General features: G+C 51.5%; 8 protein-coding genes and 21 non-coding genes across 36 annotated transcripts in view; 13 read left to right on the plus strand and 16 right to left on the minus strand.

Annotated features, from left to right (window-relative positions):
* Nucleotides 1–3,962: 3,962 nt before the first annotated feature.
* TRNAD-GUC (transfer RNA aspartic acid (anticodon GUC)) lies at nucleotides 3,963–4,035 on the minus strand. The gene has a single exon. It is a non-coding gene; the product is annotated as a tRNA-Asp (tRNA).
* A 5,619-nt stretch (nucleotides 4,036–9,654) lies between these two features.
* On the plus strand, nucleotides 9,655–9,726 carry TRNAD-GUC (transfer RNA aspartic acid (anticodon GUC)). The gene has a single exon. It is a non-coding gene; the product is annotated as a tRNA-Asp (tRNA).
* A 4,412-nt stretch (nucleotides 9,727–14,138) lies between these two features.
* TRNAD-GUC (transfer RNA aspartic acid (anticodon GUC)) lies at nucleotides 14,139–14,210 on the minus strand. The gene has a single exon. It is a non-coding gene; the product is annotated as a tRNA-Asp (tRNA).
* A 6,586-nt stretch (nucleotides 14,211–20,796) lies between these two features.
* TRNAD-GUC (transfer RNA aspartic acid (anticodon GUC)) lies at nucleotides 20,797–20,868 on the plus strand. Its single transcript has one exon. It is a non-coding gene; the product is annotated as a tRNA-Asp (tRNA).
* Nucleotides 20,869–22,883: 2,015 nt separating this feature from the next.
* TRNAD-GUC (transfer RNA aspartic acid (anticodon GUC)) lies at nucleotides 22,884–22,955 on the minus strand. Its single transcript has one exon. It is a non-coding gene; the product is annotated as a tRNA-Asp (tRNA).
* Nucleotides 22,956–28,394: 5,439 nt separating this feature from the next.
* Nucleotides 28,395–28,466, plus strand: TRNAD-GUC (transfer RNA aspartic acid (anticodon GUC)). The gene has a single exon. It is a non-coding gene; the product is annotated as a tRNA-Asp (tRNA).
* A 1,179-nt stretch (nucleotides 28,467–29,645) lies between these two features.
* TRNAD-GUC (transfer RNA aspartic acid (anticodon GUC)) lies at nucleotides 29,646–29,717 on the plus strand. Its single transcript has one exon. It is a non-coding gene; the product is annotated as a tRNA-Asp (tRNA).
* Nucleotides 29,718–33,286: 3,569 nt separating this feature from the next.
* On the minus strand, nucleotides 33,287–33,358 carry TRNAD-GUC (transfer RNA aspartic acid (anticodon GUC)). Its single transcript has one exon. It is a non-coding gene; the product is annotated as a tRNA-Asp (tRNA).
* A 1,340-nt stretch (nucleotides 33,359–34,698) lies between these two features.
* Nucleotides 34,699–34,770, plus strand: TRNAD-GUC (transfer RNA aspartic acid (anticodon GUC)). Its single transcript has one exon. It is a non-coding gene; the product is annotated as a tRNA-Asp (tRNA).
* A 4,362-nt stretch (nucleotides 34,771–39,132) lies between these two features.
* On the minus strand, nucleotides 39,133–39,204 carry TRNAD-GUC (transfer RNA aspartic acid (anticodon GUC)). The gene has a single exon. It is a non-coding gene; the product is annotated as a tRNA-Asp (tRNA).
* A 4,376-nt stretch (nucleotides 39,205–43,580) lies between these two features.
* TRNAD-GUC (transfer RNA aspartic acid (anticodon GUC)) lies at nucleotides 43,581–43,652 on the plus strand. The gene has a single exon. It is a non-coding gene; the product is annotated as a tRNA-Asp (tRNA).
* Nucleotides 43,653–48,063: 4,411 nt separating this feature from the next.
* Nucleotides 48,064–48,135, minus strand: TRNAD-GUC (transfer RNA aspartic acid (anticodon GUC)). Its single transcript has one exon. It is a non-coding gene; the product is annotated as a tRNA-Asp (tRNA).
* A 3,401-nt stretch (nucleotides 48,136–51,536) lies between these two features.
* On the minus strand, nucleotides 51,537–51,608 carry TRNAD-GUC (transfer RNA aspartic acid (anticodon GUC)). The gene has a single exon. It is a non-coding gene; the product is annotated as a tRNA-Asp (tRNA).
* A 4,042-nt stretch (nucleotides 51,609–55,650) lies between these two features.
* On the minus strand, nucleotides 55,651–55,722 carry TRNAD-GUC (transfer RNA aspartic acid (anticodon GUC)). Its single transcript has one exon. It is a non-coding gene; the product is annotated as a tRNA-Asp (tRNA).
* Nucleotides 55,723–62,283: 6,561 nt separating this feature from the next.
* On the plus strand, nucleotides 62,284–62,355 carry TRNAD-GUC (transfer RNA aspartic acid (anticodon GUC)). The gene has a single exon. It is a non-coding gene; the product is annotated as a tRNA-Asp (tRNA).
* A 1,801-nt stretch (nucleotides 62,356–64,156) lies between these two features.
* Nucleotides 64,157–64,228, plus strand: TRNAD-GUC (transfer RNA aspartic acid (anticodon GUC)). The gene has a single exon. It is a non-coding gene; the product is annotated as a tRNA-Asp (tRNA).
* Nucleotides 64,229–68,540: 4,312 nt separating this feature from the next.
* TRNAD-GUC (transfer RNA aspartic acid (anticodon GUC)) lies at nucleotides 68,541–68,612 on the minus strand. The gene has a single exon. It is a non-coding gene; the product is annotated as a tRNA-Asp (tRNA).
* A 2,169-nt stretch (nucleotides 68,613–70,781) lies between these two features.
* Nucleotides 70,782–70,853, minus strand: TRNAD-GUC (transfer RNA aspartic acid (anticodon GUC)). Its single transcript has one exon. It is a non-coding gene; the product is annotated as a tRNA-Asp (tRNA).
* A 1,170-nt stretch (nucleotides 70,854–72,023) lies between these two features.
* TRNAD-GUC (transfer RNA aspartic acid (anticodon GUC)) lies at nucleotides 72,024–72,095 on the minus strand. The gene has a single exon. It is a non-coding gene; the product is annotated as a tRNA-Asp (tRNA).
* A 1,611-nt stretch (nucleotides 72,096–73,706) lies between these two features.
* Nucleotides 73,707–73,778, minus strand: TRNAD-GUC (transfer RNA aspartic acid (anticodon GUC)). The gene has a single exon. It is a non-coding gene; the product is annotated as a tRNA-Asp (tRNA).
* A 2,264-nt stretch (nucleotides 73,779–76,042) lies between these two features.
* On the plus strand, nucleotides 76,043–76,114 carry TRNAD-GUC (transfer RNA aspartic acid (anticodon GUC)). Its single transcript has one exon. It is a non-coding gene; the product is annotated as a tRNA-Asp (tRNA).
* A 199-nt stretch (nucleotides 76,115–76,313) lies between these two features.
* Nucleotides 76,314–78,631, minus strand: LOC119094405 (kelch domain-containing protein 2). Its single transcript, XM_037217465.1, has 5 exons — nucleotides 78,498–78,631; nucleotides 78,025–78,144; nucleotides 77,845–77,931; nucleotides 77,161–77,279; nucleotides 76,314–76,534 (listed from the first exon to the last, which is right to left on the minus strand). The coding sequence occupies exons 1-5, from the start codon at nucleotides 78,629–78,631 to the stop codon at nucleotides 76,314–76,316; spliced, it is 681 nt and encodes a 226-aa protein (XP_037073360.1).
* Nucleotides 78,632–82,749: 4,118 nt separating this feature from the next.
* LOC119094406 (AT-rich interactive domain-containing protein 4B) lies at nucleotides 82,750–98,546 on the plus strand. Its single transcript, XM_037217467.1, has 13 exons — nucleotides 82,750–82,884; nucleotides 87,007–87,174; nucleotides 87,603–87,762; nucleotides 88,959–89,118; nucleotides 89,690–89,831; nucleotides 90,519–90,687; nucleotides 91,058–91,173; nucleotides 92,398–92,663; nucleotides 92,979–93,228; nucleotides 93,395–93,559; nucleotides 93,830–93,990; nucleotides 97,495–97,597; nucleotides 98,364–98,546. The coding sequence occupies exons 2-13, from the start codon at nucleotides 87,052–87,054 to the stop codon at nucleotides 98,544–98,546; spliced, it is 1,998 nt and encodes a 665-aa protein (XP_037073362.1). The 5' UTR covers nucleotides 82,750–82,884; nucleotides 87,007–87,051.
* A 2,700-nt stretch (nucleotides 98,547–101,246) lies between these two features.
* On the plus strand, nucleotides 101,247–107,988 carry LOC119094407 (serine/arginine repetitive matrix protein 1). Its single transcript, XM_037217468.1, has 6 exons — nucleotides 101,247–101,262; nucleotides 101,654–101,809; nucleotides 102,171–102,356; nucleotides 103,468–103,575; nucleotides 104,260–104,400; nucleotides 107,517–107,988. The coding sequence occupies exons 1-6, from the start codon at nucleotides 101,247–101,249 to the stop codon at nucleotides 107,609–107,611; spliced, it is 702 nt and encodes a 233-aa protein (XP_037073363.1). The 3' UTR covers nucleotides 107,612–107,988.
* Nucleotides 107,989–109,749: 1,761 nt separating this feature from the next.
* On the minus strand, nucleotides 109,750–112,481 carry LOC119093313 (cubilin). The gene is made up of 2 exons (XM_037216258.1): nucleotides 111,592–112,481; nucleotides 109,750–110,944 (listed from the first exon to the last, which is right to left on the minus strand). Exons 1-2 carry the CDS (start codon nucleotides 112,456–112,458, stop codon nucleotides 110,399–110,401), a joined length of 1,413 nt encoding a protein of 470 aa, XP_037072153.1. The 5' UTR covers nucleotides 112,459–112,481; the 3' UTR covers nucleotides 109,750–110,398.
* A 4,160-nt stretch (nucleotides 112,482–116,641) lies between these two features.
* On the minus strand, nucleotides 116,642–119,905 carry LOC119094068 (RNA-binding protein 7). Of its 7 annotated transcripts, none has more exons than XM_037217145.1 (4): nucleotides 119,820–119,905; nucleotides 118,556–118,817; nucleotides 118,100–118,255; nucleotides 116,642–117,714 (listed from the first exon to the last, which is right to left on the minus strand). In XM_037217145.1, the coding sequence occupies exons 2-4, from the start codon at nucleotides 118,637–118,639 to the stop codon at nucleotides 117,394–117,396; spliced, it is 561 nt and encodes a 186-aa protein (XP_037073040.1). In that variant the 5' UTR covers nucleotides 118,640–118,817; nucleotides 119,820–119,905; the 3' UTR covers nucleotides 116,642–117,393. The 7 variants fall into 7 exon arrangements, with proteins under 7 accessions (XP_037073040.1, XP_037073042.1, XP_037073039.1 ...); XM_037217147.1 differs by having other exon boundaries at nucleotides 119,829–119,849; XM_037217144.1 differs by lacking the exon at nucleotides 119,820–119,905 and adding an exon at nucleotides 119,781–119,815.
* A 2,020-nt stretch (nucleotides 119,906–121,925) lies between these two features.
* Nucleotides 121,926–127,737, minus strand: ATPsynG (ATP synthase, subunit G). Of its 2 annotated transcripts, none has more exons than XM_037217159.1 (3): nucleotides 127,657–127,737; nucleotides 122,598–122,673; nucleotides 121,926–122,281 (listed from the first exon to the last, which is right to left on the minus strand). In XM_037217159.1, exons 2-3 carry the CDS (start codon nucleotides 122,635–122,637, stop codon nucleotides 122,022–122,024), a joined length of 300 nt encoding a protein of 99 aa, XP_037073054.1. In that variant the 5' UTR covers nucleotides 122,638–122,673; nucleotides 127,657–127,737; the 3' UTR covers nucleotides 121,926–122,021. The 2 variants fall into 2 exon arrangements, with proteins under 2 accessions (XP_037073054.1, XP_037073055.1); XM_037217160.1 differs by having other exon boundaries at nucleotides 127,672–127,723.
* A 311-nt stretch (nucleotides 127,738–128,048) lies between these two features.
* Nucleotides 128,049–131,372, plus strand: LOC119093608 (protein phosphatase 1 regulatory subunit 21). Its single transcript, XM_037216583.1, has 5 exons — nucleotides 128,049–128,318; nucleotides 129,788–129,856; nucleotides 130,338–130,466; nucleotides 130,841–130,965; nucleotides 131,246–131,372. Exons 1-4 carry the CDS (start codon nucleotides 128,262–128,264, stop codon nucleotides 130,904–130,906), a joined length of 321 nt encoding a protein of 106 aa, XP_037072478.1. The 5' UTR covers nucleotides 128,049–128,261; the 3' UTR covers nucleotides 130,907–130,965; nucleotides 131,246–131,372.
* Nucleotides 130,927–138,008, plus strand: part of LOC119094408 (protein phosphatase 1 regulatory subunit 21-like) — a 7,906-nt gene continuing 824 nt past the window's right edge. The window contains exons 1-8 of the mRNA XM_037217469.1: nucleotides 130,927–130,965; nucleotides 131,246–131,314; nucleotides 132,315–132,510; nucleotides 134,870–135,060; nucleotides 135,587–135,777; nucleotides 136,321–136,436; nucleotides 136,755–136,847; nucleotides 137,464–137,591. Of these exons, the coding sequence (XP_037073364.1) occupies nucleotides 130,927–130,965; nucleotides 131,246–131,314; nucleotides 132,315–132,510; nucleotides 134,870–135,060; nucleotides 135,587–135,777; nucleotides 136,321–136,436; nucleotides 136,755–136,847; nucleotides 137,464–137,591 (1,023 nt within the window). The remainder of the gene's footprint in view (nucleotides 130,966–131,245; nucleotides 131,315–132,314; nucleotides 132,511–134,869; nucleotides 135,061–135,586; nucleotides 135,778–136,320; nucleotides 136,437–136,754; nucleotides 136,848–137,463; nucleotides 137,592–138,008) is intronic.

Below are 138,008 nucleotides of genomic sequence, written 5' to 3' on the forward strand. Positions count from 1 at the left end.
GCAGTATTGCCCAGGCGCGGCTCCCTCCTATTCTGCATCTTGTTCCTACTCCCATGCTGGTGTCCACGCATTCTACGCTCCAGGGCTAAGCACTGGCACTGGAAGTAATGCCGCCTACACGCTAAAATTGAATACATGTTGAAGCAGAAATGATGACGGAAATGGCATTTGAGGTATTGGCTGTATTGCACTAATGTCGCGTGGAAGCATTCGCAGAGGAAATGCCGTCGCACATTAGTAATAACTTCATAAGGTGTTGCGGTAGAAATGATATCAGGCATAATTTTCGTGGGGCATAAGTCTTATCGCGTAGCACTTTTATCGTGTGTGAGCAGTATTGGCAGTTCAAGTCATGCCGCCGCACTCTTGTCGGTGGGGTGTCTTGCTGCAGCACGAATGGCATGGGAGCATGCGTTCCGTCCAACAAATACGTACTCAACCCGTCGTCAACGAAAGCTCTGTGTGTTAATTGTATGGTGACTTACGGTGACATAGCTTCCACTCTGCGAAAAACCAATATTTGGCATGCAATATTTGTGCCGAGTATGTGCCTTTATACACGCCGCATGGGCGGTGGGCACCATATAGCGGTACTTTCATTATGAAAGCATTTTAGCTGACATTGTTGGAACCGAAGGCAAAGCATAAATTTAAATATTGCATGTGCTCTGGATCAGTTAAGCTCCAGAGCAGTTTTTGGAATATTGTGTTTTGCTCACGCATGGAAAATTGATTTCGAAACATTTCAGACACATCCCAACTCTTTCACAACCTCATTGACGTTACCCCGTCCCAAAACTGCACGCATTCGCTAACAGCGAATGCTTCCGAGCATACACCATCGACCCATGCAACATCATGCGACCAAGACTGGAAATGTATTTGCGACGCACCAAAAATGTTCTATTCCACGTGGTCAAAAATAATTTTTGCCGAATGTGTTTGCAGCGCGACACCTCTCCTTTTGAAATATTTGCAACTGTCGTGACAACGATTCCGCACTTAAAGAAACTAAGATATTCGCTACAGGTACTATGCGTACTCTTGAAGGTGAAAACTGCAAATTATTGTGCTTGAATGCATAAGCACATTTTGACCACATATGGTTGCTCTTGAGCACGTAGAGTGACCTGTTTATGACTGAATACGTTGCGCTATCTCTGCCTCACTTCGATCTTGTCCTAGTCGTGGAACAAATTTGCGCGTCCGTTAAAGATTCTACGGTACACCACGTAGAATCTTTCTCGTTGGAACACCAAAAGACGCAAAAGCATGGGTATGTATGACGTCGACGGTATACATATCTAGATTGTTTGATGTCCAGGTCGCTGAGAATACACGCTGCATGCGTATTCAATCCATCGATCTCGAGTTGAGGATGGATGCTACGCCAAACTTGTTTGCTGTACAGAGATCAGTCACATCTGTACAAAACTCGCCCGTCCGGGAATCGAACCGAGGTCTCCCGCCTGACAGGCGGGGATACTCATCACCGCGCAGACGAGGAGTAATGCCAATGACATCCTTACTTACAAAGAGCCGGACTACCGCAGTCACCCAATCAAAGAAGGTGCTTGACGAAAATATGACGTTGGTTCGCCAGTTCCCTGTGCGAGGAGGGTTTTGTACAGGTAGGTCGGGCCCGTAGGGCCTGTTCGTTGTCGATAGGTCGTTGGTGTATGCTCGCAAGTATTTGCTGTTTCCAAATTTGTGCAGTTTTGGGATCGGGAAAGGCAAGTGATGTTGTGGAATAGTTCAGGCGTGTTTGTTTGTTTTGTTGACACATTTTTTAATATGTTCTTCCGTCAGCAAGCAGACGATACAATTTCAAAAAGTGCTTTGGGGCCTAACCGATAAGGGGAACATGAAATATTCAAGCTTACTCTTGGTCTTTGATCCTAACTATATGGGTTCAGATACTTTCACATGAAAGCAGCGCGATATGGTGCCCACCACCCATTCCACCTGTGGTTGAAGCACAAACTTGACAGAAATGATGAGTCATAAATGCTATTTTTCGGCAGAGTGAATGGTATTGTGATCGTGAGTCATCATTCAGTTGACGTGCAGAGACTTAGTTGACAACGCATTGAGCGCATACTTTTGGAAGGAGCAGACGGCTCCATGACATTCATGCCTCAACAAAATACCTACCGACAAAGTGCTGCTGTATTACCTCAGCTGCCAATGTTCATACATGACATTAGTGCTGCGCGATAAAACTTTTGCCCCACGTACTTACGCCAGTTACTATTTCTACAGCAAAATCTTACATAGTCATTATTTATATCCGAAGTTATTTTGACTAGAAATGTTTAGGCACAACATTAGTGCCACACGGCGAAATATTTGGGTTTAAAAAATCATACTTGTCATTACTTCTGCTGCCTACGTATACATCTCTACGTTTTGCAGCAGAAGTATGCGCAACGCTACTTTATGTGCCAATACTTAGCAGTAAAGTAAAAAATGCGTGGACACAGCGTGGGTGTAGAAAAAAACTTCCAGGATGAGAGGGAGCCGCACCCGGGCAATTCTGCATTTAAATAATTGTGGTTGCGATACGAACATTGGTGAACTCACTACGTCGAGTTCCTTTGTTGATTTGTCGCATTTCGCTTTTGAGTAAAGGCTGTAGAAATTTCAAATGATGAATTCAAAATCTTAATAACAAGTGCAAACTTTAAACTCATTATTTTTGCCGTGAAGACCCTAAAGCCTTGCGTGAGTTATTGCAGCAGAAGAAATATCGCGTTTTAGTGAACACTAGACCAGCGGTGTAGTTACATTTTCAGTCAGGTGCTCACTGTGCACCTCGTTTATGGTGGTAAGTTAAGTGTCACATTCGGGGCAAGTATCGTTTTTATGTATTTTGGGACAGGTTTAGTCGCTTTCCTTGCTTGTCCAAAACTTTTTGCAGCACTTTGCCACTCCACCAGACGTATTTTTTAGTAGAGAACATTTGCCTATAATTATTGCCCATGTGGATACGTAGATTGCATTGTTTGTAACAGCACTTATGTATCAACACCATGGAGTGGAGACCTCTATTCTTTTCTGCCCGTCCAAGCACATACACGCGTTCGCTCCTTTCGTTTTTAGGTGTGTATGTTTTTTGTGAGGTTTCAGCCATGAGTAAATGGCCTGTGTGGTAAAGCACAAATGTCGCCTATAAGTGTTGGCAACGTAAGTAACCCCGCTTACAACTAAAGACAACATAAGTTTTGCAGAGGACATCACGACTGGTGTCAGCTATTAGGTCTGAGCTTTGTCGTGAAGCACTGATGTCACGTATAACCGTTTGTAGTAGATGTGATGTCATGTATCATCAACTAACGTAACAGAAATTGCGAGTTCCTAGATTTTTTGCAGCATGCGTTTTGTCGTGTAGCACGAATGTGTATGAGTTTTGGCAGCAAAAGTAATGTCGCGTATAAGTAAGGGCTGCAAAAGCCTAAGCTGTAAAAATAATGACGGGATGTCGTGTGGGCATTGTTGTAGTAGACACAATGACGCCTAGAAGTGAAGAATGCATGCGTTTTTGCTGTAGAAGTAATGACGGTTACGTGCTTTTACAGTATACGCATTGTCGTGAAGCACCCATGTTGCGTATGAGGTCTTGCAGTCGACGTAATGTCGCATCAGTAAAGTAAAATATAGTAAATTAAGTTATAAGTAAAGGCTATATACCTATCTGAAGTAGAAATAGTGACGGGCACATGCTTTTGAAGCACATGTCTTTTGGCGTACGATATATTGCGGATTTTCGCGTACAATTAAGGAACATAGCCGTTTTCAGTAGAAGTAGTGGCACATGGAGTGGACATCTGCTGGTAAGAGTTTTTGCCTTGGCACTGATGTGACACAGGTACTGATGTGACACAGGGTACACCGAGGTATGTGTGCGGTCCTTGCTCGATCGCGACCGATGAACGCGTCTCGGGAAGCGACTGCTCAAAACCCTCCCCGTCGGGGAATCGAACCCCGGTCTCCCCGCGTGACAGGCGGGGATACTCACCACTATACTAACGAGGATTAATAGATACCCAACCTTCCCTACAACTGACCGCGCTGCCGTAGTCACTCAACCAACGACGACGAACCAGAAAAATGTGACAAACTGGACACGCTTTGGTGCCATCCTTATTTGGAACCATCGATCTTAACATGCTCAGTGGGCTTCAGCCGAAATCAAACAGCAGCAAAGCTGTTCCGTTCAACAACAGAGGTCAAACAACTCATAAAGCGAGTTTGCTTTCCGCAACACGTAGATTCACAATGAAGACCGCCGCCGCCTTTTCAACTACTCGCTTGCTTGCCGGACGCTTGCAAAATATACTACATGCTGAGGCAATTGAGGAATACGTCAAGATGCGGACAAGGTGAAGGCAAGAGGAGCTGGACATCACGGGATGAAATATCTGTTGTTGATGCTCATATAACGCGAGGGACAAGAGTTTTCACAGCAACGTGACGTGATGAACGGCTTTTCCAACAGCAAAGGACTGAGAGGCGAAGCTCGCCAGACAGTCGACCACGACAGAAGACCTGGATTAATCTCGAATGTCAGTCGAGCTTCACGGGCCTTGCGGATTAACGTCACCGTCACTCTCGAACAGACGTGGCCCAACCACGGGTGCAGGCACTTCAGGAATGGACCTTTTCTACAGGCACATAATCCTCCCCGTCGGGGAATCGAACCCCGGTCTCCCGTGACAGCCGGGGGTACTCACCATTATACTAATGAGGACCGGAATCACCTCATCCTAACTAGCGCCGAACCGGACTGCCGCAGCCAAGCAGTCAACTAAGATGCTCAAGGAAACTGTGACAAACCGGACATGCTCTGCACATGGTCTAGCGGCGGGGCGAGACAGACATCGCCGTGCAGGGAGGATCTGGTACAGGCAAAACGAGTTCGAACGGCTAGAATATTGGAGCTGCTCCCTGTGAAGGGTAGATCGGACTGAGCGATCCAGGTGTAATCTTTAAACCGAGCTCCTGAAAATGTGAGACAGACACCCTACCACCACTTTAAGTGACTATATTGTCGCTTTTCCCACCACATTCTGCCGAACCTCTCCGTTTACTCCTACCACACCGTCAAATGATTCAATGTCGCTCCAAACTTCTTCTTGTCCATCTGATAGTAGGTCACTGACCTCGCCGTGGTCTGACAGGTCTGACCTTGGCATTACTGCCCCGCCTTTCAGTGCTACGTCGCTGTTTTAAAAGTCCGATTTCGTAAGTTGTTCAGTGCATTAGCGTGGAATACTAGTCACACAGATAAGGCAGTGATATTAGCCTTATTCCTCGGAAATACTAGGAGAATGAAGATATGGCTCCCGAAAGGCAGTAGAAAGGCATGCTGCCGAAACATCAACACAACTATATCTCCATTTCCTGGGTTTTCCGAGGAATAAGGCTAATACTATTGTTTTAAAAGCCTGATTCCCTACCCCAGTGTTCTGAAAACCCTCGCCGCGTTATATGAGCAGCAGCAGCAGCAACACATTTCATCCCGCGATATGAGACTGGTCCGCATCTTATACGCATTTACGCATACACCTGGACTGTCCCCTCTACATGTGATATCGCATATGGTATTATCATATACATAAGGATCATAAGGATCGCATAAGGTGTTATTTGCAGGTGTCCAGCAATGACTAATTTGACGAACGCTGTCGTTTTACAATGGGAACTAAAGGTCTGCGTGGGGTGAAAAGCAATGTTGCCTTGGAAGCTGTTTAACCTCTGTTTTTTTCTTTTTTCTATGCCGCTGCTGATCACAGCAGTTTAAATGCTGTTTGATTTTGGCTTGGTCCTATTGCGCGTGGTAACATAAATGGTTTCAAATAACGATGCCGCGCGCGTCATCATTTTTCCTCATAAAGGAAGCTATGACAGCCTGCTCATTGGCTATTCGGCTCAACTACTGACGGCATGATCGCTTGGACGAGTCCACTGCGCACATTGGGGAAATGTTGGAGGCATAATTTCACCGGCTTTCGACCCTTTGACGCCTCCCTTCGTCGGCGAGGAGCCATTAACGACGCTGTCTTTTGGCGCCAGGATCTAAGGCTCTCAGCGTGCTTGGCATCAAACAATAACAAGCTGGCTTATGCCAATATTTCTGATCAAATACCCTTGAAAGTCGTGTGCCTTCATAATTTTGCAATTTATCGACATTTCCTGTCAAAATACGTCATGCAGAGGTTATTTGGTTCGTGAAAAGACAGTACCTTAGCTTTAAAACTGAATCGTCCACAATGAAATGAAATTGCCGCGAGGAGCTCAGCATCTTCTCACACTCTGTCAGCTAGCCAATCACTTATGACACCCGCCATCTGACAGCCATGACCTTGGCATCACTGTCCCGCCTTTCAGTGCTATGCCACTGGTTTGATACCCCGATCCTCTCACCGTGGTGCTCTGAAATCTCTGGCCGCGTTATATGAGCAGCAACAGCAACAGCAGCACATTTCACCATGTAGTGTTATACTGGTCTGCGCCTTACAACCCATCTGGGCGCACAACTGGATTGTCATGTCATGTCGTTTATTGTATAGTTTGCTAGCGTCCGGCAATGACTGAAAGTGCGTTGTCGTTTCACAACGAGAATGAACATTCAACGCGTTGCGAAAAGCAGTCTTACCTTGGGAGCTGGTGTGCCTCCGCCATCGACCAAAGCTGTTGTATCGCTCTTCGCGATAGTTTGGTTTCATTGAGCGTGGTAATATTGATGACAACAAATAAGGATGCAAACAACCACACACGTCTTCCTCAGTTTATTGACATCGTTTCAGAGACTACGGTGGTCTGGTCGATTGTGGGTATGGTTTTGCGCACACAATTCCTCGTTAGTATAGTGGTGAGTATCCCCGCCTGTTACGCGGGAGACCGGGGTTCGATTCCCCGCATGTCACGCAGTTTTGTACGGGAGTGACTGTGTCACCTCTTTGGTAAGTATCCCCGCATGTCACGAAGGAGACCGGGGTTTGGTTTCCCGAAGGGGCGGGTTTGTTTGTTTGTCGTATTGTCCTTTCTGATTCGAGGTGGATGGGTTTGCGTATGTCTTCTGGTCCGGGCTGTATCGAGCTCCTGCGGTTATTGGTGTATGATCCGGAAGTCGCCGGCGTTACGAATGTTTTGTGTCTCAAACCCGCTGGAGTTCATTCTAGCTTGATGGGGGAGAAAATATGGATTAAATGTGTGCTTTAAGCCAAACGATTGCAGAACACGTTAAACATTCATCCTTACGCTATGTCTTCGACTTCTCACAAGGCCAACCTTTGTGTCACAAACCGAGTATTTTTCACAAAACGAGTGTTTCGGTCTGTTTTGTGAGAGATTAAAGGCAAAGCGTAAGTGTGAGTGTTTTATGCGTTCCCAAATTGAGTGGACTTCTAGGCAGACTTTCGGTATATTTTATCATTGAAGAAAAAACGAATTCTCACACTTTTGGAATGGGCCGGGACAATTTTATAACTTCATTGATGGTTCACTCATCCCAAAACAGCACGCATTCGTAACGCCGACGACTTCTAAGCGTGCAGAAGCGACTGCAGGGACCTTATACAATAGAGGCTAGAAGTCATCCTCAAGCCACTGTCCTCAAAACGAGGACGAACGCTACAATGTGCATCTACATTGAGTGGATGCACCCGTCCTACCTTCACAAAAGCCTCCCCGCCGAGGAATCGAACCCCGGTATCCCGTAGCATACGACCAACTGTACCCGCAATTGACCGGATTGCCGTAGTCACTAAAACAATGAAGATGCTCGAAGCAAACGCGAAACGTTGTACGGCATAGGTCATTATTTTTCCAGTATTTCGAAGCTACGCGACACCGTTCATTGGCTGTGCTGTTCAAACCTATGACGTCATGATCGGTGTGGATGAGTCCATTTCGCACAGATTGGGCAATTTTGGAGGCGGCGCCGCAACATGTTTATTTGGCGTCGGGGGTCTTAAGACTCTCAGCGCACCCTCCCGCCAACAATAACAAGCCCGCTCATGCCATAATTTCTAGTCATGTACACTTTTGTATTAGGTATCCTCGTTTTCCAACACTTCGGAAGAAATAGGTGATGCACAAGTTGATAAACATCTGGTTGGCGACTTGCCACTAGCCGACCTTAGTCTTTCAGGGTCTGCAATGAAGGCCGGTATGTTATTGTAATGCTAGGTGTGCCAACACTCGCATTTTAAAGTGTTCCATGTTCTGGCAGTGGTGGTTGCATCAAACCTCTCTAGAACGGTCCGGTTTAAGTCACGATATCCAAGCACGAGTCTACACTTTTGGTAGGACTTCAACATGCATGTATGTATGCATGTCAATGCGTGAGGTCTCACAGCTACCTAGCCTTGGAATAAATAATGACGCTCTCGGCGACTGAAAACGGATGAATGCACATGCATGGCAGGTGCACGGTTCATCTAGATAGGGATGGTGTTGGTTACAGGGGCTGTGGGCTGTTTTTCTCAGCACGACGCTCTTGAACATAATTCGAACAATGGCGTTTGCCTGATGCATGAAAACTGAGTAATTTTGCATGGCTTCCACCAGTTACAAAAGTTCATACCATTTTTGAAGTACTTAGTTTTTCGACAGGTTTCACCACTTCATAAGTTTATATCACGTAACATGACCGTTATAACAATACTACCCGCCGTCAGTTATTACGGAGTCCCGATAAGAAATGAATGATGTTGGACTTAGCCATGTACGCGTCAAAGCCCCAATTTTTTTCTTTTCGTTGCCTGGGACACAAAGCAGGGTTTTATGATACATTTCCCTGCTCTACCACCAGAGCAAAGAAAAGACTTAGACAGTCAATTTGCTCTCAATCCATGTTATGAAAGGTGTACCTGTCCAAGCGATCATGCCGTCAGTGATTGAGCCCCACAGCCAATGAGCGAGATCTTATAGCTTTCTGGTACGGGGAAAATGATGACGCGTGCGACATCGTTATTTGGAACTCTTGATGTCACCATGCACAATAGGACCAAGTCAAAATCAAACAGCGATAAAACTGCTTTGGCGAACAGCAGAGGTCAAACAGATCCCAAGGCACGACTGCTTTTCACACCACGTACAACTTCCATTCCCAATGTAAAACCACAGCGCCTGTTCAATCAAGCATTGCCGGACGCCTCCAAGATACATTGCATGCGACATAGTATGATTACAGCATAATCCAGATGTACACCCAGATGCGTGTCAGGCGCAGACTATTCTTTCGACAACCGCTGTGTGAAATGTGCTGCTGCTGCTGCTGATACAACGCGGCCAGGGATGTCAGGGCACCGCTGTGAGAGGATCGGGCTATCAAACCAGTGACGTAGAAAGGCGGGGCAGTAATGCCAAGGTCAGAGCTGTCAGACCACGGTGACGTGAGTGATTGACTACCTGATGGGCAGGGAGAAATTTGCAGCGACATCGAATCATTTGACATAGTGTGACAAGAGTTGACAGAGAGGTTTGACAGAGTGCGGTGGGAAAAGCAACGATATCCGCATTTGTCGTGGTGGCGAGATAGCTGTCGCGCATTTTCAGGGACTCGGTGTAAAGATATTACCTGTTCGTTGTCAGTAAGTTTGGTAACTAGGAGTAGTAAGTAAGTACGTGAATATAGAGTGAATCTGCTCCTCGTTAGTATAGTGGTGAGTATCCCCGCCTGTCACGCGGGAGACCGGGGTTCGATTCCCCGACGGGGAGGGTTTTGAGCAGTCGCTTTCCGAGACGCGGCCACCGGTTGCGGTCATACGCGGACCGTAAGCCTCCCTCGGTCTGCTCCGGTGTCATATCAGTGCCACGGCAAGAACTCCTGCCAACAGGTGTAAACCTCAAGTGCCAGTACTTGTACGGAAAACATCTTAGGTATCTGCTTTTATGCAACATTGCATCTTCTGAAAAAATACTTATAAACCACCTGTGTGTTACACAAGAAAAACGTATGCTTCGAAAGCATGCATCCGTCATTATTTCTACTCTAAAAACGTATGCAGCCTTTACTCATACGCTACTCTACTTCATTTTACTGATGCGACATTACTTCTACTGCAAAACGAACTCAATGTAATGAATACACTGCCTTTTATATCGGCACCATAACCTTGCATGCCGTATTGCCCAGGCGCGGCCCCTCCTATTTTGCATCTTGTTCCTACTCCCATGCTAGGTGTCCACGCATCATGCGCTCAATGGCTTAACACTGGCACTGGAAGTAATGCCGCGTACACGCTAAAACTGAATACATGTTGAAGCAGAAATGATGACGGATATGGCGCTTGAAGTATTGGTTGCATTGTACCAATGTCGCGTGGAAGCATTCGCAGAGGAAATGCCGTCGCACATTAGTAACGACTACGTAAGGTTTTGCGGTAGAAATGATAACAGGCAGAATTTCCGTGGGCATAAGTTTTATCGCGCAGCACTTCTATTGCGTGTGAGCAGCATTGTCAGTTGAAGTCATGCCGTCGCATTCTTGTCGGTGGGTTTTTTTTTTTTTGTTGCAGCACGACTGTCATGGAACCATGCGTTCCTTCCAACAAATATGTGCTCAACGCGTCGTCAACGAAAGCTCTGTGTGCTAATTGCATGATGACTTACTATGACGTAACTTCCAATGTGCGAAAACTAATAGCTATTCTGCAATATTTCTGCCAAGTATGTGCCTTTATACAGGCCGAATGGGCCGTGGGCACCATGTTGCGGTACTTTCATTATGAAAGCATTTTAGCCCACATTGTTGGGACCGAATGCAAAGCATAAATTTCACTGTTCCATACGCTCTGAATCGGTTAAGCCCCACAGCAGTTTTTGGAATATTGTGTTTTGCTCACGCAAGGAAAATTAATTTCGAAAACGTTTTAGACACATCCCAACTCTTTCACAATCTCATGGATGTTACCCCGTCCCAAAACTGCACGCATTCGCTAACAGCGAATGCTTCCGAGCATACACCATCGACCCATGGAACATCATGCAACAAAGACTGGAAATTTATTCGCGGCGCACCAAGAATGTTCTGTTCCACGTTGTGAAGAAGAATACTTGCCGGGTGTGTTTGCAGCGCGACGCCTTTCCTTTGAAACTATTTGCAAATGACGTGACAACATTTCCGCACGCAAAGAAACTAAGATATTCGTTACAGGTACTATGCGTACCCTTAAAAATAAAAACTGCAAATGATTGTGCTTCAATGCATACACATTTTGGCCACATATGGCTGCTCTTGAGCACGTAGAGCAGCCTGTTTATGACTGAATACGTTGCGCCATCTCCGCCTCACTTCGATTTTGTCCTAGTCGCGGGAAAAAAAATGCGCGTCCGTCAAAGATTCTACGGTACATTACGTAGAATATTTCCCGTTAGGAACACCAAAAGGCGCAAAAGCATGGCATGTATGACGTCAACGGCATTCACATATAGATAGTTTGATGTCCAGGTCGCTGAGAATACACGTTGCATGCGTATACAAACCATCGATCTGGAGTTGAGGATGGATGCTGCGCCAAGCATGTTCGCTGTACAGAGGAGATCAGTCACATCTGCACAAACTCGCCCGTCCGGGAATCGAACCGCGGTCTCCCGCCTGACAGGTGGGGATACTGACCACCGCACAAACGAGGAGTAATCTCAATCACGACCTTACTTACAACGAGCCGGACTAACGCAGTCACCCAATCGAAGAAGGTGCTTGAGTAAAAAGTGACGCTGGTTTGCCGGTTCTCTGTGCGAGGAGGATTTTATACAGGTAGGTCGGGTCCGTAGGGCCTGTTCGTTGTCGATAGGTCGTTGGTGTATGCTCGAATGTGCTTGCTATTTCCAAATTTGTGCTGTTTTGGAATCGGGGAAGACCAATGATGCTGTTGAAGAGCTCAGGCGTATCTGACACGTCTTAGAATACGTTCTTCCTTCAGCAATCAGACGATAAAATTTCAAAAAGTGCTTTGGAGCCTAACCGATAAAGGGAACATGAAATATTCAAGCTTACTCTTGGTCCTTGATCCTAACTATATGGGTTCCAATACTTTCACAAGAAAGTAGCGCGATATGGCGCCCACCACCCATTCTGCCTGTGGTCGAAGCACAAACTTGACAGACATGATGAAGCATAAACGCTATTCTTCGGCAGAGTGAATGGTATTGTGATCGTGAGTCGTCATTCAATTGACGTGCAGAGCCTTAGTTGACAACGCATTGAGCGCATACTTTTGGAAGGGGCAGACGACTCCATGACATTCATGCCTCAGCAAAACACCTACCGACAAAGTGCCGCTGCATTACTTCAGCTGCCAATGTTCATACATGACATAAGTGCTACGCGATAAAACTTTTGACCCACGAATTTTCGCGGTTTGCTATTTCTACTGCAAAATATTATATAATCATTATCTATATCCGAAGTTATTTCCACTGCAAATATTTACGCACAACAATTGTGCCACACGGCCAAAAGCTTGGGTTTAAAAAAAATCATACGTGTTATTACTTCCGCTGCAAAACGTATACATCTCTACGTTTTGCAGCAGAAGTATACGCAACGCTACTTCTTGTGCCAACACGTAGCAGTAAAGTGCAAAATGCGTGGACACATAGCAAAGGTGAAGGAAGAACTTCCAGGATAGGAGGGCCCCGCACCCGGGCAATTCCGTATTTAAAAGTTTGTGGTGCCGATACCAAAAATGGTGAACTCACTACGTCGAGTAGTCTTGTCGATTTGTCGTATTTCGCGTTTAAGTAAATGCTGTAGAAATCTCAATTGATGAATTAAAAATATTAATAACAAGTGCAAACTTTCAAATCATTATTTTTGTCGTGAAGACCTCAAGGCCTTGCGTGAGTTATTGCAGCAGAAGAAATATCGCGTTCTGGTGAAACTAGACCACGAGTGTAGTTACATTTTCAGTCAGGTGCTGACTGTACACCTCTTGTATGGTGATAAGTTAAGTGTCACATTCGGAGAAAGCATCGTTTTATGTATTTTGGGACAGGTTTAGTCGCTTTCCTTGCTTGCCCAAAACTTTTTGCAGCACTTCACCACTCCACCAGACGTCTTATTTAGTAGAGAACATTTGCTTAGAATTATTGCCCATGTGGATATGTCGATTGCAATAATTGTAACAGCACTTATGTACCAATACCATGGAGTGGACATCTCTAGTTTTTATTGCTCGTCCAAGCACTTCCACGCGTTTGTTCCTTCCGTTTTTAGGTGTATGTGCCTTTTGTGAGGCTTCAGCCATGAGTAAAGCAATTGGTACAAATGGTGAAATATGGCCTGTGTGGTAAAGCACAAATGTCGCCTGCAAATATTGGCAGCGTAAGGTAACATCGCTTACAACTAAAGACCACATAAGTTTTGCAGAAGACATCACAACTGGTGTCAGCTTTCAGGTCTCAGCTTTGTCGTGAAGCACTGATGTCACACATAATGGTTTGTAGTAGATGTGATGTCATGTATCATCAACTAACGTAACAGAAATTACGAGTGCCTAGATTTTTTGCAGCATACATTTCGTCGTGTAGCACTCATGTGTATGAGTTTTTGCAGCAAAAGAAATGTCGCGTATAAGTACGAGCTACATAAGCCTAAGCTGCAGAAGTAATGACGGGATGTCGTGTGGGCAGTGCTGCAGTAGACACAATGACGCCTGGAAGTGAAGAATGCATACGTTTTTGCTGTAGAAGTAATGACGTTCATGTGCTTTTACAGTATACGCATTGTCGTGAAGCACCCATGTTGCGTATGAGGTCTTGCAGTCGGAGTAATGTCGCATCAGTGATGTAAAATATAGTAAGGTTAGGTATAAGTAAAGGCTATATACCTATCTGAAGTAGAAAAAATGACGGGCACATGCTTTTGAAGCGTAAGTTTTTAACACAACAATTATGCCATTTACAAACATATTTCAAACAAACGATGTCCCGTACAATTAAGGAACATAGACGTTTTCGGTAGAAGTAATGACATGAAGTGAAGCGAAGTGACATGAAGTGGACATCTGTTTGGTAAGAGTTTTTGCCGTGGCGCTTATGTGACACCGGGGCAGACCGAGGTATGTGCGCGGTCCTTGCTCGATGGCGACGGATGAACGCGTCTCGGGAAGCGACTGCTCAAAATCCTCCCCGTCGGGGAATCGAACCCCGGTCTCCCGCGTGACAGGCGGGGATACTCACCACTATACTAACGAGGAGTGACATGTACCCAACCTTCCCTACAACCAGTGTGGTAGAATTGCCGATTTTGAGTGTAATTCCTCCTCATAGATATAGCTCCCGAAAGGCAGTAAGAAGGCATGATGCCGAAATCTCAACCTAACTATATCTCGATTCTCCTGTTTTTTTTTCCGAGGAATTAGGCTACTACTACTACTACTACTACTGTCTTAAAAGCCCGATTCCCCACCGCAGTGTTCTAAAAATCCAGGCCGCGTTATTTGAGCGGCAGCGGCAGCACATTTCATCCCGCAATATAAGACTGGTCTACATCTTATACGCATTTACGCATACCCCTGGATTGTCCCCTCTACATGCCATGTCGCATATGGTGCTATTTACAGGTGTCCGGCAATGGCTAATTTGACGGGCGCTGTAGTTTTACAATGGGAATGGAAGGTCTGTGTGGGGTGAAGAGCAGTCTTGCCTTGGAAGCTGTTTAGCCTCTGTTTTTTTCCTACGCCGCTGCTGATAAAAGCAGTTTAATTGCTGTTTGATTTTGGCTTGGTCCTATTGCGCATGGTACCAGCAATGGTTCCAAATAAGGATGCCGCGCGCATCATAATTTTTCCCGTAATGAAAGCTATGACAGCCCGCTCATTGCCTGTTCGGCTCAACTACTGACGGCATGATCGCTTGGACGAGTCCACTGCGCACATTGGGGAAATGTTGGAGGCATAATTTCACCGGCTTTCGACCCTTTGACGCCTCCCTTCGTCGGCGAGGAGCCATTAACGACGCTGTCTTTTGGCGCCAGGATCTAAGGCTCTCAGCGTGATTGGCCTCAAGCACTAACAAGCTGGCTTTTGCCAATATTTCTGATCAAATACCCTTGAAAGTCATGTGCCTTCATAATTTTGCGATTTATCGACATTTGCTGTCAAAATACGTCATGCAGAGGTTATTTGGTTCGTGAAAGACAGTACCATAGCTTTAAAACTGAATCGTCCACAATGAAATGAAATTGCCGCGAGGAGCTCAGTGTCTTCTCACACTCTGTCAGCTAGCCAATCACTTATGACGCCGCCATCTGACAGCCATGACCTTGGCATCACTATCCCGCCTTTCAGTGCTATGCCACTGGTTTGATAGCCCGATCCTCTCACCGTGGTGCTCTGAAAACTCTGGCCGCGTTATATGAGCAGCAACAGCGACAGCAGCACATTTCACCATGCAGTGTTATACTGGTCTGCGCCTTACACCCATCTGGGCGCACAACTGGATTATCCTGTCATGTCGTTTATTGTATAGTTTGCTAGCGTCCGGCAATGACTGAAGTGCGTTGTCGTTTCACAACGAGAATGAACATTCAACGCGTTGCGAAAAGCAGTCTTACCTTGGGAGCTGGTGTGCCTCCGCCGTCGACCAAAGCTGTTGTATCGCTCTTCGCGATAGTTTGATTTCATTGAGCGTGGAAATATTGATGACCACAAATAAGGATGCAAACAATCACGACACGTCTTCCCCAATGCTTGACATCGTTTCAGAGACTACGGTGGTCTGGTCGATTGTGGGTATGGTTTTGCGCACATTATTCCTCGTTAGTATAGTGGTGAGTATCCCCGCCTGTTACGCGGGAGACCGGGGTTCGATTCCCCGCATGTCACGCAGTTTTGTACGGGAGTGACTGTGTCACCTCTTTGGTAAGTATCCCCGCATGTCACGAAGGAGACCAGGGCTTGGTTTCCCGAACGGGCGGGTTTGTTTGTTTGTCGTATTGTCCTTTCTGATTTCGAGATGGATGGGTTGCGTGTGTCTTCTAGTCCGGGCTGTATCGAGCTCCTGCGGTTATTGGTGTATGATCGGGAGTCGCCGGCGTTACAAATGTTTGTGTCTCAAACCCGCTGGAGTCCATTCTAGCTTGATGGGGGAGAAAATATGGATTACAAATGTGCTTTAAGCCCAACGAATGCAGAACACGTTAAACATTCATCCTTACGCTATGTCTTCGATTTCTCACAAGACAAACCTTTGTCACAAACCGGGTATATTTCACAAAACGAGTGTTTTGGTCTGTTTTGTGAGAGATTAAAGGCAAAACGTTAGTGTGAGTTTTTATGAGTTTCAAATTGAATGGGCTTCTAGGCAGATTTTCGGTGTATTTAATCATTGAAGAAAAAACGAATTCTCACACTTTTGGAATAGGCCCAGACAATTTTAAAACCCCATTGACGGTTCACTCATCCCAAAACAGCACGCATTCGTAACGCCGACGACTTCTAAGCGTGCAGAAGCGACTGCAGGGACCTTATACAATAGAGGCTAGAAGTCATCTGCAAGCCACTGTCCTCAAAACGAGGACGAACGCTACAATGTACATCTACATTGAGTGGATGCACCCGTCCCACCTTCACAAAAGCCTCCCCGCCGAGGAATCGAACCCTGGTATCCCGTGCAACAGGCGGGGATACTCACCACTAAATTAACGAAAGGCAGCATGCGACCAACTGTACCCGCAATTGACCGGATCGCCGTAGTCACTAAAACAATGAAGATGCTCGAAGCAAACGCGAAACGTTGTGCGGCATAGGTCATTATTTTTCCACTACTTCGAAGCTACGCGATACCGCTCATTGGCTGTACTGTCCAACCTATGACGTCATGATCGGTGTGGATGAGGCCATTTCGCACAGATTGGGCAATTTTGGAGGCGGCGTCGCAACATGTTCATTTGGCGTCGGGGATCTTAAGACTCTCAGCGCACCCTCACCCCAACAATAACAAGCCCACTCATGCCATAATTTCTAGTCATGTGCCCTTTCGTATTAAGCATCCTCGTTAACAACACTTCGGAAGAAATAGGTGATGCATAGGTTGATAAACATCTGGTTGACGACTTGCCACTAGCCGACTTTAGTCTTTCAGAGTCTGCAATGAAGGCCGGTATGGTATTGTAATGCTAGGTGTGCCAACACTCGCATTTTAAAGTGTTCCATGTTCTGGCAGTGGTGGTTGCATCAAACCTCTCTAGAACGGTCCGGTTTAAGTCACGATATCCAAGCACGAGTCTACACTTTTGGTAGGACTTCAACATGCATGTATGTATGCATGTCAATGAGTGGGGTCTCACAGCTACCTAGCCTTGGAATAAATAATGACGCTCGCGGCGACTGAAACGGATGAATGCACATGCATGGCAGGTGCACGGTTCATCTAGATAGGGATGGTGTTGCTTACAGGGGCTGTGGGCCGTTTTTCTCAGCACGACGCTCTTGAACATAATTCGAACCATGGCGTTTGCCTGATGCATGAAAACTGAGTAATTTTGCATGGCTTCCACCAGTTACAAAAGTTTATACCATTTTTTGAAATACTTAGTTTTTCGACAGGTTTCACCACTTCATAAGTTTATATCACGTAACATGATCATTATAACTATACTACCGCCGTCAGTTATCACGGAGTCCCGATAAGAAATAAATGATGTTGGACTTAGCCATGTACGCGTCAAAGCCCCAATTTTTTTTTTCGTTGCATGGGATACAAAGCAGGGTTTTATGATGCATTCCCCTGCTCTACCACCAGAGCAAAGAAACGACTTAGACAGTCAATTTGCTCTCAATCCATGTTATGAAAGGTGTACCTGTCCAAGCGAGCATGCCGTCAGTGGTTGAGCCACACAGCCAATGAGCGAGATCTTATAGCTTTCTGGTACGGGGAAAATGATGACGCGTGCGACATCGTTATTTGGAACTCTTGATGTCACCATGCACAATGGGACCAAGTCAAAATCAAACAGCGATAAAACTGCTTGGCTAACAGCAGAGGTTAAACAGATCCCAAGGCACGACTGCTTTTCACACCACGTACAACCTCCATTCCCATTGTGAAACCGCAGCACCTGTTCAGCCAAGCATTGCCGGATGCCTCCAAAATACATCACATACGACATAGCATGATTACAGCATAATCCAGGTGTACACCCAGATGCGTGTCAGGCGCAGACTATTCTTTCGACACCGCTGTGTGAAATGTGCTGCTGCTACTGCTGATACAACGCGGCCAGGGATGTCAGGGCACCGCTGTGGGAGGATCGGGCTATCAAACCAGTGACGTAGAAAGGCGGGGCAGTAATGCCAAGGTCAGAGCTGTCAGACCACAGTGACGTGAGTGACTGACTAGCTGATGGGCAGGGAGAAATTTGGAGCGACATCGAATCATTTGACATAGTGTGACAAGAGTTGACAGAGAGGTTTGACAGAGTGCGATGGGAGAAGCAGCGATATCCTCATTTGTCGCGGTGGCGAGATATCTGTGGCACATTTTCAGGGAATCGGTGTAAAGACAACACCTGTTCGTTGTTAGTAAGTTTGGTAACTAGAAGTAGTAAGTACGTAAATAGCGAGCAAGCGTGCTCCTCCTTAGTATAGTGGTGAGTATCCCCTACTGTCACGCGGGGACCGGGGTTCGATTCCCCGACGGGGAGGCTTTTGAGCAGTCGCTTCCCGGGATGCGACCATCGGTCACGATCGAACGTGAACCCCCTCGGTCTACCCCGGTGTCACATCAGTACCACGGCAAAAGACTCCTTCCATCAGGTGTCCACTTAACGTGGTATGATATTGAGAACATCTATAGTATATACTATCACGCGACATTACATCTGAACAAATACTTTCAAACCATCTGTGTGTTACACAATAATGTATGCTTCAAAAGCATGTACCCGCCATTATTTCTACTCTCAAAACGTATGCAGCCTTTACTCATACGCTGCTTTACTTCATTTTACCGATGCGACATTACTTCTACTGCAAAACGAACTCAATGTAATAAATACATTATCTCGCTGTATCGACACATGACATGGCATGCATGACGTCGACGGACAACCTGGCTAGATTCTTGTTGTCGGTGTCTCTGATAATACACGTCAAACTGCGTATACAAACCATCGATCTCGATCAGTGACTACCTTACTTACAACGAGCCGGACTAACGCGGTCATCCAATCAAAGAAGATGCTCGAAGAAAATGTGATGCCGGTTCGCCGGCTCGCTGTACGGGGAGGATTTTGTACATGTAGATCAGGTTCGAAGGGCCTTTTCGTGGTCAAAAGGTCGATGGTGTATACGAGAAAGCATTCGCTGTTCGTGGTCCTAGCGAGGACCGGAATCATCCCAACCTTACTAGCACCGAACGGAGTGCTGCAGTCACGCGATTAACTTAGATGCTCGAGGAAAAGATGGCAAACGATACGAACAGCGATAAAACTGCTTTGGCTAACAGCAGAGGTTAAACAGATCCCAAGGCACGACTGCTTTTCACACCACATACAACCTCCATTCCCATTGTGAAACCACAGCGCCTGTTCAATCAAGCATTGCCGGACGCCTCCAAGATGCATTGCATACGACATAGCATGATGACAGCATAATCCAGATGTACGCCCAGATACGTGTCAGGCGCAGACTATTCTTTAGACACCGCTGTGTGAAATGTGCTGCTGCTGATACAACGCGGCCAGGGTTGTCAGGGCACCACTGTAAGAGGATCGGGTTATCAAATCACTGACGTAGAAAGGCGGGACAGTAATGCCAAGGTCAGAGCTGTCAGACCACGGTGACGTGAGTGACTGACTAGCTGATGGGCAGCGAGAAATTTGCAGCGACATCGAATCATTTGACAGAGTGTGACAAGAGTTGACAGAGAGGTTTGACAGAGTGCGGTGGGAAAAGCAACGATATCCGCATTTGTCGTGGTGGCGAGATAGCTGTCGCGCATTTTCAGGGACTCGGTGTAAAGATGATACCTGTTCGTTGTTAGTAAGTTTGGTGACTAGAAGTAGTAAGTACGTAAATATCAAGTGAGTTTGCTCCTCGTTAGTATAGTGGTGAGTGTCCCCCGCCTGTCACGCGGGAGACTGGGGTTCGATTCCCCGACGGGAAGGATTTTGTGACGGCAGAGAGGGTTAATTCTCTGGAGGGCCCGTGTCTATAGTTTAATGACATATGCTGAGGGGTGACATTAGTCGGCAAGGCAAGGCAAGCTCGAATGGCATTCGCGGTTGTTGTTGTTGAAGCATGTCCAGTTTGTTGTTGTTGAACACTTCACTGCTGTGTTCGACCGTCTGGCGAGTTCCGCCGTTCAGTCCTTTACTGGTGGAACAGCCGTTCGTCACGCCACGGTGTTCTGAAAACTATTGTGGCTCGCGTTATATGAGTACCAACACCAGATATTTTCCCTCCGTGATGTCTATCTAACCTGGCCTTCGCCGTATCTGCACCTTGACGTACTCCTGAATCACCTCACCATGTAGTATATGGTGCAAGCGTCCGGTAATGACTAGTTGAAAAGGCGGCTGCGTTTTTCATCGTGAATGTATTGTCTGCGTGATGCGGAAGACAAACTCACCTTGGGAGCTGTTTAACCTCTGCTGTTGAATGGAACAGGTTTGCTGCCGTTTGATTTTGGCTGAGGCCCGTTGAGCATGTTAACGTTGGTGGTTCCAAATAAGGATGGCACCAAATCATATCCCGTTTGTCACATTTTTCTGGTGCGTCATCGTTGGCTGAGCGACTACGGCAGCCCGGTCAGTCGCAAGGAAGGCTGGACGTACGTCACTCCTCGTTAGTATAGTGGTGAGTATCCCCGCCTGTCACGCGGGAGACCGGGGTTCGATTCCCCGACGGGGAGGGTTTTGAGCAGTCGCCTCCAGAGACGCGGTCACCGGTTGCGATCGTACGCGGACCGTGAACCTGTGTCTGCACCGGTGTCATATCGAAGCCTCGGCAAGAACTCCTGCCAACAGATATGAACCTCAAGTGGCAGTACTTGTACGGAAAACATCTTAAGTATTTGCTTTTACGCGACATTACATCTTCGGAAAAAAAATACTTATAAACCACTTGTGTGCTACACAACAAAATGCATGCTTCGAAAGCATGCACCCGTCATTATTTCTACTCTAAAAGCGTATGCAGCCTTTACTCATACGCTACTCTACTTCATTTTACTGATGCGACATTACTTCTACTGCAAAGCGAACTCAATGTAATGAATACACTGTCTTTTTTATCCGCACCATAACCTTGAACGCAGTATTGCCCAGGCGCGGCACCCTCCCATTCTGCATTTTGTTCCTACTCCCATGCTAGGGGTCCACGCATTTTACACTCCGTGGCTAAGCACTGGCACTGGAAGTAATGCCGCCTACACGCTAAAACTGTACATTGTATACATTTCGAAGCAGAATTGATGACGGATATGGCAGTTGAAGTATCGATTGTATTGTACCAATGTCGCGTGGAAGCATTCGCGGAGGAAATGCCGTCGCACATTAGTAATGACTACATAAGGTTTTGCGGTAAAAATGATAACGGGCATAATTTTCGTGGGGCATAAGGTTTATCGCGTAGCACTTCTATTGCGTGTGAGCAGCATTGGCAGTTGAAGTCATGCCGTCGCACTCTTGTCGATGGGGTGTTTTGCTGCAGCACGAATGTCATGAAACCATGCGTTCCTTCCAACAAATATGTACTCAACGCGTCGTGAACCAACGCTTTGTGTGTTAATTGTATGGTGGCTCACGATGTCGTATATAGATAAGACTTGCATATATATATATATATATATATATATATATATATATATATATATATGTATAGCTATATATATATATGTATATATATATATATACATAACTTGATATAACTAATATAGATATAACTTCTTTGCTCCCTCGCTCCTTCCGTTTATAGGTGCATGTGTTTTTCGTGCGGCTTCAGCCATGAGTAAAAGCGACTGGTACAAATGGTGAAACATGGCCTGTGTGGTAAAGCACAAATGTCGCCTACAAGTATTGGCAGCGTAAGTAACACCGCTTACAGCTAAAGGCCACATAAGTTTTGCCGAAGACATCACGACTGGCGTCAGCTTTCAGGTCTCAGCTTTGTCGTGAAGCACTGGTGTCACATATAACCGTTTGTAGTAGATGTAATGTCATGTATCAGCAACTGACATAACAGAAATTGCGAGTGCCTATATTTTTAGCAGCATGCGTTTTGCCGTGTAGCACTCATGTGTATGAGTTTTTGCAGCAAAAGTAATGTGGCGTATAAGTAAGGGCTACATAAGCCTAAGCTGTAGAAATAATGACGGGATGTCGTGTAGGCATTATCGCAGTAGACACAATGACGCCTAGAAGTGAAGAATGCATACGTTTTTGCTGTAGAAGTAATGACGGTTATGTGCTTTTACAGTATACGCATTGTCGTGAAGCACTCATGTTGCGTATGAGGTCTTGCACTCGAAGTAATGTCTCGTCAGTAAAGTAAAATATAGTAAGGTAAGTTATAAATAAAGGCTATATACCTATCTGAACAAATTATGACGGGCACATGCTTTTGAAGCATATGTCTTTTGACGTAACAATTGTGCCATTTGCAATTGTGCCATGGGTTGTCAGCTCTACATGTCATGTCGGATATGGTGCTTTTTACAGGTGTCCGGCAATGGCTAAAGTAAACCATGTCGCGTACAATTCAGGAGTATAGCCGTTTTCAGTAGAAGTAGTGGCACATGAAGTGGACATCTGTTGGTAAGAGTTTTTGCTGTGGCACTGATGTGACGCAGGGGAAGACCGAGGTATGTTCGCGGTCCTTGCTCGATCGCGACGGATGAACGCGTCTCGGAAGCGACTGCTCAAAATCCTCCCCGTCGGGGAATCGAACCCCGGTCTCCCGCGTGACAGGCGGGGATACTCACCACTATACTAACGAGGAGTGGTATGTACGTAACCTTCCCTACAACTGACCGCGCTGCCGTAGTCACTCAACCAACGATGACGCACCAGAAAAATGTGACAAACTGGACATGCTTTGGTGCCATCCTTATTTGGAACCATCCATCTTAACATGCCCAACGGGCCTCAGCCAAAATCAAACAGCAGCAAAGCTGTTTGATTCAGCAGCAGAGGTTAAACAGCTCATAAGGCGAGTTCGCTTTCCGCAACACGTAGACACAACATTCACGATTAAAACGCAGCCGCCTTTTCAACTAGTCGCTTGCTTGCCGGACGCTTGCAAAATATACTACATGCTGAGGCAGTTCAGGAGTACGTCAGGGTGCGCACAAGGAGAAGGCCAGAGGAGCTGGACATCAGGGGATGAAATATCGGGCCTTGCGGATTAACGTCACTTCCGAACAGACGTGACCCAACCACGGGTGTAGACACTCCTGAGAATGGACCTTTTCTACAGGCACAAAACCCTTCCCGTCAAGGAATCGAACCCCGGTCTCCCGTGACAGGCGGGGGCACTCACCACTATACTAATGAGGACCGGAATCATCTCATCCTAACTAGCACCGAACCGGACTGCCGCAGTCACGCAATCAACAAAGATGCTCAAGGAAACTGTGACAAACCGGACATGCTCTGCACATAGTCTAGCGACGGGACGAGACAGACATCGCCGTGCAGGGAGGATCTGGTACAGGCAAAACGGTTCGAACGGCTAGAATGTTGGAGCTGCTCCCTGTGGAGGGTAGATCGGATTGAGCGATCCAGGTGTTATCTTTAGACCGAGTTCCTGAAAATGTGAGACGAAAACCCTACCACCACCTTAAGTGACTATATGGTTGTTTTTCCGACCACACTCTGCTGAACCTCTCCGTCAACTCTTCCCACACTATGTCAAATTATTCGATGTTGCTCCGAATTTCTCCTTGTTCATCTGATAGTTGGTCACTGACCTCGCCGTGGTCTGACAGCTCTGACCTTGGCATTACTGCCCCGCATTTCAGTGCTACGTCGCTGTTTTAAAAGCCCGATTTCGTAAGTTGTTCAGTGCATTAGCGAAGAACGTTAGTCACGCAGATAAGACAGTAGTATTAGCCTATTCCTCGGAAAAAACCAGGAGAATGGGGATATAGTCTCGGAAAGGCAGTAGAGAGGCATGTTGCCAAAATATCAACCTAACTATATATCCATTCTCATGGTTTTTCCGAAGAAAAAGGCTAATACTACTGTCTTAAAAGCCCGATTCCCTACCGCGGTGGTCTGAAAATTCAGGCTGCGTTAGGTGAGCAGCAGCAGCAGCACATTTTATCCCGCGTTGTAAGACCGGTCTGCATCTTACACGTATTTACGCATACGCCTGGGTTGTCAGCTCTACATGTCATATCGGATATGGTGTTTTTTACAGGTGTTCGGCAATGGCTAATTTGACGGACGCTGTAGTTTTACAATGGGAATGAAAGACTTCCGTGGGGCGAAAAGAAGTCTTGCCTTGGAAGCCATTTAACCCCTGCGTTTTTTTCTGTGCCGCTGCTGATCACAGCAGTTTAAATGCTGTTTGCTTTTGGCTTGGTCCTATTGCGCGTGGTAACATCAATGGTTCCAAATAACGATGCCGCGCGCGTCATCATTTTTCCCGTGAAGAACCTATGAGAGATCGTTCATTGGTTGTACGGCTCAATCACGATGATCGCGGCATGATCGCTTGGACGAGTCCACTACGCACATTGGGGAAATGCTGGAGGCATAATTTCACCGGCGTTTGGCCCTTTGACGTCTCCCCTCGTCGGCGGGGAGCCATCAACGGCATTCTCATTTAGCGTCGGGATCTAACACTAACAGCGTGCCTGGCCTCAAACAGTAACACGTTGGCTTGTGGCAAAATTTCTGGGCAAATACCCTTGAAAGTCGTGTGCCTTCACAATTATGCGATTTATCAACATTGCCTGTGAAAATAGGTCATGCAGAGGTTGCTTGGTTCGTGACATGAAAATGCCCCAGGCTTAAAACGGAAATGTCCGCAATTCAATGAAATTTCCGCAATGAACTCAGCGTTTCCTCACACTCTGCCAGCTATTCAGTCACTCACGTCGCCGTGGTCTGACATCTCTGACCTTGGCATTACTGACCCGCCTCTCTACGTCACTGGTTTGATAGCCCGATCCTCTCACCACGGTACCCTGAACTCCCTGACCGCGCTATATGAGCAGCAGCGGCACATTTCTCCCTGCGGTGTTATACTGGTCTGCGCCTTACACGCATCTGGGCGTACACCTGGATTATCCCGTCATGTCGTATGCTGTATATTTTGACAGCGTCCGGCAATGACTGATTGAAAGCGCGCCGTTGTTTCACAACGAGAATGAACGTTCTACGTGTTGCGAAAAGTAGTTTTGTCTTGGGGCTGATTTGCATCCACTCTTGGCCAAAGCTGTTGTGTCGCTGCTCGACCTTAGCTCGGTTTCAATGAGCGTGGTTATATCGATGACAATAAATAAGGTGCCGCACAACTACGACACATCTTCCTCGAGCATTGACATCGTTTCATTGACTACTGTGGTGCGGTCGATTGTGGGTATGGTTTAGTGCACAACACTCCTCATTAGTGTAGTGGTGAGTATCCCCGCCTGTCACGCGGGAATTTTTATTGGGAAAGTTTGGAGGCGGCGTCGCAACATTTTCATTTTGCGGCGGGGGTCTTAAGATTCTCAGCGTACCCTCCCTCCAACAATAACAAGCCCGCTCATGCAATAATTTCTAGCCAAGTATCCTTGTGTATTATGTATTCTCGCAATTTTACGATTTAGCTACATTTCGCAAGAAATAAGTGATGAATAGGTTGATAAACATCTGGTTGGCGACCTGCCACTAGCCGGCTTTAGTCTTCAAACGTCTGCAATGAAGACCGGCAGAGTATTGTAATGCTCGGTGCGCCAAAGATCGCATTTTCAAGTGTTCCATGTTCTGCCGATGGTGGTTGCATTAAACCTATCCAGAACGGTGCGGTTTAAGTCACGATATCCAAGCACGAGTCCACACTTTTGGTAGTACCTTAACATGTATGCTTATGTGCACGCCCATGATTTAGCTCTAACATCTACCTAATATTGGGAAAAGGTAATGACGCTCGCGGCGACTGCAGGCAGATCGATGCACAAGTAGAGCAGGTGCACGGCTCGCCTAGATAGGGCTGGTGCTGGTCATGGGCCTGTGGCCTGTGGGACAGGGCCCGTGGATCAAGTGGGATTCGTTTATGTTTCTCTGTGGACAAGTTGGCGATTTATGCAGCGTCTTCGAGATGAGCTTCTCCGTGTGTGCGCGGCCAGAGCCATGCGCAGGACTTTAGACCCATCCTCCTCGTCAGGGTGCTTTGTAGCTGTTTTTTCTCACCACGACGCTCTTGCATATAATTCGGACAATTGCTCTCGTCTCGTGCATTAGTAGTCATTTGCACAAGGTTTCCGTCAGCTAACTGCACCACCGCCGTCATTTGCTGCGGAGTTCTGAGAAGAAATGGATGACGTTTGGTTAAGTCATGCATGCCTCACAGTCCGAGTTATTTTCTTACCATTTCTGGGACTCAAAGCACGGTTTTATGATAGAGTCCAGTGTTCAACCAACTGGGCAAGGAAAGGACTTATACCCTCAATTTGCTCTCAAACAGCGTTATGCAAGGTGCGATGACGCAACGAAACAAGACGAATTGAGGAGAATATTTACTAAATAAGTTGTGTGGCCAAGTGTAGTATCCACCTTAAAGTATGCTGGTTGACATAGGTAACCTTATTCGTCATATATGATGCTTCAGTATCTTCAAACATGGAACATTCCCTTTAGGCCGCAACGTTGGAGGTGGGTTAGAAGCAACCGCCATCAGTTCAAAATTACGTAAGTTGTTCGTAAGGTGCATTAGCGAGGAACATTACTCACACAGATAAGACAGTAGTATTAGCTTCATTTCTCGCATAAAAACAATAAGAATGGAGATATTGTTGGGTTATCTTCAAACATGGGGCATTTCCTTTTAAACAAACTATATCTCCATTCTCCTGGTTTTTATCCGACGAATGAGGCTAATACTACTGTCTTACCAACCCCTATCGGCATGAACATGTACTTGTCAACACGGCGAGCGTTGGCGCATTGGCAAATCGCAATATCCCCCCGGATTTTCTTTGCGGACATTTCAACTTTAAAGTTCGGATACTGTCAGGTCACCAACCATGTAACCTCTGCGTGACCTATGTTGACCAGAAATGCTGATGAATTGCAAGACTACGAGGCCACATGAGGCTCAACGGCATTTCATTAGAAATCATCGCACAGGCAAGCTTGTTATTGTTTGAGGCCAAGCACGCTGAGAGTCTTGGATCCCAACGCTAAATGACAGCGCCGTCGATGGCTTCCCGCCGACGAAGGGAGTCGTCAAAGGGCCAAAAGCCGGTGAAATTACGCCTCCAAACTTTCTCCAGTATGCGCAGTGGACTCGTCCAGGCGATCATGCCGTCAGTGCAGTGGTTTAGCTGTACGGACAATGAGCGAGCTCTCATAGCTTCCTTGTACGGGAACAAAATAACGACGCGTGCGAATTCGTATTTGGAGCCACTAATGTTACCGTGCCCAATAGGACCAATCCAGAATCAAACGGCGATTCCAATGCTTTGGTAAACAGAAGAGTTAAACAGCTCCCAAGACAAGAACGCTTTTCACACCAGGGAAACCTTTCATTCCTAATGTAAAATGATGGCACTTGTTAAATAAGTCATTGCCGGACACCTGTAAAATACACCATATGCGACATAGCATGTGGACGGGATAATCCAGGTGTATGTGCAAATGCGTGTAAGGCTCAGACCAGTCTTGCACCGCAGGATGAAAAGTGCTGCCGCTGCTGCTGCTCATATAACGCGGTCAAGGTTTTCGGGGTGCCGTGGTGAGAGGATCGGGCTACCAAACCAGTGACGTAGAAAGGCGGGTCAGTAATGCCAAGGTCAGAGCTGTCAGACCACGGTGACGTGAGTGACTGGCTAGCTGATGGACAGGGAAAAATTTGGAGCGACATCGAATCATTTGACGATGTGATAAGAGTTGACATAGACGTTTGGCAGAGTGTGGTGAGAGAAGCAACGATATGCTTACTAAAAGTGGTGGTGGGGTTTCTGCCGCACATTTTCAGGAACTCGGCTCAAAAGATAGCGCGTAGATCGTCCAACCCGACATACCCTTAACGGGGAGCAGCTCATTCTACTAGTTCGAACTCGTTTTACCAGTACCAAATCCTCTCTGCACAACGAACCGGCGATGTCTAGTTTGCCCCGCCGCTAGACCATGCCCAGAGGATTTCCGGTTTGTCACGTTTTCCTTGAGTAGCTTTGTTAATTTCGGCAGTCCGGCTTGCTGCTGGTAAGGCTGGGCAGGAATCCGCTCCTCGTTAGTATAGTGGTGAGTATCCCCGCCTGTCACGCGGGAGACCGGGGTTCGATTCCCCGACGGGGAGGCTTTTGTTAAGGTAGAAAAGGTTCATTCTCTCGAGTGCCTGTGTCTGTGGTTTAGTCTGCACGTCTGCTAGAAAGTGACGTTAACCGGCATCATACCGCAAGCTCGAATGACATTTGCGGTTGCTGTAGGTCTTCTGTCGTGGTAGACTGTATGGAGAGCCCGCCTCTCAGTCCTTTACTGGTGGAACAGCCGTTAATCACGCCACGTTGTTATGAAAACTATTGTCGCTCGCGTTATATGAGCACCAACAACATACATTTTCACTCCGTGATGTCTAGGCTACCGTGGCTACATGGCCTCACAATGTAGTATATTTTGCAAGCGTCCGGCAATGACTAGTTGAAAAGTCGGCGGCGGTTTTCATCGTGAAGGTACTGCCTACGTGGTGCAAGAAGCAAACTCGCCTTAAGAGTTGTTAAGCCTCTGCTGTTGAACGGAACAGCTTTTCTGCTGCTTGATTTTGGCTGAGGCCCATTGAGCATGTTAAGATTGATGGCTCCAAAGAAGTTCGGACGAGACTGTCACCCACCGCGACTGCGTATGCTTGCATCGCGCCATTTACGTGCCTGATGGCCACGGGCTGTCAGTAATCTGATCCGGCGCCGATCTGAAGTATCTCAGCGGCACACCAGAGCCACCGATGACGAAACTGTACTGCAGACGAGCGCTGTAAAACACCCTCGCTTAGAGTGCGTGAAAAGGACATTTCCCTGTCGGGCCGCAGCGGCGTGGAATCGCCTTCCTGCCGCCACGCGCCAGTGCAAAAACTTAAATGACTTCAAGGGCAAGGCATTGTCTGTCATCAGAGAATCTACCTAAATTGACCAATTGGTCATGACGTGCAGGTGCTGATTGAATCACAAGATGTTCGTGTTTTACAAAATCGTATGTGTATTGCTGGCGTTGGGCCTCATTTGCATGTGTTGCATGTTCTGTGTTGATTTATGCAGTACGTACTGACACGGCGTTAGAATGGAATAGCGAGTGGAGCGAGCGAAAAAAATTGAGCGAGTGGAATAGCCACTCGCTGGATTTCGCCAAGGTTTACAATAACAATAATAGTAATAACAAGGATGGCACCGAAGAATGTCCAGTTTGTCACATTTTCCTGGTGCATCGTCCTTGGTTGTGATTACAGCAGCCCGGGCAGTTGTAGGGAAGGCTGGGGATCTATCGATCCTCGTTAGTATAGTGGTGAGTATCCCCGCCTGTCACGTGGGAGACCGGGGTTCGATTCCCCGACGGGGAGGGTTTTGAGCAGTCGCTTCCCGAGATTCATAAGTGAAGACTCATAAAAACCACATACACATATATACGGAAGGAGCAAACGCGTGGGAGTACTTTGACGGGCAAAAGACTAGATGTGTCCACTCCATGGTGTTGATACATAAGTGCTGCTACAAATATTGCGATCGATACACCCACATCGGCAATAGTTCAAGGCAAAGGCTCTTCTAATAAAAAAGTCTGATCTAGTGTAATAGCGCTGCAAAAAGTTTTGGGCAACGATCAAACCTGTCCCAAAATGCATAAAACGAGACTTGCTCCGAATGTGACGCTGTTAACTTACCACCATACACGAGGTGAAGAGTGAGCATCTGGCTGAATATGAATCTGTACCTCTGGTTAAGTATTCACTAAAACGCTTCATTTCTTCTTCTGCAACAACTGACATGAAGCTTTAGTGTTTTCGCGACGAAACTATTGCTTTCTTTAAAAACCTCAAAGTCGTCATGAAAATTCTGCGTTCGTCATTTTCTACAGCCTTTACTCAAACGCCATGCACGACAAATCAACAAATAAACTCGTCGTAATGAGTACACCGCTTTTGTGTAACGGCACCGCAAACTTATAAATGTAGAATTTCCCAGGAGTGGCTCCCTCCCTCCCTCCTCCTGAAAAATTGTTCCTACACTCATCCTAGGTGTCCACGCATTTTGCGCTCCACTGCTGAGTTCGGCACAAGAAGTAACGTCGCGAATATCTAGATATTTATACGCTTTGCAGCAGAAGTAAGCGCGGATATGGCTCTTTAAACAAACAAAAAAAAGGCGTGTAGCACTTCTGTCGCGTTTAAGCATTTCCAGTGGAAACACGTAGTCTATAAGTAATAATTCCATAAGGCTTTGCGGTAGAAGCAATGGCCGGGATGAGTCTGTTGGTCATAAGTATTACCGCGCAATACTAATGTCGTGTTTGAACATTGGCGGCTAAAGTAATACAGTAGCACAATTGTCGGTGGGCTTCTTGCTGTGCCACAAATGTCGTGGAACCGTCTGCTGCTCCCAACAAATATGTACTCAATGCGGTGTCATCCAAGGCTCTATGTGTCAATTTCATGTTGAATCACGATCACAACAGCATTTACCCTGCCGAAAAATAATCTTCATGCTTCAATACTATGGCTATGTCTGTGACTCAACTCAAGATCGAATGTATGGTGAACACCATACCGCGGCACTTTCATTATGAAAGCATTTTAGCCCATATGAACAGGATCAAAGACCAAGAGTGAACTTAAATATTTCAAATACTCCAAATCGGTCAAGCTCCAAAGCAGTTTTTGAAATCTTATTTTTGGCTCGCTGAAGGAAGAACGTTTTAGAAAACGTGTCATACACATCCGAACTCTTTCACAATCCCATTAACATTTCCCAATCCCAAAGTTGCACGAATTTGCAAACAGCGAATAGTTTTGAGCATACACGATCGACCTATCGAGCATGTCGCGCTACAAGCACGTCCGTCAAGACTCTGCATGACACCACGTAGAATAAAATCTTCTTGGCGCGCTGCGAATACACTCCCAGTCTTGGTTGCATGGAGTTCCATGCAGCCAAGGCTGTACGAATTCGCTGTTAGCGAATTCGTGCAGTTTTGAGAAGAGGTAACGTTGCGAGATTAAGAATGAGATTGTGAAAGAGTTTTGGCGTGTCCGGAACGTTCTCGAATTCGTTTTTCTTGCCTAAGCAGAGAAGAAGAATCCAAAAACGGTTTTGGAGCTTAACCAGCTCAGAACACATGAAATATTGAAACTTATGCCTTGCTTTCGGTCCTAGCAATGTGGCTCAAACGTTTCATTATGAAAGTACCGCGATATGGTGCCCACCACCCATTCGGCCTCTGTAAGGGCATATACTTGGCAGAAATATCGCAGCATGAATATTAGCTCTCAGAGTGGAAGTCATGTCATCGTGAGTCGTCATGCAATTAACACACAGAGCTTTCGTTAACGACGCGTTGAGCACTTGTTTGTTGGAAGGAACGGATGTTTCCATGACATTCGTGCGGCAGCAAAACACCCCACCCACAAGAGTGTGACGACATGACCTCAGCTGCCAATGCTGCTCATGCACGATAGAGGGCTACGCGATAAACCTTATGCCCCACAAGGTTATGCTTGTTATTACTCCTTCTGAAAAACCTTATGCAGTTATTACTTGTGTGCGAGGGTGTCTCGGCTGTAAGTAATTCCGCGTCACATTAGTGCGAAAGACCAGTTTTTTCTTCAAGAACCATATCCGTCATCAGTTTTGCTTAAGACGTTGTAAACCTTTAAGCAAAACTGATGACAAACCTTAACGTATGCGAGGCATTACTTCCAGTGTCAGTGCCTAGCCATTGGGTGTAAAATATGTGGACACCTAGGACAGGAGTAGGAACAAGTTGCAGAATAGGAGGGAGCCGCACCTGGGCAAAACTGCATTTAAAGTTTATGGCGCCGCTACAAAAGTGTAGTGTTTTCCTTACAGTGAACTCGCTTTGCAGTAGAAGTAATGTCGCATCAGTAAAATAAAATGAAATAGTGCATGAGTAAAGGCTGCATGCATTTTTAGAGTAGAAATAATGATGGGTGTATGCTTTTAAAACATGTAGTTTCTGGTGAAATAATAAAGAGAGAGAAATTGAGAAATATTCTGGTGTCACAAAAAAGACATACTGTTATGTTGGGCGGGCTCGATTTAATCTCTAGTAGACCAAAAGCGTGTAACCAAAATGGGGTATATTGATTACAGAAGCATATAGGCATGAAGTCATCCTGACTTCCTACATCGCTTAGACTATGTTTGATACGAGTGCACGGCGGCTATAATCCCCGGGAGAGGTAGCAGTCTTCGGTAACCGCAACGGTCACTAAAGATGTGTCAACATTGTTATTCACAATGTTGACAAGGACACGCTGCCGTCGTGCGTATCAACGACAGCGGAGGGTAGAAGAGCCGGAGTCGGAGTCAAAGAGAACGGAGGGAGAGGAGCCAGCTACGTCGTGGATATCAACGAGAGCTGAGGGTAGAAGGACCGGAGTGGCAGTCAAAGGGAGCGGAGGGAAAGGAGCCAGCTACGTCGTGGACATCAACGAGAGCCGGCTTACCTTCCCCGGCGCCGCCCGGACCATCACTGACCCACCGCCGACCCCGACCCAAGGCGTGACCTACTCCCCGGCCTGTGATTGGTCGGGTCACGTGACCACGTAGCTTCGGGAACAGACGCGAAAATAAAAGGTCTCCTTACAAAAGAAAGGCAGCCGCTGTCGAGATTTGAACCCAACACGAAATGCAAACACGCTCACAACGCAGGCGCTCTAAGCCAATGTGCCACCAGGACGACGACCACGTTGGTAGGTTAGAAGGCAACTTATCACGTGCACAACAATACTTTAATTGTTTTTCAGTAGAAGTAACGCCGCATGAAGCGGCATCTGACGGTAGCAATTCTCGCCGTGGCACTGATGTGACACCGGAGCAGACCGAGGGAGGTTCACGGTCCGCGTACGATCTCAACCGGTGACCGCGTCTCGGGAAGCGACTGCTCAAAACCCTCCCCGTCGGGGAATCGAACCCCGGTCTCCCGCGTGACAGGCGGGGATACTCACCACTATACTAACGAGGAGTGATACAAATGTAACCTTCCCTACAACTGACCAGGTTGCCGTAATCAGTCAACAAACGACAACGCACCAGGAAAATGAGACAAACTGGGTATGCTTCGGTGCCATCCTTATTTGGAACAATCAATGTTAACATGCTCAACGGGCCTCAGCCAACACCACACAGCAGCAAACCTGTTTCATTCGACAGCAGAGGTTAAACACCTCCCAAGGTGAGTTTGCCTTCCGCATCATGCAGACAGTACATTCACGATGAAAAACGCAGCCGCCTTTTCAACTAGTCATTGCCGGACGCTTGCAGAATATACTACATGGTAAGGCGATTCAGGAGTACGTCAAGATGCAGATACGGCGAAGGCCAGGTTAGATAGACATCACGGGGGGAAATATCTGGTGTTGGTACTCATATAACGCGAGCGACGATAGTTTTCAGAGTACCGTGGCGTGACGAACGGCTGTTCCACCAGTAATGGACTGAAAGGCGGAACTCGCCAGACAGTCGAACACAACAGTAAAGTGAAATAACCACGGATGTCATGCGAGGTTGCCTCGCTTAGCCGATTAATGTCACCTCTCAGCATATGCCATTCAAGTACAGATACAGGCACTCCAGAGAATTAACCTTCTCCGCCGTCACAAGAGCCTCCCCGTCGGGGAATCGAACCCCGGTCTCCCGCGTGACAGGCGGGGATACTCACCACTATACTAACGACGAGCGGGATTATGGTCAAACTTGCTAACAACGAACAGGTAATATCCTTACACCGCGTCCCTGAAAATGCGCGACAGCTATCTCGCCACCACGACAAATGAGGATATCGTTGCTTCTCCCGCCGCACTCTGTCAGACCTCTCTGTCAACTCTTGTCCCACTCTGTCAAATGGTTCAGTGTCGCTCCAAATTTCTCCCTGCCCATCAGCTAGTCAGTCACTCACGTCACCGTGGTCTGACAGCTCTGACCTTGGCATTACTGCCCCGCCTTTCTACGTCACTGGTTTGATAGCCCGATCCTCTCACAGCGGTGCCCTGACATCCCTGGCCGCGTTGTATCAGCAGCAGCAGCAGCACATTTCACACGGCGGTGTCTAAAGAATAGTCTGCGCCTTACACGCATCTGGGCGTACCCCTGAATTATGCTGTCATCATGCTATGCCGTATGCAATGTATCTTGGAGGCATATTAAGATTGAGCATATTGGGCCCATTGAGCATATTAAGATTGATGGTTACAAATAAGGATGGCACCAAAGCATGCCCAGCTTGTCACATTTTCTGGTGCGCCGTCGTTGGTTGAGTGACTACGGCAGCGCGGTCAGTTTTAGGGAAGGTTGGGTACCTATCACTCCTCGTTAGTATAGTGGTGAGTATCCCCGCCTGTCACGCGGGAGACCGGGGTTCGATTCCCCGACGGGGAGGGTTTTGAGCAGTCGCTTCCCGAGACGCGTTCATCGGTCGCGATCGGGCAAGGACCGCACACATACGTCGGTCTGCCCGGTGTCACACCAGCGCCACAGCAAAAACTCCTACCAGCAGAAGTCCACTTCATGTGCCACTACTACTGAAAGCGGCTATTTTCCTTAATTGTACGCGACATGGCGTATTTTAAATATGCTTGCGAATGACATAATTGTTACGTCAAAAGACATATGCTTCAAAAGCATGTGCCCGTCATAATTTCTTCAGATAGGTATATAGCCTTTACTTATAACTTACCTCACTATATTTTACTTTACTGATGCGACATTTCTTCGACTGCAAGACCTCATACGCAACATGAGTGCTTCACGACAATGCGTATACTGTAAAAGTACATGACCGTAGTTACTTATGCAGCAAAAACGTATGCATTCTTCACTTCTAGGCGTCATTGCATCTACTGAAACAATGCCCACACGACATTCCGTCATTACAGCTTAGGCTTATGTAGCCCTTACCTATACGCCACATTACTTCTGCTGCAAAAACTCATACGCATGAGTGCTAAACGACAAAACGTATGCTGCAAAAACTCTAGGCACTCGCAATTTCTGTTACGTTAGTTGCTGATACATGACATTACATCTACTACAAACGGTTATATGTGACATCAGTGCTTCACGACAAAGCTGAGACCTGAAAGCTGACGCCAGTCGTGATGTCTTCTTCAAAACTTGCGTGGTCTTTAGTTGCAAACGATGTTACTTATGCTGCCAATGCTTGCAAGCGACATTTGTGCTTTACCACACTTTTCATATTTCACCATTTGTACCAATCGCTTTTATTCATGTCTGAAGCCTCACAAAAAACATATACACCTAAAAACGGAAGGAGCGAACGCGTGGAAGTGCGTGAACGGGCAACAAAGACTAGAGGTGTCCACTCCATGGTGTTGATACATAAGTGCTGTTACAAATATTGCAATCGACATATCCACATAGGCAATAATTCTAGGCAAATATTCTCTACTAGAAAAGACGTCTGGTAGATTGGCAAAGTGCTGCAAAAAGTTTTGGGCAAGCAAGAAAGGCGACTAAACTTGTCCCCAAATACATAAAAACGATACTTGCCCCGAATGTGACCCTTAACTGATCACCACACACGAGGTGTACAGTGAGCACCTGGCTAAAAATGTATCTACACCCCTGGTCCTGGTGTCACCCCTACTTCACTAAAACGCGAGATTTCTTCCGCTGCAATAACTCACGCAAGGTTATAGGGTCTTCACGACAAAAATGATGATTTAAAAATTTCCACTTGTTATTAAGATTTTGTATTCATCATTTGAGATTTCTACAGCCTTTACTCAAGCGCGAAATACGACAAAGGAACTCGACGTAATGAGTTCACCATTTTTTGTATCGGCACCACAAACAATTGCCCCGGTGCGGCTCCCTCCTATCCTGGAAGTTATTTCTACACCTATGCTATGTGTCCACGCATTTTGCACTTTACTGCTAAGTGTTGGCATAATAAGAAGCATCGCGTATACTCCGCTGCAAAAGGTAGAGATTATACGTTTTGCAGCAGAAGTAATGCACATATGCTTTTTTCACCCGAGCATTTGGCCGCGTGGCACTAATGTTGTGCTAAATATTTGCAGTGGAAATAACTTCGGGTATAAATAACGACTATGTAAGATTTTCCAGTAGAAATAGTAACCGGCGTAAGTTCGTGGGTCAAAATCTTTATCGCGTAGCACTAATGTCATGTATGAACATTGGCAACTGCAGTAATACAGCAGCACTTTGTCGGTAGGTTTTTTGCTGAGGCATGAATGTTACGGAGCCGTCTGCTCCTTCCAAAAGTATGCGCTCAATGCGTTGTAAGCTAAGGCTCTGCACGTCAATTGAATGATGAGCCACGATCACAATACCATTCACTCTGCCGGAAAACAGCATTTATGCTTCATCATTTCTGTCAAGTTTGTGCTTCAACCACAGGAAGAATGGGTGGTGAGCACCATATCGCGCTACAATCATTTGAAAGTATTTGAACCCATATAGTCAGGATCAAAGACCGAGAGCAAGCCTGAATATTTAATGTTCCTTTAATCGGTTAGGCTCCAAAATACTTCTTGAAATTTTATCGTCTGCTTGCTGAAGAAAAAACATATTCAAAAACGTGTCAGATACGCCTGAACTCATCCACAACCTCATTGACCTTCCCGATCCCAAAACTGCACAAGTTTGGAAACAGCAAATGCTTTCGAGCATACACCAACGGCCTATCGACAACGAACTGGCCCTACGGACCCGACCTACCTGTACAATATCCCCCTCGCACAGGGAACCGGCGAACCAGCGTCATATTTTCCTCAAGCATCTTCTTTGATGGGGTGAGTGCGGTAGTCCGGCTCGTTGTACGTAAGGTCGTGATTGACATTACTCCACGTTTGTGCGGTGGTGAGTATCCCCACCTGTCAGGCGGGAGACCGCGGTTCGATTCCCGGACGGGCGAGTTTTGTGCAGATGTGACTGATCTCCTCTGTACAGCGAACATGTTTGGCGTAGCATCCATCCTCAACTCGAGACCGATGGTTTGTATACACATGCAGCGTGTATTCTCAGCGACATGGACATCAAACTATCAATATATGAATACCGTTGACGTCATACATACCATGCTTTTGCTCCTTTTAGTGTTCCTAACGGGAAATATTCTACGTAATGTACCGTAGAATCTTTGACGGACGCGCAATTTTTTTCCCGCGACTAGGACAAGATCGAAGTGAGGCGGAGATGGCGCAACGTATTCAGTCATAAACAGGTTGCTCTACGTGCTCAAGAGCAGCCATATGTGGCCAAAATGTGTATGCATTCAAGCACAATAATTTGCAGTTTTTATTTTTAAGGGATCGCATAGTACCTGCAACGAATATCTTAGTTTCTTTGCGTGCGGAAATGTTGTCACGTCATTTGCAAATAGTTCCAAAGGAGAGGTGTCGCGCTGCAAACACACCCGGCAAATATTCTTCTTCACAACGTGGAATAGAACATTCTTGGCGCGCCGCGAGTACATTTCCAGTCTTTGTTGCATGATGTTCCATGGGTCGATGGTGTATGCTCGGAAGCATTCGCTGTTAGCGAATGCGTGCAGTTTTGGGACGGGGTAACATCCATGAGGTTGTGAAAGAGTTGGGATGTGTCTAAAACGTTTTCGAAATCAATTTTCCTTGCGTGAGCAAAACACAATATTCCAAAAACTGCTGTGGGGCTTAACCGATTCAGAGCGTATGGAATAGTGATATTTATGCTTTGCATTCGGTCCCAACAATGTGGGCTAAAATGCTTTCATAATGAAAGTACCGCAATATGGTGCCCACCGCCCATTCGGCCTGTATAAAGGCACAAACTTGGCAGAAATATTGCAGAATAGCTATTAGTTTTCGCACATTGGAAGTTACGTCATAGCAAGTCATCATGCAATTAACACACAGAGCCTTCGTTGACGACGCGTTGAGGACATATTTGTTGGAAGGAACGCATGGTTCCATGACAGTCGTGCTGCAGCAAAAAAAAACCCACCCACAAGAATGCGACGGCATGACTTCAACTGTCAATGCTGCTCACACGCAATAGAAGTGCTGCGCGATAAAACTTATGCCCACGGAAATTCTGCCTGTTATCATTTCTACCGCAAAACCTTACGTAGTCGTTACTAATGTGCGACGGCATTTCCTCTGCGAATGCTTCCACGCGACATTGGTACAATACAACCAACACTTCAAGCGCCATATCCGTCATCAGTTCTGCTTCAAAATGTATGCAGTTTTAGCGTGTACGCGGCATTACTTCCAGTGCCAGTGTTAACCCATTGAGTGCATGATGCGTGGACACCTAGCATGGGAGTAGGAACAAGATGCAAAATAGGAGGGGCCGCGCCTGGGCAATACGGCATGCAAGGTTATGGTGCCGATATAAAAGACAGTGTATTCATTACACTGAGTTCGCTTTGCAGTAGAAGTAATGTCGCATCAGTAAAATGAAGTAGAGTAGCGTATGATTAAAGGCTGCATACGTTTTTAGAGTAGAAATAATGACGGATGCATGCTTTCGAAGCATACGTTTTCTTGTGTAACACACAGGTGGTTTATAAGTATTTTTTCAGAAGATGCAATGTTGCATAAAAGCAGATACCTAAGATGTTTTCCGTACAAGCACTGGCACTTGAGGTTTACATCTGTTGGCAGGAGTTCTTGCCGTGGCACTGATATGACACCGGAGCAGACCGAGGGAGGTTTACGGTCCGCGTATGACCGCAACCGGTGACCGCGTCTCGGAAAGCAACTGCTCAAAACCCTCCCCGTCGGGGAATCGAACCCCGGTCTCCCGCGTGACAGGCGGGGATACTCACCACTATACTAACGAGGAGCAGATTCACTCCATATTCACGTACTTACTTACTACTCCTAGTTACCAAACTTACTGACAACGAACAGGTAATATCTTTGCACCGAGTCCCTGAGAATGCGCGACAGCTATCTCGCCACCACGACAAATGCGGATATCGTTGCTTTTCCCACCGCACTCTGTCAAACCTCTCTGTCAACTCTTGTCACACTCTGTCAAATGATTTGATGTCACTGCAAATTTCTCCCTGCCCATCAGGTAGTCAATCACTCACGTCACCGTAATCTGACAGCTCTGACCTTGGCATTACTGTCCCGCCTTTCTACGTCACTGGTTTGATAGCCCGATCCTCTCACAGCGGTGCCCCGACATCCCTGGCCGCGTTGTATCAGCAGCAGCAGCAGCACATTTCACACAGCGGTGTCGAAAGAATAGTCTGCGCCTGACACGCATCTGGGTGCACACCTGGATTATGCTGTCATCATACTATGTCGCATGCAATGTATCTTGGAGGCATCCGGCAATGCTTGATTGAACAGGCGCTGTGGTTTTACATTGGGAATGGAAGTTGTACGTGGTGTGAAAAGCAGTCGTGCCTTGGGATCTGTTTAACCTCTGCTGTTAACCAAAGCAGTTTTATCGCTGTTTGATTTTGACTTGGTCCCATTGTGCATGGTGACATCAAGAGTTCCAAATAACGATGTCGCACGCGTCATCATTTTCCCCGTACCAGAAAGCTATAAGATCTCGCTCATTGGCTGTGGGGCTCAACCACTGACGGCATGATCGCTTGGACAGGTACACCTTTCATAACATGGATTGAGAGCAAACTGACTGTCTAAGTCGTTTCCTTGCTCTGGTGGTAGAGCAGAGGAATGCACCATAAAACCCTGCTTTGTGTCCCAGGCAACGAAAAGAAAAAAAATTGGGGCTTTGACGCGTACATGGCTAAGTCCAACATCATTTATTTCTTATCGGGACCCCGTAATAACTGATGGCGGTAGTATAGTTATAATGGTCATGTTACGTGATATAAACTTATGAAGTGGTGAAACCTGTCGAAAAACTGCGTATTTCAAAAAATGGTATGAACTTTTGTAACTGGTGGAAGCCATGCAAAATTACTCAGTTTTCATGCATCAGGCAAACGCCATTGTTCGAATTATGTTCAAGAGTGTCGTGCTGAGAAAAACGGCCCACAGCCCCTGTAATCAACACCATCCCTATCTAGATGAACCGTGCACCTGCCATGCATGTGCATTCATCCGTTTCAGTCGCCGCGAGCGTCATTATTTATTCCAAGGCTAGGTAGCTGCGAGACCTCACGCATTGACATGCATACATACATGCATGTTGAGGTCCTACAAAAAGTGTAGACTCGTGCTTGGATATCGTGACTTAAGCCGGACCGTTCTAGATAGGTTTGATGCAACCACCACTGACAGAACATGGAACACTCTAAAATGCGAGTGTTGGCACACCTAGCATTACAATACCATGCCGGCCTTCATTGCAGACCCTGAAAGACTAAAGTCGGGTAGTGGCAAGTCGTCAACCAGATGTTTATCAACTTATGCATCACCTATTTCTTCCGAAGTGTTGTTAACGAGGATGCTTAATACAAAAGGGTACATGACTAGAAATTATGGCATGAGCGGGCTTGTTATTGTTGGGGGGAGGGTGCGCTGAGAGTCTTGCGATCCCCGACGCCAAATGAACATGTTGCGACGCCGCCTCCAAAATTGCCCAATCTGTGCGAAATGGACTCATCCACACCGATCATGACGTCATAGGTTGAACAGTACAGCCAATGAGCGGTATCGCGTAGCTTCGAAGTACTGGAAAAATAATGACCTATGCCGCATAACGCTTCGCGTTTGCTTCGAGCATCTTCATTGTTTTAGTGACTACGGCGATGCGGTCAATTGCGGGTACAGTTGGTCGCATGCTGCTTTTCGTTAATATAGTGGTGAGTATCCCCGCCTGTTGCACGGGATACCGGGGTTCGATTCCTCGGCGGGGAGGCTTTTGTGAAGGTAGGACGGGTTCGTCCACTCAATGTAGATGTACATCGTAGCGTTCGTCCTCGTTTTGAGGACAGTGGCTTGCGGATGGCTTCTAGCCCCTATTGTATAATGCCCCTGCAGTCGCTTCTGCACGCTTAGAAGTCGTCGGCGTTACGAATGCGTGCTGTTTTGGGATGAGTGAACGGTCAATGGGGTTTTAAAATTGTCCGGGCCTATTCCAAAAGTGTGAGAATTCGTTTTTTCTTCAATGATAAAATATACCGAAAATCTGCCCAGAAGTCCATTCAATTTGAAACTCATAAAAAACTCACACTTACGTTTTGCCTTTAATCTCCCACAAAACAGACCAAAACACTCGTTTTGTGAAATCTACCCGGTTTGTGACAAAGGTTTGTCTTGTGAGAAATCGAAGACATAGCGTAAGGATGAATGTTTAACGTGTTCTGCATTCGTTGAGCTTAAAGCACATTTGTAATCCATATTTTCTCCCCCATCAAGCTAGAATGAACTCCAGCGGGTTTGAGACACAAACATTTGTAACGCTGGCGACTTCCGATCGTACACCAATAACCGCAGGAACTCGATACAGCCCGGACCAGAAGACATACGCAACCCATCCACCTCGAAATCAGAAAGGACAATACGACAAACAAACAAACCCGCCCCTTCGGGAAACCAAGCCCCGGTCTCCTTCGTGACATGCGGGGATACTTACCAAAGAAGTGGCACAGTTCCTCCTGTACAAAACTCCCCGTCGGGGAATCGAACCTCGGTCTCCCGAGTGACAGGCGGGGATACTCACCACTATACTAACGAGGGGTGTTCTGCACTACACCTTACCCACAATAGACCGGACCACCGTAGTCACTGAAGCGATGCCAATACTCGATGAAGATGTGTCGTGGTTGTTTGCATCCTTATTTGTTGTCATCAATATTACCACGCTCAATGAAACCAAACTATCGCGAAGAGCGATACAACAGCTTTGGTCGACGGCGGAGGCACACCAGCTCCCAAGGCAAGACTGCTTTTCGCAACGCGTTGAATGTTCATTCTCGTTGTGAAACGACAACGCACTTTCAGTCATTGCCGGACGCTAGCAAACTGTACAGTAAACGACATGACAGGATAATCCAGTTGTGCGCCCAGATGCGCGCAAGGCGCAGACCAGTATAACACTGCAGGGTGAAATGTGCTGCTGTTGCTGTTGCTGCTCATATAACGCGGCCAGAGTTTTCAGAGCACCACGGTGAGAGGATCGGGCTGTCAAACCAGTGGCATAGCACTGAAAGGCGGGACAGTGATGCCAAGGTCATGGCTGTCAGATGGCGGTGACATAGGGGATTGGCTAGCTGACAGTGTGAGAAGACACTGAGCTCCTTGCGGCAATTTCATTTCATTGCGAGCGATTCAGTTTTAAAGCTAAGGTACTGTCTTTCACGAACCAAACAACCTATGCATGACGTATTTTGACAGGAAATGTCGATAAATCGCAAAATTATGAAGGCACATGACTTTCAAGGGTATTTGATCAGAAATATTGGCAAAAGCCAGCTTGTTAGTGCTTGAAACCAATCACGCTGAGAGCCTTAGATCCTGGCGCCAAAAGACGGCGTCGTTAATGGTTCCTCGCCGACGAAGGGAGGCGTCAAAGGGTCGAAAGCCGGTGAAATTATGCCTCCAACATTTCCCCAATGTGCGCAGTGGACTCGTCCAAGCGATCATGCCGTCAGTAGTTGAGCCGAACAGGCAATGAGCGGGCTGTCATAGCTTTCATTACAGGAGAAATGATGATGCGCGCGGCATCCTTATTTGGAACCATTGCTGGTACCATGCGCAATAGGACCAAGCCAAAATCAAACAGCAATTAAACTGCTTTTATCAGCAGCGGCGTAGGAAAAAAAGCAGAGGTTAAACAGCTTCCAAGGCAAGACTGCTCTTCACCCCACGCAGACCTTCCATTCCCATTGTAAAACTACAGCGCCCGTCAAATTAGCCATTGCCGGACACCTGTAAATAGCACAATATGCGACATGGCATGTAGAGGGGACAATCCAGGGGTATGCGTAAATGCGTATAAGATGTAGACCAGTCTTATATCACGGGATGAAATGTGCTGCCGCTGCCGCTCAAATAACGCGGCCTGGATTTTTAGAACACTGCGGTGGGGAATCGGGCTTTTAAGACAGTAGTAGTAGTAGTTGTAGCCTTTCTCCTCGGAAAAAAAACAGGAGAATCGAGATATAGTTAGGTTGAGATTTCGGCAACATGCCTTTTTACTGCCTTTCGGGAGCTATATCTATGAGGAGGAATTACTCAAAATCGGCAATTCTACCACACTGGTTGTAGGGAAGGTTGGGCACATGTCACTCCTCGTTAGTATAGTGGTGAGTATCCCCGCCTGTCACGCGGGAGACCGGGGTTCGATTCCCCGACGGGGAGGATTTTGAGCAGTCGCTTCCCGAGACGCGTTCATTCGTCGCCATCGAGCAAGGACCGCGCACATACCTCGGTCTGCCCCGGTGTCACATAAGCGCCACGGCAAAAACTCTTACCAAACAGATGTCCACTTCATGTCACTTCGCTTCACTTCATGTCATTACTTCTACCGAAAACGTCTATGTTCCTTAATTGTACGGGACATCGTTTGTTTGAAATATGTTTGTAAATGGCATAATTGTTATGTTAAAAACTTACGCTTCAAAAGCGTGTGCCCGTCATAATTTGTTCAGATAGGTATATAGCCTTTATTTATAACTTACCTTACTATATTTTACTTTACTGATGAGACATTACTTCGAGTGCAAGACCTCATACGCAACATGAGTGCTTCACGACAATGCGTATACTGTAAAAGCACATAACCGTCATTACTTCTACAGCAAAAACGTATGCATTCTTCACTTCTAGGCGTCGTTGTGTCTACTGCGATAATGCCTACACGACATCACGTCATTACTTCTGCAGCTTAGGCTTATGTAGCCCGTACTTATATGCGACATTACTTTTGCTGCAAAAACTCATACACATGAGTGCTACACGACGAAACGTATGCTGCAAAAAATCTAGGCACTCGTAATTTCTGTTACGTTAGTTGATGATACATGACATCACATCTACTACAAACGATTATGTGTGACATCAGTGCTTCACGACAAAGCTGAGACCTAAAAGCTGACACCAGTTGTGATGTCTTCTGCAAAACTTATGTTGTCTTTAGTTGTAAGCGATGTTACTTACGCTGGCAATATTTGCAGGCGACATTTGTGCTTTACCACACAGGCCATATTTCACCATTTGTACCAATTACTTTTACTCATGGCTGAAGCCTCACAAAAGGCACATACACCTAAAAACGAAAGGAGCAAACGCGTGGAAGTGCTTGGACGAGCAATAAAAACTAGAGGTGTCCACTCCATGGTATTGATGCATAAGTGCTGTTACAAATATTGCAATCGACATATCCACATGGGCAATAATTTTAGGCAAATGTTCTCTACTAAATAAGACGTCTGGTGGAGTGGTGAAGTGCTGCAAAAAGTTTTGGGCAAGCAAGGAAAGCGACTAAACCTGTCCCAAAATACATAAAACGATGCTTTCTCCGAATGTGACACTTAACTTATCACCATACACGAGGTGTACAGTCAGCACCTGACTGAAAATGTAGCTACACTCGTGGTCTAGTTTCACCAGAACGCGATATTTCTTCTGCTGCAATAACTCACGCAAGGCCTTGAGGTCTTGACGACAAAAATAATGATTTAAAAGTTTGCACTTGTTATTAATATTTTTAACTCATCAATCGAGATTTCTACAGCATTTACTTAAACGCGAAATACGACAAATCGACAAGAGTACTCGACGTAATGAGTTCACCATTTTTGGTATCGGCACCACAAACTTTTAAATACGGAATTGCCCGGGTGCGGGGCCCTCCTATCCTTGAAGTTCTTCTTTCACCTTTGCTATGTGTCCACGCATTTTGCACTTTACTGCTACGTGTTGGCACAAGAAGTAGCGTTGCGTATACTTCTGCTGAAAAACGCAGAGATGTATACGTTTTGCAGCGGAAGTAATAACACGTATGATTTTTTTTAGACCCAAACTTTTGGCCGTGTGGCACAATTGTTGTGCGTAAATATTTGCAGTGGAAATAACTTCGGATATAGATAATGATTATATAATACTTTGCAGTAGAAATAGCAAACCGCGAAAATTCGTGGGTCAAAAGTTTTATCGCGTAGCACTTATGTCATGTATGAACATTGGCAGCTGAAGTAATGCAGCGGCACGTTGTCGGTAGGTATTTTGCTGAGGCATGAATGTCATGGAACCGTCTGCTTCTTCAAAAAGTATGCGCTTAATGCGTTGTCAACTAAGGCTCTGCACGTCAATTGAATGATGACTCACGATCACAATACCATTCACTCTGCCGAAGAATAGCGTTTATGCTTCATCATGTCTGTCAAGTTTGTGCTTCGATCACAGGCAGAATGGGTGGTGGGCGCCATATCGCGCTACTTTCTTGTGAAAGTATTGGAACCCATATAGTTAGGATCAAAGACCAAGAGGAAGCTTGAATATTTCATGTTCCCTTTATCGGTTAGGCCCCAAAGCACTTTTCGAAATTTTACGGTCTGATTGCTGAAGGAAGAACGTATTCTAAGACGTGTCAGATACGCCTGAGCTCTTCAACAGCCTCATTGGCCTTCCCCGATTCCAAAACAGCACAAATTTGGAAACAGCAAACACATTCGAGCATACACCAACGACCTATCGACAACGAACTGGCCCTACGGACCCGACCTACCTGTATAAAATCCTCCTCGCACAGGGAACCGGCAAACCAGCGTCACTTTTTACTCAAGCACCTTCTTCGATTGGGTGACTGCGTTAGTCCGGCTCGTTGTAAGTAAGGTCGTGATTGACATTACTCCTCGTTTGTGCGGTGGTGAGTATCCCCGCCTGTCAGGCGGGAGACCTCGGTTCGATTCCCGGATGGGCGAGTTTTGTGCAGATGTGACTGATCTCCTCTGTACAGCGAACATGCTTGGCGCAGCATCCATCCTCAACTCCAGATCGATGGTTTGTATACGCATGCAACGTGTATTCTCAGCGACCTGGACATCAAACTATCTATATGTGAATGCCGTTGACGTCATACATACCATGCTTTTGCGCCTTTTGGTGTTCCTAAGGGAAAATATTCTACGTAATGTACCGTAGAATCTTTGACAGACGAACAAATTTTTTTCCCGCGACTAGCACAAGACCAAAGTGAGGCAGAGATGGCGCAACGTATTCAGTCATAAACAGGTCGCTCTACGTGCTCAAGAGCAACCATATGTGGTGAAAATATGTATGCATTCAAACACAATAATTTACAGTTTTTATTTTTAAGGGTACGCATAGTACCTATAACGAATATCTTAGTTTCTTTGCGTGCGGAATTGTTGTCACGCCATTTGCAAATATTTCCAAAGGAGAGGTGTCGCGCTGCAAACACATCCGGCAAAGATTCTTTTTGGCACCACGTAGAATAGAGCATTCTTGGTGCGCCGCGAATACATTTCCAGTCTTTGTTGCATGATGTTCCATGGGTCGATGGTGTCTGCTCGGAAGCATTCGCTGTTAGCGAATGCGTGCAGTTTTGGGACGGGGTAACATCCATGAGGTTGTGAAAGAGTTCGGATGTGTCTGAAATGTTTTCTAAATGAATTTTCCTTTCGTGGGCAAAACACAATATTCCAAAAACTGCTTTGGAGCTTAACCGATTCAAAGCACATGGAATATCGAAATTTATTATTTGCCTTCGGTCCTAACAATCTGGGCTAAAATACTTTCATAATGAAAGTACCGCAATATGGTGTTCACTGCCCATTCGGCCTGTATAAAGGCACATACTTGGCAGAAATGTTGCAAAATAAATATTAGTTTTTCGCAGAGTGGACGTTATGTCACCGTGAGTCATTATGCAATTAACACACAGAGCTTTCTTTGGCGACGCGTTGAGTACATATTTGTTGGAAGGAACGCATGGTTTCATGAGGCATTCGTGCTGCAGCAAAAAACCCACCGACAAGAGTGCCACGGCATGATTTCAACTGCCAATGCTGCTCACATGCAATGGAAGTGCTACGCGATAAAACTTATGCCCCACGAAAATTATGCCTGTTATCATTTTTACCGCAAAACCTTATGTGGTCGTTACTAATGTGCGACGGCATTTCCTCTGCGAATGCTTCCACGCGTCATTGGTACAATGCAACCAACACTTCAACTGCCATATCCGCCATCAGTTCTGCTTCAAAATGTTTACAATTTTGGCGTGTACGCGGTATTACTTCCAGTGCCAGTGCTTAGCCCTCGAGTGTAAAATGCGTGGACACCTAGCATGGCGGTGCGAACAAGATGCAGAATAGGAGGGAGCCGCGCCTGGGCAATGCTGCATTCAAGGTTATGGTGACGATACAAAAGATAGTGTATTCATTACATTGGGTTGGTTTTGCAGTAGAAGTAATGTCGCATCAGTAAAATGAAGTAGAGCAGCGTATGAGTAAAGACTGCATACGATTTTAGAGTAGAAATAATGACGGGTGCATGCTTTCAAGCATACATTTTGTTGTGTAACACACATGTGGTTTAAAAGTATTTTTTCAGAAGATGTAATGCCGCGTAAAAGCAAATACTAAAGAACTTTTCAGTACAGGCAATGCCACTCGAAGTTCACAACTGTCGGTAGGAGTTCTTGCCGTGGCACCGATATGACACCGGAGCAGACCAAGGGAGGTTTACGCGGGCCGCGTACGATCGCAACCGGTGACCGCGTCTCTGGAAGCGACTGCTCAAAACCCTCCCCGTCGGGGAATCGAACCCCGGTCTCCCGCGTGACAGGCGGGGATACTCACCACTATACTAACGAGGAGTGATGCGCGCCCAGCCTTCCCTGCAACTGACCGGGCTGCCGTAGTCACTCAGCCAACGGCGACGCTCCAGAAAAAGGTGATAAACTGGATATGCTTCGGTGCCATCCCTATTTGGAACCATCAACGTTAACATGCTCAACGGGCCTCAGCCAAAATCACACAGCAGTAAACCTGTTTCACTTAACAGCAGAGGTTAAACAGCTCCCAAAGTGGGTTTGCCTTCCGCATCATGCAGACAGTACATTCACGATGAAAAACGCCGCCGCCTTTTCAACTAGTCATTGCCGGACGCTTGCAACATATACCACGTAGTAAGGCGATTCAGGAGTACGTCAAGGTGCAGATGCGGCGAAGGCCAGGTTAGTTGGACATCACGGAGGGAAAATATCTGGTGTTGGTACTCATATAACGCGAGCGACCATAGTTTACAGAGCACCGTGGCATCACAAACGGCCGTTCCACCAGTAACGGACTGAAAGGCGGAACTCGCCAGACAGTCGAACACAACAGTAAAGTGTTCAACAACAACAAACGGGATATGCTTCAACAACAACAACCACGAATGTCCTTCGAGCTTGCCTCGCCTTGCCGATTAATGTCACCTCTCAGCATATGTCGTTCAATTTAAGACACAGGCGCTCCAGAGAATTAGCTTTCCCTGCATTCACGAAATCCTCCCCGTCGGGGAATCGAACCCGGGTCTCCCGCGTGACAGGCGGGGATACTCACCACTATACTAACGAGAAGCGGTACTATACCCAAACTTACTGACAACGAACAGGTATCATCTTTACACCGAATCCCTGAAAATGTGCGGCAGATATCTCGCCACGATAACAAATGAGCATATCCTTGCTTCCTTCGCCACGCTCCGTCAAACCTCTCTGTCAACTGTTGTCACACTCTGTCAAATGATTCATTGTCGCTCCAAATTTCTCCCTGCCCATCAGTTAGTCAGTCACTCACGTCACCGTGGTCTGACAGCTCTGACCTTGGCATTACTGTCCCGCCTTTCTACGTCACTGGCTTGATAGCCCGATCCTCTTGCAGCGGTGCCCTGACAACCCTGGCCGCGTTGTATCAGCAGTAGCAGCAGCACATTGCACACAGCGGTGTCTAAAGATTAGTCTGCGCCTGACACGCATCTGGGCGTATCCCTGAATTATGCTGTCATCATGCTATGCCTATGCAATGTATCTTGGAGGCGTCCGGCAATGCTTGACAGAACAGGCGCCGTGGTTTTACAATGGGAATGGAAGGTGTACGTGATGTGAAAAGCAGTCTTGCCTTGGGATCTGTTTAACCTCTGCTGCTAGCCAAAGCAGTTTTGTCGCTGTTTGATTTTGACTTGGACCTATTGTGCATGGTGACATCAAGAGCTCCAAATAAGGATGTCGCCCGCGTCATCATTTTCCCCGTACTAGAAAGCTATCAGATATCGCTTATTGGCTGCGTGGCTCAACCACTGACGGCATGATCGCTTGGACGGGTACACCTTTCATAACATGGATTGAGAGCAGAGTGACTGTCTAAGTCCTTTCCTTGTTTAGTTGATAGAATGGTAGAATGCATCATAACACCCTGCTTTGGGTCGCAGGCAACGGAAAGAAAATAATTAGGGCTTTGACGCGTACGTAGCTAAGTCCAACATCATCTGTTTCTTATCAGGACTCCGTAACAACTGACGGCGGTAGCGGAATAATAATGATTATGTTACGTGATATCAACTTATGAAGTGGTGAAACGTGTCGAAAAACTAGGTTTTTCGAAAATTGTGTAAAATGTTGTAAGCGATGGAAGCCATGCAAAATTTATCAGTTCTCACGCATCAGGTAAACCCAATTGTTCGAAGTGTGTTCAAGAGGGTCGTGCTGAGAAAAACGACCGACAGCCTCTGTAACGAACACCAGCCCTATCTAGATGAACCGTGCACCTGCCCTGCATGTACATTCATCCGTTTCAGTCGCCGCGAGAGTCATTATTTTTTACAATGCTGGGTAGCTGTGAGAGCTCACTCATTGGCATGCATACATGCATGCACGTTGAGTTCCTACCAAAAGTGTAGACTCGTGCTTGGATATCGTGACTTAAACCCCACCGTTGTATATAGGTTTGATGCAACCACCATCGACAGAACATGGAACACTAGAATGCGAGCGTTGGCGCACCGAGCATTACAATACCATGCCGACCTTCAGGGCAGACATTTAAAGACTAAAGTCGGCTAGTGGCAGGCTGCCAACCAGAGGTTTATCAACCTATGCATCGCCTATTTCTCGCGGAATGTTGATGAATCGCAAAATTACGAGGATACATAATACACAATTATACTTGACTAGAAATTATGGCATGAGCGGGTTTGTTGTTGTTGGAGGGAGAGGAACGCGCTGAGAGTCTGAAGATCCCCGACGCCAAATGAACATGTGACACCGCCTCCAAAATTCCCCAATCTGTGCGAAATGGACTCGTCCACGCTGATCATGACGTCATAGGTTGAACCGTACAGCCAATGAGCGGTGTCGCTTAGTTTCGAAATACTGGAAAAATAATGACGAATGCCGCACAACGGTTCGCGTTTGCTTTGAGCATGTAAAGGTAGAAAAGGTCTATTATATGGCATGCCTATGCTTGTGGTTAGGTCTGCACGTCTGCTGGGACGTGACGCTAATCGGCAAGGTACCGCAAGTTCGCATGACAGTCGTGATTAGTGCCGGTCTTCTATGGTGGCCGACTATCTGGAGAGCCCTGCCTCTCAGTTCTTTACTGGTGGAACAGCCGTTCACCACGCCACGTTGCTCTGAAAACTCTTGTCGCTCGTGTTATATGAGTACCAACAACAGATATTTTCACCCCGTGATATGAAGCTAACCTGGTCTTCACCTTGTGCGCATCTTGACGCACTCCTGAATCGCCTTACTATGTAGCATGCCTTGGAAGCGTCCGGCAATGACTAATTGAAAGGGTAGCAGGTTTTCCATTGTGAATGTTCGGTGCACGTGGTGCGAAAAGCAAACTCGCTTTAAGAGTTGTTTAAACTTTGCTGTTGAACGAAACACCTTTACTGCTGTTTGACTTTGGCTGAGGCTGAGGCTGAGGCTGGCTGAGGCCCATTGAGCGTGATATGATTGATGGTTGCAAATAGGAATGGCACTGAAGCATGTCCAGTTTGTCACATTTTCTTGGTGCGATGCCGTCGGTTGAGTGACTACGGCAGCCCGGTCAATAAGAAAAGCAGAGTTTAGTTGGTTTTCGGTAGAAGTAATTCCGCATGAAGCGGACATCTGACGGTAGGAGTCTTTTGCCGCGGCACTGATGTGACACCGGAGCAGACCGAGGGAGGTTTACGGTCCGCGTACGATCGTGACCGGGACCGCATCTCGGGAAGCGACTGCTCAAAAGCCTCCCCGTCGGGGAATCGAACCCCGGTCTCCCGCGTGACAGGCGGGGATACTCACCACTATACTAACGAGGAGTGATACAAACCTCACCTTCCCTCCAACTGACCAGGCTGCCGTAATCACTCAACAAACGACAACGCACCAGGAAAATGTGACAAACTAGGTATGCTTTGGTGCCATCCTTATTTGGAACCATCAACGTCAACATGCTCAATGGGCCTCAGCCAAAATCAAACAGCAACAAAGCTGTTCCGTTCTATAGCAGAGTTTTAACAACTCTTACGGCGAGTTTGCTTTCCGCAACACGTGAACCGTACATTCACGATGGAAAACGCCGCTGGCTTTTCAACTAGTCATTGTCGGGCGCTTCCACGGCATGCCACATGGTGAGGCAATTCAGGAGGACGTCAAGATGCAGACACGGCGAAGCCCAGCGTGGTAAGAGTGGAAATATCTGGTGTTGGTTCTCATACAACGCAAGTGGCCATAGTTTTCAGAGCACCGTGGCATGATGAACGGCTGTTCCACCAATAACGGGCTGAAAGGCGGAACTCACCAGACAGCCGGATGCGACATTAGAGCTGGATTGATCTCGAATGCCATCTGAGCTTGCCTCGCTTTGCCAATTAACGTTGCCTCTCAGCATATGCCATTCAACCAAAGGCATACGCACCCCAGAGAAGGAACCTTTTCTTCCTTCACAAAACCCTCCCGTCGGGGAATCGAACCCCTGTCTCCCGCGTGACAGGCGGGGACACTCAACACTATACTAACGAGGAGCGACATCGCTGCTAACCTTACCAACAACGATCAGGTTTTCTTTATCCGAGTTTAACATCTTAACACCGAGTCCCTGAAATTGTGCGACAGAAATCTCACCTCCACTTCAAATGATGTTATCGTTGCTTCTCCCACCTCACTCCGTCAGACCTCCCTGTCAACTCTTGCCACTTTCTCAAACGGATCGATGTCGCTCCACATTTTCCCCTGCCCATCAGCTAGTCAGTCACTCACGTCACCGTGGTCTGACAGCCCTGACCTTGGCATTGCCTGTCATTGCTAAACTGTTACTGTTACTAAACTGTAACTGTTTTAAAAGCCCGGTGTTCTCACCGCGGCGCTCTAATAACCCTGGTTGCGATATATGAGCAGCAGCAACAGCGCATTTCATTCTGCGGTGTATTTTGCGGGCGTCCGGGGACGCTTGATTGACGCCGTTTTACATTGGCAATGAAAGGTTTGCGTGATGAGTATAGCAGCCTTGCCTTGGGGGCTGTTTATCTTCTGGGGGGTGACCAAAACAGTTTCATCGCCGTTTGATTTCGGCTTGGTGTCATTGCGCGTGATAACATCAATGGTTTCAAATTAGGATGTCGTACGCGTCATCACTCTTTTCCAGACTAGGAAGCTGTAAGAAGAGCATGTCTATTAGCTGTGCTGCTCAACAGCTGACGGCATGATCGTTTGGACGAGTCCACTGCGCACGTTGGGGGAATTTTGGAGGCGGTGTCCCTTCCGGTTTTCGGCCCTTTAACGTCTCTTGTCATCGGCGGAGAGCCATCGACGGCGTTGCCATTTGGCGCGGAGATCTAACGCTCTAAGCGTGCTTGGCCTCAAACAATAACAAGCTCACTCATGCCATGATTTTTAATGAAATACCCTTGAGACTTATGTGCTTTCGTAATTTTGCGCTTTATCGACATTTCCGGTTAAAAAAAAACGGTGACACAGAGGTTACCTGGTTGGTGACCTGACAATATCCGAGCTTTAAAGTTGAAATGTAAAAAAACGAAAATCCGGGAGGATATTGAGGTCAGCGGTGCACCAACGCCCGCCGTTTTAATATGTACATGTTTATGTCGAGGGGATAGCATGTACCCCACCTCGAATGGCGCGACTGAAGGGGAATGTTCCACGTTTGAAGATATTGAAGTAAGCATCAACTATGATGAAATAAGTTAACCTGTAACAATTGGCATACTTTTAGGCACAGAAGACTAATCTAGACAACACAATTTATCCGCTTCCTAAAGATACTCCTCAATTCGTCATGTTTGGTTCAATCATCGTAATTTCCATAGCATCGATTGAGAGCCAACTGACGGCAAGCGCCCTTTCCAGTTTTTGTAGTTGGTAGGGCACTGCACCGCATCATAAACCCTAGTTTGAATCCCAGAAATGGTCAGAAAACAATTCGGGCTGTGACGCATACATGGTTAATTCAAACGTCATCCACATCCTATCAGAACTCCATAACACATGACGGCAGAAGTATGGTTAACTGGAGGGAAACCTTGTGTAGGTACCAAGCGAAGGCAATTGTCCAAATTGTAATCAAGAGCGTCGTGATAAGAAAAACAGCTACAAAGCACCCTGACGAGGAGGATGGGTCTAAAGTCCTGCGCATGGCTCTGGCCGCGCACACACGGAGAAGCTCATCTCGAGAACGCTGCGTAAATCGCCAACTTGTCCACAGAGAAGCGTAAACGGATCTCACTTGACCCACAGACCCTGTCCCATAGGCTACAGGCCTTTTGACCAGCACCAGCCCTATCTAGGCGAGCCGTGCACCTGCCCTGCATGTGCATCTATCTGCCTGCAGTCGCCGCAAGCGTCATTATTGTTTCCAGTACTAGGCAGCTGTGAGAGATCACTCATTGGCGTGCATACATGTATGCATGTAAATTGGCTCAACGAGCACTGGAATTCCCTGCCGGGCTTTCACTGCAAACATTGAAGAATTAAAGGTCGGGCACTGCTAGATTGCCAACCAGATATCTATCAACCTATGCATCACCTGTTTTCCGTGAAATTGTGGTGTTTTGAAAAATTATGAGACCATATGTTACTCGGGGGTACTCGAATAAAAATGGTGGTATGAGCGGGCTTGTTTATGCTGGAGGCAGGGTTCGCGGAGAGTTTTAAGACCCCTGACGCCAAATGAAAATGCCTTGAATAGCTCCCTGCCGGCGAAGAGAGACAAGGGCCGAAAGACTGTGAGACGCCGCCTTCAACACTCCCTCGTGTGCGAAATGGACTCGTCCATACCGATCATGACGCCAGAGGTTGAGCCGTACAGCCAATGAGCGAGCTCTCCTAGCTTCGTAATACTGGGAAAATAATGAGCGTGCCGCACAACGTTTTGCGTTGTCCTCGAGCATCGTCATTGTTTCAGTGACTATGGCAGTTCGGTCGATTGTGTGTATGGTTGGCATGGACCATTGCTCGCGAGTTGAGTGGTGAGTATCCCCGCATGTCACGCGTGAGACCGGGGTTCAGTTCCCTGACGGGTGGGGGGCTTGCAAAGGTAGGACGGGCTTAACTTTCCAATGTAGATGTACATCGTAGCGTTCATCCTCATTTCGAGGTCGATGGCTTGCGTGGGGCTTCAAATCCCGACCGTGTTGAGCTCCTGCGGTCGTTGGTGTACGTTCAGAACTAGTCGGCGTTGCGAATCCGTGCTGTTTTGGGATGAGTAAACCGTCCATGAGGTGGAATTGTTCGGACGTATCAAATTATGTTGGAGTTCGTTTTTCTAGAGTGAAAAAATTCGAATATAAAAATCTGCTTTGAAGCCCTCTCCCCCCGCAATTCGGATTCCATGCAATATTTGCCACCACGTTTTGTCTTCAACCTGTTACAAAACGCGCCAAATGTCTTCCGTTTTGTGAGGAATGCCGTTTTGTGTAAAACGTCCGTTTTGTTAGAGACTGAGTGCAAAGCGCAGAGGCAGACATCTAATGAGTTCTGCATTGGTTGAACCTAAAAGAAGATTGTTCGCCCGTATTGTCAGCCGGTTCAATGTAAAAGGAATTCAGACACATTTGCGGCACGCCCATTCACAACACCGATGACTTCCAATCGTACGCCAGCGACCATAAGAGCTCGATACAGCCCGGGCTAGAAGCCATACACAACTCATCTACCTCGAAATAGGAATGGACGCAACGACGAACATACACATTGAACAGAGGAAAAACGACCTTTCTGAACGATATTAAAACGATCCTTATCAAGTCCAACCCATCGGGAAATCGTACCCCGGTACCCTGTCTGATAGGCGGGGATACGCACCACAGATCACCTCTGTGTCAACAGTCCTTCCTCTAGAAAAGCCTCCCCGTCGGGGAATCGAACCCCGGTCTCCCGCGTGACAGGCGGGGATACTCACCACTATACTAACGAGGAGCGATCCGAGGTGAATCATACCCACAATCAGCCGGACTATAGTAACCGTGTCGTGGTCGTGGGGCATCCTTATTTGGAACTACTGGTGTTACCACGTGCCATGGGACCAGACCAAAATCAATCAGCGATAAAACCACTTTGGTTAACAGCAGAGGCTAAACAGCTCCCCAGACAAGAGTGCTCTTCGCACCACGGAGGCCACTCATTGCCATTGCAAAACAACAGCGCACTTTCGATCAGTCGCTGCCGAACGCTTGAAACAGACACAGTATACAACAGGCAGTATAATCCTGGTACACGCCCAGGTATGTGTATGGCGCAGACCTGTCTTACGCCACAGGGTGAAATGTGCCGCCGTTGCTGCTGCTCATATAATGCGGCCAGGGTTTATGGGCACCGCGGTGAGAGGATCGGGCCAGCAAACCAGTGACGAAGGACTGAAAGGTGCGGCAGTGAAGCCAAGGCCAGGGCTGTCAGAGCACGGTGACGCGAGTGACTGACTAGCTGATGGGCAGGGTAAAATTTGGAGCGACATCGCAGCATTTGACAAGGTGTGACGAGACATTGAGTTATCATATCAACAGGTGCCGCTTGAAAACATTACATTGCCGGTGTCGAAACATGTCTCGCACAAGAAGCCATAACAATGGATTTTTATAACCGTGTAGCCCACATGAAGCTGTCCTACCTACAAAGTAACACTCTTAGCTTAAGAAATTGAAAGTCATATCCATAACTTAATGAATTCAAATTATATCCAAATTCATATCCATGATTCAACAAAAAACTCAAAGACAAAAATTCAGCGTGTGCGGCTGCATTCTACGGCCAAGGCCAGCGTGAAAGCTGATACTGACTGGTGTGATGGTGGTGTGATGCAGCCGTGGGTTAGCATGAATTATTACGTCACGGGATCCTTACCAAATCCGTGTTCTTTTGCATGACATTCACAGCCCGGATGCCCGGACGAAACCAAACTGGAACAGACGCGACCAGATGGAATGCATCGGACCTATTTTCAATTAGAACTTTTCAAGCAGGTCTTTCAAGCCAGTTTAGGACGTAAGACATTTACTCATTTTCAAGCATATACATAGATATTTACGAAAAATTTAGTGTCACCTAACGATTCGAGTGAGGCGAGCAGCAAAAAATATGATCACATACGGGTTTCTCCGAATATTTTTAGTAGATGGGTTGACGTTTTAATTGAAAAGACTACGGCGGGATTTCACTGAAGTCTAAATCTGTACAGGATCAACAACAGGGTTGTTGAAGGGAATCTTTGGATATAACGGGAGCAACATAGTAAGAGTACATCGACGTGGGGTGATTTGAAACCATGGCAGGGTTAGATTGGTGGATCTTCTTTTCTGCAGGAGGGTAAAATGCAATGGAAGGTGTCGCTTAATAAAACTGTCAGCAATTCCACGCTCAGCGTTCCTTCAACAACAAAATATATGTGTAGACAAGTACGCTGCCTGTCGAATCGATATGGTCATACCCAATTCTGACCGAGTTGTGGCCATGCCCAATGTTTCCCGAAATTCCTCGGTGGTAAAACAAAATGGGTATGAGGGAGTTTACTTGGTGCTCCTCGCTGACGAGGTTTGGTGAGGAATAGTTGCACGGTCTGGTGCACGCGAACTGGCAGTGGTAGTAAGTGGCAGAAGCCAGCAACAAAACCCGAGTGCGTTGGGTTTTGTTAGGAACACTCATGTTTAAGTCATGCTATATAGCTTCCAGCTATTTAAAAACTTCTGGCCCTGTCGCCATAATTTTGTGTCTTTTAAAAAATTTAGGAGGTGCTTACAAACTATGTCAAAACACTGAGTTGACACATGTTGTGACACACACAGTGAAACATGTTGAGTTAAAGCGCAGGTGTTACAAATACAAGTCTTCCAGGGTGCAAACGGCTGTTGGCTACTTTTCGTGCGTACAAAGGTGACAGCATATAAACTGGCATGTCGACATCTGCACCAATGCCATTCATGAGCCGTAGTTTCATGGGTTTCACTCATGGGTTACCCTTCCAGTTATGATTAACGCCAAGAGTAACTGCTGCCATCAGTGTAAATGAAATGGGTAAACCTCCATGACGGGAGTAACGTAGATGGGCAGCACCTGAGAGTAGGTTCTTGACTTCCAGTGGAGGCGTAACTACACCCATGGCATGAGAGTTCACAGCGTTTGTGTGTCACTCTTCACAGAACCTGCAGCTGACAGGTTTAGCCGCCAGCGCAGGGTAAATAAGCTTTCAGTGCGTGTGCAAGACCAGAACATCAGGTTGTGCGTGGCTTTCCTGGGCTTGCTCATATTACATGGGACGCCGCTTCTGACGCACTTCAGGATGTGCGGGAAGAGTAACGATCGCGGTCTCAGTAACTCATGAAACGTATTCTCAAAGCGCCCGCTTCGTCTAGGAATCACTCCCACAGCGCACAAAATGGCGACCTAAAACAGGACCACGCAGTTTCGCGCGGTAAACTTACACGTGAGCCAGGGGTAGGCTTAAGATAACGCGAAAGATCGAGAGACTATGGGTAATGGCGCATTGTTGCCTGCTCTCATCCACATGTGGCTGGGAGGCAGATACTCTTCCGAGAGGAGAGCACCAATGGCGTGCTCGCGGTCCTGGAGTAGCGTAGTAGTGAAACGGCTTCACTGAAAGAAACAAGCGCCTCACTCCATAAAATTTACGAATCTGAGTAGTATATGCAATTTAATCCCGAGAAGATCCATTACCATTATTCAATAACCGTGACTGAGTAGTAAACTATCAATGAAAATTATTCGCCGGCTAGTATGCAATAATGCATTACTCATCAGAGATGAGTTATTCTGCAGACATAGGGGTAAATCTGCTTGCAGTGCGGGAGACCGGGGGTCCGATTCCTCAACGGAAAGGGTTTCGTAAAGAAAGGTTAAAAGGTCTCCTCTGTCCAGTGTGTACGCTCGGCGTGAGGACCATACTCAACTCGAGGTCGATGGTTTGTTAAAGCAGTCTGGGGTGTATTCGCACTGACCCGGACGGCAAAGATTCTGTCTAAATATATTGTCAACGTCATACAACTGATACCTTTTGCGCCCATTGGTGTTCATAGCGAGAACGATTTTATGTGATGTCCCGTAGAATGTTTGCCGGGTGCGCATAATTTTTGTCCGCCACAAGGGCTAGATCGGAGTGAGGAAATGAGAGATGGCGCAATATACTCAGCCATTAACAGGTCACTCTACGTGTTCAAGAGCAGCCACGGATGATCAACATATGCCTGTGCATGCAAACACCATAATTTGCAGCTTCCATTGTGAAGAGCATGCACAGTACTTGTAAAGAACACCTTAGTTTCTTGGCATGCGCAATTGCTGTCATGAAAGTTGCAAATATTTACAAAGGAAAGGTGTCGCGCTGCAAACACATCGGACAAAGGTTCTACATGACACCACGTAGAATAGAACAGTCTTGGTGCGCTGCGAATACATTACCAGTCTTGGTTGCATGGAGTTCCATAGGCCGATGGTATGTGTTCGGACACATTCGCTGTTTGCAAATTCACGCAGTTTTGGGATGGGGGAACATCAATGAGGTTGTGGAAGAGCTCGAACGTGTCCGAGAAGTTTCCGAGTTCGTTTTTCCTTCAACGAGCAGAAGTTAAGATTTAAAAAGCTGCTTTAGAGCCTAACCCATTACGAGCACTTGAAATATTAAAGCGTAGGCTTGGCTTTCAATCCTAACAACGTGGGCTAAAATTCCCTCATGATGAAAGTAGCGCCATATGTATGGTGCCCAATTCCCATTCAGGCTGTTTTAGGGGGGATGGTTCACATTTGAAGGTCCTGAAGGAAACGTCTGGTTTGATGGAAAAAGCTCACTTATAACTACTGGTATACTTTTAACAAGAAAAGACTGCTCTAGACAACACGGTTTCTCTGTTCACGAAAAATGCTACTCGACACGTCATTGATAAGACAGAAGTAATAGCCTGACTCCTCGGAGAAAAAACCAGGAGAATGGAGATATTTACCCGGTTTTTCTCTAAGGAATAAGGTTATTACTACTGTTTTATTTATGCGAATAACCTTTATCGCAAATGCACTTAACAACTTTCGACATGTCATTGTTTGACTACGTCATCGTGCCTTCCACAACACTGCTTGGGAATCAATTGACAGCCGTTATATCTGGAAATCGTGCCCACGAACGCTAGGTATGAGCGACTCGACCAGCATATTTTTCTCGGCCGTCATCGCTGCATGGCGTGTGAAATGGCAGGATTTGAATGACGTTATTATGACGTCATGAATGCCAACCTAACATCACAATACTTTCCCCGAAATACGTTCCCCACTTTCGTGAGCGTGTAGCTCAGAAACTAAAGAGCTTTAGCTCTTAAGAATGGCAGGGTTGTGAGCTGAACCAAAAGGTCTACAAGATGGCTATTCCACTTCAAAACCTCATATACATGCGGAACACTCCCTTTAAGGTAAAACCTTTGGAGAAGTATTGCGGCATCAATGTTATTTTTTTCGGCAGAATGAAAATCATTGCGATCGTAAGCCATCATGAAATTGGCACTCAGAGCATTTGAATGAACAAAGCATAACAAATGAAATTGACACGCGTCATTACTTTTAAAACAAAATCGTATGCAGTCATTACCTATATACGGTAGTTATTTCTAGCGTAAGTGCTTGTAACGGCATTATTGCTACACGACAAAAATATTGTTTGTAAAAATCTATCCGTCACGATTTCTACTGCAAAACGTATGCAACCTCTACGCGAACGGAACATTGATTCAAGTGGTATTACCCAGCCGCGGAGCGTAAGACGCATGGACACCTAGCAGGGGTGTAGAAGCAATTTGCATGATATGAGTCGATAATAATCGGGGAGCCGCTCCTGGATAATTCTGCATTTAAAAGTTTGTGGTGCAGATGCACAAAAATGCTGTGTTTAGTACATTAAGTTACTTTTGATAAGATATCGTCCCTGGCGTTTAAGTAAAGGCTGTAGTTTGGTAGCAGAATCTCAATAACGAGCAAAAGTTTTGAAGTTCTGTCATGTGAAGACACTAAAGCCTTATACGAGTCATCGGTCAGGGGCTCACTCTATCCCACCTATGGTAGTGAGCAGTCTCACATTCGGAGCAAACCTCGTTTTATGAATTTTGGGGCAGGTTTGGCCGCTTTTCCTGCTTACTCTTAAACGTGTTAATGTCATTATTGGTAGCAACGCTAGTGTACCAACACCATGGAGTGGGCTGTTTTTTTCGCCCATCCGAGTGCTCCCCCCGTTTGTATGTGTGTGTGTGTGTGTGTGTGTGTGTGTGTGTGTGTGTGTGTGTGTGTGTGTGTGTGTGTGTTTTGGTTGAGGCTTGACCGAGGAGCAAAATTACTGACGGACAAAATTTCCGTAAAAGTAATATCACTTACAGTTAAAGAACATATCAGTTTTTGTGGCAATAATCACAACTGGGTACAGTTTTACGTATAAGCTTTGTCATTTACCATTAGTGTCACATATCACTCTTTCCAGAGGAGGTAATCAGACAGCAGTAAGTGAGACGTTGTCGGGGAGTCGACCAAAGAAATGGAATAGCACAAGTGTGTAGTACCGTCAGGTGATATCACTAGACCAGAGCAATCGAACGCACACAGTCACACTTCTTGCGCTCAATTATAAGCCCTTTTACACGGGTTTTTATAATATCATGGTATCACGCTACAGGCAGCCCGGCAGCACTTGTTTCTCGGACGTTTTCTGGCCATCAGCCAGTCAAGCCGTCTGCGGACGGTAAAACCAGAGAAGGTGAAGAGCAGGCACATCAGACCGCAGTGTGACGGACGTCATCGGCGTCGACCCACGGTGAAGCGAGTGTGCAGAGTTAAGCCTGTCAACGTTGTCAGGTCTCAGCGACGGGACAAGTGAGAGCTCCGACCCCGGAATAAAGTACGAATGGTAGTCGGCGGGTGGCTCGCTTAAGTAGAAGCGACTAGTCAAGACGTTCGGCCAAAATAATATAGAACACCTAACTACGCTTCTGGGTCGGGCCTTCCCAAACGGCAGCGGTTGGTGCATCGCATTGGGTCATGGTTCTAGGCTATGAGCTAGTCAGTCACTCACGTCGCCGTGGTCTGGCGGCTCTGACCTTGGCATCGCTGCCCCACCTGTCAGTCTCACATCACTGGTGGGACAGCCACACCCTCGCCTCGTCTGTTTCTAGGCACGTGGCGTACGCTTGGATTATGCCCGGCCATGTGGTATATGTTGCGAACGTCAACCAAAGGCTAATCAAAATGACGTTCTTCAATGGGAATAACCGTCCCACGTTGTGCGAAAAGCAGCCTCGCTTTGGGAGCTGCTTAATGTCTGCTACTTAGCACGGCAATGTGGATGGTGCTAAACAAGGGTGTGATACGAGTGTGTCCACTGTGTCACATTTGCCTCCAACGAAGTATAGCTATTGGTTTAAGGAGTGCGGCAAGACGTTTACTTGTCTGTTTATTGTAAGACGTTTGTTTATAGCACTGAGGACAGGTTATACCCGTCCTCACTCCTCGTTAGTATAGTGGTGAGTATCCCCGCCTGTCACGCGGGAGACCGGGGTTCGATTCCCCGACGGGGAGGGTTTTGAGCATTTGCATCCAGAGATTAAAAGATTGGTTCAGCACTGGGCTGTCAGCGGACGCCATAGCTCCATTGGGTCATTTCTCATCTTTGACCTTGACATCGGTCATCATGTTGAAGCATCATCAGCGAATTGGCTGTACTAAATCGACCGGTGGGTACACTATTAGCATCTATCCCGCGCCTTTCGAGCACAAGATGGTATCTTCTTGTGGATGGATGGATGGGAAATTTGAATGGAATGGGGCCAACGCCTTTTGCAGCCTATTTTTTTTTACCATGCATGACATTATTAATTCACTAGAATTCAAAGGCCTGGCAGAAATCATGTGTTCAGTTTCGCTTACAACACGCAGCGTCGCAATCCCAAGAATGCTCTCGGTGTATGGGATTTTCTGAAAACCATTTCCACAAAGCAACCTACCCGTTCAATGCCACATAGATTTATTTGATGGCGTTGTAAAGAGTATTCGTGTGCCGCGCTAGGGACCGGGTCAGAGGTCCGCAGTCTCTTGCTTGAACCGGTCTCATGTTGGAAGCCGCCAAAGCCGCATCGTGCACATGTTTTGCGAGCTATCCGGGAGCATCTGAAAGCACCATTTACATAAGCACTTTAATCCGGCTTGGTATAACTTACCAGCGTAGATACCACAGTGAAGACGCGTGCAGAGAGGTCGCCCGGGTTAATTCGCTCGCTCGCGTCCGTTGGCACTAATGCCCAAAATGGCACCATTTTCCATCTTGCACCGGTGGCTGAGATTCCAGCCCTGGAGTCCGCGAGTAAGCAGTAGGCTGGCGCCTCTGCCCTCGTGTGTTGGAAGGACTGTGCGTCAATTTGCCGTCGTTTTGCGCACAGCCCTGCAATCTCCTCCGTGGCTGGCGCCGTGTGCGGGGACGCGCTCCTCGTTAGTATGGTTGTGAGTATCCCCGCCTGTCACGCGGGAGACCGGGGTTCGGTTCCCCAACGGGAATGATTTTATTCAGAAGACGAGTGTGTCCCCCGCAAGACAGGGTAGACAACTCGCACCCAGGCTTGGAACCCGTGTCAACGGGAACGTGCACGTCCCCGTCGGTTCATAACAATTCTTTCTACACCATGACCACAGCTGGTTGGTGGTTTTCATTGTGTAAAGTACACTCTTCGTATAACTTCCAGCACGCCTCCAGAAAACCTGCTGAAACGTGGATGCAGGGAGACAAACGGCGCGCGATCGACCTCGTCTAGTGGCGGAACTGTCGATGCGACCGCTTAATGCCCTCTCCGTCGGGGAATAGAACCCCGGTCTCCCACGTGGCAGGCGGGGATGCTCACCATTGTACTAACAAGGATCGGAAAACTTTCCAATACTTATCTCACAACAAGCCGGAGTTCCGCAATCACTCGACGAATGGAAATGATCAAGGAAACTGTCACAAACTGGACATGCTCTGGACATGGTCTAGCGGCGGGGCGAGACAGACATCACCGGTTCGCTGTGCAGGAAAGATTTTGTACAGGTAAAACGGGTTTGAGTGGGTAGACCGAGTGGAGTACTCCCCGAGAAGGGTAGATGGGAGTGAATGATCCAGGTGCTATTTCTAAATAAAGTTCCTGAACATGTGCGAAAGAATGCTGGCCCCTGCTGTTGACCACAGCAGTTTTGTTGCTGTTTGACTTAAGCTTGGGCCCCTTGAGAGATGTAACATTAATGACGCCAAGGAAGGATGCCGCACATCGTGTCACGCTTCTTTCGAGCATTATCACTGTTTCTGCGGCTATAGCAATCCGGTCGACTGAGGGTATGGCAAACGCTATATTACTCCTCGTTAGTATAGTGGTGAGTATCCCCGCCTGTCACGCGGGAGACCGGGGTTCGATTCCCCGACGGGGAGGGTTTTCTTCAGGAAAAGATAAGGTTATCCTCCACAAGACAGGGTACCGTCGTCGGTTCAAGCGAATTCTATCAACACCATGGCCACAGTTGGTTGGTGGCCTTCATTGTGTGAAGCGCATTGATTGCGGCGTTTGCAGCATACGCTATAGGTGGACGTTTTTCAAGTGCAGAAAGCTTTTTCTGGCCGTGGCACGTAGCGCGGACGGTCCTGCGCACCTACGTAGGTGGGCACGGCATCACCTGCTGTGAGGTTCACCGACTCTCACTGCCTTAAACATTACAGCTGAGCGGCTGTACCGAGGCAGTTGGACAGACGGACGGCATCGGACACGGAGAGAGTGAACAGCACTATTCCGGTGTAGTGCCCGCCAATGACGTACCTAGTGTTCAAGAAAGGCCGCCGCTCGAGTACCCAATGCTGACCGGTCACGACCGCCCGGCTCCGGAGCGTGACCCAGCTACCGGTTGTCCGTCTTTCGGTCGATGATGCGCTCTTCGAGGTGCACACAAGGCCTGGCCAGGGCCATCCTTGACGTGTGGGGCGACAGCCCTGCTATGCTGGAACCATGTGTCGTCTCTCAGCGTCAGTCTTGCTCATCGGCCTCCAGAAGGGCTCCAGCATGTTGACGTCGATGCTCCTGCATCGTGACGCACCGGCCGTGGGTGTGGAGCGGTTTGCACATTGGAGGAAGGGTTACAGAGACAGCTGGAACTGATGACGCGCCATGCCATCACAACACCAGGATCAGCTGCTTAGCCTTCGTCTCTTCATAGGATATTGTGAGGCTAAACGCACGAAATGTGACAGGCAAGGCCACATAGAAGCTAAATGCACGGGGTGGAAGGATGCCTGAGAAACTGGGACAACCTTTGTGATGGGAGTGAAGAGCATCAAGGGCGAGAAAATGAAGACCCAAGCCAATGAAATGGAAGTTGAAGCCTTGCTGGATACTAGAAGTCGGCAAAACCTTATAAAGCCGATAGCAACGAGCCGGATGGCGCCGAATGTAGCCGCGAAGCCGACACCTTCGCTAGTAGCAGTTGCCAGTGATGTCGTCGACGGCGCTGCTGAAACTGAAATCGCGGCCGGTGAAAGGAGGCCTACTGCTGAGCTCTCCATCGTATGGGTTGACCGATAACATCATTCCGGGAGTGCGCACCAATGATGACGTCATTGTGGAAGTGAGCGCCCTCAGTAAGCTTGGGATGCTGATAGAGTGCGGCAGAAGACATATGAGGATAGGACACGTCTCGGATGCCATCAGTCAGGTTCCAAGAGCTGTTCAGCAAAGGAAACGCACACGGCTGTATCAGGGGCGTAACAGACCAGACTGAAGCGAGCGGTCGTCCGGTCGCAAGCAAACCCTATTGAGCATCGCTGCACTACCAGGAGGCTGAAAAGGAACAGCTGAAGGATCTCTGTGAAAAGGGCGTCATTGAAAAAAGTAACCAGCGCTGTGCAAGTCCGAAGGTGGTCGTGAAGAAACCTGACAGGACCCTACGATGCCGTCTGAACTACGCTGCGCTGATCGACCAGATGGAGAAGCGTCCATTCTCAGTGCCATCCTCGAACAACATTATGGTGAAGCTTGGGGCCGGAAGATGGTTTACGAAACCAGATCTTCGGTTGGCTTACTGGCAGGTCGAGCTGGACCCTGAGACACGTTGCAAGACGGCATTCAAACTTGCCAAGGCTTCTTTCAGTTAACGATCCTTCCGATGGGCATGCAAAGCTCCGGGGCAGTGTTGCAGAGGGTGCTGCACGACATTTTGGCTGGCCTGAACTGTGTGACGGCCTACGCTGGTGACGTCTGCGTGTACAATCCAGAGGATGACGTGGAAATCCACCTGCAACCGGTCAAAGAGGCGCTCTTTTTTAGTGGGCCAATACATGGCCTCTTTTTCCTTCGACGGCCCCAGTCAACTCCCAGGAGGGGGGGGGGGGGGGAGGCAGCTACTTCCGGCTTAAAGCCAGACAGGGATTACATTAAACCGGCTTGTACTGTCTGGCGCAAAGCAAGGGAGAGGGAATTCCCAAGTTACGTTACGTTAATCTGACTCATTTTTGTCCAGTGATCATAGCAAGCAGGGCAAACCGCCGCAATACATACTTTGTTTCACCACAACACAACACAAATTCAGTACGCTCGACCGACGAGTGAGCGTCCTCAACGTCCTCTCCGCCAGGCTCCTCGAGTGCAGCGAGTTCTGTGTGTGGTGTCTGTGACAGCGGCGGCCTTCGTTTAGCTGACTCGTTGGCAACCTGTGCAATGCATGGATGGCGGACCGCTTCATGGCAGCTCCAGCGCCTTCAAGATGCGGGAGGTCATCTGCGTTTGGAAAAGTGCGAAATCGCAAGGAACGCGATCAAGTTTCTGTGACATCAGGGCGGCCATGGGCAGGTGTCCACGCTGGTCGGCAAGGTGGAAGGCATCACAATGCGGTCTACGCCGACGACGTTCGAGATCCTCCTCCAGTATCCGCAAAGGAAAAGACACGCAGCGGAACATCTACGAGACAAGCTGATGGATCCTGTGGGAACCTACGATTTAGACGCCAAGTATCGTTCAGGTCAGGAGACACCACATGCGAATGCGCTGTCTCAAAGGGTGGTGTGATGTCTGGCCTGGCAAGTTTGGACGTCTGGATATAGCAAATTGTGCATACACACGGATCTCCGGTCAGTTTCCAAGGTGGTTTCGCTACACTACAACACAAAACCAGGTGTCCAAACATGGTGATCCGTGAGGACAAGCGTTGGTTAATCGCCGCCCCGTTCAAGGGAGCATTTGCAAATGGCGGCGCTCATTTATGACGTCAGTCACCCATGGCCGAACGTAAGGAATCTGTCAGCATAGCTGCCGTGGACTTCAGACTTTGGTAAATAGCGGACAACAAAACGTCGTTTATTTATCAGCGAGTATTGCACCAGCACGTTTTCAGTGTTGTGATATCACATATCCTCACACAGGGCGCCGAACAGCGGCGGTAAGTCGATGCGGACTAAGGCCCGCACGGTAAGTTACCATGTCACAGCAGCGCTGCGGCAGGCTCTGCCGCGCGCGGTACGGGGACGAGCCAACACCTCCACAGGGCGGCGGCGCGTCCACTGCGGCCAACGCGCGCACGTCCCCCCCCCCCCCCCCCCCCACCACACACACACGCAACGGCCCCAGCAGCGCCTCGCTTCGCCCTCTCCAGTACAGGTACGGCAGGCGGGCCCGCGCCCCCGCGGCCGAGCCGAGACGCCGCTCTCTCACAGCCTCCAGCCGACCGGCCGGCGGCGCCGCCGTGCGAGGCGGGCCACAGGCGGGCAGCCGCCCGCTCTGGCGGCGGCGGCGCCGGCGGCGCTCTCCGAGATTCAGTGGCTGAGCGGACGCGGCGGGCGTGGCGATCAGCTGCCGGCGGCGGCCAGCCGCGCCATCACCCGGTCCACCAGCGGCAGCGGCAGCAGCCAGAGTCCGGCCGCCAGCTCGGCGCGGCACCGCTCCACCGTGTCCAGACAGAGCCTGCCGGGAGGTGAGCTCAGGTCAGGCCACGTCAGATCAGGTCCAGACAGATGGGAGGGGTCGGGTACACCGTCGCCCATCGCGTCCGGTCAGACCCAGCAGACACAGGGGGGACTCTTGCAGACGTCCGAGAGGCTTTACCACGCTTAACGGAAGTCCAATACACGGTAGCTGGCGCCAAGTGTTGCAAGGAGCCACCAAACGTGCCACCCGGAATACAGCGGAGCTCGCGGTCGAAGCGTCAGGACAGACCGGGGCCAAGGGGCACCGGACAAGCCCCCTCTCTCACACACACCAATTGTGATCCATGGGAAAAATGGATCAAAAGACGAACAATGTCACAGCTCCCGTCAATCTTGGGTGTCCGAAAGTTCCGGTCACGTCAACGCATTGTACCAAACAAACAGACCGTTGATCAACTCTCCGCGGTACCAAAATGGACCAAAATGTTATCGCAGCGCAAGATTTACCACATGGAACTCGTCTTCCATTGTGCCAGTGTTAAGGATCAGGCCTTGCATAACTATTGCAGCGTAACAAGATGGCTATTGGAAAATCGAGTCAGTTATGACGTGAATCGAACGCCAAGAAGCGACGTTCTGCATAGTTCAACGATTTTTCAGGTATCCACCCGCATTCCACTAAGCATTCCTTCCTGGTTCATTGCGAAACGCAGATGCATCGTGAACGCTGGGAGTCTGCTATCAACACGAGGAACACTTCTTTGACAGTGGAAACTGAGCGAGGGCCGCGATGCATCGTGAATGGGGAGCGCGCGCCTGCGTGCGACCGCTCAAAACCCTCCCCGTCGGGGAATCGAACCCCGGTCTCCCGCGTGACAGGCGGGGATACTCACCACTATACTAACGAGGATTTGTGCAGAGAGCCGGTACACCAGTTACGTGGGGTTACAGGATTGTGTCACTACCGAAAAACAGAGCCTACTGCTTCGAACACACGCAAATGACAACGCTGGCCTTCCGCTTACTCGCAGACTCCAGCGCTGCAATCTAAACCCATGGATACCGCACAGAAACTGGTGTCTTTTAGCGCATTAGTGCTAACGGTCGCGAGCTTACAACCCGGGTGACCGCTCTGCAGGCATCTTCGCCGTGCCATCCATGCTGACAAGTCATAACAAACCGAATCAACGGCATTATATCCATGGGGCTTTCAGATGCGCTCGCATTGCTCGCAAAACATGCGCGCAATGCGGCTTTGGCGGCTTCCAACAGGAGACCGGTCCAAGCAAGAGACTGCGGACCTCTGACCCGGTCCCTAATGCGGCACACGAATGCTCTTAATAGTTAGATCATAACTATAAAGATCAGTGCCGCATAACAAACCTATGCGGCACTGCACTGGGAGCAACCCTTTCGGGGGCTCACTAGTCCCACCTCCCCGTCCGTCTTCAGCACCACGAGCCCACGGCTGGCGCGCATGTCATGGCCCGGTCGTCAGAAGTCCCTAGCCTTCAACACAAACCGAGCCGTCATGTCAGCAGCCAGCAGAAGAGCCTCGCGATTGCAGATTAAACTGCAGATGACATGTCAGCTCGTGTTCGTGTGAGGGGCCTGTGCCGACGTGTCCGACAAGGCGTGTCCGGCCGCCCCTGAGCGCCCCGGTAACACAGTCATTACATTAGCTTCAGCGCCACGCCACCAGACAGGCCATCTCCAGCCGCAACCAGCGTAATTAATCCTTAACACGAAATGTCGCGGCGGCATGCCTAGAGGCACGCGTTGCACGCCTGCTGGTATACGATACCGAGACATTCGCTCTCCCTCATTACTGTAGAGGCAAATATCCGCACTTATCACGGGACGAGTCGGGTTCGGCTTGCTGGAGGCGGTGCGCCAGTGTCGTTGCGCTCAATGACGGGGTCGCACATCGGCGTCCCACGCCAACAGTTTGCTGGGAAAACACGCAATGTGGCAGCGCAGGCAATTTGCGCACGCTCTGAGGGTCAAATCCGCCAACGATCCGACAACGCATGCTGTACAGCATGCGTGCACCGTTACCGCGATCTTTCAGTCGAGATCTCCAGCGTTCCCAGACGTTCAACTCCTACCTACCAGCGCGCCAGTGACGCGCTAAACTGATGAAGTCACCTAGATGGCGCATCCCAATGCCTGTCGTTACAACGCGCAAGGTCCCATCAGGAACGGATCACTCTTCACACGCGCTAGCGTGGGCAGGGCGGGTGCCGCAATACCAACAGCTCCCAGAGCGTGGTGTAGCAGTGCCTAGCCATGCCGCCCGCCCAAAAATTTCTCGGTGGAGGAATCGAGCCCCGTTATCCCACGCAGCAGAAGGGAATGCTCACAAATATACTGCCAAGGCCCGGTTTTGACAATGACCGAGTAAGTCCTTGCGCGCCTGCAACGCTTCCCTCAGTCAATGAAAGGGCTCAAGCGCATGCTAAACCTCCATGCAGTCGCCGTAAGCGATCAAAATTCGGAACTATCAACGAGGTTGAGCTCCGTCTGCGACCACGATCGGGGTTCCCGGGATTCTCCAACGGATAATTCCCCATCGGGGTTCGGGATTCCCCAACGGGGAGGATTTCAAGCGGTCGCATGCAAGATACGCGGTCATCGGTTGCCATCGCACGCCAACCACTCACCGCCTTATCTCTCAAAATCTGCATTCGAGCAAGAAGTCCACGTATCGAGAACCTATCCGCTGGGGATTATTTCACCATGCGCACGGTACGCGCGCCGCCTTATCAAAAGCAGTCGATGAATGGATTAGATCTACCGGAAAATCCTGGTCGTCTGTAGAACGTTAAGCCAAGCTTCGCGGAACTTCCGCTTTGCCAGCCAATTCCTCTTCATGCTGCAATAGTTTTGCGCCTCTTAATGGTCCAGTGGTAGGCAGGCACCATACGGCGATACTTTCATCATAAAATTACAAGTCCGTATGGAAAGAAGCTTTTGGAAACGGTATCCGTACGCTTAGAATCGCGCTGTTGTCGAGGACGGACGTGGCGGCGAACAGTGATTCCATACTGAGGACGAACCGTCCTACCTTCACAAAACCCTCCCCGTCGGGGAATCGAACCCCGGTCTCCCGCGTGACAGGCGGGGATACTCACCACTATACTAACGAGGAGCGGCAGCCCCCGACATCACCAACGACTGATGGGACCGCCGCAGTCGCCCAACCAAAGATTCTCCATAAGAATGTTACAAACCTGACGTCCTAGCACGGCGCCCTTATTTGATACCATCGATGTTACCACGCTCAATGGGCCTCAGCCAAAACGAAACGACAGCAAACGCTATTTCGGTAAGCAGCAAGGATCGCACAGCTCACAAGAGAAAACTGCTTCTTGAGCCATGTGGAAGGTTCATTTCTATTGTAACACATCATCACTTCGTTCAGTCATTGGCGGCGGACGTCTGTAAATTGCCACGCATGACTGGGTAACCCAAGTACGCGTCTAGACGTGTACCAACTGACAGGAGCAGGTCCGGATTTTTTTAAGACCGCGGGATGAACTGTGCTGCTGCTGCTGCCATCCCCATAACGCGGCCAGAGTTTCAGGGCACCACGGTCCGTGGATCGGGCTATCAAACCAGTGACGTAGAAAGGCGGGACAGTAATGCCAAGGTCACGGCTGACAGATCACGGTGACGTGAGTGACTGACTAGCTGATCTAGTCTACGCCTCGCTTCCCGTGAGCACAGTTGCGAGTAAACCCGCCTGTCATGCGGGAAACCGAGGTTCGATCCCCCGACGGGAAGGATCTTAACCGATGAATCCAGAGGTGATATCACTGTTCGCGCCCAAGCGCAGACTGCTCACCCCCTGCATCTGCATCGCGGGAAGTACTCCACTCAGGCATTCTTCACAGGCATTAACCTTAGCGGTGCCACTCTAAGTAAACATTGCGGTGCGTGGTATGCCGGTCGCACACGTTATACGATGCAGCAAATGGATTGGAGCTACCGAAAAGACCGTGGCTGGCAATGCGAGAAAAACTTGTAATACAATTTTTTCCCCCATTCACAAAACTTTCGCTCTTCCAATTCAGACACTTATCTCGCACATTTTCAGGAACTCTGCTTAAAGACCAGTAGGACAACTACTACGGGCAGCTACTAAGACCGTGGCAGCTACTAAGTGGCAAACGTGGCAGCTACTAAGAACACTGTCATGCCTAATCTTGACGAGATGCCGACTCCTCGTTTATAGGCAGTGGTGAACATCATGCGTGTTCGCGATGGACATGGCGCCAATTGACAACGTGCAGAGTCACACCCGTCCTAACACAAAGCCCTCCCCGTCGGGGAATCGAACCCCGGTCTCCCGCGTGACAGGCGGGGATACTCACCACTATACTAACGAGGAGTACCCCATCTCCAACCATACCCACAATCGACCCGACTGCCGTAGTCACTGGAAGCAATGACGATGTCCGAGGAAAACGTGACACGTTGTGCGGCATCCTTATTTGGTGTCATTGGTGTCACAATTTACAAGGGACCCAAGCAAAATCAAACAGGCGGTGAAGCCGCTTTGATCAACAGCAAAGGCTACACAGGGACGCTCGCCACCACACTAACCAGAAGTGACAACGCTTTTTAACCCGACCAACACACACAGACTGCCGCACCACCTTATCCAATGACGACGCTCGAGAAGGTCGCAAACTGGATACGTCTGTGCGGCATCCTTATTTGGTAATACGCTCAACGGGCACAGCCCAAATAAAGCCTAAATAAAACAGCAGTGAAACCGCTTTCACAACAGCAGATAAGAAAGCTGCCAAGGCGAGGTTGCTTTCCGCACCACGTACATACTCCGCTCCCTTTATAAAACAACGCCGCCTTTTCGATCAGTTACTAGCGGACGTTTCCAAACATATCGCATGGAAGGGTCATCAGGGGAAGGCTAAGGTACGTGTAAGGTGCAGACCGCAGTACTGGAGACCACGGTGTGAAACGTGCTGTTGCTCTTCACATCACGCGAAAGACAGAGTTTTCAAAGCGCGAGGATGGGGCTGTTCCACCAGTGATGTGAGACTGCAAGTCGAGGCGGCAATATCAATATCACGGTTGCCAGATCACAGGGATGTGATATTTCAGTAGATGAGCGCCAAGTAGAAATATGCACTGATATCGTGTCATCCGACTGCGTGGAAAAGCGATGTCATTTGAGGGGAGAGGAAATAACATTCTTTAGGTATATTTTCATGAGCTCGTGCGCCAAAATAACGTGGAATCGTGCAACCAGGTCAACCTTACCGGGTTTTATCCCGCTCCTCGTTCGTACAATCGTGAGTGTCTCCGCCTGTCACGCGGGAGACCGGGGTTCGATTCACTGACGGGGAGGGTTTTAGTCAGTTGCATCCAAAGAGGCGATCAACGGTCGCGATGCAATACGGACCGTTGACCTCCCTGCGTCTACCTTCCAACAAGTTCTACCCGTGTAGACAGATCTGGCGCTCTCCGTAATACGTACACGACGTGTGTGGTATGCGTGCAGCACACAGCCCTGCACAATTAGATACAAATGGATTGAAAGTGAGTAAGCAGATGATTTGCGACAAACTCCCTGCTTTACATTATGACGCTCACTCTGCAAAAATCCTTTTCAAGCTGCAGTAATTATGAAAGTTTGCACCTTAACACAGCCCCAATGGGAAACCAGCACCAAAGGGCAGTGCTGCCATGAAACATTGTAGTAGATTTTGAGAGGGATCGAACACAAGGCTCAAGGGTGAATACTTCATGGTTGGGCTTCAAAACAGTTTCTGAATTCCGTACGTTTCATTCGTTCCAGAAGAACGACTTCCAAAGCTTCTCCCATACGCGCGAACTGTCACAGATCGTTGACATTCAGCTCAGACAGGACCCATTTCCGTGCGCAAACTGCGTACCTCAAACTGAGGAGGAGGTTACGCCGAGCATACACCCTGCACAAGGGTGCATGCTGACCCTGCCTTGCCTTTACAAAACCCTCCCCGTCGGGGAATCGAACCCCGGTCTCCCGCGTGACAGGCGGGGATACTCACCACTATACTAACGAGGAGTGTTACACGCCCAACCATACCTACAATCGACCCCACTACCGTAGTCACTAAAACAATGGCAATACTCAAGGAGAACGTGATACGTTGTCAGGCATCCTTATTTTGCGTCATTCATGTTACAACGCCCAATGGGCCCCGGCCAAAATCAAACAGCAGCGAAACAGCTCTGGTCAACAGGAGAGGCTAAACAGCTCCCAGGCGCCTTTTCGATCAGTCATTGCCGGACGCTTGCAAATGCACGATATACAACATGACAGGGTAATCAATGTGTACGCCCAGATGCGTGTAAGGCGCGGACCAGTCTTTAGACACTGAAGGGTGAAAGCAATACGTCCTCTCGAAGGAGCAAAGAAAGTGCAAACCCAACCACCCGTTTGTGAATGTGGTGGTGGTGCTGCTGCCGCTGCTGCTCATATAAGGCGGCCAGTTTTTTTAGAGCGCCGCGGTGAGAGGGTCGGGTTATCAAACCAGTGACGTAGAAAGGTGGGCCAGTAATGCCAAGGTCAGGGCTGTCAGACCACGGTGACGTGAGTGACTGACAGGCAGATGAGCAGGGAGAGATTTGGAGCGACATCGCAACATTTGACAGAGTGTGGCAAGAGTTGACAAAGAGGTTTGACCGAGGGTGCTGGCAGGAGGAACGACATCATCATTGTAGGCGTGTGGGAGGACGCACTTCTTTCCGACATTTTCAGGAACTCTGTTTACAGCTAACAGCTGGGTCACTAAATCACGCGTTCCCGTAACGAGGAGAACCCAACAACTCGCTAGTACATAACGGTGAGTATCCCCGCTTGTCACGCCGGAGACCGGGGTTCGATTCGCTGACGGGGAGGATTTCAAGCCGTTGTATCAAAAGATACGATCACGTGCCGCGATCCGACACGGGCTTTCTGTCTATCACCCCCCCCCCCCCGCCATACCCAATCTCAAGGAAATATCCTTCACGTGAACCGGTAACGTATATGGCAGTGTCACAATACTTATGACATGCGTTCCGCACGTTATAGGAGGGCTGCCACGATTGACGGCATGAAAACAAACCGGAGCTGAGAATGCGGAAATATGCGTAATGCTTTTCGATTATCATGCCGCCGTGTATTTCACCAAGGGGTGTTCTCTTTATAGTGTAATGACTCACAAATTCAGTTTGGGCCTCACAGGGACCGAGTACAGCATGGTTGAACTTTCATCGTAAAAGCGTAACACAGACCAGTAACTCGTTCTCGTTCCGGGAAGAAGTCCTCTGATCAGCTTGTGAGTATAACTACGTTACGATTATTTCCGGACACACCTCAATGGCCGCCGAGACTCCACGCAACAAACCTGGATTCCGTGTGGATGGACATGAGGCCGAACAGGCAACGGACAGAGAATCCGTCGTACCTGTACAAAATCCTCCCCGTCGGGGAATCGAACCCCGGTCTCCCGCGTGACAGGCGGGGATACTCACCACTATACTAACGATGAGTGAGGGCACCGACAACCTTACCAACAAACGAAGGGATTGCTGCAGTGCCTTAACCACTGACGATGCTCCATTGGAGACAAATGTAACACAGTGGACGCGCTTGTATCACATCCTTGTTTAGCACCATCCACATTGCCATGCTAAGCAGCAAAGATTAAGCAGCTCCCAAAGCGAGGCTGCTTTTCGCACAACGTGGGATGTTCATTTCCATTGTAGGACGCCATTTCGATCCGTCATTGGTTAACGTTCACAGCATATACCACCCGACCGGGTGTAATTCAAGCGTACGTCATGTGCCTACGAACGGGCGGGGCGAGGGTGAGGCTGTCCCATCAGTGACGTGGGACTGACGGGCGGGGCAGCGATGCCAAGGTCAGAGCTGTCAGACCACGGTAACGTGAGTGGCTGATTAGCTGACAGGCAGGTAGATTGACAGGCAGGTGATTGGCAGGAAAATTTAACCTGACATCGGATCATTGGGTACGGTGAGTGGGACGACGGCGTCATTTGACGTCGGGGAACACTCATTGTCGGTATTGTATGAGCTTTTTTCCCAGATAACAGCTAATCGCTTTATCAGTCAGTTTGAAAGGCCTTTCAAAATGAGTTAAGGAGCAGGATGAGCCCGGGAAAAACGCTAAACCTACCCACAAAAGACGCCCCAGAATCGTGTCTCTACCCCAATTTGGCCATTTCGTTGTCAAAGTTGAGAGAAGAGGGCTGAAACTCCCCAATTTGAACACAAAACTTCGTCCCTATCATAAGGCCTACTCCCAACGACAACAAACCCACTCCTCGTTAGTATAGTGGTGAGTATCCCCGCCTGTCACGCGGGAGACCGGGGTTCGATTCCCCGACGGGGAGCGTTTTGAGAATTCGAAGCTGCGTGGGCCTGGATAATAAACCCACGACTACGTCAACCACCACAGACGCTGCCATTCCACCCTACACATACTACGGGACCTGAAACCGACCCTGATTTTCAGATCCACCGCGAGACTCCCTTCAAACCTTCATCCCCCCCCCCCCCCCCCCCACTGCAGCCAATGGGCGCGCTGACACCTCACCTGAGAAGGGACTTTGGCGTGCGCTGGATGACCACCACGCGTGAGGCGAAGTGCGCGGGCCGGCGGGCGAAGATGCTGGTTTCGAGGCCGCCTAGCACGTGCACCTCGCCGGGCGCGGCAGCAGCCGCTGTGTGCCACATGCGCACGGCCGGCGCCGGCAGCCAGGAGTGCACGGATCGCCAGCGTGCTGCGTCCACCTCGTACACCCACGGGTCGTCTGGGGGCGGGGCGGCGCGGCGCCGGTCAGGGACAACCCTCGCACCGGGGGCGGGGGGGGGGGGGAGGGAGGGGGCGCTGGAGCGTCCGGAGGTTGGTGGGGAGGGGGCCGCTGGCCCCTGTCACAAATGCGGCCGGACAGGCAGGTCGCGGGTCGGGACTGAGTGTCGAGCGGGGAGGGAAGGGCTCGGCGCCGGACGCGGCGACACACTGCGCCCACGACGTGGACAGTCACGCACAAAATGGCATTGTCCACGGCGGGAGGCAAACTCGCAGGTCACCTACACCAATCCGCGTGGCGGAAGACCGCATGAGCTGCTTCACGATTACAAAAGGCGACCGGGACACGGACGGGACCGTGCCGCCCCGCTCTGACGCCGACACTGCGCACGCCCTCCGGTGAACACAATCGCCTCCCGCGGTGGCTCGCGGGGCAGCGCCAGCGGCGGGAGGTGCTACTGTCGCGATCCAGGACGGTGTGTATGTCATTGTGTGGTTGTTCGAATACAAAACAAGTAGAAATGTAAACGTCACGATGTTCGAAAATTAATAAAATGTGATGAAGCTAAAAAGGGAAAAAACAAAACCCGCCTCGGGGCGGACGGCGGACGGGCACGCGCAGCTCACCGAGCGGCTCGTCCATGTCGTTGAAGCCGCCGTAGATGAGCAGCTGGTCGTCCAGCAGCGGCGTCACGCTGTGCCAGGAGCGGCCCTGCGGCAGCGGCGCCGCCGGGTCGGCCGCCTCCCTGCGGCACCGCACAGGGACGGGACCACACGTCAGGGCGCCGCACAGCTTGGCGCTCCGCACAAGCCCCACCTGACGGCTACCAGAGTGCTCTTTGTCAGCACCTCCGTGTTCCGGAATAAATTCGGAAGCGTGTCCCAACTGCAGCCGCTCTGGTTGTAGAGACGTCTGCGACAGTGCGCGGCGAGTTATCTGGAGCCGAGCCAAGCTAAATAAACTAAATAATCCGCAATTTAAATGTTAGTTAGTGCGGAACGGAAGCAGCTGAGCAACAAATGTCTAACTCATGAAGGGTAACGCTGCAACGCCGTTTTTGTAGCACAAAGACCTCATGTGACCATGGCCTTCCGTCGCGATGGGGACCTACACGCGGAGGCGCGGCATGCTCCGACGCTCCCGTGGCGAGGCATCGCCGGACGTCTCAACGGTGCACCACTCAGCGGACCCAGCGCAGCACCGACCTTCCTCCCACCTAGCCAGCGTTCACGGCGTAGCTCCGCCCTCGCTGCTGAGGGGCGCAGGCGGCCCGCCTAGCGCCCCTACCCCTCCCCCTCCCCGCGGCTCACAGGTGCGTCCAGTGCGCCGTGTCCAGGTCCAGGCAGTGCAGGTCGTTCAGCCGGTGGCCCATGCGGCCGCCGAAGACGAAGAGCCGGCTGCGCAGCCGGGCGGCGGCGTGGGCGGCGCGCGGGCTGGGCGGCTCGCCGTCGGTGGCCGGCCACTCCCAGCGGTCGGCGGCCGGCACGTACCGCACCAGCTGGTTATTCCAGCCGCGCCGGTCGCCGGCGCGCGGGTCCACCGTGAACGTCACGCCCGTGTAGTCGGTCACGTGCTCCGGCCACGGCCCGAACCCGCCGAACACGTAGAACCTGCGGCGGCGGCGCCGGCCAACAGTCAGAGGGTCGAGCGCTGCTGGCGATGGACGAGGCGCGCACGCTGCCGGTCGCTTCCGACCCAGAGACGTCTTCGCAGCAATTCAAGGTGGCCATCTCTTGCCGTCCGGACTCTGGGAGGAGTAGCTACTCACCAGCCGATCTCAAGAGGTCGCTGCTTTATTTCCCGTCACGCTCCGTGAAAGGCTATTACGACGATCTAAGGGGCAACGAACAGCGGCAGCATCAAGAAAAGCTTATAGTCTAGAAAAGCCTACGCAGCAAACGCGGTCACCGAGGGAGATGCCGTGGCGCATTGCTATGCACTGGCCGCGTCCTACTGGACTCACGCGTTGTCGTAGCACCAGCTGACGAGCTTGTCGCAGGCCAGTGGTGACAGGCCAGCTGGGTGCAGCTGCCGCCACTCCATGCAATCCAGGTTCAGCTCGTACAGTGACTGCACATTGCAGCTCTCCGACAGCATCGTCGCCTCGCGGAAGCCTGGAAATGTAAGGCCAACAGTTCAGGAATACCATGTGGTAATCAAGTGTGCAGACAGCATATCCTGTTGCACCTCTGTTACGTGATAGTGTTTTCACAGAATCAGGGCAGCTAATTTGTTTTAATTTGTTATCTACAAAGTCACATGGCCGGAAAAGACCATCTGATGCCTATGGCATAGCAAATTGCACAGAACTTACAACAAAACTGTGCAAGATACCATAACCAGATATTTGACTGGCAGATGTTCCAAGCAGTGGCAAGACAATTTCTTAACAGACATGAGCTCAATTTATAATTCTAGTAATGGCAGACACATGGACACCATAAAAACAGAAAATAATGACATTTGACAAAACTTATTTATGTTCACTGGTGCCCATGCCATCACTGGCAAGCCAACCCCCAGCCAGAGCACCTACCCCCAAACAGATACAGGTTGTTGCCACAGACAGCTGCAGTGCTACCACACAGCTTGGATGGAATTTCCCCTCCAGTGCATACAATGTGCCTGTGATGAAAAAACACATTTGCTATCAATGTAGATATCACCATTGTCATAGAAAGAGTGCTTATGTAGGGAGCTGGAAAACATGACATAAACAGCTGGATTCAAAATCAGATACAAACACCTGAAGTATGATACACAAATAACAGAAAATTTGAATTTTAATACATTCTTATGGCACACCATAATTCACTTTTAATGGTTTCATGTATGGAAACATTATGATAACATGTTGTTCTAGAATACCTTACCAAACTTCATACTCAACATCATATAACAGAACTTCATTAGGTGGGTGATAACAGGCTCTGCTGTACAGAAAATGTTCATCATTTTCATTGACATTTTCCAAGCTCTTGTCCTGCAAAAACCAACAATAGCTGCATGAAACACATAATGTAAGATAAAAACAGACACAGGTGTAATTATGGTTGCAGCCATGTTTGGTCCAGTCAGAAATGCATAATTACAATATATCAACACTGTGATTATCAGCAGATTGCTATTACTTTCTTAAGTCAGTTGCCATTGATCCATTATCACTATGACTGGCAACAAGGTAGGAAAACCCCTTCAAGCATTGGCTGTCACTGTAAATGAATGAACAGTAACATGGTAATGCACCAGTCCTCCATCCGGACCTGACCATAATGTACCTCATATCCACCCCAGACAATGATGTAGTTCTTGTACTTAGCAGTGATGTGGCCAATGCGCCTGTGAATTTTCTTGTGTTTTTTACTTATAGGCACCACTGTGCATATCCCTGTTGTTGCCATCTCAAAAAGTCAATTTTATTTTTCTGATGGTGACAACAGTCTGAAACAGAAGATATGTATAATATTGTATTCAGATTGCAGGTCAATCTGCTATCTATGCACTTCTCAAGACAATCAATCAGCATGCATGCAAATCTCAAATGTGACATGGCCAAAGCTGACATGTAATTTGTTGGGTGCCAATGCTCTGAAATGCATTTTGTTGCAGGTGAGTCAGCACAGGACATTACATTATGGGATATTTGCATTATGACATTATTTTTATGGATGGACAATTACATTACATGGACAAATCAGCCTTCATTTGATAAAACTGAGCTGGGAACACAGGGCAGTAAACTTGGAGGCATATGCAAAAGCCCTTCAGAATCTGATATGCTACAAAATTTGTTGACAAAAGCTGGGGCAGTTAGACCAGCTTTCTGTCATTCACACTGATTTCACATCATTTGGGTATAGCTAGCACACAATTTTGCACTTTTAAATTAAAAAACTTATAACATCCAAAACCCTATCTTTAACTTGCCCATAAATTGGACATTAAACAAATTTGAAAAAGGTCATCAGTCCAACTTTACAGGTGTACTTTTTGCCCACATTGCTCAAGAGATCAAGAACATGTGCAAAATTGATACCAAATTATCAGAAACATGCTTTGAGATGGTGATGTAGCACATTCTTGCAGTTCTTTTTCAGGACATTGTCAAGCTGATCAGTCTATCTTTGGCATTAACACTGTGTGGATGCATGTATCTCTTAATTCAACAGCATGAACATTTATATGCCCACGTCTTTCATAACCTGCACTTGCAGAAAATCATCTAGGGTCAGACCATTGTATTGTGAAGAGAAATTTGGCACAAATATCCTCCTTTTCCAGTCTGTAAACCATGGCAATGGCATGGATGTCAGCAAGACACCTGAAGCAGCCTGAATCTTCCTGCAGATAGAACACCATTCAGTATATTTGGGGCACCTTCTGCCAGCTTAACCAGTCCTAAAATATGATACATCACCCCAATTAGATGGTCTAGACCACAAGCTAGCATGATATGATCCACTGTAGGAACTGCCGACACATAATGTCCATGCCAAAATTTCATTTTCTGACCCAATGCTGAAACCAGATTTTAGATATCTAAAACCCCTGCACACTGGCCCATTTCCTGATCTGGAGCATAAACTGATAGGCCCTTACACACCCATGAAAACCACTCAGATTCAACCATTTGTATTTCATTTCACAGTTCAATGGCCAGGTGAAGATGCTTCACCTCCCCCACCTTCCCCAACCCCAGCCGCAAAAGAAAAGTTGAAACAGAATTCGAGGAGGAATCTGAGGTCGCGGGAGAAAGGGTTATTTTAGTCACTTTCAGCCTCCAATAGACCTTGCAACAATGAAACAGCTCACAGCTATGCCCAGCGCACCCAACACCCATAACCCGGCAGCCCAAACAACCACCTACACGCTCGCCATCATCGTCCTTGAGATTCCTCACGTGCGATGTATCGATGCCCGGGATGCCGCCAACATTAGAGCTGCAGATTTGTCCTGCGTTCAGGACCACAAACACCGGGAATAAGATCACTACAATGCACAGGCGCAGACTTGAAAGCTACCCATTGTACGTTTGATGCCAATGACAGCACGAGTGCACGCGCCTAAAGAGAACACACCCAGGTGAACAAGACAAATAAAGTCCTCGTGCATCTCATATACCGTATATGCAGTTCATCCATTCACATCTCGAAATCGAAAAGCGATCAGCGGATCAAAACATGCAATTTTAATCAATTTAGCACATCCGGAAATTTTCGGCCAGACACAGAACTTGTTTGGAGTTCGAGTGCGGGCATTGCCACGGCTGCACCCAATCAATTTCCACTTAAGAGGATAAAATTACGCGGAGCAGCTTCCACATCTCGCGCGTTGCGGGATGCGTGAACAACTAAGAACAAGTTACAACCGCCGACACGCCGCACCATAAGCGCAACTAAGCGAGGTCGGCCCGCTTCGGCATGCATTTGTCTCAGTACCCAGAAAACCTCCGACAGAACGTTTAAAATTAGCATGGACTCAGGGCTCCGCCAAGCACCTCCTGAATGCGCCCCTGAGCGGTGCCGGTTACAGCACGTTGTTATACATATGGAATACCTTGTCTGCATTGTTGACGAACGCCAAAAGCAACCCATGCCATCACCAGAAAACATTGGTAATCCAACACACGCTGCATCTCAGCTGTTGTACGCCTACATATACCGATGCACCACTCAAACACAATTCCCAAACATCCCGCCTGTCCCACCCACCCAAATACTCATTTCGCTATCCTGCGCGACAACGCAGCGACTGGACGGCATGGCAAGTCAGGCATTGAAGCAAAACCGAGAAGAAGCGCAACCAAAGCGATGATGATAACATGCACCCGGCAATACACTGCTCCTAATACGAACTAACTCCAGCATCACGTTTCGAACACCCGACGCCGCATGCCATAGCACTTCCAACCAACTTTTTGATGCGCTAAATTAAAAGCAAGCCAAATATTTGATCTTCTTTCTATCGACGTCACAATTTCCGTATCGATAAAGGTGATTAATGCATATATCTTGAATAAGATCAGTATTGTTCGCATCGTAGATTCGCATGAGAAAATATATCTTCAAGACGTTGACGTCTTAATAAAAGAGATACCCCACTAAAACATCCAATTCAACTGGCATGGGAACAAAGATCGATAACAAATGCCCTCCATCCTTGTTTACTGGCACATTGCCAACTTCTGGCGCAAGTTGCTCGTCGCAGACAGCCGCGGTTGTCGTCGTGAAATCGCTCGCAATGAGGTCGTGCGTGTCAGATGATTGAGTGGGTACCGTTGTTCTATCTGTTCTTTCATGTTTTATTCAAGCGTGTACAGACGGAACACAGAAGAATTAGAGAATCATAAGGTCAGTTTATGATGCGCCTGTGAAAGAACGGACTACGTGCTAGGTCTTGGACAAATGCTTCTGTAACGTTTTCTGGTTTCAGTTTTGTCGCTTAATGTGTGGTGTTCTAAAGGTTGCGAACAGAGGTGGAGTTACCTATTTAGGTAAAATGTTCCAAGTCCTCCGATGTTGGGACGAAAGTGGGTCAAATTTGGGGAGCCCCTTTTTGTGTTTATTTAGGCTGTGTTTAGCCTTTTTCCCTTACTTAGCCCCCAGGCTGCCAACAAATACATGCTATTTGAAGCATGTTCATTGTAGCTGTGATATACCAGCAGCTATTTCAGCACATAAATAGCACAAATCAGCGAGCCTGGAGTCTAGTGTGTGGTCCGCACCAGCTTCGGGGCATATAGAACTAATGTTTCGAGTAATTATGATGTAGTGAGGCAACTTGAAATAAGAATATCCACCCAAAAATGTTTAGGTGAGAATATTCTAACACTCAGAGCAATTTGACCTGGCCAAAATTTGGAGCATGCAAGCTTCAGGTTCAGCACTCTCATGCCATGTTGGCATATTGTGCAGAGGATGAATCTTTTTGTAGACCGGCTTAGCCCCCCTGTCTCCAATTTATCTACTTGACGTTGTTTTGCCCATTGGTTTGAAGGAGTGATGGAACTATATGAGGGCTGCCATAAGGACAACCTATCTATGGACCAGTCTGAAAAAGCATCCTGGGGGCTACACACTGCTATGGCATCAGTGCAGCAAACCTCACATTTGCATATGTCAAACTCAGGCAAGGGTCAGACTCAGACAAGGACAAATAAAGGTGAAGTCTCAAATTTGTTTTTGTGAGAATGGTGTGGAGAATGTTTGCCTGGGATTGCCTTTGTGACATAATTCCTTGAAACCTTAGCTCTCTGTGCCAAAATTGGTAGCAACTGTGTACCAAACTTAAGCATTTATATTTACAGCATATGTGCACTTAGATTATTTCTGCAAAGTAGGTACCACACCAGACCTGTTCACAGTAACACATATTTTAGTGGTCTGATTTACGAACAGCATCAGGAGAATTTTTGTTGTCCAAAGAATGCTGTTATCTTCTTCTATGAAGATGACTATAGGGGGCAAGATAGGTCTGGCTGTGGTCCATTCATTTTTGTGGTGTGGGCACCCACCTCGCTTTGGCCAGAAGCTCTCCCAATGTTAAGGAACAACATGCTTTCAAATACCAGATATCTTTCCAACCAAAATGATCATACTTTATTGTTTTTGATGCACCTCTGGTTTCCTAACTGCACAGATTAATCACTGCATTACTGGCACCCTGTTAGCCTGACAGGATATAGTAGCTCCAAATCAAGGTTATCTATAGTCATGCCATGACAGCATAATAGTGATCTTGTCATCTATAGTCACGTCTGTAAAGGCTTTACAACTGGCTACCTCACAATCAGATGTAATGAAAATGTATTAATCAGTTTGAGATCCAAATTGAGCCACACCTTTTTTGTAGTGTATGAGGAGCAGAGTCTTCTGAAGTTGTTTTTTAGCCAGGGTTGTATAAGGAATCAAGGACAACTGTGAGTCACAGTACCAGTTCACTAGTCAGGTAGAATTAAGCTTAAACATATCAGTAATTATTCAAATTGCAAGTTTTGAGGTGCTGTCTTTATTGGGAGCTTGCTATGAAAAAGGGTTATATTTATCGGGATAATTGCAGGTTTTACGAAAATCAGTTAGTACCTTTATAGCTATAGGGTATACTTGTTTACTATGCCATCAGCTTCATGCTGGAGATAGCCTGCCTTATATGGCCTAGTGTACCCAACAGGCTTAATTGTGGACAATGTCATAGGGTAGCTGTGCTGGGAAAGGATCTTTTCCCATTCCAATTAGTCATTCTTCACTAACCAAGCAGAGTACTTACAGTACACTATTTACCAGTATGGTGCACAGCAAATTGTCATAGCTGTGCAGTTCTGTTCCATTAGTGCAGTCTGCAAAGAGCAACATCTTTACAATAAGTCATGTTCAAGCAGTGTTCAATCCAGGACTTTTCTACCAGCTCCCAACTGCAGTGGAATATTGTTCATTTTGGTCACCAATTAATGTGCAGCATGTATTGAGTAGCATTTTTAGATTTTATCTACACCTTGATTGGATGAGTCCATTGGTTGAGCCCATGATAAGCAGTAATTGTTGTATAAGTCATTGAACCTTACCATTCAATGATGAAGTTCCATATCACACAATTTGTCATCAAAAGTTCCAGGTGCTGTAATGCCTGGTATGGTGCATCCTGTCTCCTGATGTCACCTGGCCCACAGCACAGCTGCAGCAGGCTATCACAGTCAGGGGCAAATAGCCAGCACTTAAAGTGAAAGCATTTGAAAAGGAAAAAACAGCATTTTGGTTAATGGAGCTACCAAGAGGACCACTTGAATGTCCAAAAGGTCATCTCTTTTTGAAAAAGTGGGACAAAATGACCATTGAAACCTGAAGCTCTTTCAGTGTCAAAAAGGACATGCAATACTGCTTCCCATCACATGCTGCTAAATATTGGGTGAAAACAAAAATGGTTACATATATGATGTTCATAGTGATGCTTATCATCTTCATCTCTACTATCCAATAAGTTTTTGTGCACCTATGTGGAGGCCAGTATCATCAAAAAGCCACCAAAAGTGCAAAAAGCTTTACAGTTTTATATTTGAGACCAATGTGCCCCTTTCCCATCTATAAAATTCCAAGCTTGTGATTGAGCAATTGGCTGCAAGAAGAAGAAATAATGCCCTGCATGGTGCAATAGAATCCTTCAGGCCTGGGGATGGTACTGAACAGTGAGTTCATGCCTGTTGTGCACTGTTCTGTCTTGTTTTTCCCATTTTGAAAACTCAAAGCCAAACTATTCATTTTGACATGCATATGATGTATATGCATTTGATGTATGTATAAATGGATGAGCTACAAAAATGTGCCTACAAGGGTGGATGCATGGACATTAGATGGGTGCTGATACAGCAGGATCCTTTTACCACTGTCCTTCTGTACAGATGGTCCCACCAGGCCCTGGGGGGACATAATGGCTGAATGGTTGATATTTGGGGGCTCGTAGGTGGTGAGTAGAGTTTCACATACACATCATTGTGCCATGGCTTCTGGGCACTGGCATGACTGTGGCCAGTAGTGACTGCAGTCTCTGGAAAGGATTGTGATAAGGTGTTTTGTGTTCCCTTAAAACATACTGGGCCATGGGTGTGGTTTTGCGAACAGCCATGCAACAACCATCTGGCATCCACAACATCGTGTTACAAATGTGAATTATAACTGGACATTGTTTCACATGCTGCTTGCATCCTTGCTTCAACACTCAATGATGGTTTTTAGTAACATTAAGTGGCATCTTAGAACCTTAAAAATCCACCGTAAGAGCCTAATTGGGCACTCATCACCTACCTGGCGTTGGCGGCAGGTGTTCAGATGATGCGTTCTTATGTCAATTTGCATTCAGGCTGCTAGCTCAATGCTGTTCAGCAGTTATTTGAGACCATTTATTTTTACTGTGGCTTCTTGTACAGCTCCTCTACTTCTTTTTTCGTCATAATCACAGGGTCTTAGGTCTCTGTGTACTGCTCCATTTGCTTCAAACTTATACACTCGGCATCAAAAAGATGTCTTCAGGTGGCCAAGTTATGACAGTTGTGTGGTATGGCTGCGAGCTGCACGTGCGTCGGACGTGCTGGCACTGCAGACCCGCCGACCCGCAGTTTGGAGTGTTGAGGTGATGCCGTGCCTGCTTCGTGGTCAGGTGCTGCCGTATTGCTGAGGGGGGGGGGGGGGGGAGGGCACACTGGTACAGCCTGCTGGATGGCTTGTTTGGAGTGTCGTGACACCGTGCTGTGCTCCATGGTCAGGTGCTGCTGAACTGCTGAGGGGGGCACACTGGTACAGCCCACCAGATGGCCTTGTTTGGAGTGTCGTGGTGACACCACTCCTTGTTTGGAGTGTTGTGGTGACACGTGCTGTGCTGCGCAGTCAGGTGCTGCCGTGCCGCTGAGTGGGCACACTGGTACGGCCCATCAGATGGCCTTGTTTGGAGTGTTGTGGTGACTCTGTGCCCTGCTCCATGATCAGGTGCTGCCATACCGCTGAGGGGGGCACACTGGTGCGGCCCGCCGGATGGCCAGGATGCAGGGCGATGACCCGGCCTACCTGGAGGTCGGCACTGAGGTCAGCGCCAAGTACAGGGGCGCCTTCTGCGAGGCCAAGGTCCGCAAGGTCGTCAAGCAGGTCAAGGCCAAGGTCAGTTTGCCAGCTCAAAGTTGAACCCCTGAGGTGGTCCTTGCTAACTGACGGTGTTTTCAGTCTCTGCGTGAAATCGCTGTCGCTGATGTGTCTCAGAGTTAGTTGTGCTCGCCGATTTCCTCTCCTCAGATTGGTGATCTCACTGTGCTCGGGACAAGTGAAGTTACGGATGGTTGTGAGACCGATGCCGTTGAAAGTGTACGTACACGTTGGCGCTCCGGCCTTGCGGCGGTTGCGTGCCCATTGTTGCCCAGTCATTTATTCCCAGTGACACTGATCCGGTTCTGCTTCACAGGCTCCGTGTCATGTTTACATTTCCGGTGGTGATTTGCGGAACATTAGCGATAATGTCACGTATGGTAAAGAGGTGTTGTTCTGAAGCCGCACCTTCCTGCATAAGCTGCTTACGGCGCCCTGTTCCGCAGGTCAACCTGAAGTTTAATATGGGTACGGTGGTGGTCGGCGATGACCACGTGAAGGGTAGGCTGCAGGTGGGAGCCACTGTGGAGGTCAAGCACCCCGACAAGGGACAGTACTTCGAGGGCGTGGTGGCCAAGATACTGGACACCAGTCAGTACACCGTCGGTAAGGAATTGTGCGGCTTGTTCGCTCCACGGCAAAAAAAAAAGAGATGGAGGATGCTGGTACGGACAGAGTTACAGTCCCAATAGACCAGCTGGTGACGAAATAGCTCATTGGGAGATCACTTGCCCCGCGGCCGTATTGGGATGCTGCAGGCTTTAGCCTTGTTTCGGGCCAGGATTTGTGTTGTGCGCTCGGCAACTAGCGTGAAGATACGAGAAATGATTCTGAGTATTGCGCGCATCATGAAATATCCAAGAGTGTTAATGCTGTTGTCACTGAGCCAGTTGGCAGGGGCCGAACCTGTTCTCAGACCTTTCGCTGGGCTGGATTACTTCGCGCCTCATGCCCGCTTCGTAATGCAAGCTTACGAACTAAGCAGAGAACTTGGTGAAGAGCTCCGACATCCCACACTTCACAAAAGCCAGTGACGCAGTTCCATACAAAACTGCACCACTGGTCGGTCACAGTAATGACGCTGAAGCGTTGCGATCAGTGCGCGGCATTTGAGATCTGCCGCGCTCCTAAGCCGGCCTGTATAAGCAAGCATAGCCACAAGACACAGCCGCAAGCACGCGAGGCTTTGTTTTGCCTGAGACACCTGTTCGTGGCCCATCAATCGATACGAACATTGTTGACGCCAAAATTTGCTAATGGCTCTAACGGCGTTTTCTGATCAGGTGTCTGTCGTCTTGGCACAGTTGTGTCGATCGTCAGCCGGTGGCCTTTTGTCCTTTATCGGCTAGTTTCATCCCACTCATTCGCTGTACCTAGCGTAATTAAGCGTTGTGATCATATTCCTGGCCATCGGCACGGCTCGATCACGTCCCATCGATTCATCAGCGCTCTGCGTGGCCCACCGTACTCCTGCTGCGTTCGTCTGCCGACGGCTGACTGTGCTCTGGTCGTATTCTGTTCATGCCCTGCGTAGCCCGCCGTGCTCTTGCCGCGTTCGTCTGCCGGCGGCTGGCTGTGTTCTGGTCCTGTTCTGTCCGTGCTCTGCGTGGCCCGCCGTGCTCCAGCCGCTTTGCCCGCGGACGGCTGGCTGTGTTCTGGTCAAGTTCTGTCCACGCGCGGCCGTCTGCTGGCCGTGCGCAGCCGTGTTCTGGCCACTTACGGCCGTGTTCTGGCCGCTGACGGCCGTGTGCTGGCCGTGCCGGTGTGCGTCCGGCGTCGTAACGCGCCGCCGCCTCCGCCAGTGTTCGACGACGGCGACATCACGACGCTGCGGCGGACGTCGCTGTGCCTGAAGTCGGGCCGCCACTTCACCGAGGCCGAGTCGCTCGACCACCTGCCGCTCACGCACCCGGAGCACTTCTCCAACCCGGTTCGGCAGCGGCGACGCGGCAAGTCCAACCAGTGAGTGGCCGCCTCCCCTTCCCCTCCCTCCGCTGGCAGCGGCGCGCTCCGCGCTCGTCGATGACACCATCGCGGTGTGTGGGGCACGTGGGAATACGCTGAGCTGTGTCCGAATCCGGATGGTGGGGGCGGCGGGGTTGATGTATGCTGATCAGATTGTTTCAATGCCGGTTATGGAATGTGTGCAAATTGTTGCAAATAGCAGGTCGGAGTGAGCGGAGAATGGTCAAAGCACATGTGGAATGCTATTATGCAGTTCTGTGGGGGGGGGGGGGGGGGGGGGGGCAGTCCACCATGTGTTCCCCGAGGCCAGAATATTGATTGTATGGTGAAACGTGAAACAGGTCATACGCTCACCATCGTGGACATCATCGTATGATCATCCTGATGATGCGCAGGATACAAGGGTGCAGCATCACTATTTGGCAGTGTAGATGCCCCTCAGCACCAAACCAACCCCGGCGGTGTGTCGTGAGGCGCTAGAGCGCGATTGCGGTGGCACCCACTGTGTGGCGGGGGGCGCCGATGAGTGCGCGGCAGCGCGATCAGCCCACGGTCCCGCCGCCGTCAGGTCGGACGACTCGAGCGAGTCGGAGAGCGACTCGGACGCCGAGGGCCCACCGACCAAACGGGCGGCGCGCAAGACCGCCGACTGGCTGCACATGGTCGGCAAAGTGGTCAGCGTCGATATCGACAACAACAAGAAGAAGAAGGTCAGTCGGCCGCGGCATCTCTGCTCTGGGGATGTGCGGTTACGGAGGCGGCGCGTGCTCAAAGTACTACTCGAGAGACCAAGTTGTCCTAGAGTCGTGTTCCAGGGCTGTGCGCCCCCAGAGTCGTGTTCCAGAGACCGTGCATTTCCGGAGTCGTGCGTCGGGGACCGTGCGTCCCGCAGACGGCTCCAGAGAACATGTGTCCCCGGATTCCTGCTCCAGAGACCATGCGTCCCGCAGTCGTTGTCCAGGGATTGTGCGCCCTGTTGTCCTACTCCCAGAGACCGTGCGTCCCGCCCCCCTCCTCAGTTGTACTCCATAAATCGTACGTCCCCCAGTCGTACGCCAGAGAACGTTCGTCCCCGGGGTACTGCTCCAGAGACCGGGCGTCCCCAGGTTCGTGCCGCGAAATTCGCGCGTCCACTTGGTGTTTTCGCAGTTGCCGAATCGCGGCCGCGACCATCCGCCGCAGGCTGGCAACCACCACACGCTCGTAAGCGTTATGTGTCCTGTACACGCCACTCACTTACGATATGTGATGGAGCCGAGTGCTGCGTGCGGGTTCGTCGCGGGGTACGCTCCCGGCGCCGTGGTCAGGCGGTCGAGCGAGCCGGTCTGCTCGGGTACCGTCTGCTGCAGCTGTGGGCTGCGTCGCTGCGCCCTGACGTGGCGACGTCTGCGCTTCAGGACAACTGGTTTCCGGCGCTGGTGGTGGCGCCGACGGCGCAGATCGACGCGCGGCGCGACTTCCTGGTGCGCAGCTTCCAGGACGGCCGCTACTACACCGTGCCCAAGAAGGAGACGTCCTCCTTCCAGCGCGACTTCGTGCCCAAGAACAACAGCAGCCTTAAGACCGGTGGGTTATGGTGTGGGTTTGGTGGTTACTGGTCACGATCTCGTGCTTCGTAGGAGGGCACCCCATTTGTGCGAGAGGTTTTGTCGTCGAGCGAGCGGGTGGGGCGGAGACGGGATGGACTATTGTCGGTCTGTGCTGGGAACGATTCCCGCCGTTACGTGTGTTGCATTCCTACAGTGGGTGACTGTGTGGTGAACACCCCAAGCAGTGCACCTTGCCGCTGATCCGGCCTGCACGAATGTCCGGCCGGTCGGAGATGTAACGGCGCAGACCTGCTGCTGGGGTCGTCGGTTGTCACGGCGCCCTCTGTTGCCGCTCGGCCCTCCCGCCGTGCCGGTGCTGACCCCGTGTGCGACCCCCTCCCCCTCAGCGATCGACAAGGCGGTCCAGTACCTGGATCGGGACGAGCTGCCGCCCCACTGGGACCGCGACGCCCTGTTCGGCACCAACGACTCGGAGACCAACGACACGGCCTCCGATTCGGCTGTAAGTGTGCGGCGCGGCGGCTGGCCGGCCGACCGGTCGGGAAGTCACTGCTCCCGTCGGGGCGGGCACGCCGCCGGGCGACGGCGGGACGAACTGCCGGTGGCTGGGGAGGTTAGGGAAGGTGGATGGTGGGGTGTACAGGTTTCGGGTATTTACGCCAAGATGTGAAAAGTGGGCTTGTCTTTGAAAAAAATGTACTTTGTTATATTTTGATTTGTCCTCTGTGGCTTTAGATCGGGCCTATTTGTAATGTCTAATGAGGTTAACCATTAAACGTCCGAGACTGATGTCCATACAGTTCACTTTCTCTCATCTTCCTGATGGCTGAGGGATATTGACGGCGTGGTGTTTATTTGCCGCCGCTCAAATCCCAGGGAGGGTGAACCGAACCCTGCAGCCTGGCCATGGATACAGTGATCAGGTGGCAACGCCGCGTAGCAACCAGATACGTTTAGCCGGGTCAGTCATAGAGGCTCATGGGGTTGAGCAGTTGCCCTTCCGTGATCCGTCGTGGCAAAAAGACGGGGGCCAAATTAGTCGTTGAACTGGATTAGTTCTGCCCGAGGGGTGGGTTCAGCGTAACCAACTAGCTGTGTCATAACGCTGGTGGGTAGCCCAAGCGCACCCTAGCAAGCCGTTTGGAGTGCATTCGTGGAAAGTGCCGCTTCAAGCGGCCGAGCGGCTCGCTCGGAGCGGGGGCGGATCGGACCGCGTGGCGGGGTCGGGCGCCGGCCGCGGCGCGCGCGCTCGGCCGGCACGGCTGCACCCTGAATAATCCAGCCGGCCGGGACGCGGTCGGGCCGGCCGGCCGTCTGTCCGTCCCCTGGGTTGAGTTTGGCCCGGGCTCCTGCCGCCGCCCTGGGGCGAGCCTCCGCTGGTGGCGGCCGCCGCTGGGTCGATGCTCGGCCGGACGAAAGTTGAGACCGGTGCCGCGCGCCGGTTCGCGCGTGTTGCGGCGGCCTAGAGGGCGCTCTGTGCTGCGATACGCGCGGCAGGGTGATCGCTCCGCGGGTGGCCCCGGACGTGATCCGTGAGCTGGCGCGTCAGTCTGCCGTCTGGCAAAACCAGCTGTTGAAGCGTCGCTTCTTGTCCTTACCTTAAATATTGCAGCGAGAGATGAGAGGAAACGTTACGGGTGATCACGGGTTGCGAGCTTGTTGCCCTGTCGTCCCGTGGTGGTGTTTCTGTGCTTGCGAGGCTCATCGGGCGCCGCGTCGCCTCCAGAGTTCGGACGAGGAGTCACGGGAGGAGAAGGACCACTTCGTGGCCCAGCTATACAAGTTTATGGACGACCGGGGCACGCCCATCAACCGGGCGCCGACGGTGGGCGCGCGCGACCTCGACCTGCACAAGCTGTGGAAGGTGGTGCAGAAGCAGGGCGGCTACAACAAGGTGACCAATCAGAATGTGTGGAAGACGGTGGGCACGCGGCTCACGCAGGACGCCGGGAGTCCAGTGAATACCAACTCGGTCAAGGTGGCCTACAAGAGGTGAGTTGAGCCTGATGCTGGGAAATGATGCCCTTTTCTCTCCGGGAGTCCGATGGTGGATTGGGAACTAGGCTTTGATGGGGCGAAGGTCCGTGGAGAGCGAGGAGCTGTTTTGCCGTGCTGGAAATCCCATTGATATGTGACCATTTCCACTAGGATCTATTTCGATATCTTGCTAATTGTGGTGCAGGCAGATGCCTTCTAAATGCGTATGCCCCGTGTTATGGCCGCAATGAGTCGGTTGAGTTGGCGACAGCATCAGCGCGTTACCGGCCATACGAGCAAGCAACTCTCACCGACTCTAATCTTTGTCAGGTATTTGCTGCACTTCGAGGAGTTTCAGCGGAAGCTGGGCTGCACTCTGGTGTCGCACACGCGCGGCACCAAGGTGCGTGCCTCCACCGGGCGCACTCTGATTCGCGAGCGGGACCGGACGGCCTCGAGCGGCAGTCCGGCACCAGCCCGCGCCGTCACCGGCCGCCCCGCCGCCGCCGGCCGCCGGCCGCGCCGCCCGCGAGCGCGACCGTACGCCCTCCAGTCCGGCACCGGTCGTGCCGCCGCCGCCGCCTCCCCCTCCTCCTCCGCCTCCACCCCCGCCGCCCCCTCCGCCCCCGCCTCCGCCTCCGCCACCGCCTCCGCCGGCGACGCCAGCGCCGCAGCCGGCGCCGGCGCCGGCTGCGGCGCTGGTGAAGGAGGAGCCGCCCACGCCGCCGCCGCCGCCGGCGGCCAAGGCGCGTAAGAAGCCGCCGGCCGCCGCCGGTGAAACGGAGAAGAAGCGGGCCGGCTCGCTGGAGCGGCGCGCCTCGCTTAAGAAAAACGACGTCAAGGACGTGAAGAAGGAGCCGCCGCCAGAGGATCGCGAACCCAAGCAGGACGAGCTCGTCAAGGAGACCGAGGTGGGTGCCGTTGGTATTGGGCAGACGGAAAGTGTCCGCACTTTGTACGATTAGGTGGTGGGGGACCGGAAATTTTCCCGGGGTAATGAAGGTTGTTATAGTTTCGCTTACCTGCGGTGTGATTCATCGTGTTTATTTCGCATCTTTGCACTTTTTCCCATCTCTGACTCCGTACCTTCACACTATCCCTGGTTTTTGCTACCACGGAGTGATCTAGACGCGGTCCACCTTAGCTTGGTCGCTGATCTCCGTGCACGGCCGTGCTCGCAGACGAAGTCGATGCGGACGCGGAACAAGGAGTCCGAGTCCGTGTCGTCGGCGTCGCCAGCGCCCAGCGACAAGTCGGACAAGACCAGCACGTCCGGCTCGGCCGCGGCCGGCGCCGGCAAGGCGCCGCGCGAGCGACGGCCCAGCTTCCGCGAGTCCAAGTCGTCTCCGGCGCCGGCGCCGGCGGCCAGCGCGGAGGCGACCTCGGCCGAGCGGCGACGCAGCGGGCCCGTCAAGCGACGCAAGGACGAGTCTCCCGACGACGACGAGTGAGTGCGGCCCGGAGGGAGCTACGGGTGCTGGGCGCCGGCCCAAGCATGCCGTGGGGTGTCGGCAGGGGCGGGGCGGCAGATGGGGCGTGAGGTACGGTGGCACGTCATAACGGTATGGGTGGGATACGGTGGCACGTCATGACGGTATGGGTGGGTTGCGGTGGCACGTCATGACGGTATGGGTGGGATACGGTGGCACGTCATGACGGTATGGTTGGGTTGCGGTGGCACGTCATGACGGTATGGGTGGGGTGCGGTGGCACATCATGATGTTATGGGTGGGTTGCGGGGGCACGTCATGACGGTATGGGTGGGATACGGTGGCACGTCATGACGGTATGGTTGGGTTGCGGTGGCACGTCATGATGGTATGAGTGGGGTGCGGTGGCACGTCATGATGGTATGGGTGGGATACGGTGGCGCGTCATGACGGTATGGGTGGGGTGCGGTGGCACGTCATGACGGTATGGGTGGGGTGCGGTGGCACGTCATGACGGTATGGGTGGGGTGCGGTGCCACATCATGATGGTATGGGTGGGATACGGTGGCGCGTCATGACGGTATGGTTGGGTTGCGGTGGCACGTCATGACGGTATGGGTGGGGTGCGATGGCACGTCATGACGATATGGGTGGGGTGCGGTGGCACGTCATGACGGCATGGGTGGGATACGGTGACAGGTCATGACTGTGGGTGGGTTGCGGTGGCACGTCATGACGGTATGGGTGGGGTGCGGTGGCACGTCATGACGGTATGGGTGGGGTGCGGTGGCACGTCATGACGGTATGGGTGGGGTGCGGTGGCACGTCATGACGGTATGGGTGGGGTGCGGTGGCACGTCATGACGATATGGGTGGGGTGTGGTGGCACGTCATGACGGTATGGGTGGGATACGGTGGCACGTCATGACGATATGGGTGGGGTGCGGTGGCACATGACGGTACGGGCGGGTCGCGGTGGCACGTCATGACGGTGTGGGTGGGGTATGGTGACACGCCAGTTACGATGACATGAAAAAGCATCGGCATAGGCCAGTTATGTAAATGGTCATGTGTAGACTTGTTAATCACACCTTGCGGATGCGCGGGCCGGACACGCCGGTCTCCCCTAATGTCGACGTATACATGACTCACGGCGACCGGGTGTCGGCTAATCCACGCCGCCTGCGGTACATGCTACATACGCTCATGCGGCGCGGTTTCCAAGTGTGCGGATTGAAGTTCGTACCTTCGTCACGTAAACAGAAAGCCTGAGGTTTGCGCATCTTTGAACCAGTCACTTCTTTTAACATGGGAAAGATGCAGTGTCTGGCGTTGGAATCGCCAATTGACGGTCGCCGTTGGATCCCCCAGGCAAGATCGCGAGGAACTATGCAGATCAGTAAAAACTGTGGCACATCAAGTTGACAAACTGAGGGCGATGCGAAGGTAGTCCGTCAAACTTGATGCGTGGAGTTGCTCGTTCTTGCCACACTAGCGTTAACAGAGCACTGGCTTGTTTGCCATTCCTCAGTGTTGGCGTGCGTTACGCTGGTGTCCTATCCTTCTAGCATCTGGTGTTGCTAAGGGATATTAATTTGTGGGATAGTTGGTGACGGGTAGGGAACATGGGTCTAGTGCACCAGCGTAGGCGTTCGGTACCTTTTTTGTAGTGGCATGTCCTTGTGTTTGCATGAGATGAGGTCATCAATGGCACTGACAGAGGGTTTGGCTGTGTTCTGTCCTGCATTGCTTTGTGTTCCTCTCCGCGTAAACATGCCCGCTGGTCTGGCCGGTTCCCTTGGATAGATCGGCGAGCGTAGGGACATCACCACACGTGCGAGCACCGACAGTTAACGTAACTCCCAGCAGCTGTTTGCCTTGGGATCTGTAGAAGCGCTATTTCAGGGCCTTTCACGGTATGGACGTGGCGCTGATCTGGTTGTGAGGGCGCGGTGTGCCGCTTGGCCGCTGGCCACTGCACGTGCTGGGGCGGTGCCACGTCGCGGCCCGGACGGCCAGCGCGGTGTGTGGAGCTGGGCCCGGTCGGCGAGCCTTGCGCTGTCGGTCTTGTGAAGCGAAGCAGCCCGGCGCGGCGCGCCGTCAGCTCGGGTCGGGGCACGTTCTGCGGGTGCATGGTCTCGTCTGGAGCAGCTCGCGGTTACCGTGTGCCGTTATGGACTTTGGAAGTTGGGCATAAGTGACGCAACTCTTGCCGTGCTGCACCTGTGCACAACAACCGTATGGTAATCCGCCGAGATGACCGAGGGGCAGAGAGATCGCCTGGCTTTGAATACGTGTGCATGCTCCAGTCTTTACGTTTGTTTTGGCATCGGACTGGATTGCCGTAAGCACGGACGGGGCCTGGCAGGGGAAGTGATGCGGCCAGCCGGCCGGCGCCCGCCGGGGCCTGGCAGGGGAAGTGATGCGGCCAGCCGGCCGGCGCCCGCCGGGGCCTGGCAGGGGAAGTGATGCGGCCAGCCGGCCGGCGCCCGCCGGGGCCTGGCAGGGGAAGTGATGCGGCCAGTCGGCCGGCGCCCGCCGGGGCCTGGCAGGGAAGTGATGTTGCGAGCCGGCCGGCGCCTGCGGATGTTGCCACCGGTGCTTCGCGGCGCGCTGGGCGGCGATGCCGGAACCGCCGGCGCCAGCTCCGGCGCCTCCCGCTGCCGTAGTCGCGCCGTGTTCCGGTTGAGGTGGCGCCGGCGGAGGCTGGCCGCCGTCTCCCCATCCGGAGCGTCCCTACACGGAGAGGACGCGCCGCTCCGTCGCCTGTTGGAGGTTGCTCTGAGATATGTTGAGCCATGGACCTAGGATCTCGTGCGGGGAAGCCGAGGCCCAGTGGCGAACCGGTAGTGATTGAGCTTTGCAGGTGGGCGATTGCGGTAAAGGTACATTGGTGTTGATGGGGTATATGCGGACAGGGTGCTTACTGCTCAAGCACACAGTTGTCCACTGTTGATGGGCGGCCTCTGTCGCGGCTGCAACATGCGTGCGCACGCACGCACGCACGCACGCACGCACGTACGTGTCCACTATCCGCGTGGCACCATGGCACGGTCCTCTCTCGCCGGTCAGTGACCCCGCGGGGTCACGTGACCCGGCCGACCGCCTGGGGCGGCGCTCCCGCCAGCTGACTGCCTCTTGCGTGACGGTCCCGTGGACCGCGTGCCGCCGGCTGCACCCCTAGGCTGTGTGCGAGCAGTCTAGCCCGACAGGGCGGAGCGTGTGGGGGCGTGGGGTGGCTCGTGCGTGAAGCCCCACGGAGTCGCCACGTGTCGCTGGTGGCCAGGACGAGCCCGGGGCGCAAGACTTCCATGGGACGCGGCCGACACGGAACACTGCATGGTGCTGTCGGTGACGGCCGCCCACCGGCGGCCAGTCTGCCGTCGCGACTGACCCACCCGTGCCGTCCGTTGCAGCCCTGAGACACTGCCGCCGTACGTGGACGTGCTGGTCGGCGACAAGGTGTCCGTGCTGTACAAGATCAACTCGAAGAAGGAGAGGACCATCTACGAGGCCAAGGTACGGCTGCTGCGTTTCACTGCCTGTTCCGTCTTGGATCGTGGGACTGGTCGCCGTCGGATATGTTGATCCGTGCAGTAAAGCCAGGGCCCTGAAACTGTACCTCTCCCATGAAGTGTGCTGCGGTCTGTCACGTGGACGCCGGTATTGTTTTAACGTTGCACCGTTCCCTTGCGACGGGCCGTGGCCGGGTTAAGACCTGCTGTTGGCCGCGGCCACTCCCCCCCCCCCCCCCCCCCCGGGACCGGTTCCAGAGGCTGCTCGGCGGGGCCACATGGCCAATGGGCAGCCTCGTGAAGGCTATCACGCCGCTAAGCCATTTGTAAGCAGGGCTCCTCGGGCCCGACCGGCCAGACGGTGCCGTTTTTGGGCTGTTCCGTTGCGGATGTCTGGGATTTGCAGTCTGTGTTAGGCGTGCGACGTTGCATCCGGTTGCATTTGTATTGGCTGACTTGTCTGTGCATCACGGCTCGCCTGCCGAAAGCTGCGTTTTTCGTGGGCTTGGTGCCGGTTCTGACTCGGATTGCTAAACACCGCAGAGTGGGGGGGGGGGGGAAGGGGGGGGGGGGGTGCGGGGCGGTGTTCGGTTGCGCCGATTTGGAGGAGATATCTGTGGAGCGCGGCCTGCGGCGGTCACTCGAGCTGCGCTGTGTCGACGTGTCGCGTTCCGGCGGCCGAGCGTGCGTTCTTCAGCGTGTCGACGCGCCGCCGCCAGCCTCCGCCGTAATCCGCGACGCGTGACACCATGGGACGCGGCCTCCCCCAGGTACTGCAGGTGGACTCGGCCAGCGTGCCGCGCCGCTACTACATCCATTATCTCAACTGGAACAAGCGCTACGACGAGTGGGTGAAGCGGAACCGCATCATAGAGAACCTGAGCTGGGCCCCGACGCGCGCGCGCCGCAACAGTCGCGTCGAGACAAAGGTGGGCGGCCATCAGCTGGCATGAGGCAGGAGGAGACAATTAAATGCGGTAATTGCTTTGCTGTGATGTGCTTGATATTTGTTGTGTGTGGATGTTGGTTTTGGTCTGGTATACCGAAAATGATGGGCGGCGAGGTTGAGTCATTTAACATTTTATGTAATTAGGCGAAATGATGTGCTTTTGTTGAAGCGATCTCGCCACCAACAGATGTAGAGGTGATGCGAATGCCGACTCTGTCTATTTTTCACTCTGGGGCTGCAGGAACTTACGGGACCCCGTCAGTCGAGAGAAGACTGTTGAAAACAGATTGTTTGGCTTTCTGCGTCCCGGCAGGTCGAGGCTTCTAGCCACGTCCCACGCGTGCCAGCCGTCCCCTTGTGTTGTGTGTTGCTTTTCACCGTGTGTGGCCGTCCGCCGGCTGGTGTGCGCTGCCCTCTGACCGTCTGGTGGCCGGCTCCGCCGACAGCCGGTGGTGGTGGGCGGCTCTGTCCCGTCTCCGTCCGGCTCGCGCGGCGGGCGCTCGCCGGCGGTGGCGGCGGCTCCGGCGGCGCCGGCCCCCGCCGCTGCCGCTGCCACCGCCGCCGCTCCGCCCACCCGGAGCAGCACGCCAGCCTCCGATGCTGCCCGGTCTCCCGGCGGCGGCGGCTCTGCGCGCGCCGCCAAGCCGCCCGCCGTCGCCGCCGCCGCCGCCGAACACGACCGGAAGGTCAACCAGCGGAAAGGTGAGTGCAACGCAGAGGGACGGAGGCTGGGATCTCGTGTGGGAAGAGTGGACTTGCGGAATCATGGTGAGGCGATGACACGTTTTTTTCTAGTGTGCTAATGTTGCATTGCTTAAGGCAGGCGCGCAATATCGCTTGTGTCGACCACATGGTGGACGGCTGAACGTTTGCCCGTGACGCGCGTCTGTTGGTGGGCCGCTGGCGTCTGACGCGCCTGTCCCGCCTCGCCAGGCACTCCGGCGCCATCCGACTCGGAGGCCGAGCCGGCCGAGAGCGCTGAGGACGGCGCGCCGCCGCGCCGCCGCCTCGTGCGCCAGCGCTCGACGCCCGGCCGCTCCGCCGACGACACCGACGCTGCCGAGGGCAAGTCGACGCCGCCGCGCAGAGGCAGCCGGCGTGTGCGCAAGCGCGACGGCGAGGAGCCGGCTAAGCGCGCGTCGCCGTCCGGCGAGCGCCGCGGCGGCGAGGAGGCGCGGGCGAGTGCCGAGCGGACGACGGTGGCGGTGGCGGCCGGCGGCGGTGACACGCCCCGGCCGAAGCCGGCCGAGGCCGACTCGACGTCGGACGCGGACGCGGGCCCGCCAGCTGCCGCTGACGCGCGCGCCGTCAGCGACATCTACGAGTTCACGGACGAGTGCGACGACGGGTTCCCGACGCGCGAGGCGTCCAACAAGCTGAAAAGTGTGATAAACACGTACGGTGGCCGTACGAGCCGCAGTCCGGCGGCGGCGGAGTGTGTGTCCGCGTCGACGGCGGCGGCCGTGACCGCGGCGGCGACGGCGGCGACGGCTACCGCCCCGGTGCCGGCTGCGTCGCCGGCTGTGCCCGCGCCCGCGCCCGCGCCCCCGCCCGCCGCCTCACCCTCGCCGTCCCCCGGCAAGAAGCGCAAGCTGGCGGCGGAAGACGTGGCGTCGCCGATGGCGTCCCCGGGTAAGGCGGCGAAGCGGACGCCGGCGCGGCGCACCGCTGGTCAAACGCCTAGTCCGCGCAGGCCGGCCAAGAAGCGGGCGTCGCCGGCGTCCCGCGCCGAGCCGCCGCCGGCCGGCGCGCTGGTCACACCGCTGTTGGCCGTCACCAAGCTGACCGAGTTCCAGCTGAGCCGCGTCACGCTGGTCAAGGCGTCGTCTGTGAGTCCGGCGGTGGCGCCGCTGCCGCCGCCGCCGCGCCTGCAGCCGGCACCGCAGGTGGTAGAGGCGGCCGAGTACAAACCACCGGCGCCCGCGCCGCCGCCGCCGGCCCCCACTGTACCTGACGTTCCGGCGGCCGCCAAAGGCGCGCGGCCGGCGGTGGCGCGCGCCAGCCCGCCGCCTGAGCCGCTTGCCGAAGCCGAAGCAGGAGCCGGAGCCGGCCCCGGCGGCGGCGCGGCCGGCCGACTCGCCACCGCCGCCGACGCCGGCGCCGGCCGCCGAGAAGCCACCGCCGTGCGTCGTCGGCAGCGACTCCGACGGCTCTGGGCGGGGCGAGACGGAGCGGGGGCCGGTCGGCGACGCCGCGGCCGGCGCGCTGGCGGCGCCCAGCCCGAGCCGGACGCCGAGCGGCGCGTGGCGGCGCTCTCCTCGCCCGTGAAGACGACCGCCGGCTGCGACCTGACGTGCCGCGAGACGATCCCGGGCAGCCCCGAGCGCGTGGAGGGCCCCGGCCGGCCGTCGTCGGCACCCGACCGCATGGAGATGCCGTTCGCGTCGCTGCCGTCGGGCGTGCGGCCCGGCCCGGAGCCGGAGCGGGCGCGACGCGCCACGGCGCCGCCCACGCCCGACAGCGGCGACGGCAGCGCCAGCTCCAGCTCCAAACGGTGAGCTGCGTCCCCAGCAGTGGACTGCCCGGTCGTCTCGCACGGAGGGGCTTCCCGTGGTGATCGGTTCTCGTGTGCCTCGTATGTGTTATTTTTCCAGTGCATTGCAGCTCAGTTTCCTGGAGTGTTGCTTTTGGTGTGATAGTTTCATCTTGCGATTACTACGTATTCACATTTTGAATCCGTTGTGGTCAGGTTTTTTCCACCGGCATGGTGATGATAACGGGTTAGTCACGAGTCTGCTTGGTTGTGGCCTATGTACTGACCGAGACAGTTGCAGTGTTCTTGAATGTTTCCACACTACTGTGCCCGTATTCTCTCGTGGTTATCGTAATTTTATGGGCCTAACCGATGCTCAGTAGAAGTTTTCAGTCTCAGTTTGCTGAGCTTATGCCGGGAGAACTCTTCCATGGCACGACACGAACGGAAGCCACCCATGTTTGGATGCGCTTCGCCTTTTGCCTATACCTAGTATGACAGGCACCCGTTTAGCAGCAGTTGCACACTTTGCGCGTCATTGCGTTTCTGCGCATCAGAGACGTCACAGACTCTTGTGTGAGGTACAACCCACGTCGTGCGCGCGCGCCCTGTCGTGACCGGTGATGTCTGTGCGCCAGCCTCTGACTGCCACTGTTGTTTGGCCGACAGGGAGTCTGCTCAGGCCACGCCGGGCGGCCGCTCTCCGCGATCTCTCGTCTCGTCGGACGGGGAGGCCGAGCAGGCGCCCGGCGCCGCCGGCGCCCCCGTCGCCATCCGGCCGGAGCCTCGCTCCGGTACGTTCGTCTCCCCCTCGCATTCTAGTTTAGCGCCAGGGGCCGTGCTGGAATTATGGATATCCTATATGGTACTACATTTATGGACTGTTTATGGGTTGTAGGGTGGCGAGGATTGACCAATCGCTTCTCCATGCTGTTGGACGCGTGGTGTCCCATTATCTAACCCGGTATTACACGCGTTTCTATTTCCGACCAGCTACCATTGTCCGTTCAGCTGCCGTCAGTGCCGTGCCATGCCAGGTGATGCCATAACGTGCTGTGTCGTGCCGTGTGGTGCCATAACGTGCCGTGCCGTGCCATGTGGTGCCATAGCGTGCCGTGCCGTGCCTTGTCTGACCGCCGGGGGTGGCCGTTTCAGCCGTCTCGCCGCCGCCGGAGGTGAACGGCCTGGTGGCGTCCCTGACGGCCGTGAGCCTGCCTTCGGGCCGCGGCCTGCGCCAGCAGCCGCCGCCCGCCGCCGACGGCGACGACGACGACGAGCCGGCCGCCAAGCGGCGACGCACGCGACGCCGGCGCCGGCGACTCTCCGGCCGTAGCGGCAAAGGTGCGTTCGCGGCGGCAGCAAGCGGGCGGGCGCCAGTGCTTGGGGCCGGACGGCGGGCGGCCGCGGCCGGCCGGCCGGGAGGGCAGTCCGGGTGCGATGAGCCGCGCTGAGCCGGGTCGGGCGCTGGCTGCGGCAGTGGCGCGGCTTGGCTTGGGTCTGGCCGGCTGGAAGGGCGTGCCAGGCTGGAGGACTGAGGGCACCGCTGTGGACGGCCAGGCGCTGTGGGGAGGGGGTGGTATGGACGCGTGCTCTGGATCACTGCGGCGGTGGGGGGGGGGGAGGGAAAGGGGTAGGTCTGGCTGTCAGATCGCTCTTGGCCATGCAGCCGGGCTATTCAGGTCGCAGCTGATCTGATGGCGTCCCTTTCATGCGCTGTGTTGTGCATTCAAGGGTCCTCATAATGTCGCGGCAGTTATTGCCCCGTCCGGGCTGGCGGCGACTGCCTCTGGTCCGAGCGAGGTCGGTGTCTGGGAGTGCGCGCGGAAGCGTTCGTTGCGTGGGACCTGTCATTGCCCGGAAGTGTCCACTGATAGCGTCGGCGGCAGCAGCGGACTGCGCCCGGCAGGGATAGCACGAGACCCTCCCCTCATCCCCCGTCCCCTGCCCTGCCATCGTTGGCAGGCGGTCGAGACTCGAGTACTTTTTGGGTAACAATCTGTTACTTGGTGATTGTGGAATTTTCTGTACGAGCGAAAGCTCCGTTAGAAGTACTGAGAAGCTAGCGCCGTGGTGTTGTCTACTCTTCACTATCACTCGCTGTTGAGTGTCCTGCGCACGGGGCTCTGTCCAACGTGTGGGCTGCTGTTTGGCCTCGCCTTGACGTGTCTGGACAGGCTTCTGGTCTGTCGGGCAACTGTTTGAAACATGGGCCCCCTTTGTCCGTGACGCCGGGTGTCTCCCGGGTGCACCGCGTGCTATTCCATCCCCGTCCCCGTCCCCCGTCTTTCGTCTTTCCGTCTTCCGTCGTCCCGTCATCCCATCGTCCCCCCCCCCCTCCGCTGTCCCCCCGCCCTCGCCAGGCGCGTCGGTACCTTTTCACTGAATCCTGTGGCGTTTGGCGCCGCTCGCTGCACTGGGGCCGTGTCTGACGGCCCGGCCCTCTCGCGGGCAGGTGTCAGCGACAGTGATGATCTCACGGAGAGGAGCAACGGTGATCGCGCGGAGGCCGACCAGAGCAGACCCGACAAACCGTACAAGTACAATTTTATGGTTACGTTCGGTGAGTGCGGTTCGACTGTTACCCAAGTCAGGGGACGCTGGGGGCGTGCCGATGTTTCTCATTGGATTTAACTCAAAGTTGTTCTGGACTTGTAATTGAACATGTCAGGTGAGAAATAAGCTGTAATGGCGCGAACTGAGAACTTTCGTTCTCGTCGCTTTGCTGGCTGTTACTCGCTGTGTACAAAGTTTGAGTCTTTTCAGTCGGCTGTGTCATACGTATTGTTCCATCGTATCTGTATTTAGGGAGCTTGTTGTCTGTTCAGAGGTGTCTGCACAGAAGACACTTCGTCTTCAGTGGATAGGTGGATAGGACATCGAGCTTGCAATATGTACCGTAGAAGTGCAAACCAAGACTTATGAGCCCACTAGTGTGGACTGCCCCCTCACCCTGGGCTTGGCACGTCGCAATGGTTTTTGTCAGCTGCATTTCATAACCCGGGCCGTTTGTGACCGGGTTTGTGTGCACCAACCGTACCATAGCTCTGTTCTCCCGTCGCCCGGGTGCCCGTTCGTGGCCTTATCTGTGTGCCCGGTCTGAAGCTCTACGAACCCACGTAGAACACGGCGACACGTCCCTGTGATGCCGTGGTGGTCGCGCTGCGCCGCCGCCGGCCGGCGTCGTGTTTCCGCTGTTGGCCACGCGGCGCCGGTGCTGACCGGCGCCCTGCGCCGTCTCCGCCAGAGGAGAGCGCCGACCGCGAGACGCGCGTGCGGGTGCTGACGGAGCAGATCGACAAGCTGCGCGAGAAGTACGCCTCCGTCAAGGCCGAGCTGGGCCGCGTCCACCGGCGCATCAAGAAGCTGAAGAAGAAGCAGCGCGAAGGTGAGCCGCCCGCCGCTCGGCCGTACGGCGCGGCGACGCAGTCCCCGCACGCCCCTACCTCCCGGACGCGCGTCGCATGAGGGGATGCGACGTGGTGTCCCGCGGCGCGTGACTCCGACCCGGAGGGAGTGACGCAGGCGGGTGGGGCGGCGCGGCAGACGGGGATGGGGTTCGGGCGGAACGAGTCGTAGCACGCACAGATTCCCGCAGGCTGCGGGCGGGCCGCGCTCTGCTGGGCCGTTGCGGCTGGTCATCTTCGACGAGATATGCACTGGAAGAGCGTCTAATCTTGGCCAACACCGCGATCGTATGGGGTGTCATGGTCAGCTGCACAGACGGCACGGGACGGACGATGTTCAGAACGGAATGTCTGCATGGTGCCAGTTGGGATCTAGGCATCTTCGCTATAGGCTACGCGGATGGAGCTCCCTACGGAGGCGCCAGTGCAACTGGTCTATTGTCTAGTGGACATGCGTTAGGTAACGTCATGCCGTCTGGTATGTGTCACCGACATTAGCGAACAGAGGGATGCCACCTCCCACATTATCGCTCGACATAAGTTCGAGAGCGTTTCATCTCGGGGTGAGGATGATGTGTAGATCCTCGCGCTCACTTCCTGCCAGTGTTTCGCAAACTTCTGTGAGGTGTAGGCTACCCGTGGCATTTCTGTCGGTCAAACACGCCGATCTTGCGTATCCGCCAGGATGTGCAAGACCTTCGAACCTTAGGACCTTGCGTTAGGACCTTGCGGAACAACTTGCGCATAGGAGCCCCCGGACTGCAGGCGTTGGAGGGCCCAACCGGTGCGACCGGATTTGACGGCGCGCGTGACGTCACCGACGTATTCGGGCTAGAAGCCGCCGACGCGCCATCTCTGACGTCACGTTTGTCACGGTCTCTGACGGGGTGGTGGCCGTCGGGGTCTGGGCCGCAGCAAACATAGTGGTTTGCAGGGTGTGGCCTACGGAGCAATCAGTTTAAATTCCATGTGTAGAAGGTTAATGCACCCTCCTTTGATTCATATGCTATGTTTCGCCAGCCGACCTCTTTACGCCACAATATTTATGTAAGGTTGTAGGTTCACCATGGGCCGTGGGAGGAGGGGAGGTACGCTTTAGTAGAGTGCATCAGTCCTGGCCTGGCTTGGTACGGCGTTACGACGCAGTGATGCGAGGCCGCCGTTCCACGATCAGCGGCATGTCCGTCGTTCTGCGCTGTTGAGCTTTGAAAAGCTGATTTTGACAATTGGGGAACAGTTGTTCCGTTGTTTAAATCACAAAATTGGAATGCCTTTTTCGTGGGTAAGCTCAGTGTAACGCAGGCGCAGGCGGCGTGACGCGGCGTGCGTATGTAACGTGGCGGATGTAGGCGAGCGGTGCTGCGGTGGATGATCGGCCGCGCGCGTTACGCCCGCCTGCGATGCCCAGGTTCCGGGCTCCGTCCCGAGATGGCAGCACAGTCACTGAACGCCGCCACTTCACGACGCTGTGGCACCGCGCCTTGAGTGCTGGCGAACGTGACAACTGCATGCAGCCGCCACGTGAAACACGCTGATGGAACAGCGTGCCCAACTTTAAGTGTTCTGGGGAAAAGTTGGCCGATTTCCGGCCTTTCCACCTTCCGTACGACACAAAATTCTCTTGCATCTTCATCCGCATGCAAATTATTATCTTAACGGCCCCCAGTGTAGGCTGCAGGATGCATCTGGTGATGCCCCAAATGAATGACCCGCCAGTACTGCCGGCCTATGTCGGTCGCGAACGTCTGTTTCTGCTGTCAAGGCTTGAGCGAGGCCACGCTTGTTGTAACAGTGTGACGGGAGAGGGGGGGGGGGGGGGGGGCCTCGTCCAGCAAACGAACCATTGCATTGGGAGCATCACCACTCCGTTATGTAGGTTAGAAATCGCAGGAGGGGTCCATGTGTACCCGTTTGTGGCGATGACCTTTCAGGTGATGCGAGTGATGTAGAACGGGTGGCTTTTTAAATAAGTCAGTGACGTCCGGGACTTACATACGATGCGAACGGATAGCGACCTAACAGATTTTGACCGACGTTTTGGTTCGCCTGAAAAAAACAGCATTCCTGATGACGAAATCAGTGACAGCGGTCGCTGCGAGGGAAAATTAGACCCGGTTTCCGCCTATCCGACTCTGACCTCGCACCCATTTCGTAGAATATTGCCATCGGCGTGTCCCTGATTTGAAGCCGGATCCTGTAAACACGTGACGTACAGGCACGGTCTGAGGAAGATCATGCTTCGGCTTCGACAGAATGGGTGCCGTATGACCAGGGAAGTGGGCTCGCCGTAAAGCCCAGGTCATCGTCATCACCTCCGCCAGACTGACTCTCCCGCTCGGCCCCGTGTCGTGGCCCCTGGGGCGCGTCGCCGGCGGCCAGCCGTCACCGCCCGGTGCCTGGCACTGCGCGCGCAGGCGCCGGGTGCGGTCAGGACCCTGTTTGTGCGGCTCCAGCTGACGTGATAGTGGTGCCACGTCGTGTCCGGTCCGGGCGGCGCCGATTTGCGCGCCCAGTTGTGCCTCGGCGCCCTGACCGCGCAGGAAGTGGTGCTGACCGACGTCAGGGTCGCCCACTAACGCGCGACACAGCTGCGTGTGCCCCGGACGGAGGGCAATGGCGGGATCGGCCACGCTCCTGCCATGGCTGCGTCCATGTCCCTGTGTGTCCGTCCCTTGCAACCGTGGTCCATCGACGTGCGGCAGTGTTCCCAATGTTGAATGTGCAGTGACATGGCCTGACGCCGGCTTTTGTTGCCAGCAAGGTACCACCAGCCCTTCAGTGCAGGCTTCCGCTTCAGACGGAAAGCCCCTGCGTGTCTCGACCGCGATGTGGTCGCGTGGTCGCAGTGTCCGCTCATCCAATGAGAGTTGCCACATTCGAGACCATCGTGCAGCTCCCACGTGCCGCGTGCGTGGCTCGGGTGTATCCCGTGGCTCGGGGGTATCCCGTGGCTCGGGGGTATTCTGTGGTTCGGGGGTGTCCCACCTCACCCTTTCCCCCGCGTCTCGGCCGTCGCCTCTACATTGGGTGCCGCCGTCGACCGCTCGGGACGGCGATACTTCTCTCCTTGCTGACGCCGCCCTCTCGTCCGTTACAGCGCCGGCCCCGCCGCCGCCGCCGCCTCCGCCACCGCCGCCGCCGCCGCCCGCCGAGGCCGTCAAGAAGCTTCGACCGTCGTTTGTGACGCCGTGACAGCGCCCGGCGCCGCACCGTTCCACAGCTGTGATGTTTTACCTTGGTTCAACCGTGCCGGCCGCGCCCCGGCCGCCCCAGGCGGCCCCGGCGCCCCCGAGCTCTATTTATTTTTGACAAGGCGTACCTCATGCGGCGTGGCCGGTGCGCCGCGGCGCGGGCGCGCGCGCGCGTCACATGCGCGCCACAGTCAGCCCGTCGTGGCCGCGTTCAGTTGGTGGACTTTGTAGGATTTTACCCACGGTTTTATGATGGGCTGCTGTCGGCTGATTTTACGTGTACAAATTATTATTTGAATTCGTTTTATGCATCCATGTGCTTCTGACTCATTTTGTACATTCTTGTAAATAAACTCGCCGGAAATTTACGCCGTTGGACCAGTTGTTTTTTGAGGTACGTGAGTGTTTGCGGAAGTTGGAGATCTCCTACCCGATATCGTGGAATAAGTCGCGGAGACGGGTTTGTCCAAGTGATGTTTCGATCACTGGGACGCAGTCAGGGACGCTTATTTTTGTGGCCACATTTTACGGAGCCCAATTAAACTGCACACTGCGACTGTTGTGGATGCCTTCTGACCAATCGGTTGCAGGTCCGACGCCGCGTGTGGCGTCCGACCCAGCATGCCACCGCATGCTGAGACACGCATGAAAAGTGCCGTTGCTTGGGTTATAAACCAATGTTTTCCCAGCTCAATGAGCGGCCACGGAGGTTCTATCGATTCATCGTTTATCGCTCCGATTATGACGTCTATGATCTGATCTGTTCGTCATCTATAAAATGTTTGATGTGCAGCAAAGTGCATATAAGCATCCTGGCGGATATGCACGTATATCGCGGATGCATCGTGCAAGTTTGCGGTGACCACGGATTTTCCGCTCTGGGATTTACGGACATCCGCCGTCTGGTTGGCCGTGTCGATGGGAGTTGCGCACCTCTGGGACATAGCCTTCAAAATGTCGCCGCAAGCGCCTGGTCGGTAAAGCGGCCAACACGGCCGACAAACGTGACCATCTGTTTATGCTCGTCTCGGGCCGACGCTCGGTCGTCATGGTAACGGTTCGCCCATGGTCAGCGCTGCCTCCTGCTGTCAGCACATTCAAGGCCCTGAAGGCACAGCTACAATGGACGGACGTACCCGAACATGCTTTAGGCCATGGTGGAAACGAGACTACATGATCATGGAGTAGACGCCCCAAGAAGCAAATAACGAGGTTATGCTACTGCCGAACTACCGAAATATTTCCGATCCTGGCTTCCTTGACAGGAGCCCCAATAAGGAAGACAAACCCGAGTCTTCTAGATGTTCTGTGGAGATGTCCTGCCTACAGAGTCCTGCCTACAGCTCAACGTGCCCAACCATGAACAGAAGCATGTTATAAATCTCTGGGACGCTCTGACGCACCAGGCGAAATGGATATGATGCGATGAGCCATTGGGCATGCGTTCGCTATGTTTTCAACTCATTTTGCGTTGTCACCTACTTCTAAAACTCGTCTGAATTGACGTTGCTTGACACTTCTTGCTAATGTGTATGGCACAACGGTATTCGAGAGCATTCTTGCGCTGGCGCGGCGTGACTTCAGCTTTGTGCGACTTACATCCCTCTCAAATCGTGCCGGGTTATGCTCAGAATGCACAAGCTCGGCTTGGTATCCACCTGGGGAGCCAGAGCAGTACGTACGCGTGGTTAGGAGTAAATTGCGCCGGTTTTAACAGCATTAGCTTTAACGCCATTTGTGCTTACCATAGTGCGAAGCTGACCAGTCAGCTCAAATCCTCTGAGTGTCGCGGCCTTGGTAGCACACTCGCCCGAAACCACAGCGCAGGATGCGGAATCTGTCTTGGCATGCGGTTGTCGTCTGCTAGGGATTGGGTTCGTCGCTCAGCCATACCGTTTACGTAGCCTTGGACTCTGAGGAGCATGGCAGCGGCGCTCTGGACGACCGCGCCTCTGTGGACGATCAACGTCCCGGCCAGGGGCTCTGGAACGTTTTCGGCCTTTTTGCTGGGCGATGTCCGAACGTTGCCGTTTTTCGGGGGTGAGGGGTACTTCGTGGCGATTGTGCGCGTGTGTACACGCGCGTGTCATTTGGAAATATAAGCACTGACACAGTTCCACCACGCCGTCGAATCCGTGCAAAGTCTTACGGATATTGTATTTTTACTCTAAATGTATGAGGAATGCCACTCACCAATCATTCGGCGCGTCGCATGGTGTGATCCAGACGCGGACGCGCTGCAGAGACGACATACTTAGCAATATTCCAACATCTTCCGCCAGCCATCCGCCCTCGCCAGCAATGTATCCGACACTGAAAACATCATGCGGCGCAATGCAGACGGGCTATCCTCGACTTCGCCTACGTTTCAACGATCGCCATGTACAAACTGAGAAGCACAGCGCGTCTTTTGGCAGACGGCGCATCGCAAGCCGACATTTCCCCAAATGCGCCATGGCACCACGCCTCCAGCGCAGGGCGACGGCGCAGGAGGCAACAACAGGCTCGCAATGGACTACATCGAAGAGGGCAAGACGCACACGGGCCAGATTGAACTGAAAGATGACGGGTAGAAGAGCAACGTGGCCATCTTTTCGCTGTTTTTTGGGGAAAGCGCTATGTCGTGAAGGTCTGCTAGTCACGGGGAAGTGCGTGCCACTGGAGCGCTTTCCAGATCGTCACTGAGACCCGTCGTCGCTGCGACCCGAGGTCAGCCGATGGAGGTCTGGCCTGGCCGGCTTCTGGCGCTCGGAGCCCAGTCGATGGTGGCGGCGCGTGACGCGCGTGCTCAGAAGCCGCCGGAGTCACACTGTAGCTCGTGCGTGCCGCCGCAGTGCGGGAAGAGCAGCGGGTGCGCCAGGCAGTCCCGGTACGCGGCCGCCGCCACGCCGTCCACCCATCGCGCCTCGAACGCGTGGCTCGACTCGTACCGGTACCAGCCAAAGTCCAGCGGTACCCGGTACATGATCCAGTCGACGGGCGGTTGACACAGCGCCACCGTCGCCGTCACCGTCGGCTTGTTGGTCGGGCCGCTGACCGCGCCGTACATGCCCAGGTAGTTGCCGATCATCCTCTTGTTCTCCAGCCAGACGCGGCCGCCGTGTCTCAGCTGGCCGTACAGGCGCCACGTGCTGTTGTCGCGCGCGGTCTCGTCGTAGCCGGCCAGGCCGTTCTCTGTGGCCGAGACGGAGAGCGGCCGCGAGCCGCCGCCCTGCGTGCGCAGGTACACCTCGTCGCCGGGGATGAGAGAGTCGTTCTGGTGGCCGCCGACCTTCTCCAGCCGGTGCGCCACCGCCGACTTGGTGACGTCACTGGCCGTCACCTGGCCGGCCGACTGCAAAGCAGAGGGGGGTGAGGCGCTGGTGCGGCCGCCGGGGACGCGTGGACAGTCAGCGCCAGCGGCCGGCGCAGCTGGCTGGGCTCAGACTTATGCTAAACGTGCGTCTAGGCAGAGTGTGAACGGCGGCAAGAGTTATCCATCGCCGGCGAGTGACACACTACGACAAAGCAACATGCACGCGGCGGACAGCGGCGGGTGCAGATAACGCGTTTGTGAGTGGCTTGCTTCATCCGTGCGTTGCGCAACAGCGCCGCAAACCACAAAACACCGCTGGGTCAAAGTGCAGGGCCTCCATCCACCCTGGGTCACTGCGTGCCCCGCCGCGCTGTATGATTTCAACCAGGCGGATAAGTGCTCGCTGCGATATCGTCATCAAATATCCTAAGCTGAATCGAATAGTGCGATAAGGCTGCCGGGTCGGGAGCCCGAACGGTGCCGCATGGGTCGGGAAACGGGCCAAACCAGCAGCTCATTCAAAGCTGGACCAGTAACTGGATACATCCGACAGGGAGCACGCAAGCCTGGACCAGAAGCTCACGTCGTGTCCGGGTGATTCAAGGGGGGCAACAGCGGACAACAGCGCAACAGCAACAGCGGACAACGCCGCGTGCACAGCAGCCGCCCCGGCGGTCGGTTCTTACCGTGGCCAGCCCCCGGCACGTCTGCAGGTGGAAGAGGAAGATGCGGTCACCGCTGACGACCGCGCGGTTGTGCGTCTGGTACGCGATCACGACGTGGCCCTCGGCCAGGCCGGCGTACGTGAAGCGCACGCGCACTACGTTGCTGGTGGAGATGACGCGCACGTCCATGTCCTTGTAATCGTAGCCCTTCCTCAGCGTGCGGATGAGCTCGCCGTGGTCGAACACCTGGACGGTGGTCAGGATCAGCTCGTTGATGGTGAAGTTGAGGTCGAGGAACTTGCCGGGCGTCGTGGTCAGCTCGTAGTCGCACGTGTTCGTGCCAGAGATGTGCTGATCGTTCTCCTTGAAGAGGAGCGTGCCGTGGTCGCTGAAGAAGGTTTGGCCGCAGTGCACCGTGTAGCGGAGCTTGAAGCCGCGGAAGCCCAGCGACTCGTCCGAGTACAGGTTCATCACCAGGTAGTTGGAGCGCGACTCAAAGTTGGGCGGCTTGACCTTGCCGCAGTAGCGGCCCATCGGCTCAACGGTCTGCGAGCCGTCCCGCACCACCAGGCCGTCGTAGGTGCAGTTGCTGGACGAGGTGCGCGGGATCTCGATACGGAAGTCCTCGAACGTCACGTGGATGCGGTGCCCCTGCGGCACCTTGATGGTGTAGTAGCACTGCGCCGAGTTGTGGTAGTCGTTAGGGTAGTTGGGCGATGTGATGACCTTATCCTCTGTCTCGTGGGTGAACGCACCGCCGCAGGCATCGCGCCGCACGCGGTGTCGGGCCGGCGCGCCACGCTGCGCCTTGGCCAGCTCCTCCTCGAGGGTGAGCTCGGCTGCCACCACCGCCGCCGCCGTCACGAGCAGCAGGCAGCGCGTCCACATCTTCACCGAGCGGCGGCCGGGTGTCGACTGCTCGCGCCGCGGGCCTTCAGGAACTGCGCGCACGGGCGACAGGGGCGGAGCCGGCGGCGCGCGGACGGGCTGTCTGGCGGCGCGGGAGCACTGCGGCGCCTCGGCGCGCGATTAAGCCCCGCCGCGTGCGCTGCCCCCAGGCGCCATTTCATCAGATAAAGAGCGTGTCATTGAGGCAAGCCGATAGGACAACGGTGTCTGTCCCCACATCGGGAAGGCGAGGGCTGCGGAAGTCTGGCGAAAGAGCTTACCGTGAACCCTCGCGTAAGGAGTGCCAGACTGCGGAGTCTTTCTCAAAAGGCGGAAAGCATCCGCTCTAAGTGGTCTCGCTCAACGTGACCATGTCGAAGCCGCGCCGCCCCGCCCCAGTGATGCCCCTCCCCCTCCCAGTCCCTGAACCCCCGAACCCTGCGCTCGCCGCGCCGTCGTCCGCGATGTCGCTGCACACGAGTCTGAGATAAACAAACGGCACCGGCCAGTGCCAGGCGGGGACGTCGCCACTTCTTACCCAGAACGGCCGGAATCCAGATGGGTGCCGGCCGGCCGGCGGCCAGAGGCCACTGGCGCGGCCCGAGGGACCGCCACCACGGCGCTGGGGCCGGCGGGGTCGCCGGTCATAGTTCAGCGCACGGCGCAGCGCCGGCTTGTAGGGGCGGCGCGCGGATGCCTGGAGGTGGCAGCGGAGCGTGCTCACGGCTCGGACAGCTCATGGAGAAAATGCGCGTGCTGCATGCGCTATATTGTGGGGTAACAAAGGTCACATGAAGCACAAGCGCAGCTTGCCACCGTTGCAGTCTAACACAGCGTGACAAGCTCATGCTGGACGATGTTCTATAGTGCATTGTGCTCTGCGAAGGAAAATAGCTCACCGAAAAAGCGATTGAATTCGCACATCCTACGTCGTGCGTTTACACGTACACTTCAAGGCGTAATCCAGCTGAAACCACCCACAAAAGAAAAATGCGGAATTCGCTGTGGGGACATATGAGTAAGACACATGCAATTATCTTTCCTTCTTTGCTTGTCAGGACGTGGTTCGCTTCTAAAACGGACGGATCATCCAACAAGATGCTAGCCAATTCATTACTGGACAGTTTGGTCTCAGGCACCCAGCAGACCATGGGATACGCCCCTTGATCTTGGCTGCGTATTATTGCGCAGTGTTGTCGAAAATAAACGGTGGAGTCGCTGCGCGCAGCAGCAACGTCACCAGACAAATTCCAGTTCACAGCTTCCTGAAAGATGGTGAAACCCCATGCTGGGAGACATCTGCTGCTCACGCGGCGTAATCTAAATTTCCAGCATCAGTGGGTCTGCGTCCCCTTCGCGCATTGCGCAGCTGCGCACATTCCAGATGTCATCAATAGGGCTTCGACAGACATCGATGAGATGAGCTTCGCCATGTAAGCTGCGTGACAAAAATGGCAACCACACCCAAACGCAAGTGTTCGCGTCGCCTTATGTTGTCTACTCAAATACAGCATAAACGGCAATCACCAATAGGCTCAGAGTGGTGTCAAAAAAGCAATAGACCAGATCCCACCCACGCCGAGTCAGTGGCGTTGAAAGGATCTCACCCAACGGGATGCCAAATTCGACCAAAGGAGCCCTTCCATCCAAGGGGTCCTTTTTCGTCGCTTAGAGGCCTTGTTTTTTAAACGGGGAATGTTCTAGACTCGGGACCCTGTTTTGATGCCTCAAGGTCGTTTTATGGTTTAAAAGCCATACGGGTATATTAATGCCGAAGAGTACTGGGACCTTCGGTGTTCGGGGGCCTCCACCATCGCCAGGGGGACATGCCCCCCCCCCCCACCCGCTTTGCCTACGCCGCTGTACAGATCTAACGGAGAGTGCCACCAGCCCAAGGCCGGGAGACGGCATGGGCTCCGCTACAGGATAAGCGCTTTTGCGTTCGGCAGACGTGGTCAGTCAACAGCGTGACCGGCAGACGCGTGATTTGGACTCGGGATCCTCCGAGTGTCGGCAACAGTGTGCTGGGTCACCGAAGCGTACCCAGCTTAGCGCATCCTATGCCGGGACATCTGCATGGTGCGTGTGCTCGCACCTTTAGGATTTGCCTCATGCCCTCATCCTTATGCTTGTCATCAGGGTTAACGCTATCGTTATCGTTATCGTTATCGTTATTGTCACCGTTATCGTTGTCGTTATCCCTGTCCTTTGGACACAATTGTAGGGGTCCGGACGGCATAGTCTGATGCGGTAACGGGCTCGAAGACAGACGGGTGGCTGGGTGATCGGTTTCGATGTTTTATTCGCGCGGTGTCGTTACAGTCATGCAGGGGTCTATGTTTCCCACGGGCCAATGCCGATCGCATCGGTTTGCCACCAGTCATACCCTACATGCCAACCTGCGCTGCTGTGACGGAAAAATAACAACAACGGAAATACATTTGAGCACTTCTTGAAGCGTCTAACCGACATTTCTTTGGGTCCCCACCGCCCACCCGTACTCATACTCATGCCCCTAACCTTCCACAAATGCCGCCGCCCATTCTGCGTTCTACATAACCCAACGCATGAGGGTCTTACACCGGAGAGGCGACCGAGGGCTGTCGGTCTGACGTCAGAGCCGGCAGCGGCGCGCGCCGGCCGTCGCCGCCGCGCCACGCCGGGCAGGAAGCGAGTCGGGAAGTGGCTTGTTATTGGCGGCAGGCGTGTGTGCCGGTGGCCCCGGCCCGCCAGCTGCGCTCGGCGGTACAGAGACGGACCCGTCCCGGCGTGATGACGCGCGCGGCGCTCCGATAGTGCTGATACTGCCGCACAGCTGGCTGATGTCAGCTCGGGGGTAGGCGCCGCCGGGGTAGTGCTGCACCTTCTTGCGTAAACACGAGGTTAGAAGTCGTTGATAAAGGTGGAGGGTGAAGCCACACTGATAATGACCCTGGGGAAACTTGCTGAAGCGCGCGGGCGGCGGGAAGGGGACAGATTTGTGGCTGCAGCACGACGGACTTGAGCGGCGTCCTGAAGTCCATTGAATCTCAAGTTTCGATGCTGCTGTGCGTGAGTTGCTCGTTCCATCAGGCTATTTGCGGTGGATCAGGGGCCAGGGAAACTGAGGAGGGGGAAGGGGGAGGGACAGAACCGGCAATATTTTAGATGAGAGGCACATAACGAACTTGAGCCCTTACTTTTCGGCCTCCTGGGCACACGGATAAAGAATTAAAAGCCGCTTATTCCTTTTCAAAAATTTCAAAATGAAGTGAATTTAACTGATCAGGAATAAGAGAGCGTTAAGGTTAGGTCATTTCTCAAAACTTGTAGCGCCCGCTCCAGCCCCGATAGTCGCCGTGCCTTAGTCTTTTTGTCACCGTTTTCCGGCCACGGAAGCCATTACGGACGCTCAAAATTTTAGCTGACGAAGCCGACGGGCACACCGAAGGGCGAGCCGCAGCCGGGTGTATTAACTGATGCCTGAGCGGTCTCAAACGCTACCCTCAGTGCCGATCGGACGTGGTGAGCCCAGATCATGGCCACCGCGAGATGGTTGGCGTCCGATAACAGTACTAATGCATAATACATAATACATAATACGGTATAGTACTAACATCATGCTTCATTAGATGAAGGTATCGACAAACTGAATCACACCGTACTGGATTACAACTCGCCAGTTTATGGATGGGGAGGAGGGCTCGAAGTGGAGAAGGCGCGCGCTACATCGCCTCTCCCGGCCGTAACACTGACAAGAGCGAGGCTTGCCCACTCACCCCGCCACCTAGCGGCGGAAAACGTAGCGCGCTCCAGCTTCCACAAGCTATCGGTGGCCTCAGTGCCAGGCTGAAGAGCAGGCTAACATAGCAAGTGGCACGTAACTAACGTAACAGCACGTAACGGCTGAAGGCACGAAACCGAACACCACAGCCGCATTATAGTAACTGACACCTTTATTCTGTCGATAATGATGCAAGACATCCATCACAAAATGTGCTGATTTCCCCCATACAGCAAGGTCTCGCACATGTTATTACGTGATAATAAAACAGACATGCATTAGCTAGCCTGCCAGATAGCACTTGAACATCAGCTCAGTGCATTCCACGCTCAAAACGATGGAAACGAGTGGGTATCTCACACCCGAACTTTTTGATGTCTTTCATGGCCGAGGCTCACATCTATCAGACAACACGCAGTATTTCACAGATCTGAATGTATTTATCAAACATGAGGACCACAAGACATAGCAAGGAGCGTCTACTTTGAACCGTAAACAGAGCGTCGACAACCGTGCAACAGCAGCATTCGTCACAGTTCGTCAGTCGCGAGGTATGGCTGTAACTATGAACAAATGACTGGCGACTTGCACCAGTCGCTGCATAGCAACGTATGTTTCTTCCGAGTGCTGGCACATACGAAGAACATATTTTTTCTCTGAATGTTCCGGCCAACGGCGCCGCCTGGCTGCCCTCCACGGCGCCTGGCTGCCCTCCGCAGCGTCTGGATGCACTCCACGGCACCTCGCTGCTCTCCGCAGCGTCTGGCTACCCTCCGCAGCGTCTGGCTGCCCTCCGCGGCGCCTGGCTACCCTCCGCGGCATCTGGCTACCCTCCGCGGCGCCCGTTACTATCCGCCCCGGCGCCCAACTCGATGTCTGCTGGTCCCTGGAGAAACTCCCGCACAGGACCCCAGCTCCTGAGTATCCACGCCCCTCTGCGAGCGACTCGATGACAGCGGCGAGGCGACGCCGACGTCCAGTCCCCTCCATGAGCGGCTCTGCGGCCCCGCGCACCCAGCCGCTGGCACGCCGGCCCACCTTCAGCGCCGCCTCCCCAGCGCAGCTTAGTGCCCGTCGCGCTACAGCCGCGCCCGCAATGGCCGCAGCCCGCGCTGTTTCGCCGGTCGGCAGCCGCTATGTTGACCTGGCGCTCCTGGCGGTCGGGCGCGGCACTACCAGTGGTGCGTGTTGCTGCGCTGGTGGTGCCGGCCGCGCGGCGGCGGGCCGCCGAACGGACCGAACCTCTGCGGCGGCATGAAGCCCGGCGGCGCCTGCTGCTGCCAGAGGCCTGGCTGAAACCGCTGCTGGCCCAGCGCCGCCTGCTGTGCCAGCATCAGCATCTGCTGGGCGGCCATCTGGTGCAGCATGACGTCGTTGCGGGGAGGCGGCGGCGGCGGCGGCCGCCAGGGAGCCGGAGCCAGCAGCGGGGCAGGCGGCGCGGTGACGCTCCGGACGTGGGCTCCGCGGCGCGGCTCCTTGACGGCGCCCTTAGCCTGCCGACGGAGAGAAAGCCACGCTCGGAACCTTGCCGGACACTCGTCGCCGCGGGACGAGAGCCTCGGCTAGAGGCCGGGCGCACGAATGCATCAGCATGGCGGCTATTTAGCGCAGAAACAGACGCGCAACTTTGCTAGACATCCAACACAATTTTACATAATCCTGTGCCAATCTCCATATCAGGGAAATGATAAAGAAGCTGCAAGCATCTACTGGCACCTGCGGGTCATACAAACATGCCCTTGCTCTTCAAAAGCAACGGCTTTTCACGGATGTATCTAGCGTGCACAATAACGCCACCCAGATGCCTCTTGAGCGGCATGTAGCGCCCATTCAGACGAGTTGATGTTCGCTGCTACGCCGCCAGGCGACGACGCTGACCTGCATTCGGATAGGGCGGCCGTACAGTCGGGTGTCCTTGAACAGCTCCAGCGCGTACGGCACTGAGTCCTCGTCCTCGAACGTGATGAACGCAAACTCCCGCGGCTCCCCCGACTTCTGGTCCTTGGGCCGGTGCATGCGCTCAAGGGGGCCAGCCTGCCACACAGGTGGATGGTTGTCTGGGACATGATGATGTCATTGGTGTAAATGGCTTCCTCTGCGGACCATAGCAGCAATGCTATTTTAATATCTTACTTTAAATTGAGATCAATATATCACCCAAGAACTTGAAAACTACAGGCATGCACAGGTGATCATATATCCAAGTGCACAGTTAAGTTATATAAATGAATCACATTCTTCCAGTTGAAGCGAATGGGCTGGATCTAGCTTCAGCTACAAGTGTTATAACATCAGGGTGCACCAATGCACCAAGAGAACAATAACAACCCTTACTTGTAAGAACAATTCATAGATTATTTCATCTTGAAGTTCTCTGGATAAGTTCCCACACCATATTGTTCTGTCTGGATCACTCATTTGGTAATCTGCACACAATGAGTTGTGAGGATTTTAAATACTTCCAGATCAGACCAAGCTTAAACAAGAAGCTGTATCTATACCAAAAATATTTAGGAATGACTAGGTGCTTTCTTAATGAGGACTTCTAAACTTAAATGTTGCCTGGATATCACAAGATAACTACTTCATCAGGAGCCTGAAGCAGAACAAATTCCATGTCACTTCAAAACATAAATGATGAATGAACATACAAATGTACCAAGCGTATCACAAATTAAGAAAACAAGTGATGCCCAATAATGCATACCATTTGTGCAGACTGTGTCACATGTACAACTGAAATGCATTTCATTTGTAATGGCAAAGCAAAATGTGCATCTCAGAAGGGTCTGCAGACCATTGAGCACATCTTTTATAATAAAAATACCATCTGTTTTATCATGACCTAAATGCAACTGGGCCATGACTCTTATTTTTTTAGAAAAGGCAAAGCTGAAATGAAGAAGACTTCAATCCTGAATGCTCCAACTACTTAAAGGATACATCTGGCAATAAATTATGATATAGACCCAGGCTTCACAGTGGTCCCATTTTGGTCACAAAACAGATCAAACAATAGATCTGATCAGAACCGCACTATAAAATAAATCACAAAGAGGGACCATGCATGGTTTTAACCATCCTCAGGCACAGTTAGAAGCCTTTCCAGATCTAGCAGTGATGACAAGAAGACCATGCATTCCTGTCATGACATGACAACTGGTCAACAGTGAGATGTCACAAAGCTCAGCCCATCCCTGCAAAGATGTTTATTTGACAACTTGCTGCACTATGCATTAAATTGCCAAACTTCTTGATTTTCAGTGAAAATGGCTACATCACAAAAACAAACAACACTATAAATAGGTAATACTTGTGGTAAGAACACACCTGGATCCCCTCAATATTGCACACATATACCATGAAAAAGGAACCATTGCAGCAGGTGGTGGTGGCAGATGCATAACCACAAATAAAAAAAATTATATCAACCGGGCACTGAACGTTCCGCAGTTTCCGACCACAGCACATACACAAGTTATGTCTTGTCTTTGAACACGCGAGCTGTGATATCCCGTTATTTTACACATTTGATGTTACACAAACGATTATCAGCTACCCAGTACAGTGCCAGCGCAGACTATCTACTATTAGCGACCTCCACTACCGAAACCATTTAAGGATTCCTTTTCATCGAATCCGTCAACTTCGTCTGGTGAGCGCCAGGTTGGCTAGTTAAAGTGCTGCCAATTCAAGCAGACGCCAGAGAACCTGCAATGCAGGATATGCGTTGGTTCCCGAGGATATGTATCGCGTCGACAATGAGAACGACACATTGGGAGGGAGGGGAGCAGCCCAAACTCTGGAAAACTTCAGCAGTAGAAAACAGTAACATTTCAGCGCTGCATTAAAAGAAACGAAAAGAGGCAAAATCCAGATAAAAATCATGTTCAAACCCGATCTTCAACGAGGTTTCGTTGCCGCACATGGACAGTGCAACATTCGCAGCGCTCAAGCGACTAGCGGGTGTGGCGTGTCTAAGCAGTAGTATGGTTCCGCATTCCGCTGTAAGGGCTCCAGTCTCCAGACCCTCCACAACTTTGACGCCGGCCCACCCCCAGCTGTGAAAGGAAAGCAGGCTAAGTCAGAAGTGTTCAATAGCGTAGGCTAAAGCATACTCAGACTTCTCGCGAAAATGGCACGCAGATTTTGTGCGCGCATCGAGAGCTCCTGGTGACCACCGTGCTGGAAATTGGTCACGTGGATGCACATGTACCATTCCCAAACAGACTTCACTCAATATAGTACTATACTGTCTCATCAGCTCTGCCAACGCGAAAAAACCTGCGTGAAACTCCACATTTGCGCTGCATTAAGCAGAGCACTGGGCTGGGACCATAAATTAACCCACAAAATAATCCAAGAAGGAATTCCTAACGGTAGCCAGATAATCATTGCACCACGTATCACTGCAACACTTTACAGCGATTCAGCGGACTGGAAACTTCCAGCTTTCAGCTTGTCCGCCACGATAGCATGCAGTTATTCGAAGCGTCTACATTTCAGTTCACCCACCCTTGGCGGGGTGAGTCCCAGTAACTTTTGACGCTCGCTATTTGCTCCTGACATAACTGACCCACGGCGGAAGGCAGCGGCCGCGCTGACGCTCAGGTGACGTCAGGAAGCAGGAGGGACATGAACCATGCGTGCATTATGGCACGTCAAGCTCTCATCGCCAAATTCTGCCGCCGGCCTGTATTTCGCGATCAGATGGTTGGGTCGGGACTCGTGCGACCATCATCACTACTTAACCTGGGCACTGATCCCAGACAGGCAACCGGAGAGAAGATTCGGGATAAAATATATAACAGCTCTCCAGGGAACACGGGCGCTGATCCCAGACAGGCATCCGGAGAGGAGGTTCGGGGTAAAATCTATAACAGCTCTCCAGGTAACATGGGCGCTGATCCCAGACAGCCATCCGGTGAGAAGGTTCGGGGTAAAATCTATAACAGCTCTCCAGGTAACCCGGTTGCTGATCCCAGACAGCCATGCGGAGAGAAGGTTCGGGGTAAAATCTGTAACAGCTTTCCAGGTTGCGGGAAGCGTCCCCAGCGTTTCATGCAGGAATGCCCAATCGATAATCCGGGTGAAACAACTGGTAATTCAAGGTGAGACTAACAATTTGAATGAGTAGTTCGAGCAAATCAATAGTCGCTGCCCGCCAAGGGGGGGGGGGGGGGTGAAGGCGTGCAAGACACCAGGGGTGTGAGGCGCGCGAAACACCAGGTGTGTGCAGCGCTCCCCTGCGATCACTAGCCCCACTCATGGGTAATGCGTCCCGGTGGCCGTTCTCACACCCCGAATGGCAGTGGCGTCTCCCTCCATTCATCACTCGGCACATGATCTACTCGACTGGCACATAGTCGCACACAGTCGTTAGATGTAGCTTTATCCTTTTTCATTATTTGTTTTTGTCCGTGTCCGAGCACGGTGCGGAAAGATTAAGATGCGTTATCATGAGTGTAGTTACTTGAACACTACGCACACGTTTATTTTTACAACGATAGATGATACACTTTTCGGATTTCAAGATGCAATGTGGCCGCGTTCCCTACTTGCTTCCCAGCGGGAAACGGTGCTGATAAAAGATGCGCCAAAACTGTGATGTTCAGTGGGAAGTCCCCATCGGCGAGTCATACAAAAATGTGACTCTCGCACCGTGCATCCGTTCCTCTCTCTGAGTCGGCCCGTAAACAACTCGGACACCCTCGCAGCTGTATTCTACCAACCACACGGTGCATCGGCATTGCACGCGAATGAGACACGATTACACAACAACCGGGTGCGGGCAGCCACCTCACACCTGGTACCCGACCACCGACCCCTTGCCGATGCACTCGCCGATGAAGAACCAGAAGACGATCTCGGCGCCGACCAGGGTGTTGACGGTGGCCTCCTTGACGGTGAGGTTGCGCCAGGCGCCGGTGCGAGCCGACTTGACCAGCTCCTGCACTCCCTTCTGGATGGCGGGGATGTCGCCGGGGCTGGGCGGGGTCAGCTCGACGCGCGCGTACTTGACGAACGTCGCCAGCCGCGGCCGCGCCGCGTTCACCAGCGCTGCGCCACCCAGCGGCCGTCAGTCACGCGGCAGGTGGCACACGGACATGACAGAGGTGCATGGAAGTAATGTGCAGAGGACTGTAATACTGATCGCTCACTTAAGGGCGTGTAGGGTGAAACGATAACCCACATGGGGCAACGCAAGGCGGGACTGTAATACCGATCGCTCGCTTAAATTGACGTTAAACAACGGTATTTCAGTAGAAGGTAAATAATGATATGGTACACTGAGCTACGAGCCATACATGAATTTGACTCCTGAGCTGCTCAAAATGAGATCACTACTGACAGTCACTGATACCGAGATACCTACAGGTTCCCATTGCAGGCAGTTTTGCAACCAATCCAGCCATGTTGTTTTATCAACTTTGATTGTGATTAAAAGGTACCTGAAAAGAGGAAGCATTTTAGACATTTTACAACATCAACACATCCTGAACACACAGGAATGGCACCAATAGGCTAATAACCAGCACCAATACATTCCTAACACATAGGAAAATACTGTTGTTTTGAATGATCATGAGGGCAATTACAAACAGTACTGCCGTCCAAACGGAAAAACGTCAAGCTACATTTTTTTCCTGAAATGGAACTATTAGCAACACTTTGTTCGTCTCATAGAGCGGCACATTTTAACCAGGTAAAAAACATGCTAATGCTGTAAAGCGCATAGTGATATCGGTTCGGCAGATTCGTGCGTAAGTAAAGCTTCCCAACAACAGAAACGAGTAACTGACACATATCTGTAAAAAAGGAGGCTCAGTCATCTTCACACCGTCCTTTCCAAGGGGCAAAAATGCGCGCCCGCTGACATGCACGGTTTTGTCACCCGGCATCCGCGTCATTACTGTGAAAACACTCGCACCTTAGGTGAGGCTATCCGTTTCCGTCATTGAAGATCGTTACAACTTGAGAAGTCACGCGTTTTCGACTGCGTGTGAAATGTTTCTGCTTTAGTTTAGTTTGCGAATCCATGCAAATACGCACATTTTGCCGACGGGCGTGCTACGGTTTATCTATCGACGAAGCCTTTATTTTTATAGATGACGGCTGCTTGTTGGCCATCTTATGCTGGATAAGATTAGGGAGCGGCAGGGACTAAAACAATTTTACATGTTTCTAGTTCAAATCTTTTGATTGAATAATTTCTGGGATAAGAGACCACGCTAAGCAGTGCTTGGTGCACGAGCCCAAAACGCACGGTCCCACCACACAATCGGAAAATCCCGGTCAACGACAGATTTTCTTAGCAGAATCTTAACGTGCCAATGCTCGGCATCCTCCGCCCTGAACTCTGACGTCACCTGACGTCTGGCGCTGGGGATGTCACCAACCGCATGCCGTTCCAGTAAGAGCCAGCGCCTGAAGCGACTCGAACCCGCGCCGCCACGGACGGCTCGGTTGCAAGGTACGCGCTTCAATCAACTGAGCCATCCGAACGAACGACGACCCTTAGCACACATTGCATTCTTAGACATGCTCTCTCTCTCTCTCTCTCTCTCTCTCTCTCTCTCTCTCTCTCTCTCTCTCTCTCTCTCTCCCCCCCCCCCCCCCCCCCGCTCCCGCTCCCGCTCCCGCTCCCGCTCCCGCTCCCGCTCCCGCTCCCGCTCCCGCTCCCGCTCCCGCTCCCGCTCCCGCTCCCGCTCCCGCTCCCGCTCCCGCTCCCGCTCCCGCTCCCGCTCCCGCTCCCGCTCCCGCTCCCGCTCCCGCTCCCGCTCCCGCTCCCGCTCCCGCTCCCGCGCCCGCTCCCGCTCCGCTCCCTCTCTCTCTCTCTCTCTCTCTCTCTCTCTCTCTCTCTCTCTCTCTCTCTCTCTCTCTCTCTCTCTCTCTCTCTCTCTCTCTCTCTCTCAGAAACCTTCAACAAAATAGGTTAGAGACATTCACCAATCGATTCAGACGCTAAAATGGCAATGTGGTGACAATATAGCGATATAACCTGGAGTCAAACACATAAAAAACTCAACGGAAAAATTGCGGCCGCGGGTCATTCGAGTCAAGGGAAAATGGCAAGCGCCGAAAGTGACTAGAACCCGCGCTACCGAAGGACGGATCGGAAGCCGCCGCCCCAACCGAGTTTTTGTTACAGACGGACGTCCCTAGCACTTAGGAGACATGCTCGTTCTCAGAAACCATTCACTTCATCCCAATGCTTTGAAACCAATCGTTCACCACGGCAAGGTGAGAACGGGGTGGACATATAGTGTCCTAACCAAGGGCCAAACTGCCTCAAAAATGAAAGGACAAAGCTCAACTCGAAAAAGCGGACAACTCAGTTTTCGAACACATTGCTCTGCTCGTCACCAAACTTTCACCACTCGACACGCCATGTTCATCTTTATCTTCATCACATTCATGAATTATTCCAAAAAGTCTTAGTGTTTGATTCGGTGCAATTACAATAGTAAGATGAATGCAATATGAAAACATAGCAACGCGACCACATTCGCACGTTAACTACATTCGCACATTGTAACATTCAAGCAAGTGATAGATCCTTAGATCAATTCCCAATAAAGGACGTAAAACGAGTTTTGGTGTGGGTACACCACAGGTCTTCCACAATAGCCATCTACCATCCATAACTGACCGTCATCCTGCATCTGTAGCAGACATGCCCAGAGCTGCCACTACACCCATCAGGTAGTTATTTTTCGCGAAAAAACTTAAGGCCGTTAAACTGAACTGCATGATACATAGAGACAATCAACCATGCTTCCATAACGCTGTTCAACCACCTGTGCAATGCTTGCCATCTGCATAGCAAAACACATGTGACAGCACAAAAACATGGTTTTCAAACTGTGAGTGGTTGCTGAATCCCTTCCTACAATGGCCAAAAAATTGATCTTATAAGATCAGACATGCCCAACCAGTTTTTACAATGGCCAAAAATCGATCTTATAAGATCAGATGTGTCTTACCAAGGGAGGCATAAACTATCAGGCTTTGATAAGCTCTTCCCATGCCAAAAGCATCCTCAGCTGTTTAAGCTGTGGTTATTTCTTGTGATTTTTATCTTTTTTACTTCACACTTCTACTTCTTACTACTTATTTCATCAATGATACCAAAAAATCACAAAACACTCTTCTGCACAGTTATGAAATTGCTAGCTACATGTTTTCACTTCTGACAGCACAGTACGTGAGCCCTCATCATCGTTGTTGTCATTAGGACCTTGTGATGCACTCAGCAACTACTGCTGTTTGGTGTCACCTGACACTCATCCAGACAGCATGGGCCAGCACTGCTGGGAATCAAAGCCCATACCTCTGGTTTCCAAGACATGCAGTGGTTACCATGACATCAACTACTGTGCTATTAGCACCCTCAGTAACCAAGCCCATGCAGTATTGCATGACATGGGTAATGGGGGACATCAATGTTACCACCAAACAAGTGTCTGTTTATAAATCAGGTCAAGGGCAGGATGAAGTTTCACAACAAAAGATTGAGAAAGGGAGGGGACTGAGCAGGGGAAAATGGCCAAACTTCCCACTGTAACATATGCAAAGTGGATTTCTACTGCATTTAGCCAACTTCCTTCTGGAAGTTCTGCCTCCCCCCCCCCCCCCAACTGAAAAGTACACTACACCCAAACTTCAGAACTCCTACAACTGGATGTTCTCAGTGGACTGAAGTGCTGAAAATGCAAATTACTTGGATCAGAAAAGAGGTTTATCAAGGTAGATGCATGGTTTTTCACAACAAACATGATTTGGACACTGATTTGAAGCAGGCTTTGTTAGGACATCATTTTGGAAGAAACTAATGCATTTCAAAAGGTTCATATTTAATTATTGTGATCAAGGTATTTTCAAAAACAACCATTTGAATGACAACTTGTCACAATGAAATGGGTTTTATACCCAATCCAATTTCATAGTTAAATATTTCATAAGACACCTAAGATTGCCAAATTTCAGAGCAGTTTTTAAGTACCCATCCACAACAGCATTCTGCCAATAACACTACACCTGATAAAAGCTCTTTAGAACAAACAAAATCATTCGAGCTCCTGCTCCCATCTGCACATAATCCATCCGTGCCAGATGGCTGGGTGACATACATGCCCTGAACCTGGCAAATGCATCAAACTCAGCCCAGAATAACTACCATGCTGATTTTTGCTTCAAATAGAACTGCTATCATCACAATATATGCCCTTTCAGCATCAACCCTTCATGAGATGAGAATAGCAACCACCAAGGGAACAACTCATCATGCCCAGATTTTGTTTAAAAGATTTTATTGGAACCCTTTGATTGAATGGATTTCCAGGATCAAAGCTCACACCAAGCAGTGCTTGTTGTGCGAGCCCTGACCCCTACCATCCGATCGCGCAATTCCATGTCAATGGCAGAATTTGGTGGCGAAAGCTTAACGTGCCACAATGCTCGGCACGGTCCGTCCTGCCCTCTGACGTCAACTGACCTTTAGCGCGACCCCTGCCACCGGCCCCAGGCCATACCTGTCAAGGGCAAATAGCCAGGCCCTAAAGCGCCAGGGGTGGGTGGGTCGGAAGGCAGGCGCTCTAACCAACTGAGCCACCTGGACAGACAAATTTGGCACACAAAATCTTAAATTTTTGCTCCAGTGTTGCTGCTACACCAAACATGTTCAGAATAACATTATTTGTACAGCATTGACCAGACTGCACAAAACACAGGACACAATGAACATGTCTGGCATAGCTCTCACATCCCATTAACAATTTTGGCACACACAATGTACATTTAAGAGCCCAAATTAAGTGCAGAGCCATTACCAGCTTCAGCACACAGAGACCCATTGTTTCAAGCTTATTATGATGCTGTCAAGGTAATTCATGCAAGAACACTCCCACAAGTTTCTCAAGCAAAAATAATTTGAAGATTCAGCCCAACTTCACTAGCTCCAGAGACAAGCACAGACATGCTCCACATACTGCACAATGAATTCACATATACGTTTGAAGCACACAATAGACTTTTTCTGCAGACTGGCCTGTCCAACACACCACACTTCAGTCCCCATCCCCTCCCAAAAAAATCACTGCGTTGGATACCGTGACATTGATTCGCTAAGCCTGGCGCATGTGCGTCGTAATCTGTTTAGACTGTATTGTGCTCATTTGCCACCATTCTTGTTAAGTACAGCGCTTTTTTCAATGCCAAAAGAGATATTTTCCCGAATTTCCGCTTGCAAAACTAATCGCTTCAAACATGCAGTCCCCCTCCGTGAGCTGAAATCGGTGGAGGCCATCCGCCGAACTTGGGCACTCGCAATTATGGCGTAAATGTATTGAAATTGCAAGCGTCAGTTAGGCGCTACCCTGGATACGTCGCCAGAACCAACCTATAATTTCTCCCATATACCGCATTCCACTCACCAAATCACCACCCACCGTTCCAAAAGAGTGGCGGATCTTTGCGACAGACCCTTCCGAAAGAAAAAAGGGCACAGAATAAAGAAAGAACAAAACTTGGATTGCGCTTTCCAAGATTATGGATGCGTCATTATACTACTCCTTGAAAAATGTCATTGCATTATGCAATATATATCTATTTTATTATAAAGTAATAAATAGTTTCATTATTATTTGGACAAAATACTCACATAAATATAGAATGATTGCATTAAAAGGGAGCAAATAAAATTTTGACGTCATATAACATATGAAGAGACAAATAATATGATTGAAATACGCCAAATATGTAATACATACTCAGGTTTTGCCTCGCCTTGCCGATCATCTTGCCCATCATGTCCTTTGCTATTGCGGACGTACACATTGGAGGTGACGCCTCCCGCCCCCAATCGGATCTCGCTTATTACCTCCTCTTCTTGAAATCAAACGTTTTGTTGGATAATTCGGAATCAAGACGCATATCCTGTCTATCTCCTGTCTCATTCTTAACTAGTAATATTTGGTTGGCTTCCTACAACCCCTGCAATCATCGTCCACAGCTCAGCAAGGCTCACAACTTTGCTGTCATGGAAAGTGTTGACTTGCAATCAAAATATCAGACACTGGCTGCAGAGTATAGCAAGGTGGGTATGCTGACTATTTAAGGTTCTCCTTGCTGAGATATCAAATAGGGTCATGTGGAAACATAACACTAGTCATTGTTTGGTATTGTCTTATGTTGACATTCAGTATGAAAACTTCTTAAACCACTTTTGTCTGTACATGATACACAAATCAGTCACATATGTTCATCAAGCATGCATGCCATGGGGAAGCAAAATGATCCAAACTCTGTGATGTCCAGCTGGTTCTGACCAGTATATGAAAAGTAATGAAACCATCTTGAAATGTAACAAATAGGAACAACTAGAAAAGGCATGAAATGACCTGACCTAGCTAAAGCCTAGGTCTAGTATACCATACCCCAACCCAACCCAGTCCTCACCTTTTCCACATAGACCTTTAATATGGCTGCTTGTATTGCTTGACTGTGCATTTGCTTACAACTGAATCTGAACACCTGTGCATAAGCCTATGCTGTGGTTATATCCATATTTTAACTAAAGCCTAAGCTTATGCCATCTGCTACATCCACACATACCCCACAAGTTTGCCTCAACCTCAGCATAAACCTGAACATGAAGTTGAACAAGAGTAGCAGGATGGTGAAAGCATGAACCCAGACCTGAACCTAAACCTAGTATAGCATAGCGTAGTATAGCATATCACAACATAGTATACCATACCCCAATCCAGCCCAACCTAACCTAACCTACCTAACCTAACCTAACCTAACCTAACCTAACCTAACCTAGCCCCCTCACCTCCTTAATATTCTTAAGCAAATGATACAAAACTTGCTGAATGAATCGTGCAGTCGCGACACTCAAAATCTAAAAGACCCATAACCGCTTATAGGTAATTGTTTAGGTTGAAGGGCACTTGAGTGGGGAAAAGAAGGCCAATAAATTTTGTGTATTATAAAATGCTACACCCCAGGCTACAAAAGTGGATCATGCTTCACTGTTCAGCACAGTCTGGCCTGCCCTCTGACATAACCTGACATTTAGCTGAGCCACTGCTACTGGCCCCAGGTCATAGCTGTCAAGAGCAATAGCGAGCAGCTCAAGCAATTCAAACCTGCCCTGCCACAGGTGTGCAGATTGGAGGGCAGGCACTCTAACCAACTGAAATAGCAGGATTGATGTGCAACAAAGATGCAAAGATGCAATGTAATGCATTGTGATCACTAAGAAGTCTTAAGCAGGACCTGGTTATTGACAAACATTTTGCACAATAAAACAATTACTGATCATCCTACCTGAGAATATAACCTCAGTGATTTGCAGTCCTCCCTAGCTTAGGCCAGGGTCAAATGGTCCTGCCTTATGGCATGGGGATCATGAGCTAGGAGGCTGGAATGGGCAGCCTGAACTCAGCATGGAGTGCACTTTAATGCCATCGATGTTCAGTGCCATGTGATGGGTGTGATGTTCAGTGCCATATGTTCAGTGCCATGGTATCATGTGATGGATTTTTTTGTCTGTTTCAGGTGACAGCCAAATGCACTGTGCTGAAGAGAGCTGTGATTGAGGAACAAGCAAAGAATGCTGAGCTGAAGGTGAGTGAAAAGGGCAGTTTTTGCTCAAATGGACATGGTGTGATTGCTGTTGAAGAGATAGAGGATAGGATTGATGAACTGTGTATTGATTATATGCATTGCATTTATTTTATGCTGAGTTTGATCTTGAGATGGGCATCAAGAAATTTGCGTGATGATCAGATAGGGGCCAATCCCAACTGGAAGTCAGAGTGAACACCACAGTGATCAATCATAAACCTTGTTATGTCCCTTGTGTTTTGCAACCAACTTAGTATTTTTCCTTGAAACAGTTCTAGTGCTGTGATGAGGATGACATCCAACTGTCAGTTTCATTTTGTGGCCATGACATTTTGTGAGCCATTTCCTTAGCCACAACTAACATCCAATTGGCATTAGCAGCTAGTGTCTGGAACCATTACTCCTACAACCCCTTCTTGACATGATTCGGGGACATGAGTCTCCCATCTGCGCCAGTAACGCCTTGTCCTCTGATGGGCAGGATGAGCTTACGGAGACGGACCGGCAGCTGCGCCAGCAGCGGCAGGAGGTGGAGAGTCTCACCTTCCGCAACGAGCAGCTGACGCGGAGGGTGGGCGTGCTGCAGGAGGAGCTGGACCCCTCTCGGCAGGTGAGGTGGCCACACCGGCCATGCTGCCCTCTCCGCCCCCTACCATCGGCGCGAGGATTGCCACGTCAGTGACCATAGTAACGACATGCATCGCACAATAAGCTGAAACTTTCGGACATCCAGTGAAGCGCTGCAGCTGGCGATGTGTGTGTGATGAACCAGCACGTCATGGCGTGTGTGTGTTTGAAACATTTCTCTTGTTTCGAGGTTAAGCAATTCGTGTGTTGGCAATTTTCACGATGTTTTTGTGTTTTAATACATTTGAGTGTGTCAGCTGTTAGTGATTTTGCATATCGGTGTTAGTTGTTTGCGGGGGGGGGGGGGGCATCGTCTTCAGTTGGAAAACCAAACCGCAATACAATTTACTTTTTCAGACCAAGCAATCAAAAAGAAAGGATCGAAATCTCCTGCACACGAACACGCCGCCACTTCCAATTTAAACGTCCTGGAAGAGGAGCTTATGTCAAAAATCACCGATAACGTCAAGCTGAACGAAATGGTGAGAAGCGACGCCGCTCGTGGCACCGAAGTAGGGGCTCGCTGAGCTCAGAAGAGTCAGAAGTGCCTGCCGTCACAGGTGGCGGGACCCGCTGGCCTGAGCCAGTGCGCGACGTTTCGACCCATGGCAAGCTATTGTTACCCGTTCTTGGAGCTCGGTGGAGCCCGGCACTCGTACGGATTGTGCGGAGCGGAGTGGAGGAAGCGTGGCGGATGGTGTGTCGTCACGCTTGGTGTCGTCCGTGCCGCCACGGCCTCTGACGTCACCGTTCTGTCGTCAGCTGTCGGAGGCGGAGTCGCGCCACCAGGAGGAGGTGGGCACGCTCACCTCCCGGCTGCGGCAGCTGGAGGTGCAGCTGACCACCAGCCGCTCGCCAACGCCGCAGACGCCGCCCACCCCGCCCGTGGCCGAGGTTCGGCTCCGACCACGCGGAGGCCCCGGCCGCGGAGGCCCCGGCCGCGGAGGCCCCGGCCGCGGAGGCCCGACCGCCTAGGCAGTTTGTTGTCGGGAAATTACCGCCGTTCTGTCGGGATGTGGTCCCCTTGATTCGATCGTGGATGCCTGTGCCGGCACCATTGTGCCGTGCTGGAGAGCCGGTGGGTGGCGGCCGCGCATCAGCGCACTGACCGATGGTGTGGATTGCACCGATGGCGCGCCACCCCTGGGCGCCCCGCACAGTCCAGCCATTGGTAAGCACCCCGTACACGTCTCCCCTCCGCTCGCGAACTGGAGCCCTGATGGTAACAGGAGACGACAAGGCGGCATGACTGACCGGAGCCTGGTCAGGTCGGCTGGTGGTGGGGGGACTGACCGTGTGTCCTGCGGCGGTGGCTGTGTGACTGGCTGGAGTGTGGTCAGGTCCGCTGGTGGTGGGGGGACTGACCATGTGTCCTGCGTCGGCGGCTGTGTGACTGGCCGGAGCCTGGTCAGGTCGGCTGGTGGTGGGGGACTGACCGTGTGTCCTGCGTCGGTGGCTGTGTGACTGGTCGGAGCGTGGTCAGGTCCGCTGGCGGGGGACTGACCGTGTGTCCTGCGGCGGTGGCTGTGTGACTGGCCGGAGCCTGGTCAGGTCGACTGGTAGTGGGGGGGGGGGGGGGGGGGGACTGACCGTGTGTCCTGGTGTATCCTGCGGCGGTGGCTGTGTGACTGGCTGGGTGTGGTCAGGTCCGCTGGTGGTGAGGGGACTGACCGTGCGTTCTGCGTCGGTGGCTGTGTGACTGGTCGGAGCGTGGTCAGGTCCGCTTGTGGTGGGGGACTGACCGTGTGTCCTGCGGCGGTGGCTGTGTGACTGGTCGGAGCGTGGTCAGGTCCGCTGGCGGGGGACTGACCTTGTGTCCTGCGCGGGGCAGAGTCGGCCGGCGGCGGCGGCGGCGGCCGTGTGTGCCGACTGTGAAAGGCGCCGCGCCGAGCTGCGGACCGCCTCCAGCCAGCTGCAGCAGGCCGAGGCGGAGCGGCGTCGGCTGTCCGACCGGCTGGCGGAGGCGGACCGAGGCACCGCCGCGCTGCGCCGCACGCTGGCCCAGTACACGCCTCTGCTGGACGCCGGTGGGTGTACGGTCTGGCTCCTATCGGGTCTGGTGCAGGTGTCGACCCACTGTACTGCGCTGGTGGTACACGCAAGTGGGTGTTCGCACCAACTATCTAGAAGCACTGTCCCTATAGATGATGTACTAGCGACAGATATTGGTGGCGTTTAGCCCCATGCCCTCCCATATGATCGTCTGTGCTCTGTCACACTGGTTGGGTGTCTGGTCGGACATTCATATGTCCAGATGCCACGGTACCTCAGGTATTTGGACACGCAGTGCTTTTTTACACGGTATGTGCCAGAGTGCAATGAAAGTCCGCAGTATTGCGTCCCAGTTTGTTTTTAATTAGCAAATTGAAACCAGTCCATAGAAATGCGAAATTGGCGCAAGCCAAGACGAAGGGCATTGCAATCACGCCTTTTTCACTGATTCATAGGGTTGAACAGCAGCCAGTTCACTTAAACTCGTGTCCGGATGGCTGCTTGAATGGCCTTCATTCGAGTTGTGAGTTAGTTTGACCCCCTGAGGTCTAAAAACTAGGAGAGCTAGAAATATCAAATTAATATGGTAGGTTGGCCTGTAAGTAAGCTCATTTGCGTCAAAGTTTGAAGTTCCTAGGTCACGCCATTGGGGTCAGATAGTGTCGGACAAGATCAAACTTCAGATTGGTGTCCAAAGACCTTCCCAGACCTCATGCAACTGCTTAGATATACGTTCTAAAGCAAAAGGTCACTGATGTTCATTTCAGGTTAGATGCGTTTTTGACCCTTAGAAGGTCATAGTGATCCAAAGACATATGAGATTATTTTGATTTTGGCATTTGGATCAGCATCAAGTACTAAGCTAGGTGGTATGTTCTTTAAAACAAAATGCTAATCTGGATCGCTTTAGCTCATTAACGCACTGTGACACTTAAACAAATTCCATGGAAGATGTCTGTGGCCGTCGGGCGACATCGCTTCAGTGATAGATAACATTAAGGGCGCTGTTCGTGGTGCGAGATGGTGGCGAGAGATGGCGCTCGTGATGGCGTTCCTGGTGCCGCGGGGCGTTCGAAGGTGGGCGGTTTTTGTGGCGTCGCTCAGAGTGTGACCCGATCACGATGTGCCAGGGACGCCCCATACTGCAAGCTCTCATATAAAAAAGCAGGTTGGCTTAGACCTCGGTCTAACCTTCATACATGATCTTAGGTCACTGGAATTTGTTGTAATTCAAATTCAATCGTTGATTGCCTCAGAAACAGTATGGCTTCTTTTAACACTCCGTTGCCGCATCACACTGGATGATTCCCTTGAAGTCGCCTTCGCTGGCAGCTATGGCCGGACTTTGACCTGCCATAGGTCAGCCACTCTCCAAGGTGCATCTATTTTGATGCCAAAAAATCCGTTATTCAATTGTCCACAACCATGCAACGTAGGAAATTATGTTGGAAAACGCTTCGGGGGGGGGACGGGGGGGGGGGGCAAATTGACCCCCACCCGAGCGTATGTTATGCTACCATTCTCCTTTCCCTCTGTTTTGTTTCTACATGTGTCACTAAGCATGATCAACTTTTCCACTAAGAAGTTAATCGTAACTAGCTCGCTCGCTGTGATCCATGCTTCTTTCGTGCATGCGTTGCTGCTCGCCTGTCCGGACCTCCGGATGTGACGCCAGTCCGTACCGGACCACTGACCAGGCTGTCCGGACCACTGGCCGGGCTGTCCGGATCACTGACCAGGCTGTCCAGACCACTGACCGGACTGGCCGGACCACTGACCGGACTGTCCACACCACGGACCAGACTGGCCGGACCACTGGCCGGACTGTCCACACCACTGACCAGACTGTTTAGACAACTGACCAGACTGTCCAGACCACTTACCTGGCTGTCCAGACCACAGACCAGACTGTCCGGAGCACTGATCAGACTGTCCGGAGTGCTGACCAGACTGGCCGGACGACTAGTCAGACTGTCCGGACCACTGACCAGGCTGTCCGGACCACTGACCAGGCTGTCCGGACCACTGATCGGGATGTCCGGACCACTGACCGGTTTGTCCGGACCAATGACCGGATTGTCCGGACCAATAACCAGGCTGTCCGGACCAATGACTAGGCTGTCCGGACCACTGACCAGACTGTACGGACCACTGACCAGGCTGTCCAGACCACCGACCGTGCTTTCCAAACCGCCGACCGGGCTGTCTGGACCACTGATCGTGCTTTCCGAACCACTGGCCAGACTGTCCGGACCACCGAACATACTGCCCATACCACCAGCCAGACTGTCCGGACCACTAGACAGACTTTCCGACCGCTAGTCAGACAGTCCGGACCAGAGATCGAATTGTCCGGACCACTGACCGGGATGTCCGGACTCCGCCCCTGGTCAGAGCACGCACATCTGGACCGGCTGAACGTGCCGCTGGGCCACCGAAGCGAGCAGCGGCGCGCGGCACAGCTGGCTGCTGAGCTGGCCGGGCACCTGGGAGAGCTGGCCGCCGCCCTCTCCAACTACCACAGCTACTGCGAGCAGCGTCTGCACGCGCTCAGCAAGCACGGCCTCAGCGCCGTACGCGGCAAGGTGAGATGCTCGCCGTGGCTCGTGAGCGCGACAAGGCAAGATGGTCGTGGTGGCGCGTGAGCGCGGCAAGGCAAGATGCTTGCGATGGTCCGTGAGCGTGGCAAGGTGAAACGCTCGCGGTGGCGCGTGAGGGCGGCGAGGTGAGGCGCTCGCGGTGGTCCGTGAGTGCGGCAGGATGAGACGCTGGTGGCGGCTCGTGAGCCCAGCTGGTTCGTCTGCCGCGGGGTCACGTATGGAAATGAATTTTATTCGGTGACTTATGTGTGGTCACTAGGCAGCATGTTATCACTGACGTTGGCTTTTCACCAAAAATTGATGTTTTTATCAAAGTGAAGATTTTTGCCGCGCTTTCACACGGTACAACACACTTATCATGCATAGTGCTGGATCCGAACGCGCTCTGCTCGTCTACTTAACCGCAAAATAATGTATGACAGGAAACGGTGGATTTTCTTAGCCGAGAGTTAGCTCTCGTGACCTGCATTGAGACCCGGACCCTATTAACCCTGACTGTCGCCTGTTGCAGCTGTCCACGCTGCTCCTGGCCCACCGTTACTCGCTGTCACCGGTCCCGGCTGCTCTGCAGCGTCTGACTGACGCTATGGGCGAGCGGACCGTCGCCTGCCCCCAGACCCTGCTCGAGCTCGCGCCGCTGGCCGAGGCAGTGCGCGCCTACCACGCCTTCCTCTGCAAGGTCGTCTCGTACCAGCAGCTGAGGTACGCCTCGCACTGGTCCGGGTGTTGGAAGCGCGCGAACCAGATGGCGGCGCAGCAAACGGCGCGGAGTTGCTCACGACGCAGGGATATTGCCAAAAATGATCAAAGTGGGATACGATCCTACAAGAAATCTTGCAGTGAAACTAGTCGGCTTTCAGTGGTATATTTTCGGGCGGTGGGTGAAGTTGCAACATTGTAGGGTCCTGCGTCTCCAACTCTGGTAATAGAGTGAGCGGTCTAACACTGCTGGGATGAACAGCTGAAATTCGTCACCGCGTCGTTTAATAGCTCGGCAGGCGTCGGCGGGCGAAGTACCTCATAATCATGTCATTATGGTTTCTGCCATATTGGCATGCTTGGAGCATACCCTTTGATGTTCCGATGCGATGGATTCGTGTAGCGTTATATGTGTTGCGCTGCTCTGCTCTGTATGGCCGTCTCCCATGACCTTAAGCTCATTAACGGGTCTGCCGGCTGCCGTGGCTACCGGCCGCCTGACGTCGGCCCGTGTGTTCGCCGCCTGATAGTGCCGTGCGCGTGCAGCCTGCAGGAGGAGACCGGCCCCGGGGCGAGCGGCCAGCAGTACGTGGAGCGCCTCTCGCGGGTGGCGGCCGTGTTCGGCCGGCTCCACTCGGCGCTGGCTCTGCTCGCCAGGCAGGGTGGGTGTCGGTGCGGCCACGCCGATGAAGCCATGCGCTTATGTTAGATCGCCCGTGTCTTTATGTTTTGGGAGTCATCTGGTTTATTTAGTGGAGTTGCTCGTTGGGTTGCCAGCGGATCTGTTAGTCCTTGACCCGAGGAAGGGGGGAAGTAGGTACCCCGAGTCACCAAATCTGTTGCGTCACGGTGAGAATGGCTTCGGGGCTGGAGTGTGAGAACCTGTTGCCTCTGACTGCTACTGACTAGGCAGATCTGTTATAAAGCGCGTGCTGATTACGTAACACCGTCACTGACGTTGCCGGCTGCCGTGTTTGCAGCATCCCGCAGCGGGCAGCCCCGCGTGTCCACCAGCGGCCGCGTGCTGGCCCTGCTCGGCCAGATCTGTGACGACCTTCACACGTCGCTCAGAGGTGAGAAAATCCGCAGGCGGCCGAAGCTAGCGAATCACTTGGCGCTGGATTAGCACATTTCAGGCAAACCATCTGAACATAAGCACAGGGGTCCAAACCATCTCAACTGCCCTGGATGGGTGCGATATGTCCAGGGCAGTCGGCGCGCTCTGAAGTCCAAATCATCCTCATCATCTACCCTGGATGACAAGAATGTAATGATCGTGACGGATGTCTCACAGCTTCTGGTGGTCCGTCCTGCCGCTAATGCAGACCCCAACGGGCTCTATCGGCGCCTGTCTGTTCGGGGATCCCGAGCCCTCCGTGTCGTACTGGAGTCGTATTCTGCCAAGCCCTCCGTGTCGTGCTGGAAACGTATTCTGCCGAGCCCTCCGTGTCGTGCTGGAGTCGTATTCTGTCGAGCTCTCCGTGTCGTACTGGAGTCGTATTACGCCGCGCCCTCTGTGTCGTACTGGGGTCGTATTCTGCTGCGCCCTCTGTGTCGTGTTGGAGTCGTATTCTCCCGAGCCCTCTGTGTCGTGCTGTAGTCGTGTTCTGATGTGACGCTGCTCCCCCGTGACGGACACGCCGGCGGGCGGCGTCCGGTCAGCGTGACGCCGGCGCCCCTGTCCGGCAGAGCTGTCCAAGAGCTGCACCGTGCGCATGTCGGAGGAGCGGGATCTGCCGTCCACCACCGCCGCCCTGCGCACCACCGACGAGTGCATCCTCAGCTCGCTGGTGGCGGCCACGACGGCCGCTGAGAAGGTGGGGCGTGACGGCGGTCCGAGACGGTGTTCGGCGGCTCGCGGAGGGCCTCACGGAAGCGGCAGTCGTGAGCGGCTGGGGTGGCAGGGCGTGACGGCGGCAGGGACGGTGTTCGGCGGCTCGCGGAGGGCCTCACGGAAGCGGTCGTGAGCGGCTGGGGCGGCAGGGCGTGGGTCGGCGCAGTGTCTCAGCACTCAGACCGGGGGTCCGGCGGAGCTGTGCCGGGTCAGGTCAGCTGTCTGATGGAGCGGTGTCGCCGCAGTCCTGACCGCCAGTTCAGGTCAAGAGGCTCTGTAAGCGTGTGTGGCAAGGGGGGGGGGGGGGTGAGGTGTGGGTGGGCGTGAGTGTGTGGGTGTGGGTGTAGGTGTACATGTGGGTGGGGGTGGGGGTGGGTGTGCGCGTGCGTGCGTGCGTAGG

The sequence above is a fragment of the Pollicipes pollicipes genome, unplaced genomic scaffold (genome assembly GCF_011947565.3).
Source record: "Pollicipes pollicipes isolate AB1234 unplaced genomic scaffold, Ppol_2.1 Scaffold_4002;HRSCAF=4701_pilon_pilon_pilon, whole genome shotgun sequence".
Taxonomy (NCBI): Eukaryota; Metazoa; Arthropoda; class Thecostraca; order Pollicipedomorpha; family Pollicipedidae; genus Pollicipes; species Pollicipes pollicipes.

What these genes read in the sequence shown, in the direction of transcription:
- LOC119094405 (XM_037217465.1), bottom strand. Translation starts at nt 78,631, where the DNA reads ATGCTGTCGGAGAGCTGCAATGTGCAGTCACTGTACGAGCTGAACCTG. An exon ending in AGCTGGTGCTACGACAACGC is followed by an intron (nt 78,145 to 78,497) that starts GTGAGTCCAGTA and finishes CCGCCGCCGCAG; the next exon opens with GTTCTACGTGTTCGGCGGGT. An exon ending in TGGAATAACCAGCTGGTGCG is followed by an intron (nt 77,932 to 78,024) that starts GTACGTGCCGGC and finishes CCGGCTGCGCAG; the next exon opens with CCGGCTCTTCGTCTTCGGCG.
- LOC119094406 (XM_037217467.1), top strand. Translation starts at nt 87,052, where the DNA reads ATGGCCAGGATGCAGGGCGATGACCCGGCCTACCTGGAGGTCGGCACT. An exon ending in TCAAGCAGGTCAAGGCCAAG is followed by an intron (nt 87,175 to 87,602) that starts GTCAGTTTGCCA and finishes CCTGTTCCGCAG; the next exon opens with GTCAACCTGAAGTTTAATAT. An exon ending in CACCAGTCAGTACACCGTCG is followed by an intron (nt 87,763 to 88,958) that starts GTAAGGAATTGT and finishes CGCCTCCGCCAG; the next exon opens with TGTTCGACGACGGCGACATC.
- LOC119094407 (XM_037217468.1), top strand. An exon ending in CTCCGGCCGTAGCGGCAAAG is followed by an intron (nt 102,357 to 103,467) that starts GTGCGTTCGCGG and finishes TCTCGCGGGCAG; the next exon opens with GTGTCAGCGACAGTGATGAT. An exon ending in GAAGAAGAAGCAGCGCGAAG is followed by an intron (nt 104,401 to 107,516) that starts GTGAGCCGCCCG and finishes CGTCCGTTACAG; the next exon opens with CGCCGGCCCCGCCGCCGCCG.
- LOC119093313 (XM_037216258.1), bottom strand. Translation starts at nt 112,458, where the DNA reads ATGTGGACGCGCTGCCTGCTGCTCGTGACGGCGGCGGCGGTGGTGGCA. An exon ending in CGTGCCGGGGGCTGGCCACG is followed by an intron (nt 110,945 to 111,591) that starts GTAAGAACCGAC and finishes TCTGCTTTGCAG; the next exon opens with TCGGCCGGCCAGGTGACGGC.
- LOC119094068 (XM_037217145.1), bottom strand. Translation starts at nt 118,639, where the DNA reads ATGAGTGATCCAGACAGAACAATATGGTGTGGGAACTTATCCAGAGAA. An exon ending in TCTATGAATTGTTCTTACAA is followed by an intron (nt 118,256 to 118,555) that starts GTAAGGGTTGTT and finishes CCTGTGTGGCAG; the next exon opens with GCTGGCCCCCTTGAGCGCAT. An exon ending in GCCGCCCTATCCGAATGCAG is followed by an intron (nt 117,715 to 118,099) that starts GTCAGCGTCGTC and finishes CTCCGTCGGCAG; the next exon opens with GCTAAGGGCGCCGTCAAGGA.
- ATPsynG (XM_037217159.1), bottom strand. Translation starts at nt 122,637, where the DNA reads ATGGCTGGATTGGTTGCAAAACTGCCTGCAATGGGAACCT. An exon ending in ACTGCCTGCAATGGGAACCT is followed by an intron (nt 122,282 to 122,597) that starts GTAGGTATCTCG and finishes TGGGTGGCGCAG; the next exon opens with CGCTGGTGAACGCGGCGCGG.
- LOC119093608 (XM_037216583.1), top strand. Translation starts at nt 128,262, where the DNA reads ATGGAAAGTGTTGACTTGCAATCAAAATATCAGACACTGGCTGCAGAG. An exon ending in CAAAGAATGCTGAGCTGAAG is followed by an intron (nt 129,857 to 130,337) that starts GTGAGTGAAAAG and finishes TCTGATGGGCAG; the next exon opens with GATGAGCTTACGGAGACGGA. An exon ending in AGCTGGACCCCTCTCGGCAG is followed by an intron (nt 130,467 to 130,840) that starts GTGAGGTGGCCA and finishes TTACTTTTTCAG; the next exon opens with ACCAAGCAATCAAAAAGAAA.